Genomic DNA, 120,787 nt, shown 5'->3' on the forward strand with positions numbered 1-120,787 from the left:
ACACACACGGACACGCAGCCTGCCTGTCCTCACACATGGACACACACACACGGACACGCAGCCCGCCTGTCCTCACACACGGACACACACACACAGGGACACGCAGCCCGCCTGTCCTCACACAGGGACACACAGCCCGCCTGTCCCCACACACGGACACGCAGCCCACCTGTCCTCACACATGGACACACACACACGGACACGCAGCCCGCCTGTCCCCACACACGGACACACACACACAGGGACACGCAGCCCGCTTGTCCTCACACACGGACACACAGACAGACACGGACACACAGCCCACTTGTCCTCACACACGGACACACACACGGACACGCAGCCCGCCTGTCCTCACACACGGACACACACACACAGGGACACACAGCCCGCCTGTCCCCACACACGGACACACACACACAGGGACACGCAGCCCGCCTGTCCCCACACACGGACACGGACACACAGGGACACGCAGCCCGCCTGTCCTCACACACGGACACACACACGGACACGGACACGGAGCCTGCTTGTCCTCACACACGGACACACAGACACACATGGACACGCAGCCTGCCTGTCCTCACACACGGACACACAGACACGGACACGCAGCCCACCTGTCCTCACACATGGGGACACACACAGAGACACGCAGCCCGTCTGTCCCCACACACGGGGACACACACACACACACGGACAAGCAGCCTGCCTGTCCTCACACACGGACACACACACACACGGGGACACACACACACGGACACACACACAGACACGCAGCCCGCCTGTCCTCACACACGGACACGGACACGGACACACAGCCCGCTAGTCCTCACACACGGACACACAGACACACACGGACACGCAGCCCACCTGTCCTCACACACGGACACACACACGGACACGCAGCCCGCCTGTCCTCACACACAGACACACACAGAGACGGACACGCAGCCCGCCTGTCCTCACACACAGACACACACACACGGACACGCAGCCCGCCGGTCCTCACACACGGACACACACACACAGGGACACGCAGCCCGCCTGTCCCCACACACGGACACACACACACAGGGACATGCAGCCCGCCTGTCCTCACACACGGACACACACACACGGACATGCAGCCCGCCTGTCCTCACACACGGACACACACACACGGACACGCAGCCTGCCTGTCCTCACACACGGACACACACACACGGACACGCAGCCTGCCTGTCCTCACACAGGGACACACACACACACACAGAGACACGCAGCCTGCTTGTCCTCACACACGGACACACAGACACACACGGACACGCAGCCTGCCTGTCCTCACACACGGACACAGACACGGACACGCAGCCTGCTTGTCCTCACACACGGACACACACACACATAGGCACGCAGCCCGCCTGTCCTCACACATGGACACACACACACACAGACACGCAGCCCGCCTGTCCTCACACACGGACACACACACACATAGACACGCAGCCCGCCTGTCCTCACACACGGACACACACACACAGGGACACGCAGCCCACCTGTCCTCACACACGGGGACACACACACAGAGACACGCAGCCTGCCAGTCCTCACACACGGACAAACACACACACGGACAGGCAGCCCGCCTGTCCTCACACACGGGGACACACACGCAGAAGCACGCAGCCTGCCTGTCCTCACACACGGACACACACGCGGACATGCAGCCTGCCTGTCCTCACACACGGACACACACACACATAGACACGCAGCCCGCCTGTCCTCACACACGGACACACACACACATAGACACGCAGCCCGCCTGTCCTCACACACGGACACACACACACAGGGACACGCAGCCCACCTGTCCTCACACACGGACACACACACACAGACACGCAGCCTGCCTGTCCTCACACACGGGGACACACACACAGAGACACGCAGCCCGCCTGTCCTCACACACGGGGACACACACACAGAGACACGCAGCCTGCCAGTCCTCACACACGGACAAACACACACACGGACAGGCAGCCCGCCTGTCCTCACACACGGGGACACACACGCAGAAGCACGCAGCCTGCCTGTCCTCACACACGGACACACACGCGGACATGCAGCCTGCCTGTCCTCACACACGGACACACACGGACACGCAGCCCGCCTGTCCTCACACACAGACACGCAGCCCACCTGTCCTCACACACGGACACGGACACGCAGCCCGCTTGTCCTCACACACAGACACACACACAGAGACACGCAGCCCGCCTGTCCCCACACACGGGGACACGGACACACACGGATACGCAGCCTGCTTGTCCTCACACACAGACACACAGACACACACGGACACGCAGCCCACCTGTCCTCACACACGGACACGCAGCCCGCCTGTCCTCACACACGGACCCACACAAACACGGACACGCAGCCCGCCTGTCCTCACACACGGACACACACACGCAGAAGCACGCAGCCTGCCTGTCCTCACACACGGACACACACGCGGACATGCAGCCTGCCTGTCCTCACACACGGACACCCAGACACACACAGGCACGCAGCCCGCCTGTCCTCACACACAGACACACACACACACACGGACACGCAGCCCGCCTGTCCTCACACACGGACACGCAGCCCGCCTGTCCTCACACACGGACACGGACACGCAGCCTGCCTGTCCTCGCACACAGACAGACACACACACACGGACACGCAGCTCGCCTGTCCTCACACACGGACACACACACACAGGGACACGCAGCCCACCTGTCCTCACACACGGACACACACACACAGACACGCAGCCTGCCTGTCCTCACACACGGACACACACACACAGAGACACGCAGCCCGCCTGTCCTCACACACGGGGACACACACACAGAGACACGCAGCCTGCCAGTCCTCACACACGGACAAACACACACACGGACAGGCAGCCCGCCTGTCCTCACACACGGGGACACACACGCAGAAGCACGCAGCCTGCCTGTCCTCACACACGGACACACACGCGGACATGCAGCCTGCCTGTCCTCACACACGGACACACACGGACACGCAGCCCGCCTGTCCTCACACACAGACACGCAGCCCACCTGTCCTCACACACGGACACGGACACGCAGCCCGCTTGTCCTCACACACAGACACACACACAGAGACACGCAGCCCGCCTGTCCCCACACACGGGGACACGGACACACACGGATACGCAGCCTGCTTGTCCTCACACACAGACACACAGACACACACGGACACGCAGCCCACCTGTCCTCACACACGGACACGCAGCCCGCCTGTCCTCACACACGGACACACACAAACACGGACACGCAGCCCGCCTGTCCTCACACACGGGGACACACACGCAGAAGCACGCAGCCTGCCTGTCCTCACACACGGACACACACGCGGACATGCAGCCTGCCTGTCCTCACACACGGACACCCAGACACACACAGGCACGCAGCCCGCCTGTCCTCACACACAGACACACACACACACACGGACACGCAGCCCGCCTGTCCTCACACACGGACACGCAGCCCGCCTGTCCTCACACACGGACACGGACACGCAGCCTGCCTGTCCTCGCACACAGACAGACACACACACACGGACACGCAGCTCGCCTGTCCTCACACACGGACACACACACACAGGGACACGCAGCCCACCTGTCCTCACACACGGACACACACACACAGACACGCAGCCTGCCTGTCCTCACACACGGACACACACACACAGAGACACGCAGCCCGCCTGTCCTCACACACGGACACACACACACAGAGACACGCAGCCTGCCAGTCCTCACACACGGACAAACACACACACGGACAGGCAGCCCGCCTGTCCTCACACACGGGGACACACACGCAGAAGCACGCAGCCTGCCTGTCCTCACACACGGACACACACGCGGACATGCAGCCTGCCTGTCCTCACACACGGACACACACGGACACGCAGCCCGCCTGTCCTCACACACAGACACGCAGCCCACCTGTCCTCACACACGGACACGGACACGCAGCCCGCTTGTCCTCACACACAGACACACACACAGAGACACGCAGCCCGCCTGTCCCCACACACGGGGACACGGACACACACGGATACGCAGCCTGCTTGTCCTCACACACAGACACACAGACACACACGGACACGCAGCCCACCTGTCCTCACACACGGACACGCAGCCCGCCTGTCCTCACACACGGACACACACAAACACGGACACGCAGCCCGCCTGTCCTCACACACGGGGACACACACGCAGAAGCACGCAGCCTGCCTGTCCTCACACACGGACACACACGCGGACATGCAGCCTGCCTGTCCTCACACACGGACACCCAGACACACACAGGCACGCAGCCCGCCTGTCCTCACACACAGACACACACACACACACGGACACGCAGCCCGCCTGTCCTCACACACGGACACGCAGCCCGCCTGTCCTCACACACGGACACGGACACGCAGCCTGCCTGTCCTCGCACACAGACACACACACACGGACCCACAGCCTGCCTGTCCTCACACACAGACAGACACACACACACGGACACGCAGCTCGCCTGTCCTCACACACGGACACACAGACACACATAGACACGCAGCCTGCCTGTCCTCACACACGGGGACACACACACAGAGACACGCAGCCCGCCTGTCCTCACACACGGACACACACACACATAGACACGCAGCCCGCCTGTCCTCACACACGGACACACACACACAGAGACACGCAGCCCGCCTGTCCCCACACACGGACACACACACACAGGGACACACAGCCCGCCTCTCCTCACACACGGACACACACACAGGGACACGCAGCCCGCCTGTCCTCACACACGGACACACACACACAGAGACACGCAGCCCGTCTGTCCTCACACACGGACACACACACACAGAGACACGCAGCCCGCCTGTCCCCACACACGGACACACACACACAGGGACACACAGCCCGCCTCTCCTCACACACGGAAACGGACACGCAGCCTGCCTGTCCTCACACACGGACACACACACAGAGAGACACGCAGCCTGCCTGTCCTCACACACGGACACACACACACACGGACATGCAGCCCGCCTGTCCTCACACACGGGGACACACACACACACGCGGAGCACAGGGATGTAAGCTGTGCTGGCTCAGCATTCCCCCTGCCATCTCCAGCCTGCTGTATCCCGGGGACCATGACCATGAACCTATTTCCCAAAATTCCTTCACTTTCCTGCCTCGCTGCATTTGCTTATCTCCTCTCTTCCCTTCCTTCAGCACCAACCTCACTGCTTGCCACCCCACACATCCTGATCTCTCTCCCTGTGCTTTCCCAGAAGCACAGATTCAGGCTTCCCCCATTGAGATGCATCCCCTGCCCAAGTAGTGTAACACCACTTGTGTATTTACCCAGCATAGTCCCTTGGACCAGAAATGGGCACCAGCCTGGTCCCCACCTGCTGCGAGGGGGTGAGAGGTGCTAGAGAGGGCTACCAGATACTGGAGCTCCACGGGAGGCAAACAGGTCCCTCTAGGAGAGAAAGCATCAGGCGTAGGGGAGAGGGAAGGGTGTTTGCAAAGACCACAGGAGGGCTTGTTGAGGACATGCTGATCCACCAGCTCTGCCCTGGAAATGCTGCTGGACAGCTGGACAAATAACACAAGGGATTCCCCCCACGACAGAAAGCCATGCTGCCGTCTCCTACCAGAGACAACTGCCCCAGTCACGCCCCAGCAGCCCCAGGTAAGAGACGAGCCAAGGGACGGGTGTGTGCTTTCATGTCCAGTTTTATTAGTGTTGCATTAGTACCATAAAATAGTTGACGAGGTCGAGCACATTGCAGTTTGTTCCAAAAAAAGGCTATTTACATTTAATCTGTCTTCATTTAAAAAAACCTAGAACCCAAACAATACAACAATGAAACAGATGGACAACTCAGGAATCTACAAAGTGGTAATGTCCCTCGTATGCCAGGTCCAGGCAAGGCTGGTGGCACACACAGCCCTGCTAGCTGTGCTTACAATGCACTTCTCCACAGCCACGGCAGGCAACACACTGGCCAGGAAGCAAAGCAGTATCTGACTGGCTATGGCCCCACACCAGTGCTGTTCCTTAAGGAAACCAGCAACCTGCTGCTTTCCAGGCTGGCATGGCCCCTTCTCCCCAAGTCCACCTCAAAGCAGCTAAATGACACTGCAGGAGCCAGCCCTGCAAGGATTATCTCCCAGGAGAACCCCACTGAGGCTCCAGGAAACATCTGGGAGATGCTGCTGCTCATTTCTGGCTTACTCCCTGCCAGGCAAGCCCAGAGGGAGTGTGACACAAGAAATGCTGCCACACAGCTACCTGCCAGGATTGAAACCACTGCACAAAGAGGACTGAGGCATTGCATCCACCCCAGCTTCAAGAAAGCTCCAGGGCACCCAGCCATTTAGCGCTGCACAGTGGGTCTGCCCTAATCCCAGCCTTCCCAATTCCTTGGCACACTAAGCCGCAGGAGAAGGTCACCACCTCTGCTGCCTCTTACCAGGACTTTCTTCCTAAACTTGGAAGTGCCAGGTATAATGTCCTCCACCCCAACTCTCCTGTGCTCCCTCCAGCACACATAGCTGATAAGACTCACAGCAGAGGCTTTGCTGCAATGGCAGGTTACAGAATCACAGAAATAACCAGCTTGGAAAGGACCTTCGAGATCATCAAGTTAAGCACGGGGCAGTGTGGTTCTCACCTGCATTGCAGGATGGGAACCAAACGCACCCCTGCCTTCTCAGCAGTATGAAGGCACAAGCGTATGCCAGTCAAAGCAGCAGAACACAGCCAGAGACGGTGGCCATCCCCAAACCCAGCTGTAATCGACAGCTCTGCAGTTACTGCCAAGATGTAACCGGTAACAACTGACCTGGATGGAAACTGCAGTGCTGAACTAAATCAGCAACATGTTCACGAAGTCATCAGCATAGCAGGAGAGCCAACTCTAACTGAATGCTGGAAGGGCCCAGGGCCAGCTTTTGCCTCCAGGAAACTCAACCCGGAGGACCAGGAAGCTCTCAAGGTGCAACGCGACACCACAAAACCCTTCCATCTTTCATCTGCTCGCCAGCACGGTTAAATTAGGTCAGCGCCGTGCAGCACAGTGAGCCTGTTCCCGCGATCTCACCTCTGAAGGGTGGGGAAAGAGCAGCTGGAAAAGAAACTGGCTGCTTTAAGAAGCCACAGACAGACAAGCAAGAGGCAAAAGCTCTGCGAGGAGCAGTGAGAGGTCTGGGACATAAGGGACAGAGAGACCAAGAGATACTGCCTTCAAAGCACCTTCCAGCCAGCGATCAGCTCAGATGCTGCTTGCTCCAGCCCCTGCCTTCATGCAGCTCCAAAGCAAGCCCTGTCTAACACAGGCAGATGAGATAAAGCCACTGCTTTGCTTCACTCAAGTTGCACCTTCCTTGCCTCACTGACTTGCATGCATTCACCTAACCCCCAGGCTGGTGCAGCTCTGCAGGACCCATCGCTGCCCTGACAGCTCTCCCTGGCCCCACAGCAGGGATCCTTTGGCTAGGGGGGCCTGCTTATGGCAGAGTCCTCCAGAAAACTGTTGGGGAAGTTGGGAGGGTGCAAGACCTGAGATCAGTCAGTCAGTCGTGTCACCAGATGCAAAGCCCCTTCCAGATCAGTCTGAATCACATGCATGCTTCAACACTCATTTTCCTTAGAGACAGAAATCCATTTCTCTGCCAGTCAGGGACAGAAATAGCTGCACAAAGTGGCTCAACATGATAGAAGAAAAACAAGAGAGGCACAACACCCTGACTGGAGCAGCACAACCAAACTTGCGTGCCAATCCTTGCTTCCATGTCTGAGAAGCACCACAGCCACCTCTGGGCACACTGCTGCACTCCAGGAGGTCAAAGCTGAGAATCTGAGATGTTTCTTTACATGGAGAGGCATTTTAGAGCTTTCCACAGGAGAAAAACCCTATGAAGATGCAAGCCCTCAAGTGTACAGAGAGTTTCCTGGCAAATTCGCATGAATAAAGTCAGAACAAAACACAAACCTACACGAAATGCAAGGAGCAGAAGCATTTCTCTCACAGACACAGACAGAAAAACACACACGCAGAGTAGAGCAGGGCAAAACACACTCGGTAGGCAGGACCTTGGAAGTCCTGTCCTAGCTACCGTTTGTTTTCTTTACAGTAGGTTGAAATACAAAGAGGAGCACAGTGATGGTTCCCCTCCCTTACCCCCCGGTAAACAAAGTTATTGCAGTCGGTCAGTCCAACCCCACCTCTGCAGCACTTAACACGCTCCAGCACCCAGAGCTGCCCAGGCTGCAGGTGGCTCCCGACGCCGGAACTCAGCCCAATCACTCTTGTCACACCAGCGCAAGACTGGAGGAACAAATCACACGCTGACTAATTGCTTTTAAAAAGCACACCCCCACACCCCCTTTTTTTTTTTGTTTTAATGCAATGCCTCAATAAAGAAAAAGAAGTGATGTGCTTATACACCGTCTGCCACGCTACCGCTGCTAGGCAACACCAGACAGGTCCAGAGCACTGGCTCAGGTCAGCAGAAAACACAGGAACTGATGGACACGGCAGTACCCGAACCACGGCTCAGCTTCTGCTGCAGCCGAGCCAGCAGACAGACTTCCCTGTGGGACCATGGCAAGAAACAGAGCACTGCAACTGGACAATATATCCTGCCCAGCTGCGTACCACCGGGAGTGGGACCACATCCTCCTCCCCTACGCAGTTCGGAGGGAACACCCAGCCCTGGCTGAGTAGGTTGCGCTTGTGCTGGAAAAGTGTTTAATGGAATCAGAGGTGGCGCAGCAGCCTGTGCTGTGAGCTGCAACAGGCACTAGATTGATCAAGGACCATGCTCTCACCTAATAACCCCTTTCTCACCATTAGCAGGAGGAAGTCTAACAAAGCACACCTCCACTGCCCTGTCCAAAAGAACCCGGGCAGCCCCTGCAGGTAAAAGTGCGTTTCCCCCAAGCCTCTAGAAACCCAAAAGTAAGGGATTAGACAAACAAAAGTAAGCTCAAAAGCATCCTGCCCTAAGAAAGTGCCTTCTGCAAATGCTCACAGAGCCTGGCCTGCCCACAAGGGTGGGACCCATACGGACCCCATAGAAAACCTCAAAACCTTACCCTGAAATGCCAGAGATGCCAGTCAGTTCTTCCATGGCAAACACACTCAGCTTCTCAAACTCCACCTGCCACCTGCTCCCAGTCCCTCCCAGGAATGACCTGGAAAGCCTGGAGAATAAAAGGCCACAGTTGCAGCACTCAGAGCTGCACAGACCTGCGACTTGTCATAGTGACTCCTTCTAAGAGCATCCTCTTGTCCTGGCACCAAAAATATTTCTGAAGTACAAAGTGAATACAAGTACAGCTACAGCCAAGCCAGCAGTGTGAGACACCCAAATATCTCACTCCTCCATCTCACAGGACATTTTGCTGCCTGATGTGGACCGAGAACCTAGCTGGTTTCATCCTTTCTCATGCCCTATGCTACAGCTTCCACTGACTGCACACTGGTACTGAAATCCCTAGAGCAAAGCCTGCAGCCGCGGGCAGTGCTGTGCCAAGGCAAAAGCACGGCCTGCTGGCAGAGAGATGCCATCTGTGGAGAAATGCTCACAGGGAAGAATACTCAGAAAGCAGAAGTTAAAGAACAATGCCCATTTATAGAGCAGCTAAGGGCACGGTGCCATCCCCCAGAACCTTTCATTTTTGCTACAGCCTCTGTCCCTCTGAGGAAGGGTCCCAGGGTGGTTCAAGGGGACAGTGAAAACCTGCTCCTGTAGCAGCTCTGAAGCCAGGCAGCCTGCACCCAGCCTGGGGTGGCACAGGAAGGAGATGACAGCAGGCTCAGGAGAGCAGAGTGTGGTCGGGGCAGGACAAAGGCAGCAGAGAGCGCAGCCCACACTACCTCATGTGTGCAGTTTGACAGACAGATGTGAAGGCAGCTGGACATGCAGAGCGCTGGGCTGGGTCCCAGGCCAGCCACTAGTGATGGATCACTTCACAGACAACAGCTCATCCTCCTCCTGTCTTCCTGGGTTTGGTTTTTTGGCAACTTCTATTTTTTTTTCTTTTCCTCCTGTCTTATTTTTTGTTTTTATTTATTTTTTTTAAGAAAGCATTAAAAAAAATCTGCAGCTGTTAAAAAAATCCTTTCCCTTTTAGAGGCTGGACGAGGTTTTATTGACAGGTAACTAATTGGTGTGAGTATGTCAATAGCAGCGACCCCACTGACAAACAGTGGCCCCTCAGCAGCGCAGCCAGCTGTAGGGACATTGTGGCTGGCTCAATTTGGTCTTTGTCTCAGACCTGGGACACTGGAGTTTCTTTACACCTAGTGTTTCCCTAACTCCTCTTCCTACCCAACCTTCCACAGACATTGCTTCAGCACAAACATCTGCCCATCTCTGTGGCAGACCCCATGCTCTGAAGGGGACCTCTTCTTCACACCTCCCTAGCTATGCAAATGGTTTATTTTTCAAACCCAGCAGTTGAACTGCCTCCAGACTCGCTGAGCTCTCATCCTTTGGCAGCAGGAAGGGAGACTGGCCATCTTTTTTCCCTAGAGACACAGAAAAAGGGGGCCAAGTGCACTGTAATGCACACAATCTTCCACAAAATCCACTCGAGCTGATCCACGGCTCCCCAGCCCACTCACACCAATGAGGTCTCAGGTTAATAAGCAGTGCAGTTACTCAGCTATCTGCTCATAAGTGGTAAGTGTTCTTGGGCAGGTTGCCTGCTCCTGCCAACTCCCCCACGACTTCATGTTGTCAGCACATCTATGTTTAAGACTGGGTTGTTTTTTTTGCCTTTGTTTAAAGGGGTTTCCTTCCCTTGTAGTAAACTTAGGAGTTAATAGAAAAAAGTAATTCAAAAGTAATCCAAGCACATCTGTAATTAATTCTGCAGGAGAGGGCAGAGCGACGTGAGTCAAGAGTTGGCACGCAGTTCCTGGCTCCTGGTGTGCAGTCCTCAGGATGGACAGAAGGTCCCTTCGCTGAGCATGGTTAGAAGTTAGATTTGGAGTGTCCAAATATGCAGATGGGAAAGTGCTTGACATGGGAGGACCACTGTGCTGCCAGCTGAAAGAACTTGACGTCGTTCCACTCCACTCCATCGATCAGGACTGCAGGGGAGGTTAACAGAGAGAGCAGAGTTAGAAAACACTGAATGGAAGGGGCCAAGCTGAAGCAGTTTAGCTAGGACCTTCCCTGCTGTCAGCAGACTGAGGCCTGGCTATCTTCTGCTCTCAGGGTAGGCACTGCTCTGCCTGGCCACCCCACCACTGCAAACTGCAGCACACATAAGGGATAAATGGTGGAGAGCACACCAGGTTTAGGGACAACAGCTCAGATTGTTGTTCCAGCATTGCTCACTGACACTGGAGCTCCCCAGACTGATTTCAGTGTCACCTGATAGGATTTCTCAGATTTCCTAAACACATGCCTTTGTCTTCTCCAGGCAAATGCACTCTTGCAGAGATGGACAGCAGTCTCTCCTCACTGGCACTCAATCAGCAGAGCTGTGTCTCCTTAAGAGGTGACATACATGCTGTGACCACCCCTCACACTCACCAGTCTCACAGGGACAGGGCTAGGATTAAAGCAATGAACTAGGCAGATCCCTCTGCTGTTAACAGTGGTGAGGACTACCAAAGTGAATAGGCCACAGAGATATTCTGGATGCTGGACACACAGCTCCACTGACAGATACTTTAGGCCTGCCTGTGAGATACACACACACAAAGCTCCTGCCATGGCCTGCCTTTGTGCCAAAGTCCTACCTAGAGCAGCAGCCACACTCATCGCTCTCCACCATCACTTGCACCAGGTGTGCAAGAGAAACAGAGAAAGGTGATGGGGAGAGGGGGGAATAGAGCCTGGCCCAGTCCTTGTTCTCACCCAAGGCATAGATTCAGAGCAGTTCCTAGGTAAAGGAGGATGTTCCCACACCCCAGACACATTAAAGCATTTTCCCATGCTGGACACATTCAACTCCGTTCCCCAGAAACACCCTCTGCCTCCAGGATACGGGCCGGGGCAGGAAGGAGGCTGGCCCTTCTCCTGGAGGACAATGCCAACAGCTGAGCCTTGCCCTGGAGCCCGAGGGACTGCAAGCGCTGCACTCACCGCGCAGCATGTTCTGCTGATGCTTGGCTGTGCAAATCAGCCTGCTGATCCCTTCGATGCACTGGCTCTTGGACTCGACCTCCTTGTCTTTTGTTTTCTTGGGCAAAAACATCACTGGAAGGAAAGACAAACAAGGATACAGTCAATCTCTGCCACTCAAAAGAGCCGCACCAAGACTTGCTTGGGGGCTTACGTTTAAACATGCACTCTGAAAAGCCTTTAGCTTGCGTTTTAACTCCTCAAGCTCGGCAGGCGCTTGGCTATGCCAGCCTCAGCACCATCACCACACACAGGGACATCCCAAATCTAAATATCTCTACGTGAAGCATGCCCAGGTCGTATCCCGGGCTCCAAAGGGCGCCCTTGCGGTCACTCCTGTTGCTGATCTGGGATCCGTGCTGGGGATCTGCCGTGCGGCCGCCCCACCTAGGGGCAGTCCCACACAGTGCACCCGGCTGCCAGCAGCACTGAGCTCCAGCCTCCCCTGGCTGTGCAGGCACCCCGACAGCAGGAGGGGGACCACAAAGCTGGGGAAGCTGGTGAAGAGCGAAGGCATTAGGAGAGGTAGCAAGGGTCCAGTTCCTCAAAAACTGTCCAAATGCGCGAGGGAAGATGCACGAACTCACCACAAAAAAGACCTGTTGGTGTAGGTCCAGCAGAGGCTACAAAACGATCAGAGGGCTGCAGCACCTCTGCTATGGAGAAAGGCTAAGAGAGTTGGGGCTTTTCAGCTTGGAGAAGAGAAGGCTCCAGGGAGACTTGATTGAAACCTCCTAGTACGTAAAAGTGGCCTCTAAGAAAGATGGGGACAATCTATGAAGATAGGCTATGAGCGTTGGGGCTCTTCAGCCTGGAGAAGGCTTTGTGGAGACCTTGGAGTAGCCTTCTAGTATCTGAAGGGGGCCCACAGTAAGGCTGGGGAGGGACTATTTACAAGGTCTTGTAATGACAGGATGAGGAGTAATGGGTTTAAACTGGCAGAGGGGAGATTCAAATTAGATGTTAGGGAAGGGTTCTTTACAGTGAGGGTGGTGAGACACTGGAGCAGGTCACCCAGGGAGGTTGTGGCTGCTCTCTCCCTGGAGGTGTTCAAGACTAGACCGGATGAGGCATTGAGTGACCTGTTCTAGTGGGAGGTGTCCCTGCCTGTGGCGGGGGGTTTGAACTAGATGATCTTTGAGGTCCTTTCCAACCTAAACCACTTGGTGATTCTATTTTAGCAGGGCCTGTTGTGACTGGACAAGGGATGATGGTTTTAAACTAAAAAAAGGGAGTTTTACACTAGACACAAGGGGACAATCTTTTACACTGTGAGTGATGAAACTGGCCCAGGTTGCCCAGAGAAGTGGTACATCCTCCATGCCTGGGAATACTTCAGGTCAGGTTGGATAGGGTTCTGAGCAACCTGATCGCTGTAGTTGATCTGAGTATCCCTGCTCACTTCAGGGGAGTTGAAGCAAATGACCTTTAAAGGTCTCTACCAATCCAAAGCATTCTGTCACTCTCTGAAGAAATTGGCTTCACAAAAGCTAGTGATGTTGAACACCACTCCAGCCTAGGCCAGCCACAGTGAGGAACATCTGAAGTGTCTTAGGATTGCCTGGCCCAAGGGGTGTGGTCAGGGGTCATACCAGCAGTGCCACAGCTATGTTAGCCCAGTGGTGCACCCATATCCAGCAGACAGTGGTTCAGGAGCTTCTGAAAATCTCCTTTCAAAGACTCCCAAACTCCAGCTTCCAACATATCCACAGACAGGAAGACACCGTGAAGGACAACTAGTGGCCATCAAATATAAACTCTTAACTGCTTCCTTCCCAGAATATACCTGGCTGCAGAACTGTGCTCAATTTCTAATGTTCCACATCACCAAAGCCAAGAACTGCTTGTTTGGAGAAAACAAACCCACAGCCCTAAGCTCAACAGCAGAAAACTTGAAGAGTTAACATCAGGTTCTGCACTGGGAGCATTTCTCTGCCTCCTTTTGTCCCTGTAGAAGAACATAAGAACTCCTGTAGAAGTGGCTCCATTGCTGCACCCCTGCCCTCAGTCACAACGCTGCTTGTACTTACAAGCACACCTAGCCATGGCCTGGTATGCCTCGCTGGTGTGCTTGGCTGGCTGTGACAGTGGCATTTAACATGACAACACCACAGCAAATCCAGCAAAACATCTCTTCTGGGCTGCTGCCATAGGCTGCAACTTGAAGGGATACACACAGGTCCTGCCTCTGTCTGCATCTGTGTCATGTGCAGAGGAGGGACCATAGCATGGAGCTATACAGGCTGAAGGGTCTGCCCTGACTATGGTGGTTGGGGCACAAGCTGCCTCTTTCTTAATCCAATACCAGCAGGCTCACAAGGGACACAGAGAAGTTGTCCAGAGCAGCTCTCAGGTTTCTGGACAGCCACCCACAAATGTTCCTGTTCTGTCCCCACCTTTGTTCTCTTGGGCCACACCATCTCAGCTGTTCAGCTGTAAGGATGAATGTGTTCCTTTTTTACAGCAGAAAGAGGAAGCATCTCACTGAGTCACTTCTCATCTACAGAAGAGGATTTAGGGAATAAGACACAACTGAAGTGCTAAAATGCAGGACTGACAAGTCAGGCAGGCCTAGAGCATCTTTAAAAAAGGTAGAAAGGAGGACCCTGGGAACTACCCAACTGTCAGCCTCACCTCTGTGCCTGGGAAGATCACAGAACAGATCATCCTGGATGCCATGCTGAGGCATATGGAGGACAGGGAGATGATTCATGACAGTCAGCGTGGCTTTACTAGGGGCAGGTCCTTCCTGACTAACGCAGTGGCTTCCTGTGATAAAGTGGTTAAGTGATCAGATAAGGGACACCCTATGGATATGATCTGGCTTTGTGCAAGGCCTTTGACACGATCCCCCACAACATCCTGCTTGCTAAGTTGGAGAGGTGTGGATTTGACAGGTGGGCTGTTCAGTGAACAAGGAATCAGCTGGATCGTTGCATCCAGAAGGCAGCACTCAATGGCTTGAAGCCCAGATGGAGAGCAGTGACAAGTGGTGTCCCTCAGGGGCCTGTACTGGGACAGTGGGATTGAGGGCACCATCAGCAAGTTTGTGGATGACACCAAACTGTGTGGTGGTGTCGACTCACCACGGGGACAGGAGGTCATCCAAACAGACCTGGACAGGTGTAAGAGGGAAGAGTTGGTTTGTGTGTGACCAGGAAGTTACAAGCAGCCGATAATCAGTAGGTTACTAAAGATGTATCCGGGGGAAGCAGGACTTGCAGGTATGCACACAAGCAGCAGGGAAAGATGGGATGTAACAGATTCCAAAAGAAAGGAGTTTGGCTCTCCTTGGTTCAGAATTCTGGGGTGCACTGCACACACGTCACAGAATTCTGAACACACATAAATGGAAACCCTGGGGCAGTTCAAGGCAAGGTTGGACGTGGCACTTGGTGCCATGGTCTAGCCTTGAGCTCTGTGGTAAAGGGTTGGACTTGATGATCTGTGAGGTCTCTTCCAACCTTGGTGATACTGTGTGATACTGTGAAAGCGTGGGTAGGTGAGCTGCCAGCAGCACCAGTCTGACCACCACGACGGTGCAGCTCCCAGTGGGGACGCCTACCTTCTGAGACAGTGTGGCCGTCTGAGCTGATTCTCTAGCTCAGACATAGGGGAAAGATGAACACTCCAGGGATAGGTCACATAATGGCAACAAGAGATAAATTAATACAATTTCATTGGAGCATCAAGAGCTTCATGTCTAGAAGCACAGCTTGTTCTGCCCCTTCTCCCGCTGGCTTCTGCTGCTTCAGCTGCACCTATCTTCCCCCAGCTGCTGTTTTGGCTGCTGCTGCTTCACTGCCGCTTGACCCCTCCCCCACCTCCCTTAAGGTTATGGTATCGTTTTTTTGGGGTTTTTTGTTTGTTTTTGTTTTTGTTTTTCCCTTCTTTCTCTAGTTATTATCTCTCTTTACATTGTTATACTATAAGAAATACAATTTCATCTTTCCCTGACTTTCCAAAAAAGGGTCTGTGTTGTGGTGAGTTTATTTTCTCCCCGGGGGAGGGATCTGCCCTAACCCGGGACAGACGGCAGCCGACCAGCTCTGCTAGCTGAGCACCTCGGGAGCAATGCTGGCCAGTGAGATAGGGAGAGTAAAGCCTGCCCTTGGATCAACAGAGCTACTGGGGATTGTTTGTCATGTCTTATTCAGCAGTGTAGTTTGTCCCTATGGCTGTAGCAGGTGGGCCATAGGTATTGTGTATATACCTTTGTCGTGATGGTTTTAGTGTTTAAGCTATAATAACAGTGTTGAAACTGTACCCAGAGGGGAGCACCCAAGTCTGACAGCATTCTCTGGTCCTGAAGAACTCACTGGAACAACAGGCTGGAGAGGTGGCCCCAGGTGAACCTCATGAAGTTCAACAGGAGCAAGTGCAGGGTCTTGCACCTGGGACAGAACAATCCTCACTATCAGTACAGGCTGGAGAATGAGGAGAGTAGCCCCGTGGAAAGGGACCTGGGGATGCTGGTGGACAAGAAGCTGGATATGAGCAAGTGTGAGCTTGCTGCCCAGAAGGCAAATCACACCTTAGGTTGCATCAAAAGAAGTGTGGCCAGCAGATCCAGAGAGGTGATTCTGCCACTTTGCTCTTGTGAGAGCTCACCTGGAGTACTGCATCCAGTTCTGGAGCCATCATTATAGGAAGGATATGGACCTGATGGCATGGGTATGTAGGAGGGCCACAGAATTGATCAGAGGGTTGCAGCACCTCTGCTATGAGGACAAGCTGAGGCAGCTGGGGGTGTTCAGTCTGGAGAGGAGGTGGCTCCGGGAGGATCTAATAGCAGCCTGTTAGTACCTGAAGGAGGCCTACAGGAAGGATGGAGAGAAGCTGTTTACAAAGGCTTGCAGTGACAGGACGAGGGGCAGTGGGTTCAAGCTTGAGAAGAGGAGATTTAGATGGGACATTAGGAACAAGTTCTTTACTATAAGGGTGGTGGAGCACTGGAACAGGTTGCCCAGGTAGGTGGTTGAGGGCACTTCCCTGGAGACATTCAAGGTGAGGCTTGGCAGGACCCTGGGTCACCTGGTCTAGTGGGGATGTCCCTGCTGACTGCAGGGGGGCTGGACTAGATGACCTCCAGAGGTCTCTCCTGGTCCAGACCATTCTATGATTCTATGAAGAGGGAGAGCAGCACTGCACATTCTGCACTTTGGCCAGGGTAAGTGATCACCTTACCTTTCTTGTTCTTCTCTTTTGTCACAACTGTCATGGACATGGTCGGAGTGGTGGCAATCTCACCGCTGGCAGGTAGCCTGCTGACCTGGAGGGACCGGAAAGTGCATTTCAGTGTGTTTTTGGTAGTGGAGGGGTCCTTCTTCTCTGGGTCTCTCTTTCTGTCCATGGGTGGAGCTGCAATCCAGTAATCCACTTGCAGGCCCATCAACTCAGCACCGAGGTTCTGGCTGGAAAACAAAACAAGAAGGTAATTTCTGCACAGCACTCAGTGGAGATTCCCCATCTGTGCTTTTTCAGGCTGGCTGCTGTTCATTACCAAAGGGCTCTTGTGGGAAATCAGGCAGCAGCATTTGTAGTGAGACTTGATAATCACAAAAGCACAAGAAGTCATCACTGATTGATGCAGCCTGGGTCATATTACTTGGTGGCACTGGCTTGGCAGCACAGAATGGTGATGAGCTGAGACAAGCCGACCTGCTGGACAGCCACAGGGGTGAACAAAGGCAAAAGGAACAGAGAAGCAGTTTCCTAATGCAATGCTGAATTCACTGACCCAGCCAGCAAAGGCAGCCCTGAGGTGACACAGATCACTTTCAATTTTTGACTGGGGAAGAGAAGCTGTAAGACTTTGCTGCTGTCTCCTGAGTACTAATGAATGAATGATTCTGGACAGACACAACACTGACAAAATCAGCTCTGAACTGGAGGGAGCAGAGAGCTGGCAGGTCCCCAAACCCAGTTCCCAGTCTCCCTGACTTGCTTCCATCTCGTGTTCACAAGCTCTTCTGTCATCAGCTGCTTCCCATCCTGCCCAGAAGCTCCACCAGTTCACACAGGACCTCAGTTCTCCCCAGGTTCCTGTAAGGGAGCTAGCACGGGGCAATCTGCCCTCCAGCCCTGCTGCGGGCTGAGGAATTCCAGCACTGGGAAATGCTCTGCCAGTCCTGTGATGTCTGCTAAACATGATCTGCTGCTGAAAAACCCTGCACATCACATGGTGACAGACGTGTGTCACCAAACCACACTGCCAGCCCTTCCCGAGTCAGAAATGGGAACATGAGCAGCCTGGGAAATCCCACCTCTTGCCTAGCCCTCCCTAGCTAACCCTGAGTGAAGCAGGACAGCACACCTATGGCTGACAGAGTGTTGGGTAATATACAAGTACGAGACAAAAATATCAATTTATGGACCAGTCTATGTCCCTTGTTTATGAAATGTTATTAAGGAAGATGAATCTGTGATCTGGAATCAAATATGCATCCTCTACTTAGTAAGAAACTCTCAGGTAAAATAGGGACATTCCATCATTAAGGTCCCCTCAGCAAATCATTTCCTGCTCTTTGCCATTTACTTAGCTGAAAGCCAGACTGCAAAGTAGAGCTCATCTTTGAGCACCACAGACAGGTTCTGGGCTCTCAGGGCAATTTTAGAAGTGAGATCCTTTAAGGGTGATGATGACTTAATACCTGAGGGCTGGGTGTCAAGAGGGAGGAGACAAACTCTTCTCAGTTGTGCCCTCTGATAGGGCAAGGGGCAATGGATATGAACTACAGCACAGCAAGTTCCACCTCAACACGAGGAAGAATTTCTTTACTGTAATGGCCACAGAGCACTGGAAAAGGCTGCCCAGAGAGATTGTGGAGTCTCCTTCTCTGGAGACTTTCAAGACCCATTTGGATGCATTCTTGTGCAACCTGCACTAGATTCTATGGTCCTGCTCTGGCACGGGAGTTGGACTCGATGACCTCTGAAGGTCCCTTCCAACCTCTAACATCCTATGATTTGCAAGTACAGCTTTGGATTTCAAAGTTTCCTTGGATCAGATTTCTCCCCTCAGTTGTAAAGGAAAAAAAGAAGAAAATTCTAATGTTCACTAGGCCCAGGCAGGATTTTCTGCTCCATTCCTAGTCCAGTATGTGGCTTAATCCTTCAGTCTGGGTAACCCTCCAACTCCTTGGCTGTCACATACAGATCAGTGGAGATAGAACAATGCTGACCCTGAATTTCCTCACTTATATTGGTTTTACTACACAGCATGAAACAAAAAAGTATTGATTCCTAGAGCCTGGATGTGAGCTTCAGATATATCACATCCATGGCTCACAGCTTTCATAGCCTGCACTCTTGTGGCTACTGGTTCCCAAACCACTTGGAAAAGCCTGCAGAGTTCACACATGGGAAGTCAGCACTACTCTCTTGAGCCTGCACATCCTTCAGCTCTCTGCACTGCCATCCAGCTGCTGCTGGGACCAGCCTGCTGCTCTCATATGTGTTCAGGTACGTGCATGAATGGGAACTACAATTACTCTATCCACTTGAAATTGTCAGCTCATGCCTCACAGAGGAAAATCCTGCTCTCTGCTCTTTCCGTGGGGTCACTCTGACCTTGCACTCATTTGGTTTTTATAAACGTTAAGTCATGAGGGATTAGGCCAGCACTCATGAGTATTAGCAGTATTTGCTTTGGCAACACACTTCCCCAGGAGAACCTAGTCTCAAAGGGAAAATCCCAGCAGATGGAGAACTCAAACTTTCCCAAACAGGCTGCTACAATGCCTCAGAGCCAGGTTTTCTGCCAGATTGTTAGAAACAAGGCCTTCTAGTTTCAGTGTATCTGTCCTTGAGAAGTGGAGTCTTGCCACTGGGTGCAAGATTCCCCTCTGCCCTTCCTAGCTCTTTGTCAGCCAGCAAAGCCACAGGCGCTCCAGAGGGAAGATGAGGTGAAGGGGAAAGGTGACAATTTGGAGTGTTTGCTAAGGAGGAAGAAAGCAGAGCTACAGTTCTCTTTTAGAAGAGTTTTCCTCTCACCTATGTGTCAGACACGACAGCCAATGGGGCTGTAAAGAGACAAAATATGCTTTACCTTGAGGACGAGAAGCTGCCTGTGACGGATGGTGAGGAGGGTGGTGTGGGGGAGGCTTCTTTCAAAGCAGGAGACACAGAAGGTGGAGTAGAAGAAAGGACGCTGGAGCTTGAGGGAGCGGCGTCATCAGAGTCACCTTGCAGAAAAGAAGAGAAAATACTTGTCTAGGTTTGTCTCACAGCCCAGCACACAGATGCTGGGATAGCTCCCTTTGCCCACGCTCCTGCTGCACAGCTTTTGTTCAGACTCAATCCCGAGATCAGCCTGACTTGCCTCCACAATTCAACCACAGGACCTTCCACAGGTAAGAGGCAGGCACAGACATTCACGCTCCCCTGGGCTCCCTATCTGGCACATGCCTTCCCAGGGTTTGCTCCCAGCTGATTTTGAGCCTCTAGCACAGCCAGAATCTAGCTTTTTGACCTCTGCCAGGGAATCTCCACTCATAACCACTGTAGGGCAGCACAATGCTGAGACTCTTAGAGAATCCAGTACCTCTGCACTGATCAGGGATCTCCCCATTCCCTCCACTTCCACTCTCCACAACCACAGCATCAACCACTTCACACCTTGGCCTTTTATATGGTGGGAGCACTGTGTCACCAAGGAGTGACCCACAGAAAGGCTGCCTCCACATACAAACCTATGTGTAACACACACCATGGGAATTTGGGTTTAACAGTGAAGCAACACACAAAACAACCCCAACAACAAGAAAAAAACACTCTTGGTTAGTAGTGCATATGAAGGAAAACAAGTTCATGTTGCTATAATATGGATGTGGTGCCTGGGGATATGGTTTAGGGTGAACTTTGTAGAGTGAACCTTGTAGAGCAGAGATATTTGTTGGATTTGGTGATCCTGAGGGTCTTTTCCAACTGGAATGTTTCTGTGAATAGCACTACCCCATGTCAGTGTGTCCATCATGTAACTCAGCTTTGCACCCATCCATTAAAAACCCTGGGCCTAAGTTTGCTGTCAGGCTGGCAAACTGGTTGCCTGTCCTGGAGCTCCCAGTTTCAGGCACATGTTCAAGACTGATTCCATTAGGCAGCTGAGCCCAGCTCAGGAAGACTGGCATGAATTTCTGATGAGCTGCCTCCTCAGTTTGGAGCATGAACCTCAACCACAGCAGTGAATGCACCCCACTGAGAAGACACATAAGAAAAACTGATGTTTGCACATATGACTGCAGCTTTCTTGGAGGAGGGTGTGGGAATTTCAGCAGGCCCAAAGCTCCCTGCTAAAGGATAAAAAAAGGGCCTCTTTCAAAAGAAAGAGGCTGCCTCTTAAGACAGCCACTGGGAGTCAAAGCAGCAGAACTGGGAGCGAATAAAATCCAGTTCCACCTTACAAAACTCCAAGACATCAGCAAAAAACATTCAGCCTATGAAGTCAGGCTCCCACTATCTGTACAACACAGAAACCACACTTGAGATGCTTGTTACCTGATGTTGCAGAAGACTGTTCCACTATTCCAACCTTCACCACCTAGAGAGGGCAAAACAGAAGAGCTCTATGAACCAGGAGTCCTCTGCACGTCAGGCACCCCAGCCTCTAAACTAAGCTCATCCCTACAGCCCCCGTAGCCTCGCTCCTGCAGTCAAGGTGGTGTTGAAGTATTGCAAAAAGTGGAGTCTTCCAAGAGCTGGGCAGGTGTCCAGTGAAGCAGTGCCAGCTCACAACCCTTCCCTGACTTATACAAAAGCCAGCACAGAACTTGTGGGCTGTTACAGACCTGCACAGCTCTGAATAGCTCATCAGCAGCCTCAAGCTATGGCAGCTGTGGTGTCAGTCTGTGACACCTGTGGGAACACGGCGGGGAGAAGAAAGGAACAAGAATATCCTTTTAGCATAGCTTTGATACAGTTGCTAATTACAGACATATTGCTTCCAGAGGTGCAGCTGCTTCTAGACTGCAACGTACTTGGGAGTTTGTTGGGAAACCACAAAAGCTACAAAGTACAGTTCCTGGGTAGTTTTCTAGTCTCCAAAAGGAAAGCACTTGTCAAAGATAAGGCTTCTTGCAAAGCCTCTGTGCATAGACATGGATAAACCATCACATGAACAGGTCAGAACAATCCAAATCACACTGTAGTAAGGATACAAACGTGTTCTGATACTGCCAACCACCAGTTGGGATGCTTAGGTTAAAGATCAACACCACTGGCAACAGTCTGCGGAGCAGAGCTTGCTACAGACGCAAGCTCCCAAGAACACACTGTGCCTAGGAAGATAACATGACCCTTGGGGAACAAAAGCAGGGACATTCTGTGGTGATAATCTGCTGTGGTGCATAGAGATCATTACTCTCAATGCTGCTGCAGAGATCCTTCTTAAAATCCTTAAGGAACTTGCATCTAAGGCTGCTAATACAAATGTCCACAAATGGGAGAGAGCTGCAAAGGAATTTTCTCAAGTCAATAAAAGCTGCTTTAGAATGAGAACCAAAGTCATGCAGTCTATTTAGTTTGAAAGCAAAAGGTTGTTTAACCTCACACATGACCACACATAGGCCACATCTCTAGAGAGTACATTTCTATGCTATGGGATCAAGAAAAAGCAGCTAATTGTTAAAAGCAAAAAAAAACCCAAGACACCTCTGTACATTTTGGAGCAGGTGCTGTATACTCAATGCTAGGTCTTGGAGAGCTGTCAGGCTCTCTGGTGGATACTCCGTTAGCTACAGTCTTGGAGAAGCCATCATGAACTCAGCAGTATGTGCAGAGGCTCCCTGAGGAAGCACTGGCTCAGGGGAAGGCAGCTGCAGCTCAGTTTAGCCAATCTCCACCCAAAGGGCAACAATCAGGTTCTGGAGTCTAGCAGCCATTTGTGCTGTGTTAAACACCAAGAGGATGTTTCACAGACTAAAGTAGCTGTGAGCAAGAGGAGGAAAGGCAGAAGAGTTAGGGGAAGAACACACAACCGCTACCTTGATCTGCAAGCCAGAGAGGAAAACTCTCCTGGCCTCTTCCCCCTTGCTGGCTGACTGCAGATGCTTGAGTTCAGACACATGGAAGACAAGGTTAAACACTTCCCCTTCCCTCCAACTCACAGAGGCACTTGAAATGGCTGAGGTCCCAACATCTCCATCCAGGAATGCTGCAGCAGCCAACCCTCCCTTCCTTCAGGAAGGAGGCACATCCTGTTACTTCTCCTGGCAACTGGCTGCGAGACATAGCCTCACCACCACACCCTGGCTTTTGCACCCAACTGGCCCCTCTGTGAGCTCTGTCCCCACCACTTCGGGGTCCAGCTGAGCAGCACACTGCTGCCCTGCTCACTTCTTGGCCAAAGGCTGGCACAACCCAGCTAAAAGACATCAGCTTTTACACCCTAAAAGCTAACAGAATCCAGTCAACATTAGGACTGGCAAACCCAAACCTTGCTGGCTTCCTCTTCTCTTGTCAATAGCTCCAAGCAGGCTGTAGCTGACAGAAAGAGTTTTGGTGCTCATGTTCAGCCTCAGACTTTGTGAGACACCTGCAGCTAGTCTTTCAAAGTCTCTTCAGAGGTGTTCCATGGAGAGTCCCTGTGTCAGGAACACTTTAGAAGCAAGAATAAGCAGTATTGATCTGATTGTTACCACCAGCTGACACAGGAAGTCACTCTGTGCTTTCAAAGCAAGGGTTTCTGAAGGTTGGCTGTGCTGTACACACAACAGAGCCCTGTTGTCCCATTTTCAGACAATCAAATCCAGATTGGAAAGGTACTGCTAGTGTAAGCACCACAATTGGACACTCTAAGCCTTCTTGTCTTGCACATAGGGCTGAACAAAATTAGCCCCAAAGAAAAGCTTTGCAGAGCCTAGCTGCTACAGTGAGAGTCCAGGAGCTTCCAAGCCCTTCTGAGCTTTTCATGCTAATCAGAAAGGTGAAAGAGCTGTTTCATAAATTTTTCACCAGTAATTCCAGCTTGTAAGAGGGGTCAAAGATCACAGGAAAGCTCATTGGCAGGGAACAAATTAGGAAGACACAACTCTGTTTTTGCAGAAGATATCTTTCCTTCAACAAACAAGCAGACTGCCATCTCAGGAATACTCAGAACTTGCACTCCTAAGGGACACCAGAGTGAAAGCAGGGTCAGCCTGAGGGTAAGAGAGACTAAGCTCTTTAAATGCCTTGGGATCTCAGATCAGTTCTGATGCACTGACGCACATGTGGGAGCACACACAAGACAGCTTAACCCAGAGAAGGCAGAACAAGACGGCCAGCATACAAGGAAGAAGATACAAGAGAGCAGCAAAGAGTGTAAAGAGGGCATCCAGTAGGTGAAGAGCAGTCAGGAGATTACCTTTCTAGCTGCAGGTCTATGTCTTTGTCCCTAAAACTTAACAAATTGAAGAGTGTGATCAAATAAGGGGAGTGAAGCTAGAAAAGGCAAAGGACGCAGTACACAATACGCAATACAGTGACAAGCGCACTCCTGCCTCAAAGTGCAAGTGCACACCAGTGGCTCACGTTGAGATTCTCATCTGCCAGTACCCTCAGGTCCTGTTCTTCAGGGCAGGCTGGGCAGTGACTGGCTTGGGAGCAGCCCTGAAGGAAAGGACTTGGGGCTGTTGGTGGAGGAGAAGCTCAACATGAGCCACCAGTACGCACTTGAAGTCCAGGCAGCCAACCGTATCCTGGGCTGCATCAAGTGTGGCCAGCAGGTCACAAGGGAATTGATTCTCCCCCTCTGCTCCACTCTGGTGAGACCCCACCTGGAGTACTGCATCCAGTTCTGGAGCCTCTATTACAAGAAAGATCCAGACATGCTGGAATGTGTCCAGGGAGGGGCCTCAAGGATGGTTCAGAGAGTGACCACGAGGAGAGGGCTGGAGCTCCTCTCCTATGGAGACAGACAGAGAGTTGGGGCTGCTCAGTGTGGAGAAGGCTCCAAGGACACCTTATTGTGGCCTTCCAGTATCTGAAGGGGGCCTACAGGAAAGCTGGGGAGGGACTTTTTAGGGTGTTGGATAGAGATAGAACTAGGGGGAATGGATCCAAGCCAGAAGAGGAGAGATTTAGATTAGACATTAGAAGGAAATTCTTCACTGTAAGGGTGGTCACACACTGGAACAAGCTGTCCAAAGAGGTGATGAAAGCTCCATCTCTGGAAGTTTTTAAGTCCAGGTGGGACATGGCTCTGAGCAATCTGACCTAGTGTGAGGTGTCCCCACCCATGGCAGGGGTGTTGGAACTAGATGATCCTTCAGGCCCCTTGCAACTCTGACAATTCTATGTGACTCACTGTCTATGTGAAGAGAACCTGCACTTGGCCTCCTGAGCTGGGAACAACTAATAAAGGACAGGAGGAAAAGCCAGAGGCTTCTACTGCAGATAACCATTCACATAATAAAATGCATTCAATAGCCATGGGCCCAGACTCAACACTGATATAAACAATCTCCCTGGTGGGATGTACTCTCCACTTCCCAGGAATGGATGCAATATTAAGAGGACTGGAGATCATTCATGACAAGCACACAGAAGACTGACACTGGAATGGCAAATCTGACAAATCATCCATCCATGGGAGGGTTGGGAACAGCCCTGAGACAATCACTTCTATCTGCACATGGTCCAGCAACAGTTCTCCACCAACTAGGTGCTTCAGCTCACAGCCCTTGCTGATCCACAGGCTGTAGGTCAGAGAACTTCAGCATCACACTTTCCTCTCCACATTGAATGAACAAGGCAGTAGCAAGGCCATGGTGGTGCCCAATTCAGTGCCAGCTGGCATTCAACACAGAGGTACCCAGAGCCACCTGCCTGGAAGGTAACACACACCCTGCATGCATTGAGGGATCTTGTAACAAGGTCATAGCAAGGTGGAGGCTGGCCTCTGCTCCCAGGTAACAAGTGAAACGATGAGAGAAAACTGTCTCAGGTGGTACCAGGGGAGGTTTAGATTTGACATTCTCCACTGGAAAGGTCACTGGAACAGGCTGCTCAGAGAAGCGGTGGAATCACCATCCCTAGAGATGTTCAAAAGACATTTGGATGAGGAGCTCAGGAACATGGTCTAACAGTTATGTACAGAGAGATGTTAGGTTGTGGTTACACTCAACGATCTTTTCCAGTCAGGTGATCCTATGGTCTTGAAAGGTCTGCTTATGTACCAGACAGCTGTGACGCTTGTGCTTACCTCAGAGCACCAAGTGCCCCTCCTGCTCTACCTCAGAAAGCAGGCGAGTTTGGGCTAACAGCTGCGGGCACGCTCTAGCTGGATTGAGACTGCGTAACTAATGCAACACTCACCCCAACAAAGGGAATGAACTTCTGCGAAGATTCTTCGTCGGGGCTAAAGGCAAAGAGAAAAGAGTCGTTAGCAGCTGGCGGCCAGGCGGGGCGCGATACTCACTTCATGTGTTGCATTCAGGCATGCAGCAGGGACGGACAGTATGCAAGCGCCAGTCCAACGCCTCCTCTCACGGCCCCCTGCCAGCACGCTAGGAGTCTGCATGGGTGGGGAAGAGCACGCAGCTCACGGCACATCTCTCGGGGTGGGGGGAAAAGGTCTCTTCTTCCTCCCTCCCTCACGCTCGACAGAGAAACATGCTTTGATGGCATGGCAGTCACCACAGACACACGACCTCCTCCTGCGAGGAAATGGATCTGCGCCACAACACGACGGAGAGCTGCGCGTTACTTACTAGTCCCTGCAGCGCTCTGCACGCATGGCCTGGGCGCGTCCCACCTTTGGAGCCATGTGCCATACCTTGCACAGCGCAGCACCGCTAAAGCAGCGAGCCTGCCACGGGGGTTACAAGCCGTGACACGTGGTTACTGGTACAGCACTGCCCAGTGGGCACACACACACCCCCGCGCCCCCGGCACGGCCGCCGGGGCAGGACACCGGCTGCAGAGCAGCGACCAGCGCAACCCGACCAACAGAAAGCACACCGCGTCGCGGCGACAGCTGAAGACAGCACTGCACACGGACTGGAAGCAGGAAGGCATTGTCCCCTCCTGCTCGGGCCCTACCCACAATTCAGGAGCCAGAGAGTGGAGAAAGGTCCAGCAGTGAATGCCACAGTCACACCTAATGGGAATTAGGGAGAGACTCGAGAAAGACAAAAGGGGAAAGACCTGAACAAGGACGAAGGCAAGGCTGAGAGAGCCTGCAGAGCCACTGCTTCCTTCAAGACTGACAGAGATGAAGATGGACCCGTAGGCTGAGGAAAGGACTGAAGCACCACGTCCACACACTTAGGAGAATTACAGCTCAGCACCAGAAGTGACTGCGTAGGCAAGACACACAACGTTTCTCTGGGGTCAAGCACAGGAAACAGGTAGGCAGCAAACAAACACAGATTTCTCATGTTTCTCGTCTGTTTTTTCCCCCCTCAGCACAACGTTCAGTGGAAAACCATTCAGCATCGCCTCCGTCCACAGTGTTGTTATGTGCAACACAAATAGTTCAGGGAAGCAGGTATTTCTGAGCTGTTTCCAGGCACAGATCTGAACTGCACCAAATGCACAAAGGCTGCCAACTGCTGTATGGTTAGCACAGGCTGGACAGTTTCCTCTAAGCCCTCTGGAAACAATCGCATAGAACTGCAGAACACAACTCAGAGCACTCTCCTGTTGGTCCCAGAGCCTGCTTTTTCAAACAGCCTCTCTTTGGCTCAGCTTTGCTTATTCACCTCTCAGCAAAAGCCAAGGGCTCTGCTCCCTTTTCCTACCTCACAACCCCAGGTACTGCACCTCCATTCTCCACACAAAAGCAGATGCTAAAACGACCAAGTTCCTGATCCTGTGTCGGAAGGCAGGAAGGTCACATCTTTTCAAATGTGGCTGTAGGGTCCCCAGAAAATAAATCTCCTTAGAACATGATATTTCCGTCTCCATTTCACAGAGGGAAACAAGAAACCCACAGAGCTGCTGGAAGAATCACAGAAGAGAGGCTCAGCTTTCTTCTCTTCAGCTGAGAAGCAGGCAGAAGGGAGTCCTGCTGACTGAGCGAGGGAAACACGGTGGTCACCTAGGCATCCAGAAAGGTGGCTTTGCTCCAAGCTCCCCAAAAACAAACTGAGCCCAATGCCAGCGGAAAACTCATTCTCGTTCTTCCTGGGAGCTCAGACTTCCACTGAGGGGAGCTCAGACTTCCACTGAGGGGAGCTCAGGGGTGATTCTGAAAGAAACAGTTTGCTTCGGTCGCCATTTACCGCAGCTCACAATGATGCACGGACTGTTCCTGCAGCAATCCAGCTGGATATCAGCTCAGCTAGTGCAGTCCCATCATGTGTCCTCCTGGGAACTTTGAGCCTCTGAAAATGCAGCTTGCCAAACCAGCTGCTCCTCATGTGAATGAAACAAAAGATGAGATGACCACGCTTGTTCTCCTCTTCCATGCTGATTCCTGATTCTTCTTGTTCAGGATCCCAAAATATTAATCCAGAATCCTTTCACTTTGGTCTCTCCTATTCCTCCTGCCACAGCCCTCTAACTAAAACACCCCTTGTGCCTATAGAGGCAGCTGCCCTTTATTACCTGGGCTGCACAGATTCCCAGGCTGCAGAGGTTTTATCCTCCCATGGTGATGATCAAGGCATTGGCTTTACCTACAGGGCTTCTGAAGGCCCTGGTATCTCAGATATAATTTAAAGTCAGACCTGATCCCTGTTGGGGATTTTTAACAATGTCATTGATACTTTATCTCTGCTCAAGATAAATCAGTAATTCCCAAATCCTGGAAGAAAAAAAAACACCTCAAAACACAAAACTGACCTATGCAGAGAGGCTCAAAAGAAAATCTCCATCTGGAATGGGGAGTTGTTCAATTTCTGGTTTTGCTTGGGCAAAATCCATCCACCTGCAACCAGTCATTCAAAGGCAAAATGTCCAGGACTTGCAGGCTCCCTCCCTGTCCTGAGAAATTAATTCAGCATATAAGCCAGATTTATAAGACTTAGGACTCTCATAAAAGGAGAGGATGCTGCATCACCAGGACTCACCCACATGATGAAGAGATGGAACAAGAGACAAAGCTATCAGATGTTGCAGTAAGAGGGACTGAATCATCCCTTAGAGCAGTTATGCCAATTATGAGCCTTTGAGGAAGATTCTAAAATGTAAGCATCCCAAAACAGGTTCAAATGAAGCCAAACACCTGTGACTTCCTAGCTGGTCTCAGGCACTGCCTTTACTACAGGCAAGACTTGCAGGAGGCAGCAGGATAGAGGAGACTTCCATCACTGAAGGACTATCAGGCCTCTAAGCCATTAGAGATTCTCCAAGGTTCATGTCTGGTATGAAGCATCTCTCCTTCCCACTGGGCAACTGTAGCTGCCTTCAGGCTGACACTGGCCCTGTTCCACCAAGTCTTCAGTGGTCAAACCACACAAAGGGACAAAGCAATTCCAAGACCCAAGACACACCAGATGAGTCACCTCTCTGCTTCCCCATGGAACACCCAGCCAGTGTCGTTCCTATTCCTACAGCAGACTGGACTATCTTAACAAGACCTCCAGCATTTCTTCAGCCTTGACTCTCCTCTGCTGTACTGCTCTGGGTAAGGGGCACAAGTAAATCCCTGTTAACATTTCTACCAGCTGCTCAAGGAGGTTCATGCAGTAACTTGGCAGATGACATGGGCACTCCTGGGCCAGACGTGGCACCGGCTCCGTCCTTACCATCTGTCCTCATGTTCAGCAACTGCTGCAGGGTGTGTTTTGGGAACAGCACTCAGAGAAATGACCTGGGCTCTGCCAAGCCACTGCCCTGCAGAGCCTCAGAGACACACATCAGGCAGAAAACAGTGTTAGCCCTGCACCCTACTGCTCAGGAACCTCCAACCCAAGGCACCTGTACTCCAGGGAAGTGCTGTACAACATAGAAGAGTGAAGAGCTTTTAGTGAAGGTGTACCTAGATAGGAAACGACTCAGCCTTCATCCTAAAAAGCGAGCAATGCTTTTATTTCCAACAGCCAAGTTGCTCCCCAGAGCGGTGTGGGGGCTGTCCATAAGCCAGGTGGCATGAACTGTGCTGGACACTGAATTACAGTGGGTGACACCAGCCCAGGTTTGCAGAACTGATAAGTAGTCCAGCTCCACTGGTGACAAGTGTCTGCAGAGCCTCAGCTCTCAAACACCATCGGGTTTCATCCAAGAAAGCAACGCAGAGAGATAGCAACATGGGTGACACAGCCCTCCTAGAGAGTGGCACACCTCTGCCACTACGGCCTCAGCTCCCCAGACGATGCCCGGGCCGCAGCGTTTCTTGACAATTCAGCAGCCAATAATTGTTCCAGTGCTCACCAAATCAGTCACCCAGTGTAAGGCAGAGGGGCTGAAATGGCACTGCCTTTCCTTCCTGAAGCCCTCCCTCATTGCCAGCCCTCGTTACTTCAGGTAAGGTCAGCAGATGCTCCAAAAGAATGGGACAAAGCTTTCGCGCCATTGCAGTCCATCACAGGCAGCACATGCGCCAACCCTTTGCCATGACAAACAGGACATGGGGACAGGAAGGACAGGAGAGGTAAGTCAGATGGGGATAGCTGGCAATAAAGTTATAAAGCAGCTCATGACATACAGCTATGTCCTAGAGACTGGCCTGGCTTTCCTTGGACCACTAGGGCTTGTTTAACAGAGCAAATGCTATGGTACTGGGAGATTGTGATGTATTTGTAGGTAGTGCTGCCATTTCTACATGGACCACTGCCTTGACAGCTGGCCTTGGAGAAGCCATTCACCTCTGTCCTTGAGTGAGAGAGTGTTGCAGCAACTTTTCGAACTGAGGACAAACTAAAGAGTGTCCAATAACCACATGATTTGAAGGAGGGGACCCTGCAGGGCAAGGGGGTCTCCGAGGCAGTTCAGAGAGAAGAACTCTGCTGCTTGCGTCTATCTGCCTCCTCTTTCTTAAGCTCAGGTAAGCCGCCTACGTTTCAGGTAGCCTGTCAGTAACAAACTAGTCCTCCATTTTTTGATTACAGGGAGAACATTTAGTGGTCTGCACCTTGGACACTACACATCTGAACCCCATTCTGAGCCACCAAGTGCCACCTACAGCACTCCAGTTCCAGCAGATGAGACCTAAACAGCCTCTGCTCAGTCCTGATCCTTTCAGAGCTACACTGTAACCTCTGATGGCTAGGAAGAAGGGAAGAAAAAAGAAGTATCTTACCTTCTCCACGGTTTACTGTTCAAAGCTACTCTCTCAATAACCCCTTAGCTCCCACTCAGCCTACATACTGAGAAGCCATATGTGTGGTCCAAAGGCAGAGCTGCCACTTTCTATAATGCCTTCTGCATTATTCAGCAGATGCCACAGCTTCAAAGCAGCGAGCAGCATTTAACCTAGAACACAACCTGTGCATCCCAGACCTGCAAGAACTGTTAAACAAGGCACAACAGACCAGTTCATGGGGGAAAAGAGATAGGAGATGGGAAAGGGAACCTAAAAAGAATTGGTACCTTATGGCAAAATCAAAATGAAAGCTCTTTTTCCTTTTCAGAAAGCAACCAAAGAAAAAGATAAAGATGTTATTATAATTACAGCAAAGTGATGCATTCATTTAGATAGTGCTAATGGAAACAAGTTCTGTGCTGTTTTTCACAGGACCCTCCCTCAGTTGCTGCCAATGTCAGAGAGCTGCATGTCTGAGGAAAGCCACATCGGCAGGCAAATGTCCATCACTCCAAGGGAAGGCTTCTTCCTCTAACTCACTCTGCTCTTTGCTCATGGAGTACCTAGCTTAAAGCAGAAGCAGTTTTAAAGCAGACACAGAGATACTAAGAGACCACAGCCACTGGCACCAGTTTGACTAAAGTCTTATCAATCTCTTTTCCAAGTAACCCTCTGCAGGGTTTAAGCCAGACATAAACCTATCACTAGTTTCAGGCATGGCACTACCAAGTCTAAAAATCCCTAAAATCTAACTGGATCAGACCAGCTTGCTGAAGTGCTCATGCACATTGCTGGGAGAGCTAAGTCCATGTGCTGCTGAAGTACATTTCAGATGTTTTTTAACAAGTACCAAAATGGCCTTTCTAGGCACATTAGAAACTCAGTATGATGTGTGTTAATTGCTTCTCAGCTTTTTGGGCTAAGATCGAATGTAGTGTAGGTTCTGATGACAAAAATCAACCTGTAGCAGAACAGAGAAAGGCAGTGGAGACCAGTGCCTACCCCAGCAACTGACAGGTGCCAAGAAGGAAAAAGGCAGCTAGTCAGAGGGGGCTGGCACTGCACTAGGGCCATCTGAATTCCTAATGGTAATTAAGTCTTCACACACAGAAAAACAGCAACAAAGTAAAAGACTGAAGCTAAAAGCTTCAAGCACCCTGTGGCTCTCCAAACCTCACCTTTACCAGGTTAACACTACAGAAGTCCACAAGTACATGAGGAGAGTACATCCTTTTTCGTGGACTAGTCAGTCTGGCCATGCTTTCCCCTAGGAGTGCCTGAAGAATGGAATTACATTTTACCGAATCATTGCCACAAAGCAACGCAGAGCAAGACACAGGAATGGTAAAGCAATACACAATGAACACTTCCAACAACAGGGAAGAAAGTTACTCTGACCACACCTTTAATCCCTCCCAGTTCTTACGTAAAGGAGGGACCAGTGAGGGATGTAAATGGACCAAAAAAGAAAGGTCAGATGTAACCTGAGAAGGGTAATAATTAACCATTGACATCATCCACACCTCATGTGAGATTTGTAGTCCCTAACTGAGAAAAACCACCAGCTGGATGTTTGTCCTGCTCTAAGAAACTGGGATGTGAGTTGGAGTCTGTTATTCTCTGTGCATCAGAAACGATGCATCACTACCTTTCAGTGACAGTCACTCCTCTTTTTGGACCATGGCCACATGGAACTCTACAAACTTCTGAATCTTGTTTTCAGACCCAAATCATCCCTCCTACAGGCTGCTTATCCCTTAAGAGAAGTCGAAATAAGTCCTGGTGAATGTCAGCCTTGCCCAGTAGGAGACCTGGCAGCCTGCAACTGCCAATCAACAAGGATTTTGGCTTTCCTGTGAGAAGCTCTGCTATTTACACTCCAAAAACAAAGGGTTTGAGTTTGCTCAACACCGATGTAAAATGGCCAGGTCTCATGGAAGATACTCTGGGGGGGGAAACATCACAATCCAGTCTTACAGTAAGAGATCTCTGGACTCTAAGCAGCTATATTCTGTCCATCCCTACCTTGCCTAGTCTTCACTTCCCCAAAACTTTTATATCTGCAAAGAAATCACTGTGTTTGCAGCAACCGCACTGCTGCAGAGTCACTGTTACCTAAGCAGGACACATTGCTGAGTGTAGGCTACTATAACGCTCCCAAGGTGTTTGCAATTTGGAGTGATTTTAAGACTGCTGGCACAGGAGATGAGAGAAGCCCTTTGCTTTCAATCTGATGCTATCTCTGGATGGTCAGTATTACATCAGTGACATACCTTTTCTGCTTGTATGTCAGCATTGCTTCAGCGATGGGCAACTGGTGTGCACAGTTTGCCCCTGCTATATACTGCGTTATCCGGGAGACGACATCAGGCGTTTCCAAAACTGCAACGGAACAAAGACACAAAATCACTGCAGTTGCTTCTCAAATCTGATGGTACCCAGTCAGCTGCACATGAACTGCATTGGAATGGGTTGCCCAGGGAGGTGATGGAGTCACCATCCCTGGAGGTGTTCAAGAAAAGCCTGGATGAGGCACTTAGTGCCATGGTCTAGTTGATTGGCTAGGGCTGAGTGATAGGATGGACTGGATGATCTTGGAGGTCTCTTCCAACTTGGCTGATTCTAGAATTCTTCCACAGGAAGCTCTGCAGCCTGCCCTGGAGCACTGTTAAGCTGCCTGACCAAAAGTAAACCTCCTACAATAACACTAAGGTAAAAAAGCAGTGGGAAGGTGCAGATGTCTGTACGCAGCATTGCTGACTGAAGTGCTGTGGTTATTTTGTGCTGGCTAAAATCCTTTTCTTTGAAAATGTGTACCTGACCAGAGTCAGCTTTAGAATTTTTGGCTCCTTGACTGTAGGCACCTGCTGAAGAAAGCACCTAGCCTTTGCAAGCTGCCCTGCTACCACCAGTATTTTGAGTTCCCTCATTTCCTAACAAACTCTTGGCTTTGCTGAGCAAACTGAAGACTGAGAGCTATGCAAGTGTAAGAAGAGCACAAAGCCCACGTATCCAGCAACAAGGATGTTTCAGATCTGAGAGATTGTGTTTGATTGAAGTTGACAAGTTCACTCAGTGGCATGGTTTAGTTGATGTGGTGCTGTTAGATTATAGGCTGGAGTTGATGATCTCAGAGGTCTTCTTCAGCCTCTGTGTTTCTGAGACAAGAAGACATTGCCTAAATGTCTTCCATACTTCTTTGGTTTCAAGCAAAGAGCTTCAAACTGTGAGATCAAGGGAACACAAATGACCTTTATCAGGCATCACTATACCTCAATGTGCATTTGTGTCTCTTTGTATCTGAAGACAGAACTATGAAAAGCTGTGATTCTTTGCACATCTTAGAATCACAGAATTTTCAGGGTTGGAAGGGACCTCAAGGATCATCATCTAGTTCCAACCCTCCTGCCATGGGCAGGGGCACCTCACACTAGATCAGGTTGCTCAGAGCCACATCCAGACTCGTCCTAAAGACATCCAGGGATAAGGCTTCCACCACCTCCTGGGGCAACCTGTTCCAGTGTCTTACCACCCTCATGGTGAAGAACTTCTTCCTAACATCCAATCTGAGTCTACCTACTTCTAGTTCTGTTCCATATGCCATGAGGTGGTTTCTAAGCAGTTCTCACTGCACAGATGAAAGTGGAGAATCTACAATGTCTGAACAGCACAAAAATGAAACTGTTTTCCTCAGAGCATGCAGGCAAATAAATAAGGGCTGCAGCATAACCAACTCAAGAATGTATAGGATTCTTGAGCTGGATTTCCATAGCTAATAAAGTATTTCTACCTCAGAAACACACAGCAAGTCTGTACTTACATTTGCCTGCAATTGCAGGAAGGAATTAAAAGAAACCAGTTCCAGAGACCTGCTCTTCAATGAGCTTAGAATAAAAGAAAAGCATAGGCTGAGCAACACACTTAAGGCATCTCTAGTCTAGCCTCTTGCTCCAAGGAAAGCTCTCTCCACCTTCAGAACAGGCTGCCCAAGTCTTTATTCAGCCACATTCCCATCTTTTGGAAAAAGCTCTGGTGAAGAAGTCTTATTCTGTCTTCCCTCTAACTGTTAGATGACTTTCAGACAAAATCTGGGAGCCTCAGGCATTCTGCAAGTCCAATAGGAGAACCACACTTCCCCTCCCTCACAGCACTCCAAGAACTCCCACATTTGGTTTTATTTGCCCTTCTTGTAAAATTCCTGTATGAGATGTGTTGTCAAACAACCTGGTTGTAGCCAGGTGGGGGTTGGTCTCTTCTCCCAGGCAACCAGCAACAGAACAAGGGGACACAGTCTCAAGTTGTGCCAGGGGAAGTATAGGCTGGATGTTAGGAGGAAGTTCTTCACAGAGAGAGTGATTGGCATTGGAATGGGCTGCCCAGGGAGGTGGTGGAGTCACCATCCCTGGAGGTGTTCAAGCAAAGACTGGATGAGGCACTTAGTGCCATGGTCTAGTTGACTGGATAGGGCTGGGTGATAGGTTGGAGTGGATGATCTTGGAGGTTGTACAGGGTTAACCCTCCAGGGGGAGTGACCTTGAACCTGAACCCTTGGTGATCTTGACCCCTCCTCAGGGCTGGGTCTGACCACCACCAGGTGATGGTTAGCCCACTCCCCCTTCCTGTCTAAACATCCACAAAAGCAGGGGGACTTCCTGTTTCCTTCTCTCTCTGTGCTCCCTGCCTCCCTGCTTACCAGCATCACCATCCTGTTCCTGGTTCTCTTTGTTTTTCCACATGGCCATCACCCAGGAGGCAGACAAACTCATTACCATCAAAAATCTGATTGTATTTACACATTTTGTATTTGTTATCCCTCCCCTATACCTTTGTAACTTCCCTACCTCAGAAACATTTTTAATTTATTGTTAAACTTTTCTTCTTTTAACTTCCAAATCAGAGTGAGATTATTTATTTGGGTGTGCTTACCTTGTCCTCTCTCTACATCTAATTCCTTTCTTTTGGGAAAGAAGGGGAAAGAGGGAAGGGCACTCTATAAAACTGTTATTTGGTTCTATCAAATATATTTGAGTCTCTGGGAATTTAAATTATAACCAAGACAGAAGTCTCTTCCAACCTGGTTGATTCTATGATTCTATGAACAGCATCACTCCTTGGTGAAGATCAAGTCTCAAGTCTTCATGTAGGCCTAGCTGTCAGATGCAAATTCCCCTTTCTACTGTTTCATTCCATTCTTGAAGGCCAGATGGAAAAACTGTAAGCATTAGTATCTCAACAAATTAGTACTTTTACCACATTGTAAGGTTTTATGCTGGCCTGAAAGAAACATAGAATCAACCCGATTGGGAGAGACCTCCAAGATCATCCAGTCCAATCTATCACCCATCCCAATCTATCACCCAGCCCTATCCAATCAGCCCTATCCAATCAACTAGACCATGACACTAAATGCCTCAGCCAGGCTCAGATCTAAACAGGAACTTGTTGATTTGACTTAAAGGAGCTCCCTATGTTACAACCCTGGTAAAGAACAAAATTCTTTTTTAATGAGAAAGATCCTGCCAGTAGACTTTAGAAATGTCAAGGTCATGCTCATGCACAACTAACAGAAGTTAAACTTCCCACAGTTTCCAGTTTTCCAACTCTTTTTGGCTGGACAGCTTCTGAAAGCAGTCTGCTAACCTTGGTATTAAGACCTCCACATCAAAGAACAAAGCTGAGAGCTAGGTAAAAACACAGTGAGTCAGAGGCAGCTAAGTGCCTCTGGGAGCCAACAATTGTTTGCAAACCACCACATGGAGGACATACAAAGGTCAGCATCTGAAAAGGGAACGTGGTAGAGTGAGAAGAAAAGAGGAACAAAAACATTTGTCTACTTCCTCATGTATTTACTTGACCTTTGTTAAAATTACTCATTCAAGCCTTTTATCCCATGCAGGCCAGACACATGCTCTTACCAGTGGTCTGTGCTTCGAGTTTGTTGAACAGATCTCTCCAGGCTAGATCTTGGAAGAAGTTGTTGTATCTGTAATCTACAGACCCCAGATACTTGGCCACTGGATGAGAGCCTAAGAAAGAAAGGAAAACAAGAGAGTTTTCTTCCCAGCGCTGAACATGTGTGTTTGATCTGTAAGAAATTCAATTCCAGAATCAAAGCTACACTAGATACCCCAGAAATACAGGTCTACAGTTATAACCAAGTAAATTTACTCCAGTTTCCCTCTTCAGAGAGACTGCTTTAACATCAGTGATACCTCTCACTGATACCTCCCCCTTCCCTATCCTGCCAAATTACAGTTTTAAAGGCCAAAGAAAACTGGACTGGGAAAGTGCTGAAGAAATAAATTACTTGGAGGACAGAGGCCCTATGGCTTTCCACCTCAGCCTCTCAGTTTTACAAGTAGCTTTCCCAACAGCCCTTCCTAATCCATAGGCTGCACTGTGGGTGCACCACATCCAGGTCATCTCTGCCAAGAGGAGCCGGATCCAAACACTATTCATGCACCACCGCTGTTTTGCAGTTCTGAGAAGAGGCAATTCTTCCCAACCAGTTAAAAACAACCCCAAGAGGACTGTTTCATCAGTGGAGAAGGGCTACAAGTTCAATGAACAAGCTGTAATTAAACCCAAAAGGCAGAGTCCAAGGACTGCAGTCTTCAGTGAATGCATTAAGTCCTTTGTTGCTCTATCTAAGCCTAATGGTTCCTCTACGAGCATGGAAAGACCTTCTCAAAGTTTGTCCAGCCTCCAGCTTGCAACCTTGTGTGGAAATCTGACTTCATACTGAGCAGGAGAACAAAGGCATTTCAATGACAAACTCTGCCCTGTGGCCTTCATTTTAGGCCACACGTGTCCCAAAACCAGACTACATCCTCTTGAAACTTCTTCTCCAGTCTTTCAACACAGAAGGTAAGTCATGCTCAGCATGAGTTCTGTGCCAGCCATGAAGTGGTCTCATGATTCCTCCTGATCAGCTTATTTTTATCCTTCCCGTGCACCACATCCTCACATCAAGCCACACTTCCAGAGATTGCAACAGCTGAGTCATCACCTGGTAACTGGTAACCTGACAGCTCCTTCCAAGAAGACCCTAATTGCTTAACCCATCTCACCATCCTCACAGTGGAAAACACTCACTGTCTTTTCTCAGTTCTCCAAACCACTGCTAATTTCCAGACTTCCAAGGAAGGTTCAAACAGAAGGTGTCTCTGAGCAAATCTTGGTGTCACAGGATCATAGAATGGGCTGGCTTGGGAGGGACCTCCAAAGGTCATATAGTCCAATTCCCCCTGCAGTCAGCAAGGATATCCTCCACTAGATCAGGCTGCCCAGAGCCCTGTCAAGCCTCACCTTGAATATCTCCAGGGATGGGGCCCCAACCACTTCCCCAGGCAACCTGTTCCAGTGTTCCACCACCCTCATAGTAAAGAACCTGTTCCTAACATCCAGTATAGATCTGTTCTTCTCTAGTTTGAAGCCATTGCCCCTTGTCCTATCACTGCAGGCCTTTGTAAACAGTCTCTCTCCATCCTCCTGGAAGGCTCCCTTCATGCACTGGAAGGCTGCTATTAGGTCTCCCCAGAGCGTCCTCTCTTCCAGGCTCAGCTCCCTCATTAGAGACCGAGTCTTGAGTTCTTTCCTGGATCCTCCTGATCACAGCTACTTTAGACTAAATTTATTTTGTGGTGGAGTTTTAAACAGAACACATGGAAGAGCTCTACACCATGGACTGAAGAAGCTTTTCCACATGGTGAGAAAGCACACTGGAGACGCAGTTGGAAACAAGTACTAAGTAGGAGGTCTCCCAAGATATTCTATCCATAGGAGCTAAATAAAATGCTCAAAATAAATCCCCAAACAACCCAAATAATCCTGAACCTTCTTTTTCTTCTATTATATTTGCCACTTCTCCATTGCTCACACACTGATTTGGACATCAAAAGAGTCTTTCGGACGTGGAATCAGAAGGACTCAGTCTCCCAGTATGGATGCTCACTAAGCATTTCTCTTTGTTAACAAACCACTGTGGGTTGACTCTTCTGCCATTGCAATGTCTAGTTAGTGGACTAAGAATCATAGAATCAACCAGGTTGGAAGAGACCTCCAAGAGCATCCAGTCCAACCTATCACCCAGCCCTAGCCAGTCAACTAGACCATGGCACTAAGTGCCTCATCCAGGCTTTTCTTCAACACCTCCAGGGACGGAAACTCCACCACCTCCCTGGGCAGCCCATTCCAATGCCAATCACTCTCTCAGGAGAACTTCCTCCTAACATCCAGCCTAGACCTCCCCCAGCACAACTTGAGACTGTGTCCCCTTGTTCTGTTGCTGGTTGCTTGGGAGAAGAGACCAACCCCCACCTGGCTACATCCTCCCTTCGGGTAGTTGTAGGCAGCAGTGAGGTCCCCCCTGAGCCTCCTCTTCTCCAGGCTAAACACCCCCAGCTTACTCAGCCTCTCCTCATAGGGTTTGTGTTCCAGGCCTTTTACCAGTACCATTCCCACTTTGAAGGTGGTGCTAGCAGCAGAAAGTCTTTTCCTTTAAGACATTTATGGCATGGTCATCATTCTGTCTTCGGTGCTTTTTCAGTTGTCAGAAAAGAGAAGTTGCTCCTGAATCACTTTAATGAACTGACAGAAAGCTGGCCAGAAATAAGCCCTTGATCCAATCAGGAAACACTGCAGACTTCTATGGAAAAGGCCCTGCTGGGAAAGTTTCTATATTTAAAATACATTTTAAAAGCCTTCTCTGTTCTGAAGCAGTGACATTATCAGAGGGCTTTGTTGTTCTTATGTTTTTGTTTCAATTACCAAAGAAAGTTTTAATGTTAAAAACAACCCAACCCAACATACCCAAACCCACACTGGTTAGATTTTGTATTTTGCTTTCAAGAGAGAATATTTTCAGATCATTCCAGATTTCAGGACAGAAAACTCTTCTTCTGAGGCCAGGAGGCAGTCAGCTTGTGAGGACCAAAGTTCTCAGTCACACAGACTCTCATTCAAAGCACGTTTAACCTTGCAGATTTTTTTTGGCCTTGTTTTTACCCCCTAAGGGGCTATTCCTCCTCTTCCTGCCAACCACTTTGCAAACTAAATGCCTGCCTTGAGAAGGGACTCGGCTCTCTTCCTCTGCCTTTTTCACTGACTTCTGCAAACTGCACCACTGAATTGACAGCCCAACCCCACTGTTCCTGATGTGAGGCATTAACTTCTGGCTCCTACAGCATCCACCATCAGCTGGTCCAAAGCCTTGAAGACCAGAAAACACCAACAAAAAGTGCTTTTCAAGTTTATTTACTTTTGCCTACATCACCAAGTGCCTCATTCACACAAGCCAAGCCTTGGACCAGTCAAGCTTTTGCCATCCTCACAACACCAACAGATGCCCCTGCCCACAAGCATAAGTGACTGCCTGTCTTTCCAGGCCTCACTGCTACCACGTTCCTCATGTTTCTGACTATGTGATCCCTAAAGTTATTTATCAGCCTACTCTACTTGCCCCAGCATGAGCAATCCAAGCTGGGTAACTTTCCAGTTAGCCAGGCCTGCTGAATTGCTGGAATGGCAGATATAAGGTGTTGGAAAACTGAGGGGAAAATCCAAACAGAAAGCACATAAAGGAAAGGTCAAAAGATACATGCAATTTGAGTAATTTAAACTCTCAGCAGTTTCAGGGACTTAAAAATTCCCCCCCCCCCCACCTCCTTCATAAACATTTTCTGTGTCAGCATCAGAGAGGCTACAACACTAATTGCTTAGGCAAACACAGTACCCAATGGATTTACCATTTCAGCCAGGGAAAGGGCTTCCAGAACATTATTCCATGCATTCACTGTACCACAACAAATAGATATGAGCCCTCCCCCCACACAGGGGAGGAAGTAGTCAACCCTTTGCTTCAAAAGGGAGTTTTACAAGTAGACATTGGCATCCAGAGTGTAAAGATGCACTCCACTCACACAACACCAGCATTGCACAGTGCTAGTACAGACTCAAAAAGCTGGGGCTGTTCAGTCTGGAGAAGAGGAGGCTCCCAGGTGACCTTAGTGTGGCCTTTCAGTATCTGAAGGAGGCCTACAAAAATGCTGAGGAAGGACTTTTTAGGCTATCAGGGAGTGACAGGACTAGGGGGAATGGAGCGAAGCTGGAGATGGGTAGGTTCAGGCTGGATATGAGGAAGAAGTTGTTCAGCATGAGAGTGGTGAGAGACTGGAATGGGTTGCCCAGGGAGGTGTTTGAGGCCCTGTCCCTAGAGGTGTTTAAGGCCAGGCTGGATGGGGCTCTGGCCAGCCTGATCTAGGGTAGGGTGTCCTTGGGCATGGCAGGGGGGTTGGAACTAGATGATTGTCGTGGTCCATTCCAACCCTGACTGATTCTACGATTCTATGACAGCTCAACGTTTGCCTCCTTTAACTGCCATACACCCAAGCCAAAGCTTCCAGGAGGGCTCCTCCTGAGGGAACACATCACATTTGTTCTTCACAGAAAGATGATTGTTTCTTATTTACCTAAAGGGATGATCAAAAATCTCATGTAGCCAAGCCAGTCTGGGGTTTTGTGAGACAGCTGCTCTACGAAGAGCCTCAATACAGCACTGAGGTAATTCTGGGCTCCAGCCACAGCAATTTTAATTGGGTTTGGAGGCTGTGAATTGCAGTTACAGCTAGACAGGAAAGAAAAAAAAAAAAGGAAACATATTTATAACAGTGCTTCCAACCAGTTATTTCAGAACAAGTTAAAACAAAAAATTCAGAGGAGAGCTCATTCAATCCACAAAGCAATATCCCAATAATCACTGGGAGCTTAAAGTGTTATTAACAAATGCAACATTGTTCAATATTGTCTTAATTGGTGTGCTAGTTTGAGCCTAGCTAGAATGTTTTAGTGAGAAGGATCAGATCACAGGCTGTGAAAGAGAAAGAGTGCTGATGTCTACTTCACTCATAGGCTTGCTGAGAGGTATGAGATCAAGAATCCAAACATAAATAAGGCACTTCTGCTTGGGGCATTGCCTGAGCTGCATTTCTCTCTAACCTCTCTGCCATAGCTCTCATTAATCCACTTTGCTTCCTAACCCCCTGGCTGAACCTCATTCTCCTTGGGACTAGGGTAAGGTTGAGAGGGGTGGGAGAAGGTGGAAGGGCAGTTGGGAGCCCCTCCTGGGGACTCAGGTTTCTGGGAGGGCTGCTGTGTTTCTGTATTACCTTTTACCTTGTACATTTCTGTCTATAGCTGTATATACTGTAAATATCTGCTTGTATATGTAGCTAAGCTGTAAACATAAGCTTCATTCAAATTTCCAGAGCCAGCTGAGTCTAGTCTGGGTGATTTCCAAAGTGTAGGGGGGCAGGTAACGCCCAAACCATCACAATTGGTCTTCTTGCTCCTCCTTCTGTCACACATTTTGATAACCTAAAGGGCTGCACTCAACTATCTAGGCTAGGAAGTACCTATTTCGAGTAACTGCTGTGTCAGAGATACATTCTGATACCCACACCCCTCAGTAAGTGCCTAAGGAATGTCTTGAGGAATTCATCTGGGAATTACTGGAGTGGGTGGGGGACAAGAACTGTTTTAAAACCTAGCAGCTCGGCATGATTCAGTGGTTATTAGATCTGACCCATGAGGCAGTCTCCAAAGCAGAACCTTTTAAAATCACTGGTGTCAATGAAAGGAGATTTTCATTCCTACACACATGGCAGAGTAGCAACAGGTTTGCAGGGCTGGTGAGTGCTGAAGAGCTACACAACTCTGACCTCAGGAGAGTAACTGGGGAGAAGCATTTCTCAGCTATTGGGTGGCAAACTCCCTGGGCACAGGTGCTGAGAGGCTTTGAGAGGTGAGACTCAGACACCACGAGCAAGGTGAGAACTTACTATCTCTGTATCCTGGAGACAATAGTGCTGAAAGCTGCCTGGATGTCAGCTGAGGAGCATGTGCAGACCACGGGCAAGGTGTGCTTTTGCAAGATGTCTGACAGGTACTGAGGAGAGAACAGAACAATTTACAGTCCTTTTTGCCACGGTTTGTGACAAGAAGGAAATCTGCCTTCTCCAGCCTCCTAGGTATTCTCACACCCAAGTGTGGGCACTCTCCCCATGCCCAGTTCTGTAAGTGATGGGGCCACTTGCCAAATACCTCATCCTTCTGCCAAAGGAAAGCTCTTCCTCCAGAAAAGATGGAACCATTGCACCTTCTTGACAAACACCAGCACTGTATCAAAAACACAGCAATGACAGCTCCAGAACAGCAGGTTTTTATGGCCTCAGAGAGCAGAGTGGCAGCAGCAGCAGCAGGCCATTAGCCTAGCAGATGGCGTTGGATAAAAGCAGATGCTGCCTACTCACCTACTTCTGGAACTGCACTTGCATCTCTTTCTGATTTCAAAAGGCCTTCAACAAATGCCACGTTCTGCCCACACCCCAACAGTAACAAATGGGAAGGGTGCTGCCAACTCCTGTTCCTGGTGAGGGACTGGTTCCTCTCCATGTAGCTAATGGGAAACAATTCACACCTCAAGTACACACAGAATGCTGATATGACTCAGTAATCATCTCACACTTTCAAACTCTGCACCATTACTTTATTACACCCCAACCAATGCTATCTTCATGTCCTCTGATACTGCAGGCACAAGATCCTAAAACTACCAGAAATGACCTATAACACTTCTGTCTCCACCTCTAGAAGGCATTTCTCTGTCTTCTAAGTATAGAGACACTGTAACTGCTCACTCAGATGCTATTTTTTCTCTCTCAAAAACTGTGACACTAGCTCTTCCAGAAGCACAAAGCAACTCCTTGAGCCTGGCACAAGTTCCATGGGCAACAGTCACCCAGCATAAGCTTATTGGGCCTCTTCCATACATATTTTATTGCTTTCTCAGGCTAAAGTTCTAAAAGGACTACAATTTGTTCCAAATCCATAACAAACCAATCCATGACAACAGTGTAAGGAAGCACAACTCAGGGTTTTCACTAACACAACTACTACTTGCAGTCAGGAAGCCTAACTGTGCATGCAAGGCAACAGAGCTGACCTGAAATATTTTCTCCTGTATTCACCACCTTGTTCCTAGGAATCTCAGCCTAAACCACAGGTCAATCCTCCCTGCTTCCTCTGTCTCAGTTTACCACAGGTGAGAAGAAGGCTCAAGTGTAAGAATCTAGCCATTCTCAGTGTACTGCTAGCCAGAAGGAATGATATTTTGTAGAAGAGAAAAAAAAAGACTCAGGGAGGCAAAGCTTTACAAGACCCACAGCACCTCCTGCTCAAAGTAAATCCAGTCTGTAGGCACTGAACACTCAGTATGCTGCCAGCCCCCACGCACTACCACTGCTCTTCCAACCAAGCAGTGGAACCTACTTGGTTAGTGGTAGAGCTCAAGGCCTGTCCATTCCTGAGGAGGAACAATGAAGGAGAACTGTGCTTCAGGTAACGTCTCCTGCTTTTACCTGGCCTTGCCAGTCAGAAGTATTGACAAGAATAATGTTTTCTGGCAGCTGGTCATCAGAAACTAGGATGTGATTTAGTTGGTCATACACTGTTTTCCTGGGAATCTAGAAATAAAGACAAAGAGAAGAGAATAGCAAGAGATGTCAGCTCTAATTGTCAATCCATCAGCTGGAGCTCTTGTAGCTCATGACAGGTGGCTGTGTACAGTTGGTCAGTGCTTGGTAACTCCATCAGCAAATGCTGCTGGGACTGACATTTATCAGCTTCTTCAACACTGCAGTATTCTGAAGGCTGCTCTATTAGCCACCTTGGTTCTGCTGGCCATTAATCCTCCTGCCATGCATTTTTACTTACACCACTGTCTTGGGTTCAAATGCAAGTTCCCAGAGACTCTTATAAATTTGGTAGACCCAATGACAATTTATAGAATTTATAGAGTTTATAGAGTGCCCTCCCCTCCTCCCCCTCCTTTCCCCAAAAGACAGGGAGAGAGATAAAAGGTAGGGACACCCCAATAAATCAATCTCACTCGATTTGGAAGTTAAAAAGGAAAAGTTTAACAATAACTTAGAAAAAGGGGATTGGAGGTAGGGGAGTTTACAAAGGATAAGGAAGGGAAAACAGCAAAATACAAAACAGGGATGGATACAACCCGAGTAGTGTGATGGTGTCTCTGCCTCGTGGCTGGTATGCAGTATCAGTGTGTGTGTGTGTTCGTGAAGGCAGGTAGGGAGAAAGAGGGCGAAAAAAAAGGAAGAGACAGGAGAACTCCTGTCTTTTATACCACAGGAAGTGGGGGGAGTGGGCTAACCATCACCTGGAGTGTGGCCCACCCCTGAGGAGGGGCCAAGACCCCTAGGGTCAGGTTCAGGGTCACTCCCCCAGGAGTGTTAACCCTATACAACCACTTTTTATCAACTACTGGAATTTTGCATTCACAGAAGAGGGAGTGGCCTCAAGTGGTGACTGGATAGCTTTAGACTAGATATTAGGAAAAAGGTTTTCAGGGAAAGAGTGGTCAGGCATTGGAATGGGCTGCCCAGGGAGGAGGTTGAGTCACCAACCCTGGATGTGTTTAAAAGTCGTTTGGATGTGGTGCTTGGAGATAGGGTTTAGGGTGCACCTTGTAGAGTAGGGTTATGGGCTGGACTTGGTGATCCTGAGGGCCTTTTCCAACTGGAATGTTCCTGCGATTCTGTGAAGCCTGGAAAGATCTCCTCCAAGGAGGGAACAAAGAGAGTCCTGCAGCTAACAAAAGCATTAGGCAGTCTCCTTTTGCAATCCACCTTACTTCAGAGGAGCAATTCCTCAACACATCCCTATTCATTCCTCACCATAAAAATCTGTCCCAGTGTTGTCAGTTTATGGCAAGGTGACAAAGCAGAAAGCTGGCAGAACTCAGCAGACTGAGTGGATGACAGGCTGTCAGCCTAGGCACACTTTCTCCTTCCTGATGCTGCAAGGACCAGTTCCCTTCCAGCAGGGATGGCACACTTGGACCACAGGAGACAGTTGGAAAAGAAGACCAAGGAGTGCCTGGAAAGAGCAGTCTTTGCCACACCTGTAAGTGGTGCCGGGTGTCCGGGGAGCGTTCGTTGTCCAGGCTGTTGGCTCTCTCGTTCTGCGGCCTCACTGGCTGCCTCTCCTTCAGAGACGTGCTCCTGCCCCGCCGCCCCGTCTGCTTGCCTTCAGACCTGCTGCAGAGATGCACCTGTGTTCCAGAGCTGCCTTCTGAGATACATCCCCCCCAGGTCCCCTATCACCCAGACTGGCAACCTCACCGACGTCACTGCAGGCATCGGTGAACTGTGCATGTAGACCTGAGCTAAGTTGAGACCTGCTAATTCCGCTGCTGCACAGCATATGGTCAGCTGCAGAACAGGCTCCCAGGAGTCCCAGGAAGCCTTCAACAGCCCATGCTAAGACCCACATCACCATCCTGTTCTTGCTACACCAGCATGGTAGGATCTGCTCACACAAACTGCAGTCACACTCCCAAAAGCAGCATGGGAATACCTCTTCCACCCGAAACCTATTTGATTGCAAACAACCAGAGAAGCAATACATTGGGGTTGCTGAAGCCCACACTCACCCTCTTTGGGAGAGTTTAAGAGGACACAAGTTTTACTTGACAACCACCTTGTGCTAGTTTGAAGCTAGCTAGGATGTTTTGGTGAAAAGAACTAGATCACAGGCTGTGAAAGGAAAACAAGGGTGATGCCTACTTCACTCATAGGCTTACTGAGAGGTATGAGAACAAGAATCCAAACACAGGTAAGGCACTTCTGCTTGGGGCATTGCCTGAGCTGCATTTCTCTCTAACTGCTCTGCTGTCTCTCATTAAGCCACTTTGCTTCCTAACCCCCTGGCTGAACCTCCATTCTTCCTTGGGACTGGGGTAAGGTTGAGAGGGGTGGGAGAAGGTGGAAGGGTGGTTGGGAGCCCCTCCTGGGGACTCAGGTTTCTGGGAGGGCTGTTGTGTTTCTGTATTACCTTTTACCTTGTCTATTTCTGTATATACTGTAAATATCTGCTTGTCTATTGAGCTAAGCTGTAAATAGAAGCTTCATTCAAATTTCCAGAGCCAGCTGAGTCTAGTCTGGGTGATTTCCAAACTGTGTGTGGGGTGGGTAACACCCAAACCATCACACACCTTTAAGGCTAATGTCTGCATCAGATGTTGACTTTGCAATAGTATCTTTCAGCAAATAGCTTCCAGGGGGACATGGAATGGATACAATAACAGCAACAGGAGCAACCTCAGAGCAGTGCTGCCCTTCCAGGTTTTGAGTACTCGTTTATCAAGTGCTCAAGATCCATCACCAAAGGGCCTGAACACCAGAAGGGTCTCCTTTCAGCCAGTGGCTTAAATGCTGGCAAGCTACCCATGACTTCCCAATCAGCCTTGCAGCAGGTGCAGTGCTGTGTCACCTGGTGGATGGGATAATGAGGGACTCGGTCTTGGTGATCTTCCCGCTGGGTGGAAGCTTCTCAACAAATACATCTGGAGTGGGGAGTTCAGCTTCCTGGACCTCAGCTTGCTGGTTAGACTCCTGCAAAAACACAGGGAACACAGTAATGAGGACAAAACCTTACTTCTGTCTCACTGCTGCAAGGACTGGCAGGAGGCACCCCAGCTTACTCTGGCTGGGACACATTCAGACTGCCTCCTTCCAGACACTCACTGCCAAAAGAGAGAAGCCAATACAGGCTGGCTGGGGCTAACAGTTCCCAGTTCTGACTCAGAAAGGAGCTGGAAGTAGGAAAGGTGCTCAGTTATACTATTTGGAATAGGCACTTTCCCAGCTCAAAGCCAGGGACATGCCTCCTCATGCAACTGCAGATTAACTCAGCTTACCCAAAAGAACCAGTGCAGGCACAAAGACATGGAAGAAATGTTACAAACTGCACATCCCCAGTATAGCAACTTGAGATTTTGGATTTCTACCCCTAGATCAGCTTGACTTCTGCCAATTCGGTTTGAAATAATACTTCTGTCTGACAAAATGGGACACCTCTGAAAATCCCTTTCAAGATAATGCACTTTGGGCCAGGCTTCCTCAAACCAAGAGAAAGGCTGTTTAAACAGAATGCCACATTAAGAATTTCTGTTTCCAAAGGCTAAAAGACAAGAACATTTTACAAAGAGTCCCATGGTAAAGACAAGGGCCAAAGGGTACAAATTGCTACTGGGGAGATTTAGACTGGAGGCCAGCAAAAAAAAAATTCATCATTTGAACTACTAGACATTGGAATAAACTCCCAAGGGAAGCGGTGGATTCCCCTACATCAGACACTTTGAAGGCCCAGCTTGGCAGGGTGCTGGACCATCTCATTTAAACTATATTCCTACCCTGAGAGGTTGGACTAGATGATACTTGAGGTCCCTTCCCACCTGGTATTCTATGGATCTCTGAATAAAAACTTCCAACAACTAAGGTCAGGAGGGGAGCTCAGCGTTATCTTCACTGCAGCTAATGGTACCTACTTAAGCTGTGTTGCACATTCAACTGTAAGGGTGGATGGACACACACCACACAACAGTTCACAGCTGACAGCCAAACTGCCAGGAGGAACACTGAGTGTGTTTTCAACTTACATAAGAGACGTTGTCAGAAATGCTGTCGCCTGTGTGCTTGGTTCCAAGAGTCTTTGTCTTTTCAGGCACTTCTACCTGCTTGAGAGGAGAAAAATCACTAGGAGTTATGGCACTGGCACAGTTTGCAGCCCCACTCTCTGGATCAGGCTGTTGCAAAGATATTGTTTCTCCATTCAAACACTGCACAGCTCTGTGTAATGACCAGGAGTGCTTCCTGGTGACAGTGGGACCAAATATGTTAGTGTGAGTTGTGGTAAAGCAGCAGCTGATGTACAACACACAGCAGAGGCAAGAAAAGTGCTCTGGAATAGGACTGATACCTTCTGTGCCTAATATGCCCACATGGAGATGAAAACAAGGTGAGCTGCCCTTCAGTGCTCGCTCCCAGCCACCACAAAAAGTATCCTAACAACAGTAAGGTTTCACCAAACAGTGCCAAAGAGTCCCTAAAATTCCTGGCAGTCATTTCAACTACGCAGAGATCTGCAGCTATTTATACCCACAGCAAGTACTTAATACATAACCTGATGAGGTCCCCTTCAGTTAATCCAATATTTGATTAAAAAAAAAAAAACAAACCACTGAGAACCCACAAAAGTTTAAAAAAAAAAAAAACAAAAAAAACCAAAGCAACAAAACAAAACAACAAAATGAAACTAAAAATAACCACCAAAAAAACCCAAAAAAGGCAAAACTCCTCCAAACCTCAACACAACAAATAGGTTTCCTTGGCAGAAAATTCATCTCTGCATCCAAATTTTTGGAGGTCAGAGCAAATGCTTTAAATTTACACATGCAAACAGAGACAGACCAGGTCTGCTATATGAACTGCAGAGAGATAACCTTCCCAAAACACAACTTACAGGACTTGATGGCTCTCTCTGGCTCCTGATGCTGTGGATGCTACCAATTTCTGTCTGCGAGCTGGAGTGTGATAGGCCTTCAAAATAAGGTCTGAGTAAGGAAATCAAAACCAGTTTCTTGTTATTAAAAACACTGACAGCACATTCACAGCCAAGCAATGTGACACTTCCCAGCCTGTCTTACTGCTCCTCAATGGTGCCACTAAAATTTATAGGCAAATTTTGAAAGGAGAGGGAGGTCTCCAGGAGCACAGAAGCAGCCAGAAAGCTCAGGAACCCCTGTCTAGCCCTGACACCAAGTGACTGATGTCCATCTAATGGATCTAACTTGTCAACTGTCACACAGCAGACTGCACTTACAAAGCTCTTACTCAGAAGGCTTGAACATTCTCACATCACACACCAAGCAGCAGCTTTTGTTTCCCTAAAATCCAGAGTGGGCAGCGAGTGCAGTGCTTTTCCTATCACAGAAGAGAGCCCACACAAGCAGTGGTGCCACCACTACCTCAAACATCAGGTGCAAAGCTTCACTCTGTAGCTCGTTACAGCTTTGCAAATGCTGATGGAACTGCACTCTGCTCCAGACAAGGTCTAGCTCCTGCCTGACAGACAGCAAGCAGAGTTACTGCCTCTCAGACACCCTGTTCCTGCGGGTAAGGGAGTCTTGGTGCTAATAGGCATTTTATTGCCAGCTTGTATCTGGATTTGGCTGCCAGCCCCAGCATCCAATTACACATTTGCTCAGCAAGATAAGGTAGCACATACAACCAGATTGCACTTCCCTGTAGAAAGGCAGCTCATCACACCAGCCCGAGAGACTCAATGACAACTTAAGGAGCTGAGTTTTTGTTTTGTTGTTGCGGGACAAACCTGCCTATGAGCATCAGCATTTACCAAGGCATCCCTTTCTAGAAACAAACTTTCATCCCTTTCAAGACAAGAACTTTCATCCCTTTCAAGACCTGGACACAGCAAACAACAAAGTGTTTCCCCAGCACCAGACACGGTAAGTTGTGATTCCAGCAATATTCCAGCAGCCACATATCCCAGAAGAGTTAGTTCTTGGGCTCCAGGGACCAGGACATAAGCTCCCAGTCTTTACAGGATAGCATTTTGGCTTGTTTCAAAGCAGCTGCTCACTGTAACATGCCTACTTTCAAATCACTTCGAGGTAGGGGCTACCAGTTGGCAATGTATCAGCTCAATCTCCAGATGCCTTTACAAGCCACCAGCCTCACCACTTATCACTTCTGTCCCGGTCTATCTTTGACATCTTTTGGCTCACTGAAAGGAAACAAGTCACTCCAGACTTGGAATCTATACTTAGCCCAGCCAGCTTATTCTACATTAATTAAGATATTATGGCACCTGGTAATTAGCTGGCATTGAGCAGATACTGTACTGGCCAGCTGCAGTGTTTCAGAGCAGTCACAACACTGGAGGCCTAAGCATGTCATTGCCTGCCTGTCAGAAGTGTGAGTGCAGCCCAAACAGCCTCATGCTTTCAGTCTGTACTCAGCAGGGATGTGACACAGCTCTGCCTGCTCAGGGTTCTGCACCTGCTCGAGACCCTGAGCCAGCAATCCCAGCTCAGCTCAGCAGTGCTGCCTGCATGTCAGTGCCCACAAAGCAGGTTCAGAGCAGGCTCACTGGTACCCATTGGTGCTGCAGTTAAGCCCCCTGAGCCCTGTGCAACTCCTTTGCTCCTGCATCCTTAATCTCTGCAAAGGCTCTCTTTCTGCACTGGTTCTCCAGAAAGACACAGCTTGCCTTGTCCTTCCCTCCCTTCCTCTACTTCTGCACCTTCCAACCACATCTCATTTTGCCTTATCACAGATTTCCTGGCTCTTTCTAGCTCCTCTTTAAAACATTTGTGTGTGGTTTAAACCTACTGCCTGCCAGCAATTTCTGCTTCTGTGCTCAGCTGACAGGGGAGGCAGAACATCTGCAAATATGCCAACAAAGAAATAAGACTGAGGGGAAGTTAGACCCACCCCACACATACACTAGCCCCAACTCACAAGCAGTCACTGACATTGTAACAAGACTCATTAGACTCTGGCACCAGGACAAGAGATGAAAACAAATAGGATGGAGTGGTGGGAATAGAAACAACATCTAATCTGTGCTGACACTGCACATGGTCTCTCCCCAGCCCAGCACCTGCTGCCCCACACTTACTTTAACTTTGGCTTCGGAGTGCTCAAGACACTGTCATCATCCTCCATTTCAGGCCCGCTGTCACTGGGGTTCTCTATATCCAGAGTGTCATACAGAAGATCTAGGTCCTCCTCCACCTCTTGAACGTGCTCTGCTGGGTCCTGTTCTGAATCCAGAACCTATATGCAGAACAAAAGCAGACATTGTTTACCCTGCTAGGAGCCAGGAGTATGTCACATCACCTGAGCTCCCCCAAGGACTGCAGCACATCACTCTTGGGAGTAAGATTGCCCTCCTAGTGCAAGGACACTAAATCCAACAGAAACATGAAGTATATGAGAAGTGCTTATTTTGGTCCAAGCTTGTCAGTGTCTGGTTACACAGAAGTTATCTGCTGGACTAAGCATTTATGAACAAGCTATTAACCACATCTTACATCCAAATATGCAACCCCATTCCACAAACAAAGCTTCGAAAGGGGCCCTATTGGAGACCCCAGTTTGCTTAGATTAAGTAGAATAAAGGAGGACACCTCAATAGCATAACCTGTCTGGGTTTTACTGAAAAAGTTGCTGGGACACTTCCTAATTAGGTACCCAAGCAGGCAGAAATAACAAAAATGTCCACAGGAGGCGCCTGAAACCTGGACAAGGCTCAGCATCAGCTGCCACCCACAGCAAAGCTGAAGAGTACAGACCTCTCCCACAAAACTTCATGGGTTGCTCCACATATTCACTAGAGTAAGCAGGCAACCGTGCACAGCTCAGCTTGCTTTTTTTTGAGTGGCAGCTCCAAAAAAGCAGCAGCTCAGCTGATTGAGACCTCAGCCATGGGTGCTGACTCTGCTGAGCTAACTTGGGAAGAACAGCAAAGCTAATAGGACTGTTTGGAAGCACGAGGAGTTACTCACTCTTTCCCTCAAGCCACAAAACTCAGCACACAGCCAGCTGAGATGTTAACTGTTTTTATGTTAGGTACTCAATATTACACAAGTTTCTTGGGTTCTGGAACTCTCTCATTTTCAGCTCTGACCAGACAGCTGACTGTCCTTATCCAAGTTTTTCATGCCTTGCCTGGCTGTTCTAAGTAATATGATCAAAGAGTCTGGGATTTAACCTTACAAGAGAAATATACCATAGACTACTTGCCTTTGAAAAGGTCAAAGATAATTTCAAAGCAGTCTGCAAAACTAATGAGTGCACACATGACTGCCAAAATCTGCTTTTGATAAAATTTGACCTGCAAACTGTTTGATGATATTTTAAAGTTGGCCCTCAAACCTCCATGCAAAGCCAGGGTGTAAAGAAAGGTCACATCCACTGCAAACATGAAAACAGAGTGGAGGAAACAGGAGAGTGTCCCTGAAGACTAAAGCAAGATGCAGCAAGAAGAGTCAAACACACAAGACAGGAAGGCTTACAGAACAGATTCCTTACCTCGTCAGACACTTTAAACCTCTTCAGCAATGCCACAACCTTCTGTTTGAAGTTTTGTTGCTGTAAGTCAAAGACACTTTTGCATAAGTAAAATGCTAGGTGAACTTTTTTCTCCCAGTCTGCAAGAAGCTTGAAATCAGCACTGTCATACCTATAATATTTTTCTCCCTGCACTAAAGCAAGCTAGGTCCCACTCCACGGAGCATTAGTGGCCCTGATGGATGGCACACCACCCTTGGTTGGACACACAGCAGGGAACAAATTCATGCCACTCCATACTGCCTCCTGTACTAATTTGCTGTATTTTTGGCAAACATTTGACAGTCAGTTTTTTTTGATTCTTAACAAGGATGACCCAAGACAGGCATCTACAAACTGGCTGAGTGCAGAAATGTGTTTTCCACCAATGAAGCACACAGCTAATTCCAGCAGGCCCGTTTGTCTGAGTAGCAGCACTGCCAAAATGTGGTGGGGCTTGTCCTTAGCACTTGCCTCTCAGAAAAATGCCATCTCCAGGGTGCAAGACAACACGAGCCAAGGTGCTGCACTTTCTGTGTGTTTACTTGCCCCCAAGAGCTTTCTCTCCTTCCTGCAGGACCAAACAGCTAGGAATTGCCACAAGCTGCCTATCACTGACCAACCTAACACACCCTGAAGAAAGGGAAGATGAGAAGGGTCCACGTGTGAGTGCTGGCACAGAGCACTTGAGGTGGTAACCCTGCATCAAGAGAAAAGGAAGGAGAAAATGGCTGGCACCAGGCCATTCCTAGATGAAGGAAGCTGCTTGTTTGCTGGTTCTCCTGTATTTTTACATGTGCTTGAAAACAGTGCTAAGGACAGACAAGGTAGGAAACAGAGCTGTCTGTAAGACCAGGAGCATGCTTTCTCAGTGACCTGAATCTTGATTCAGGTCAACATATGGTTTATTTCAAACTTTATCAAAACATGGATTTCAGAAATAGCCTCACAAGAGGTACAATAATCTCCAAAATTAGGAGTAAGCCCCAAAAGAAATCTAGCCCATCCTGGTGATTCTGAGTTATTGTCGTTACAGACATGCACAAACACTTGTGTAAGCAGAAAGCTGTCTTCTGGCATGGCCAAGCACAAGTCACTGCTCCACAGAGAAGAGCAGCTTTGCAAACATGCACATACTTGCTGTGTGAGGGTGGATAGCAGCATGCAACTTGCCAAAGCTTTCAGCATCCAACTACTTCTTTTGTATCAGCACCACATGCACGGCCTCAGGTTTATCTGCCAGGCTCCAGCCCCTGATTTTGCTGCTTCATTTTGAAACCTTCCCAATGGCCTCTTCCATGCAGAGCACAAACAGAAGAGCTTCTTCTCACCTTAATCTACCTTCAGGACTTACACGAGCATGGATCCTGCACTGGCTTGTTCATAAGGGTGGAATTCCATGAACTTACATGACCTTTGGAGCTCCTTAACTTTGCCACCGAAGGACACCTAAAAGAGCACATGCACACACCGTGGCTGCCCCCACTCCCTGAACTGCTTGCCTTTTCTAGCTCTTCACATGCTGTGACCATGCTGCCAGGCTTTCTGCTGGGCCAGCATGCCTAGCACTGCTGCTCCTAGAAGCCACATGCACTGTGCATCCTGGCCAAGCCCCGTCAGTGTTAGTAAAACTGATTTCCACCGACCCTGGTTATGGACGTCGTTCTTACTATCGATCTCCGCTGCTTCTTGGGCTTGCCCAGCTCGTACTCATCATCATCCAGATCCTGAACAGAAAGAGGGTTCCTCTGTTACCTCTGGATTCAGGGACACACAAGCATTTCTTTAAGTGCTGTAAATGTTCCCTCTATGAAAATGAACCTTCTGCTAGATCTTCCCAACTTTCAGCATTTGCCTTAATTGAAGTTATGATGGCAGAAGGAAAAAGAAGTGAACCAGGTCTGCAGGAACATTCAAGGAACAAGGACAGTCACAACCCCACATTTTGGTGGGTTTCTCTTTCAGTATTCTCCAAGAGGTGGGAGGCAGGAGATGCCAGAGTCTGAAGGCAAATACTCAAAAAGCATCTCACATCTACCCAGGGGCTTCTATGTAAGGAATATTTTGCAGAAGGCATTAAAGACTACAGACTGACTTAGACCCTGCTGGTTCTTTAAGTACAGCTGGGGATTACTTGGACTCTTTGAATCCCAACAGCATTACAGAAGCAATCAACTGATGCCTTGACCATTGAGCAGAGGGACGCACAAGGATGCTAATGTTTCAGTGATTAAAGGGAACTCAAGTCCTAACATGTGAACCCATAAATCACACCATGGTGGAAAAAAAAGGGTTACTGTGCAGGCCTTCTGCCACTGCAGACATTTGGTGACAGGCTCACACTGTCATGGCTCAGCTAATGAAATGGGCTTTCAGATTCAAGCACGACCTGAGAGTGTACATGCTCTGCTAGAGCTCTCACAAGGAGAAGCCATGCCCTAAGCAGTACCTGGCCCTGCACGGCATCATCACTGGCCTCCTGCTCAGAAGAGAAGCTCTCGTACTCTTCCTCGGAATAGTTGTCTGGAAGGGAAGGAAAGAGGGGAGAGATCCTGTGAAACTCCTTTAAGGCAGGGGACAATCTCATCTCAGGAGCAGAGAAGGCCCAACTAACAATCACAAATGAAGAAAGGAGGCACGCATGGAGATGCCTGCTGGTTTGTCTTCTACCTGGGCTAGAACCTGTGAGATGGAAAATGCCTGGAGGTAAGGAATAAAGAGAAACACATCTAATAAATGTAAGAGACCAGAACACAGATAAGGCTTCTTGAAATACCATCCCCTTCTACCCTGGAAAAAACAACCTGGTAAGACAGCAGCAAGTAAAGATGTTTCTCCATAAGAAAAATTACTTCCTCTACAAAACATGGGCATAACTGCATTAAAGGAACAAAACACAGAATCCTAGGGTCTAAATCCTTTAGTAAAGTGGCACTGCAGGTGAGCTGCCTGGCCTCAGGCAACAACACAGAAACACCTGCATGCACAGCCTTCAACAGGTCACCCTTTAGCAGTGAGAAGAAGGTAGCACATAAAGACTGTCGTGAGTAGAAACCCTGTGACATCTCTGTACGAGGCACAACATCATGGACTTACGCTCACTAGACCAAACCATGATCTACAGCAGAACGTGCTGCAGGTTTTCAGGTCTCATCTAAGCTAAAGAGATTTACTGTAGAATACCCAAAGGAAAAAGAAGTTGTAGAAGTAGCTTAAATGTGAATCTTCCAAACACAACACTGTTAGGCAGGTAAGAAGCTACAGATTCTCAACACGCCTACCAGTAATGCTGGAAGAGCGCTGGTAAAAAGACAGCTAACCCTTGCTGGATGGCTTGGGCTTGGTCTCACATGCTGGAGAAGCTTTGACAGTTCAGTCCTCCATTCCTGTTACAATCTCTGATTATAGAGTAATAGGTTTGCAAAGAGGTTTTGGTTTTGTTCCTGTTTTCCATTAATCAGTTACAGACATGGCAAGTTGCACAAACTGGTTCTCACTTGTCCCAGGAAGTATCTAAGCCCAAGTGAGGTTTAACTCCAGCTACTTCAGGAAGACACTGACCCTTAGAGCACAGAGTTGTACTCTTAACTCTTACCTGTAGACTTGATCTTCTGGCTGGCCTGCATAGTGCTGTCTTCATGATCAATTGGCTGACTTGACAAAGAGAAAATCCAGATTTCTGCTACCTTCACTGCAGCCTCTTTGATATTGCTGAACAGGCTCAGAACTTGGCCACCTTCTGTCGGGTGTTGCATGACCTGGGGCAGAAAATTAAGCAGCATGATTTAAAATGAATTTAAACCTGCACCATTTGCATACTACAAGAGTTATTTATGCTAATGGTTACTCCAGATCTCCAAGTACAGAAGGAAGCCAACACCCTGCATGAGCAGGAGCCACCTGCAGGCAATACACAATGCCAGCTGAGGTTTCATTTAACTACAAATGGAAGCAGTGGAAGGAAAGGAAAATTGCTCTAAGCTTGATGGTTGATTAACTGATCCTTGAAGCACAATACTCAACTACCTCATTACTATGTATTTGCTTCCACAGCACAGCATTGATTTGAATTATCAAGTTACCAACCTTTTCAATTCCTAATTAAGGAACTTCATTTTGTGTTAAAGCCCAGCAGAACAGTCAGTAAAGGCAAAAACTCCTGCTGAGATACAGATGCAAAAAAGCTTCCTAAAGCAAAAAAGCCCACAAACCCTGCTCCAGAGAGCTGGCACCTGATACAGGCTGGGGTCGGAGTGGCTGGAGAGCAGCCAGACAGAGAGGGATCTGGGGGTGCTGATCGATACCCACCTGAACATGAGCCGACAGTGTGCCCAGGTGGCCAAGAGAGCCAATGGCATCCTGGCCTGCATCAGGAATGGTGTGGTCAGCAGGAACAGGGAGGTCATTCTGCCCCTGTACGCTGCACTGGTTAGACCACACCTTGAGTACTGTGTTCAGTTCTGGGCCCCCCAGTTTAGGAGGGACATTGAGATGCTTGAGCGTGTCCAGAGAAGGGCGACGAGGCTGGGGAGAGGCCTTGAGCACAGCCCTACGAGGAGAGGCTGAGGGAGCTGGGATTGTTTAGCCTGGAGAAGAGGAGGCTCAGGGGTGACCTTGTTGCTGTCTACAACTACCTGAGGGGAGGCTGTGGCCAGGAGGAGGTTGCTCTCTTCTCTCAGGTGGCCAGCGCCAGAACGAGAGGACACAGCCTCAGGCTGTGCCAGGGGAAATTTAGGCTGGAGGTGAGGAGAAAGTTCTTCACTGAGAGAGTCATTGGACACTGGAATGGGCTGCCCGGGGAGGTGGTGGAGTCGCTGTCCCTGGGGCTGTTCAAGGCAGGATTGGACGTGGCACTTGGTGCCATGGTCTAGCCTTGAGCTCTGTGGTAAAGGGTTGGACTCGATGATCTATGAGGTCTCTTCCAACCTTGGTGATACTGTGATACTGTGAATTTCAGAGGATCTGGCCATGCCAGGATGCAGTGGATCAAAAACCCAAGGCAATAGTGGAGGCAGAGTGACATGTCTGTTTGCATTTTGCCTCCTCTTGCAGCTCACAGGGCTCCTAAAAGAACCTAGAACTCACATTCTTCTTTTACCCCACCAGTGTCAGAAAGTGTTTCCTCACATCTGCACCTCAGATTTCTCCATGTGCCAGGCTGCTTCATTAGCTCTTCCCATGGCTCTAAAAAGACCTGAGCTGACAAGGAACATAAGCCCATCTGCTCTTCAACTCTGCTCAGTTTCACAGTGCCAATTAATTGCTTTGTTTCAACAGCTAAGAGAACCTCTTCACCATTATTATTATCATGCAAAGTTGTAACTGTGTCAGTGCCGTTTAGGGGTCATTACACCATAAACCACAAAGCTGGGGTGGGGAGGCTTGTAAAAATCTGTTTTTCTGAAGTCTTCAATTTCAGAAATATTCCAGATTTCCTAATATAATGAACCTCTGAAAACGTTTGACCTTCTAACCTCAGCCAGCTGACACTACAGAAAGACATAAGAAAACCCACATGGCACAGCAGCAAACATCCAGCACTTAGCAGGTCACTGATGGGACTAATTAACCAGGCCCGCATGTTTTCTGCCTTACAGCAGTATTTAATTCCTAGTTCTTAAAACAAGCACAAGACAGGGAAAAAAATGTTATCTGCAACAGCACAAATCAGAATTTGGCCCACTCAAATAGGGAGTTCACCCTTTACTGCTGAACTCACAAACAAGGAGTGGCCTTTGTCAGGAATTATTTAATGTAGTAATAATCCACCACAGCACAACACCAGCTTGATTTGGGGAGAAGTGATTTGTTGACAGAAAGGAGTCCCATGAAAGAGAATGGTGTTAAACTGAACTGCAACAGCTAAGGCCACTTCTAAATACTCAGAATTGGCAGGGCATGAAATAATGAAGCAGGGAGCTAAGACATCTGAGAGCCTCCGTGAATAACATATCCATGCCTGATTCCAGCATTCGTTTTCAGATGTAAAGCTGATGATTTTATTATTTAACTCTCATGATTAGAACTCCACCTAAAGTACCACCAGCCAAGAAGTAAGAGTTGCAAAGGGTGTCAACAAGCAAAATGAGAGAACCTACTTGATGCTTAACTCACAAGGTGGCATGGAGAAGCACAGCAAGCCATGCTTTAGTCTTTCTTCGCGTCCAAGTGACTCTGACCATCTTGTTCTGCACTTATGAGCTGGTTCCCCCTAACTCAAAAAAACCCCCCACAACAATAACACCAAAACTCTCCCTAGATAACAAGCTGGCCTCTCAGAAGCTTCAGTTCTCAAGGTACTGCCCAGAAAATGTTCAATATTATTACTCAGTAGTAAAATCTGTTTAAAATATTGCCCTGTAACTACTGGTGAGCTATTAAGGCATGTACCTGAAATCCTGCCAGGTACTTCTCAATGAGGAAAGTGACAACAATGTGCTTGAAGAGAAGGGAAAATGTCCACTTTTGTAAAGAGAGACCACATCAAATGCTCCTCACCTCAGCCATGTTGATAGAGCCCACGGCCAGAGTCTTGTAACCTAAAATGGTTCGATTCTTGTACCGCTTCCGCCGCTGCAGCATGATCTGAAGCTTGTTGCCTTCTCTCTTCAAGAAGTGAGGGTACTGCCGTTGGAAACACAAGGGGAAAGTTTATTACATCTCTTGACATAATTTCCCAAGCTGCTCCATTCCTGGGGATCAACCCCAGGGCTTCTGTAAGTGCCTACAGCTAACTCACACTCAGTGGACTATCCAGTCATCAGCTCGGCTCTGGGCTTTCATTTCCCCAGCAAAGCACACTGGAAACACATTCCAAGGGTGCAGAGGAGCTGTTCAGTTTGGGAAGGGCCCAGTCTCCAAGAGACACTTCCCCCAAGAGGTAAATGGAGGCTGCCCAGAACTGGGACCCCAGAGGTGTTGCCTGCCCCTGTGCAAATGGCAAGCAACATGCAGTGGCAGAGACAGGTAAGGACCCCTGCTTTCCTAGTAGGACACTACCTTCCCTCCAGCACATGGACATTTCTCAGTGTTCGACCCTTTGCTGTACACATTTAAGAGCTTATTGTACTCTGAAAAACAAGCAAAGAGAGGCATAGCTATGAAGAGGCCCAGGATTTGCCAACACCTCTTTTGCTAAAGCACAGAGACCTACATGGTCACACAATGATTCTCCCCAGTACAGTGCTGTCTCCTTCAGGCACTTGGTTCTTCCAGCTGACAGTGTTTTCCAGCACTAACACGCTCAAACTTACATTGCTCAGCGGTTGTATTTCAATAGAAGGATAGAAAATCTCTGTCCTACTACCAAACTATGCTGCAAAGTCATAAATCCTTCCAAGACATGTTCTGTACAAGAGGACACTTTTGTTTATGTACCTCCCAAATCACTCCCCAAGAGCAGAGAGGCTGAGAAGTCAAGTAGAGAGTACAGGGCAAGCATGAGGCCAATCCTGCTACTTCAGCTTGCCCTGCTCATCTGCATCAGTGCAGTCAGGTCCTGCTTTCTGCCAGGATAGTCATTAGAGCACTGAGTCCCCAGGGCTCAGTTGGTTCAGCTGTGCGAGGAAAAAGCCATACAACGAAAGAGCCACCTCCAGGAAAAGATACAGCAGCCACTTGACCAGTCTCATCTCAAGAAGAGAGGTGAATGGGACACAAGTTCCAACCATATAGAACACACAACCCTGTGTAACCTGCTGACAGAAGAACGCAGTTGCAGGGATCTCAAAGAGCACACACCCAAGTGAAGGATGCTTTTCTTGCAGGCAAGACCTACATTTTGGTTGTTTTTCCCCCTAGGGACATTATGAAAAATAACTTCCTGCAGATGAAAACACCTGCTAAATATAAATGCTGAGTGCCATCAGAAACTCTGAGATATTAATTTGCAGTCCACAGCAAGCTTGACTGCTGCGTAGAGAGCTAGGAGCAGTGGCCACACAAACAAGCAGAATACTAATTAACTGATTGCTCTGCAAGGGCAAGATCCACTGTGCACTGCACAAGGGAGCAGTCCTGCAGGAGAGAGGAGCCTGGAGAAGAGGAGGCTCAGGGGAGACCCTATCGCTGTTGAGAACTACTTGAAATGAGGTTGTAGCCAGATAGGGATTGGTCTCTTCTGCCAGGCAAACAATGACAGAACAAGAGGACACAGTCTCAAATGGCACCAAGATAGGTTTAGGCTGGATGTTAGGAAGAAGCTCTTCACAGAAAGAGTGATTGGCATTGGAAGGGGCTGCCCGGGGAGGCAGTGGAGTTGCCATCCCTGCAGGTGTTTAAAAGGAGACTGGATGAGGTATTCAGTGCCATGGTTTAGTTAATTAGAAGGTGAGAGTTTGGACTTGATGATCTTGAAGGTCTTTTCCAACCTGGTTAATCCTGTGAACTGCAGCCCATGCAATTGACAGACAACCTCAAAACAAACCTGCATCCAATCATGAATGGAGTCTGTGAACTTACAGACATGAAATATCCCTAAACAAGGATGGAAGAAGTTAGAGGGAAGAGGCAATAGTGTCTCAAAAAGCCAAAGGCCATTTCTTTAACTCTGGGGCCCTTTCATGTATCAGCAGGGCAGCAGGGGATAGGGACTCCTTATTCTCAGCTCAAAGCACTTGGGCCACACCAAAGCTGTTAAAGCACAAGCCTGCAGCTAAAGTTCAAAGTCATGCCTGGTCCCAGGCTAGCTTGATTTCAATGTGTACAAATTTTCATGGATTGAACTGAACAGCTCAAGCTCATGCCTGCAAGTTTCTGTTTTCCCAAGGTGTGTTGCCTGACCACTTCGGATGAGCACTCACAGAAATGACAAAAGAAAGGTGCAGCAAGATGCAGGCCTCTCAGCTCCTCCACCAAAAGCAAGGGCTCTGGGAGAGAAGTTGAGGCATTCTCATAGCACTAACAAGTTATTTTTAACACCAGCCATGACTTATCATCTCTGCACAACACTTCCAACCAGAACTTCTCAGCATTTCAGTCAATGACACAGATTGAGAGGAAAACAATTTGGCTCCAAACAGTTGAAAACAAAGCTTTTAGAGGAAGCACCAAGCACCCCAAGACACCTCCAAGGAGTGAGGAGAAGCGATCATCACACTCACCAGAACAACTCACCAGAATTCTTTCTGAAGCTTTAGTGAGGCACTACTATCCATATGGAAAGGCTTCTTAAATACAGGAATTAAGTGCTCCAGAGAGCTGCAATGTTGTGCTTGGAATATCTGGGGAATTTCACTTGATGCTGTGAAACCCACAGTGGGTCAGGAGAAGCAGCCATTCCAGCAGTTAGGGGGCTGCTAGCTTGCCTGCCATAAAAGCTACCACTTGTGCTAGTTTGAAGCTAGCTAGAATGTTTTGGTGAGGATTATCTCACAGGCTGTGAAAGAGAAACAATGGTCATGTCTACTTCACTCATAGGCTTGCTGAGAGGTATAAGAACAAGAATCGAAATATAGACAGGGGAGTCGCTCTTTGTCCGGGCTCAGAGCTGCATTTTCTCTCTAACCTCACCCTCTGTCTCTCTGATTAATCCACTTTGCTACCTAACCCCCCTGGCCGAACCTCCAGTCTTCCTTGGGGCACAAGGCAACGTCTGGGGTAAGGTTGAGGGGTGGGAGAAGGTGGAAGGGTGGTTGGGAGCCCCTCCTGGGGACTCAGGTTTCTGGGAGGGCTGTTGTGTTCCTGCATTACCTTTTACCTTGTATATTGCTGTCTATAACTGTATAGACTGTAAATATCTGCTTGTATATGGGGCTAAGCTGTAAATATAAGCTTCAATCAAAATTTCAGAGCTGGCTGAGTCTAGTCTGGGTGATTTTCCAAGTGTGGGGGGGCAGGGAACACCCAAACCATCACACCACTGGTCTAGCCCTGGCTAGCAGGGATCAAACGCATCACTAATACCAGCCCTCCCCCAGCTATGTAACAGAGGAACAGCTAACTCCTGCCTTCTGATGAAGCAGAGGCCTGCCAGATACTGGGCTGCTTGCTACTGTGCCAACCTGCACTGTCACCCTTCTAGCTTGGCTCTGACAGGAAAAGGCTCAGTACAAAGGCCTGGACTTTCACCCAGGAGGAGCAGCTGAGAAAGCAGAGGCTGTGAGGATATGAGAGCCTGCAAATGCAGACAGTTAGCTCAAGGCACACTGCTGGAAGAGTTGACAGTGCAATATGCAGATATTGGCTGCTGCAAGACACTGAGACCTTCTTGTGCTGTGACTCCAAATGCTTTTACCTTATGGCCCTTCTCCACTCTCAGATGTGTCCCAGGCACTAAATTCAGGCTGTATCTGGCTTAAGCTGCCATTGTCAGCTAGGAGCAGCTTTCCAGTCATTATCCAATTAAGTAACAATAAAACTGTCCTAAAAATCCTACTGTGCTATTTCAGGAAGGTTTCCCAGGCCTCACTGAATTCAAGACCACCAAATCCTCCTGCAGCAGGAGCCCAGCAGCACATCCCTGCATTAAGCTTGCTCTTCTGAAGGCTCAGTGGCTTGGACATCACTGCTTTCCCCTATTCTGGCTCAATTCCCAGCCCCTTCAAGGGAAATCGAGTTCAAGGCAACGCTCTGTGTCCTGCTGCAGCATTGCTGTAAGTCCCAAGAGAAAAAAAAAACAAACCACATTCCCTGTTAATTCAAAGAGATCTGCAGAAAACTTTGCTCCTTGCTGACACGGGCCTGGCAAAGGGAGACCTCGTTCATCTTACAGCTCAGCTCCCAGTCATGGGAAAGCTGCAGCCCCAGGACCTGTGAATTGTTGTCGTGTGGCGTTGTTATTCCTGCTCACAAAAAGAGAGAGGCAGTGCTGCAGTTAACACAGTTTGTGGGCTTCATCAGAATAGAATCAGAAGCAGCCACCAGCTGTGTATCTGCCTGGGCAGTCACAGGGTTATCATCTGTCTGCACCAAACACTTGTGTGCCTTGAGTCTGCACAGGTCTGAGGAACAACCAGCCCACCTCACATCAGCACTTGAGCCTTTCTCCTTACCAGATTAAACTCTTGACTTCAGGACCCAACCAATATTCCCAAACCACTGATGATCCACATATGAATGCATCTGAGTGTCTGCAGTACCACCCTTCCCTCTTGCTTGCAAGAAACCAGCCTCTATTTATCTTATTTCCCTGCTTAGGAGGTAGCTCCAGGGTAGCATACTTCGAGGAAAAGAAGAACCAATAAAAGACAGCTGCTCCAGTTCCCAGATACTCCTAGGACTCTAGAGCCAGTAGTTACTATCTGTGCCCTGCTTCTGCTCTAAACAGTGCCCTCCTCAGCAACTCCAGATGGGAATTTCTCCTGTCCCATTCCTGCTATTGCCTTCCATCAGCCTGACCGATTCTTCATGCCATCAACCATGGCTGCCACCTTCCAGTGCCCACAAAGGCAAGAGAAGGCAAAGAAAAGCCATCAAGCTCAGCTCCTGCCATAGCCATTACATGAAGTAGACAGACTACTGCAACGTCCTCATGTTCCTGGGCTCCAAACACTGGATACACAATAAGGAAGGTCTCCTAACACAGTGAGCCAGCACCTGATGCTCCAGACCCTCAATACTGAGAGGCAATTCAGGCAAATTTGTGCCACTGCGCTGAGGACCTGCAGGTTGCCTGTTTCCCCTGAGACAAGACAGGATTAGGGAACTGGTTCCCATGATGCAGAGTTGGCCCCAAGAACAATTCCAAGGCTTTATATGGCAAGCCTCCTTAGTGGGCTTCCCCCTCCTCAGATGCTGGAAGCATCTGGGCTATTTTTGCTCTAATTCTCCCCAGCCCAGAGTGAAGCCAAGAGCTCAGGCAGCTCTTCAGAACCGGCTGTGACTGTCGCAAGAACGAGCACCTCAGGCAGCACTACAAGAGTTGTCTCTGCCCCACTGTGCACCTCTGCTCGCTGCAAGGCAGCAAGCCCAGCAGGCACCAGCGCCCCCCGGCCGCATCCCACCTCACCTGCAGCGAGAAGGTCAGCGCCAGCTCCGTCTCCACGTGTCCGCTCGGGGGCAACACGATCTCGTGTGACCGCAGGATGCGCTTGGAGCCCTGCGCAGGAACAAAGCCCTTGGGGTGAGTTTCCCAGAAACCAGTCCTTACCTCCCACCCCAGGGCTGTTTACTCAAACTCAGGAAACATTGTCAAGGACTACCACAGTGAAAGAGAATGGATGGGTCTGACCTTGCACTGCTGTGAAATATTAATGAGGGGAAAGACAGAGATTTGACTAATAAAGATTTGGGCATATTTACTCTCTACCTACAACAAAGCAGGGTTGGTTTTTTTTTTTTCCTGCCAAATTCCAGCATTTGGAAGCTATGAGTCAACTTCCACCCCTCAAGTTAGAAAGTCTCATATTTTCACTGTGCCCAGGGGGTACAAGTCCCATAACCTCCTGGGTTTGGAGGCTGCAGCATCATGCTTCGATCTCCAGCCTCAGCCACCACAGATTGGTCTTTCCTTTTTCTGCACACATGCCTCCCTGAGGAAGAGTGAAGATTTTGACCTGTTTCAAACAACTGAGAGTAGCTGGGGCTATAAAAGTAAAAACATACATCCAGTAAACATCACAGCAGAGTCTGGAGGCCTAATAGCATTACAGGGCAACTCCAAATCAGCATGAGTTTGGGCTGCTGTATGCTGAGTTACTGAGCTATTTATTGTGTGATCATTTGTGCTAGTTTGAAGCAGGCTAGAAAGTTTTGGTGAGAAGAACCAGATTACAGGCTGTGAAAGGAAAGCAATGGTGATGTCTGCTTCACTCATAGGCTTACTGAGACGTGTAAAAACAAAAATCCAAACATAGGTAGGGCAGTCTCTTCTTCTGCTGGGGAACTGGCTGAGCTGCATCTCTAACCTCACCCCTCTTGGCTGTTTCTTTGACTAATCCACTTTGCTTCCTAACCCCCTCCCTGGCCGAACCTCCATTCTTCCTTGGGATTGGGGTAAGGTAGAGAGGGGCAGGAGGAAGATGAAGGGGCAGTTGAGAGCCCCTCCTGGGGACTCAGGTTTCTGGGAGGGCTGTTGTGTTTCTGTATTACCTTTTTACCTTGTATATTTCTGTCTATAACTGTATATACTGTAAATATCTGCTTGTATTTTGTGCTAAGCTGTAAATAACAAGCTTCAAGTTCCAGAGCTGGCTGAATCTAGTCTGGGTGATTTCCAAAGTGGGGGGGTGAGTAACACCCAAACCATCACATCGTTTCATTTCAGGGCATGTTTCCTGGAAAACTTGAAGGAAGCACGACTGACTGCTGCCTAGCAAACCCTTCTGTGCCATTCAAACACAGTGGCAAGTTTCAGAGGCCCCTGGCTCAATGTTCTGCTGATGCTGCAGATGTGGCTTTGTCCAGGCAGGCTGATCTCCCAAAAGCACAGAACTGTAAGCTCTTACAGAAGAAGCACCTGGGAAATCAGAGGCAGACTGGAGAAGTGAACACACCGCCAGCTACATCCAAAAGAAAATCTGATCTCAAATAACATCCCAAGATGAGAGTGCAGCAGAGACTCATTTCCATCCCTTCCTCCCCAAACACATCGCTCAGGCAGCCAGAGCAAGTGCTGTGACTTGCAGCGGTGCCTCAGCTTTGGCGCAGCACAGCACTGGCTCCTCTGCGGGGAAACCAAAGTGTCTAAGCTCCAGCAGATCAGAGGACAGACAGCAGAGCAGCAGGAGAAGCCCAAGTGGTGCTCCCCCAGGAAAAGCAGCATGCAGGCAAGAAAAGCCCAGCTAGCCTCGCCACTGGCAACAGCAGCATCTGTTCTGTTGCTGCAAAGCTCCTAATAGCAGCAATCTTGCTTTGCTTGTTACGCAACTCCAAATCTCCCGAAACACCAAATATAGCTGCTTTTAAAAGAGCACAGCAGATAAACAGAGCAACAGCTTGGGAAACACAGCTGACAACTCTTTGAACATCACTGCTCAAGAGGCAGCAAAGAGACCTGGGGAAACGCAGGTAGGATGTTCTCATTAGGCCTGAATTCAGCCATCCCCTCTGGAAGGACTCTGCTGCCTGACACCTCTCTCTCCCAATTCCCCACACAAAGGCAGTGAGTCATTCCACACAGATCATATATTTGATGATCCAGTATCAGCAGCCTCCAACAGCAGCCATGTCAGAAATCTGAGTGCTGGCAAATTAAGTGTCCCTGAAAGAGCTTGTCAGCAGCTGCATCATAACCTGCAAGCTATAAAGAGACTTTCAATGACAGGGCTTCGAATCTGCCTGTATTTGAGAGCTGCAGCACTACTGACCCACCATTAAATAGCACATCACAAGGAAGGATGGATGCTGATCCAGCACAAGGGACGCCCAAGGCGAGGCAACCACTGGGACCACAGTCATTGGATCATTCCAACTACTGTCACCTCTAGGTCAATTTAAAGGGCAGATCAAAGGCACAAGGATGGCCTGGGGATGTGAGCTGCAGCTTGGGACTTGACAGATGAATGAGCACCCCAAGCAAGGCAAGTCCTCCTGCCTTCCCCTTCTTCAGGGATCTGCCCTGGTATAAAAAGACTGCAGAAGTGCTCAGGTCCAGCATCAGACTTAACACAGCAAGGCAGATCACCTCTACCCAAAACAGACAAGCAAGTCCCACATGTTAAAACTCCCTCTGGACTTGCAGGTCTGGGGCAGCATTTCCAACCTTTTCACCCATAAAAACTGTGAGTAGACAGCAGTCATCTGGGCAGAAAAAGGTTTTGCTGTTGTAAAAGCTACTGCATTCTCCAAGCCAAGCCTGACATGCCCTACACGTAGATCCTTTGCTGACAAGCCTCAGGCTCTTACAGTGATGCATCCACCATCTAGGAGTACAAGCATATGGAAAGCTGTCAGCCCTGGTAAGCAATATCTGACAGCCTGGAAACCCACAGCTGTGCTTCTTCCAAGGCTCCCATGAATCCAGGTGTGTGAAACAATTCCCTGCCTTTCTGCTCCCTGCTATGGGTGCATGAAGCCACTCCAACACAGAGGGATGCATTTTCACCCCAGATGGACTGTTCATGGAAGCAAGAGATGTTGGTTACAGCCTCAACTGCCATGTTCTTGCATCACAAAGCCTTCATGATTTCAGTTTCCAAGCTGTGTGCCTGTTTTGACACAAGTAGCTCCTTACAGGTGTGTTCATGGCTTTTTATTTGAAAAGCAGCAGTTTTTCAGCATGGTTAATGGCACTTTTCTACTTGTAGGTCAGCTAGAATTTTCCTCATTAAGTACTTCAGCATTTGCAGAGGTTGGAGCATGTGAGCCAAGCCGATGCTGTGACGCACTGTGGAATTGAGTCCCCTTCTTTCCTAGCCTGCCTCGAGGCTGTGTGACCTACATGTTAGGCACCTAATTAAATGTCACAAACGTGTGCTGCAAAGTGGGTTATTTACCTTGGATGGCAGCTGTATTTTATGGAAACAGATTAAAATGTACAGGACCCTTGCAAATCCACTGACAAGCACCTGGCTATGAAATGATTTGGACACCTGGCAGCAGAGCTGCCTATCAGCAGAGAAAGGCAGACCAACCAGCCCCCAAACCACAACCAAGTTACCAAGATGTTAAGCCCTAAAGTGAGCTGAAGCATGTTAAACAGAGAACCAGGCTTGGATGTAGTGCCAGCTCAAGAAGAAGAGGTGACAGCATGTGAACTGTAAAGACCATTTTCACATGCAGATAAGCTCATGCTGAGCCCTCAGTGAACAATATTCATCACTTACAACAGTGAAATTCAGTAGAAAGATGGGGGAAAGATCACAAGAGACTCCACACATCCAGAGTGCCCTGATGTACCTAAGCAGCCTGTGGCTGTAATGGATGCTCATGTGGGGATGAAGCTCAGTTAGGCATCTGCCAGTATTTTTACCAAAGCAACACATTTAATTCTTAGAATTGAGCAGCAATTACCTGCATTTTAACAGCAATGACCCCAGAAATAAGCTCCTTATCCAATTCCTTTAAGACTACCAGTTTCTTTAATGTCAAGCTGCACAACCTGCAAAAGGAACAGAAGAAAAACCGTTACAGTCATGTCTGAAAAGGGAAAAGCTCTAAACAGCTTTTTTACACAGCAGTATCTCAGTTTGAGGGTGAACAGGCTCCAGACATAAGCCACACACTGATACAGACAAAGGCAGCAGAAATATGTGAGGCGTCCCCAGCTTTTCAGGCTGCATTTCTCCTACCTCTCAAATACAAGTTTATGGACGAGAGGTAGGTCTCTGTTTGATACAGACCCACGACCACATGAGAGAACCTCACAGCATGCTCTTCCACCAACCACAGCCTGAGAACTCTTGCTCTGAGTCAGAACAAAAGCTTTAGGGTCAGAAGACTTAAATTCCAGCAATATAAAAACACTAGGTCAGACTAATTTTAAACTTGTCTACAAAGCTCTCCTAGATTGTTGGCTTTTTCAGTATGAAATCTCCTGGCACTCAAAGATCTCATTCCCACCTCCTCTTGTAAACCCACACATTCTCCTCCTCACCCCTAAACAAAAGTGCATGCAAGTGGCTCAGGCATCTCTAACTGGAAAGTAAAAAAAAGACAGAAAATAAGAAAGAGGACTCAAGCAGTGCCCTCTGGCCCTGGCATTCACATGCCACACATATGCAAGAAAATCACATTTTTTTACCCTGGCAATGCTACATTGTTCTGGTTAAAGCTGTTTGCACTTCTGCCTTCCAGCACAGGGAGCTTGAGACCAGGCAAAGTTTAGTCTGGTTGCTGCTAAGTTAAGGCTCTGAAGTAATGAGACCACAGTACTGGCACTGTCCCAGCCCCACAGAAGCTGCCACCAGCTGGTGTAACAAAGGCAGGATGCCTAGAAACAAACTTCAGGGAAAGAGAAACCTGAAGCACTGACAGCTCAGCTTGAAGAAAGCAGAGGCCAGAGAAAGTTGCTGGGTGGGCTCTAGTGACTTGACATCAGTGGTCACACTGGCCAGGAGCCAGCCCTGCCTTTGTGACAGGTCTCTACCCCACAGCATGGGCACCTTCAGCCTCTGCCATGGAATGTTAGCAAGCCTCAGCACAGCCCCTCTGAAACTGGGCCTTTCTCCCAGATAAAGCACAACATCAGGGCTGTCCATGAAGGGGCCAAGCCTAGCAGCAGATGGAAAGGAAGAGGAGCTGACACTGGATTTTGGTGTGTACCCAGGCAGTAGTAGCATGAGTGCCACTGACTGAAGCTACATGGTTCTGCACTGGTGCCAGGAACAAAAGTCACCACTGCAAGGGTAGTGTGCATCTCCATCACCTTTTTCATCACAGGGGAAGCTGAAACACTGCTTGGCTGCAATGCTTGTTGGTAAACAACCATCCTGGGCACAAAACTGCAGGAATGGCACAGCTAAAGGCTCTTCCTGACAAGAGTAGTGGCAGATGTTAAGCAACTGCTGTCTGACTCATCCAGAACATCTGCTCCTTCACCTGAACTTTGCCCTCTCACACCGAGCTTGGAAGATGGAAGAGATGTCTTAGCTCTTATGGCCTTCATGCAAGTAGTTTTCCAAACACATCCTTTGCAGCCTCTTCTCCACCACAGCCCACACAATCTGTGCTCTCTGCCCATTTGCAAAACACTGGTTCCTGCTATCAGCCCCTAAACCCAAGACACAGATAACTCTCCTGTGCAGAGCTTTGCATCAGAAGACAGCATAGCCAGAGATGCTATACAAGTTATAAGGAAGGTGGGAAAAAAGAGGTCTGCCTGGGCCTCCATTCCCCTGCCACAAGAGCATCAGCTGTGTGCACTGTCACTGAGACACATGTGCAGGCAGCACGAGGCTGGAGGTGCTGGGTGCCACCCCTGGGTGAGGGTTGGCAGAATCAAGCAGGATAGCTGCAGTGGGCTAGCAGAGGGGGAAACCATGCATGCCAACACCCATGGGCTCCATCAACCCACCAAGCAAAGCAGGCACCTGCAGAAGCAGGCCAGCACAGACCAGTGTGTTCAACTGCAACTGCAGGGTGGTGAGACACTAGAACAGGTTGTCCAGGGAGATGGTGGAAGCCCCATCCTGGAAGTTTTTAAGGCCAAGCTGGATGGAGCTCTGAGCAACTAGATCTAGTATGAGGTGTCCCTGCCCATGGCAGGGGGGTTAGAGCTAGCTGATGCTTGGGGTCCATTCCAGCCCTGACAATTCTGTGGTTCTATGAAGCACAAGTGTCCCCATCAGGTGAAGCTGCATCCCTCAACACCAGGAGCTAGAGAAGCTTTCCCTCCACGTCCTAGACAAAGCAGCAGGCAGAGATGCTGACTGGGCCAGGATCTGGAGGAGAGAGGCTGTGATGCCATTTGTTTTCTTTGTAAGGCTTTAGCTGGAGGACAATTGAGCTCTGCTTGCCAAACCCCACAGAGCCCGGGAGGTCAGGTGCTGAGAGCAGAGGTAGGACAACACGCCGGCATTGTCTGGGCTGATAGGAAAGAACAAAGACCTTTTCTCTCCATCCCCAGCTCGAGGATGGAAAAGGTATGGGAAGAAACAATGGGGTTCTGAGCACAGAGAGCAAAGCACAAGGAGGGCGTTCTGTTCTCCGCTGGGCTTTTCTTCAATTCATCATTTGTGAGCTTTGATCAAGCCCTGGGCAGAACTTGTTGCTTGGAAAGAAAAAAAAAAAAAATAAAAGCCTGTTTTACAACGATCTGAAAAACAAAAGCAGTTAAAAAAAGAGAAAGGACACATCTGCTTTCTCTATCCTACATTGCTGGGCTGCTGGTACTAAAAGGCACTTCACACCGAACAAAAAACCCACAATGAAATGTTTATATTCTCCATGGGAGGGGGGAGTGGAACAAAAAAAACCCACCAGAGTTTAAATCCCACCAAATCACTCTTATCCTCAGCATGCTCACTGTTCCAGGTCCTGAGTCTAAGTTTGCAGCTTACAAATCAAAGCAATGCTTGGAATATGTGGCAGACCAGGACTATACCTTAGTCATGGAAGATACATCTCAAACATGTCACTGCACCCAGAGTCAGCAGAGTGTCCCTGCCACCAGTGCAAGGATCCTTAACCTCTCACATGTGCAAGGGTGACCTCATGAATGTTTATAACTATGTAAAGGGTGAGTGCCAAGAGGATGGAGCCAGGCTCTGCTCGGTAATGCCCAAGGATAGGATAAGGGGCAATGGGTGGAAGCTGAAGCAAAGGAAATTCCCTGGAAATGTGAGGAAACATTTTTTCACTGTGAGGGTGACAGAACACTGGAACAGGATGCCCAGGGAGGTCGTGGAGTCTCTGTTGAGATGCTGGAACACGTCCAGAGAAGGGCAATGAAGATGGTGAGAGGCCTGGAACACAAACCCTATGAGGAGAGGTTGAGGGAGCTGGGCCTGTTTAGCCTGGAGAAGAGGAGGCTCAGGGGTGACCTCATTACTGTCTACAACTACCTGAAGGGAGGTTGTAGCCAGGTGGGGGTTGGTCTCTTCTGCCAGGCAACCAGCAACAGAACAAGGGGACACAGTCTCAGGTCGTGCTGGGGGAGGTCTAGGCTGGATGTTAGGAATAAGTTCTTCACAGAGAGAGTGACTGGCATTGGAATGGGCTGCCCAGGGAGGTGGTGGAGGCACCTGAAGGTGTTCAAGAAAAGCCTGGATGAGGCACTTAGTGCCATGGTCTAGTTGACTGGCTAGGGCTGGGTGCTAAGTTGGACTGGATGATCTTGGAGTTCTCTTCTAACCTGGTTGATTCTATGATTCTCCCTCTCTGGAGATATTCAAGACCTGCCTGGATGCATTCCTGTGTGATCTGGTATTGGTGATCCTGCTCTGGCAGAAGGCTTGGACTGAATGAGCTTTTGAGGTCCCTTCCAACCCCTGACATTCTGTGATAAGAATTTGTCACAACTGCCTCTGAGAAAAGCAGCAGCTCCTTCCACACACTTATCTTTAGCCTAAGTTTTGCTGTACTTCCATCAAATCTCAGCGACTGGAAGGTTAAATTCTCACAAAACATTTCTACCAAGCAGACTATTACAATTAAACATTGGTAAGGAAAAAAAACAAGACACAGGTCAACCTGGAAAGATTTGAAGAAAAAAAGAACATAGCTACAGCTGGAAGTTTCTACATCACATCTGTGAACACAGGGGAAATAATCTAGCATGCAGACAGAAGAGGAACTGAGGAAGCCTCAAGTCTGGAGCTGAAAGAGCCTGAAGTATTTTGAGCAGTCTATAAAAAGCCTGGGACTGCATGACAGGAGGTGCAGATGAGCCCTTTCTTTGCCTGTTCTTTGCAGCAATGAGCTATGGCTGCACACAGGGAGTTTAGCTAGCAAAAGCTTAAATAAGGGCAATGGAAGTCTGAAAGCTAAGATTTCCACTCTGTTTTGAAGGTTCATAGTAAATCTCCCTGCTAGGAACACAGCTGGGTCCCACACAGCAGCAGGTAGTGTCTCTGCTGGGAGGTTTGCATTCCCTGGGCTCACACATTCCCCTCCATGGCAAAGAGTCAGTACTTGCCTGACTGCTCTCAGGTTAACAAATAATGAGAGCTTAATAAAGACTAAAACTCTTCATCTTTTTACATGGTTGCTGCAAGAATGCAGTTTTAAAGAGGAAATGTGGACATGATCCAACGGTTTCAACTCACCCTGCTAATGCAAGTTGTGCCAATCAGATCCGAGGCTGCACCAGGAGAAGTGTGGCCAGTAGGGCCAGGGAGGTGATTCTCCCCCTCTGCTCCACTCTGGTGGGACCACACCTGGAGTACTGCATCCAGTTCTGGAGCCCCCATTACAAGAAGCATGTGGAAATGCTGGAGCGTGTCCAGAGAAGGGCCATGAGGATGCTCAGAGGGCTGAAGCAGCTCTGCTATGAGGACAGACTGAGGGAGTTGGGGCTGTTCAGTCTGGAGAAGAGGAGGCTCTGAAGTGGCCTTTCAATATCTGAAGGGGGCCTACAAAAAGGCTGGGGAGGGACTTTTTAGACTATCAGGGAGTGACAGGACTAGGGGGAATGGAGCAAAGCTGGAGATGGGTAGGTTCAGACTGGATGTGAGGAGGAAGTTGTTCAGCATGAGAGTGGTGAGAGACTGGAATGGGTTGCCCAGGGAGGTGGTTGAGGCCCCATCCCTAGAGGTGTTTAAGGCCAGGCTGGATGGGGCTGTGGCCAGTCTGATCGAGGGTAGGGTGTCCCTGGGCATGGCAGGGAGGTTGGAACTAGATGATCCTCGTGGTTCCTTCCAACCCTGACTGATTCTATGATTCTTTGCTCAAGGGAGGCAGCTACCTGTAAAGAACACAACATTTTGGTAGCCAAGATCCGGCAAACGTGCCCACAGCAGCAAGAGAAGGTCTCACATTCTTTATTCACTGGATGCTTTGCTTCTGCATCCCTCCAAGTAGGAAGATCAGGAAAATAAACCCCCTCCAAGAAAAAGTTTGCCTCACTGAATTAAATGCCTGATTCTCCACAGGGAGCGCAGTAATTGCACTGAGATCTCGTTCACGCAGAGACAGTCAAATCAACAGGAAGGAGAAATTAAAAATTAAAGATCTGTATTTTAATTAAGGCCCACAGCAGTCAAGAATAACAACAGATGCTCCCACAGCTATAGGGAACGCCAACCAACTGCAGGACAGGAGCTGGAACGGGAAGACTCTAGCTCACTACACAGGTACCCTTTGTCCAGGTTAAAAGCTGTGTCCAGTTCTGGGAAACTCAATTTAAGGAAGATGTTGAAATGTTCAACTGTGTCCAAATGAGGGCAACAAGGATGGTGAGGGGGCTGGAGCACAGCCCTGCGAGGAGAGGCTCAGGGAGCTGGGGGCAGGGGTTTAGCCTTGTGATGGTTTGGGTGTTGCCTGCTCCCCCACGCTTTGGAAATCACCCAGACTAGACTCAGCTGGCTCTGGAAATTGAATGAAGCTTATATTTACAGCTGGCACAATATACAAGCAGATATTTACAGTATAGACAGTTATACACAGAAATATACAAGGTAAAAGGTAATACAGAAGCACAACAGCCCTCCCAGAAACCTGAGTCCCCAGGAGGGGCTCCCAACCGCCCCTACACCTTCCCCCTGCCCCTCTCTACCTTACCCCAGTCCCAAGGAAGAATGGAGGTCCTAGCAGGGGGTTAGGAAGCAAAGTAGATTAAAGAAATGGCAGGGAGGCTAGAGAGAAATGCAGCTGAGCCAGTTCCCCAGCAGAAGTGCCTTTATGTTTTGAGTCTTATTCTTATACATCTCAGCAAGCTAATCAGTGAGGTAGTGAGGTAGACATCAGCCTTGTTTTCCTTCCACAGCCAGCAATCTACTTCTTCTCACCAAAACATTCTAGCTAGGCTCAGACTAGCACAAGCCTAGAGAAGGAGACTCAGGGGGGACCTTATTGCTGTCTACAACTGCCTGAAAGGAGGTCGTGGCCAGGCAAGGATTGGTCTCTTCTCCCAGGCAACCAGGGACAGAATGAGGAGACAGTCTCAAGCTGCACCAGGAGAGCTTCAGGCTGTATGTCAGGAAGTTCTTGGCAGAAAGAGTGATTGGCATTGGAATGGGCTGCCCAGGAAGGTAGTGGAGTCCCTGTCCTTGGAGGTGTTTAAAAAGAGACTGGATGTGGCACTTGCTGATGTGGTTTAGTTGATTAGATAATATTGCATGATAGGTTGGACTTGATGATCCTGATGGTGTTTCCCAACCTGATTGATACTATGAGTAGCTATGAAGATGTAGTTACCACATAAAATGTTTCATGACAGGAGGCTCTCTTCTGAGGTCTGTAAACTTCAACCAGCCAACGGCTGCTAAGGAAGAAATCAGCTTTTGTTTGGTCACTGGACAGCTTCATGTCACCCAAGTCACTTCAGCATTTCAGAACAGCAAGCAAGCCTCCTACCCTAGTGTTTTCAATCTCAGCTTTAAGTGTTTTAGAATCATAGAATCATAGAATCAACCAGGTTGGAAGAGACCTCCAAGATCATCCAGTCCAACCTAGCACCCAGACCTATCCAATCAACTAGACCATGGCACTAAGTGCCTCAGCCAGGCTTTTCTTGAAGACCCCCACGGATGGTGCCTCCACCACCTCCCTGGGCAGCCCATTCCAATGCCAATCACTCTCTCTGGGAAGAACTTCTTCCTAATATCCAGCCTCTGGCACAACTTGAGACTGTGTCCCCTTGTTCTATTGCTGGTTACCTGGGAGAAGAGGCCACCCCCCACCTGGCTACAATGCCCCTTCAGGTAGTTGTAGACAGTAATAAGATCACCCCTGAGCCTCCTCTTCTCCAGGCTAAACACCCCCAGCTCCCTCAGCCTCTCCTCATAGGGTTTGTGTTCCAGGACCCTCACCAGCTTTGTTGCCCTTCTCTGGACATGTTCCAGCACCTCAACATCCTTCTTGAATTGAGGGGCCCAGAACTGGACACAGTACTCAAGGTGTGGTCTGACCAGTGCTGCTCCGAGCTAACACTTTACACCCAAGCCAGTCCCCAAAATAAATCACAAACCACTTGAGGGAGAAGAGGAGGGAGACACCTGCCTACACATTCACTTGCCCAGACGAAGAGAGCTGTTCTGCACACAGCTACAGGAGCACCTGTGCAGGAGGGGCTGGAGTGAGAAGCCCTACACAGCATTTGTGAGAGACAGCTGCTGAAGTGAGGTATGCATGCACGCAGGGCGTGAAGAACCAACTGCACGGGCAGCACCCCAGGCCTGCTTCACACATGCCCAGGGGGAAGACAATGACACATGGACGTGCTTGATGCTGCCCCTTCTGCTAAAGGCAGAGCTCTGTACGGGCCTAGGAGAGTCAGTCTGGGGAGAAAGAGAGGGAGAGGACCTGTCTAATGTCACTGAAGTGTGAGAGTGGGGCCTCTGGGCAAGGGTTGCAATAGGAGAAGCTGCAAGAAGAGTGCTCCCTCACTTTCCAAAGCTGATGAACTAATGCCCTCAGAGTGATCTAATCCCAGTCCCATTCTCAGTTGAGCTCCAAGGCAAGAAGAAAGCAAACGAGGAGGCAGAGGTCAAGTACTCTGCTTTCTCTCATGCCAGAAATACAACTCGAATCACTTACAAATAAACATTATAGTCCTGGATTTGTCCCTGCTTGCTTCTCCTTCATCCACACTCACCACCAAGCTAAGTGGTAACCTGCAGCCAGCTGTCCTGGCTACAGATCCATTCGAGTAAGCATTAGGAAGCCAGGAAATAACTGCAGAGCATGTATTTTGGGGAATAAATCTTATGAGGAGTGACTAAAAAGGGGAGGCTGAGGGGAGACCTCATTGCTGTCTACAGCTACCTGAAAGGAGGTTGTGCAGAGATTGGTGCTGGTCTCCTCTCACAGGTAATTAGTGCTAGAACAAGCTGCAGCTGGGTAGGTTTGGACTGGACATCAGGGAAAGTTGTTCCCCAGCAAGAGTGTTCAGGCACTGGAATGGACTGCCCAGGGAGGTGGTTGAGTCACCAAGCCTGGATGTGTTTAAAGGTCGTTCTGATGCGGTGCTTAGGGGTATGGTTTAGGGTGAGCCTTGTAGAGGAGGGATATCAGTTGGACTTGGTGACCCTGAAGGGCTTTTCCAACCTGAAAGTTTCTGTGACCAAGTCTGTGATTTTCATTGTTTCTGGTTTTGAGGATCTTGAAATCCTCTTCCCAGCACTCATACAGAGAATTAAGCTCTTAAGACTCTAGACATCAATATCCACAGAAATGCTGTGGCAAGCAGGTCTTTTTCAGACAGGTAAGAGGATGGCAGGTTAAATTACACAATAGGCTCTACCCAGGTCCTCACAAGGACACACCTGCACAGCCAAACACTATCCTCCTACAGCTGAAATCCTGTCCTGCTCACTTCAAATCTATTCCAAATGTACCTGGTCCAAACAAGCACACAAAATGGGGGGATGTGCCAAAACTTTGCAGACTTGCCTGAGTTTTAAAAGATCCTAGAATTCCACATGGGTGTGTTTGCTACTTGAGGAGCAGCATGCAGGTGATATGACCAAGGATTAAAGCACACCCAAGCTTAGACATTGCAGTCCAACACATCAGCTGGAAAATGCTGAGATTTCATAGAATCACAGAATGGTCTGGGTTGGAAGTGACCTCTGAAGGTCATCTAGTGCAATCCCCTCTGCAATCAGCAGGCACATTCTCAACTAGATCAGGTTGCCCAAAGCCCTTTCAAGCCTCACCTTGAGTATCTCCAGGGATGGGGTCACATCCACCTCCCTGGGCAAAATGCTCCAGTGTTCCACCACCCTCGTAGTGAGGAACCTGCTCCTAACATCCAATCTAAATCTGCTCTTCTCTAGTTTGAAGCTACTGCCCTTGTCCTACCACAGGCTTTAGTAAACAGTCTCTCTCCAGCCTTCCTGTAGACCCCCTTCAGGTACTGGCAGGCTGCTATTAGGTCTCCCTGGAGCCTCCTGTTCTCCAGGCTGAACGACCCCAGCTCCCTCAGCCTGTCCTTGTAGCAGAGGAGCTCTTTCAGAATCATAGTATAGAATCATAGAATGGTTTAGGTTGGAAGAGACACCAAAGCTCATCCAGTTCCAACTCCTGCCATAGGCAGGGACACCTCCCACTAGAACAGGTCTCTCAGGACCTCATCCAGCCTGGCCTTGAACTCCTCCAGGGAGGGAGCAGCCACAACCTCGCTGGGCAACCTGTGCCAGTGTCTCATCACCCTCACTGGAAAGAGCCCTTTCCTAACATCTATTTTCAATCTCCCCTCTGCCAGTTTAAACCCACTACTCCTCATCTTGTCATTACAGGACCTTGTAAATAGTCCCTCCCCAGCCTTCCTGTAGGCCCCCTTCAGATACTGAAAGGCCACTCCAAGGTCTCCTCAAGGCCTTCTCTTCTCCAGGTTGAAGAGCCCCAGCTCTTCTAGCTTGTCCTTATAGCAGAGGTGCTCCAGACCTCTGATCATCTTCGTGGCCCTCTTCTGGACTTGCTAACAGTTTGATGTCCTTCTTGTGCTGGGGGCTCTACAACTGCACATAGTTAAAAAGCTGAATCTCCACAGCTCCACAAACTCTTCAGGTAGCCAACCAAAGCTTCTTGTGCAAGACTGCAACTGTGTCACATCATGTTCTGACTACCTGGCAGAGATCTGATGAATTCCAAGTCAGGCTGGCAGGAAATGAGCCTGTCGCTAACTGCTTGCCTTAGGGTACATGCACTGAACTGTGCTACTGAGAAACAGCAGCATCCTCTCCCTCTAAGAAGTCATCTCAGTGAGAGCAGAAGCAGTTCTCCTCACACATCTGTTAACCTCAACTGGGATCTCAGTTCTTGTACACACACTCATAAACAAACATTTGGCTTCTCACTCTTTGCTTTGATGGTTTTGAATTCCTTCTGTAGGGTGACTTAGAGGGAGAAAGAGCCCTCCAAAAGCTCAAGAAGGAAGGATGAGGTCTGCTTCTCAGACAGGCAACAGAATGCAAAGGAGTTTGGCAACTTCACTTATTTTCACACCATGCTTCCTGCAAAGCCAAGCACAGGACCAAGATTAGTTTCAGCCTCTCCTGCCTTGCATCTTTCAAACCCAGCATGCAGAACACAAGGACTGCACAGCACCCTGGCACCAAAGTAAACACCAATGAAAGAGTCTATGGTATATTAGGTTTGATCAAGGTGTTTAAAGCTTTGAGGCAATAGGAAGATGTTTTAGTAGTTTTAAAGACTGAAGTGAACAAATAAAAAGCAGATTCACAATTGAGGCTTCACTGACAGACTATCAGGACTATGGTTTTTATATTACATATAGGATATTTGTTTTATTAACGTCAGCTGAAGTAACCAAAGGCAGCATCACCAGGGAACAAACAGCATCATGGAGATCCATCAGGCTTAGGCACATCCATCTGCCCAAAAGCCACTGGTAGCTATGGCTCTAACAAGCTTGAATAGGGGATCTCTGCACCGCAGCAGAGCTTCTTGCCCAAAAAGCCTTTTAGCACTGAAATGTCAGTGTCCCATCTGAGCACCCAATGAGAGTAGCCAAAGCAACACATCCAGGAGGGAGAGCCTTTAGGATGTCAGCTACTCAAGCCATTTATCTAGCTAGGGCTTTATTTCTCAGCTAGCCAGCAACAAAGAGGCAGCACAGATCACAAAGTCAGCCAGGGTGAAGAGCATGCTTTAGAGACTGGCACAAAAGCAGATACGCAGATGAGCAAAGTCATCACCCCAAACCAAAATAAGACTCCAGGAGGAAGGATGCAAAACCAAATCAGGGTTAGGGGGCAAAGAGGAGAGGCCTTCACAGCTGGAACAAACCAGAAGCACTCCACTCCCCAGCTCACCCCTCTCCTTGCATGACTTCCTTAATGCAAACTGCCTTCTCCTCACTGGCCCCCTTCCCCAGACAGCAGAGCTTGTCACACAGCAGGCTCAGCATCGGGAGCAGCTATTCCAAGCATGCTACAGGAACTCTCTCCCGCCTGCCAGGAGCCATTCCCATCTGCCCCTGGACCCTGTGGGACTAACAGGGGCTGCACAAAATAGCCAGCAGATGAGAAGAACTACCAGAGCTAAAGGCTTCCCAGTCTGCCCACAGCTTGCCACAAAGGACAGAGCAGCACATCTCTGCCTTCATTTGTACCAGCACCCCCCTCCCAGGCTGACAGTGCCGCAGCTGCTGCAAGAACAAAGACTTCCAGCACACACTCCAGGCAATCCTTGGAGTGACTGCAAGCTCTGTTACAGGCACCAGCAGTGAGACGAAAGAGTTAAAGAAAATGACTGGCACAGCTTCCTCCAGTATCTGTCTTGCCTGGATGGTAACCCTCACTCCCTTCCCCTCTCCTCCACCGCAGACTGCCTCAATCCTGAGTACAGCATCCAGCAACAGCATCAGGTTGGGAGCTGTAACATCTCCACAGCAAGTAAGTATGTCACAGCCCACATGTGACCAGCTGCCCACAAGCACACAACGAATGAAACCAGCTCCTCTGGCAGCCTGCTTGGTCCTCCTCATGCCCCTCCAGAGCAGTCTGACAGCAAAGCCTCCCTCACCACCGGGTTGGGGAACTCTGCCCTCCAAACTAGCACTTCCCAGCAGCTATCCTGCCCCATCCAAGTGCAAGCAGATTCAGTGCTCTGCAGACAGCACCAGTGTGGTAGTTTAATGCTTAGTGGATGGTTTAGTTGGGGCAATGAATGAGGCAGGGATTATAAAATATGTAGTTATTTTCATTCCTAGAAAGCCCTGCCCACATCTCTATACAAATTAGTTAAATTTGGGTTCTAATTTGGTTGGGAAAATCTTCACAAGGATGCTCCTGGGAAATTCATTCATTTAGGAGATTCAGAACACTGGAAAAGTTTAGCCACAACATGGCTTTGCCCCACTTACAAATAGGTAGCCTGGAGCCTTAGGAGAAGTCTGTTCTACTCACTGCGGTGGAGTAGAACTTTCAAGATAGTCCCCAGCTCCTTTGTGGCAGTGTTGGAACTGCTTGGCTGTTGAGAGGCTTCTAGATCTTCCCACGGTGCTGTGAAGGAGGCAGATGATCTCTGACCTGATCCTGGCTCCTCTTGGTACAGAGGTTTGCAGAGGTGCAGGCAGGATCTCTTGCAGATGTGCAGAGCACAGAGATGTCAGTGACACTTCCTGCCCCGTTGTGAAGCACTTAAATGCCTTCTCCTGGGAAACTTGAGGCACCTAAGTTTCAAAGTAGTTCAAGCCCAAAATACCAGGGCTAAGCTGGTCTAAAGCATGAGGCAGAGCTGAACACATCATCCAAGAGCAGGGAGGCAGAGGCAGCAAGGCAGAGACAGCTCAGCTGCTTGCAACTTAGCTCAATTTGTACTATTTGCCCAAGTGTAAAGGCTCCTTTGGCCCTTTCACCAATCAAAATGGCATTTCCAAAACTGACCATAATAGGTGAATCCAGGACTTGCTCACCCTTATTTGGGCAAGACACCAACAAGTATTAAAACACCTGTGGGTACCTGTTTATCACTTTGAGAGGGGATGTAATGGCCCAAGCCTTTGTTTTCCTCCCGCCCTTGCTTCCCCCAGCAGCAGAAGATGGGGGCAAGCCAGGACATCTAATAGGCTTATTAAGCTTCTAGGTCTGGAACACAGCCCTGTGAGGAAAGGTTGAGGGAGCTGGGGTTGTTTAGCCTGAAAAAGAGGAGGCTCCGGGGTGACCTCGTTGCTGTCTACAACTACCTGAAGGGACATTGTAGCCAGGTGGGGGTTGGTCTCTTCTCCCAGACAACCAGCAACAGAACAAGGGGACACAGTCTCAAGTTGTGCTGGAGCAGGTCTAGGCTGGATGTTAGGAGGAAGTTGTTGGCAGAGAGAGTGATTTGCCATTGGGAGGTGGTGGAGTTGCCATCCCTGAAGGTGTTCAAGAAAAGCCTGAATGAGGCACTTAGTGCCATGGTCTAGTTGACTGGATAGGGCTGGGTGCTAGGTTGGACTGGATGATCTTGGAGGTCTCTTCCAACCTGGTTGATTCTATGACAGTGGAATAGTCTAATAGGTACTTTCCTCAAAGTTCAGTGCAGAATCTGAACAAGCAGGGTATTGGTTGTAAAAAGAAAAGAATTATAAAGGCTACATAATTAATTGCTTTGCTACGAGATATAAAAAGCCAAAACATAAACAGTTCTTCCTTCCCTTGGCTCTTGGGCACTGTTTCTGCTCACTGTTCCTTCATTTCTCTCTCTGATCTCTTCCACTGACCTTGACTGAGCAGATCACAGGTGAGCTTTGCTGGTTGTTTTCTGTCTGGGGAGAGAGAAGGTGGGGTTAGCCCTTTCTGGGCCTTCTTTATTCAGGGGCAGGGGGAAGATTTGATTTCTGTATTATGTCTAAATTGTATATAATTGTAAATACATATATAAATACTTGTAAATTTAGTTTTGCTGTAAAACATAGCTTTATCTTACTTCCAAGCCATCTGAGCTGGTCTGGTAAATTTTAACTGTGGGGAGAAGTTCCTAGCCCACCACAACCAGCCAGTCTGGTTTAGTATTTAGTGCTCTCTTCTTGACAGTAGGAAGCACAGGTCTCCAAGCTCTCTTGACATCTTTCAAAATGCTAGGTGCTATGCTGCTTTTCTCTCCCACTGCTGAAGGTCCCACAGCGAGGGCTTGCTGCTGTGCCACTTGGTGCTGTGCTCTCTGCATACTTTGGTACACTGAGGAGATACTGCAGTCCCGGCATAGCATCTACTGTCCCTAAGGCCTGCAAGTCATTAGAGGCCAGGATATTTCAGGCTGAGTTCTGATTTTCCCTTTTGTCTGTAAATCAGCCCTCAAAGCCCTCTGCCAAGAGGGAAAAAAACCAAACTGAGGCCAACAGGAACCTTGACTTCAGGCCCTTGTCAGAAGAGCTTGTAATGAAAAGCTCTGCTCCGCTCAGGTTACCTGTCACTGTGATCTCTTCATCAGGAGAAATCAGGACCTACAAGCCTCCAGCTAAGAAAGCAATCAAGGAAAAACAGATGGCTTCTCAGTGTGCCCAAATCCCAGCTTGCTCTCAGGGCATGAACAAGTTGCCATCTTTCTGCTTTGTTTCCCTGTGCTCCGAACAGCTTCCACAACACCTTCTGACCCAGAGATGAGCCGAAGAGCATGGTGCTCCTGAGAGCAAGCAGGCTCTCCCCATGGGCTGCATCAAAAGACTTCTCACTCAGCCATCTCCAAAGGCTTCCCAGTTCACCAGCAAGACAGACACGTGGCCCTCCCAGTCAAAGCCAAGATCCTGATGGCATGCTTAAGACGTGGTGTTTCTCTGGAAGACAACCACTTTACACTGCTCTGCAGAAACACACTTTCTGAAAACTAGCCTAGGAGGGGTTTTTTATTTGAAAGGGATTTTGGGAGGGGGCCTTTTGCATTTGGTTTTGAGCTTGCCTTTCCCTGGCTGATCCTGAGCAGGTGGCCCGTTCCTAACAGAACTTCATTCTGTACCCTTGATTTAAACCAGTTACGTGAAATGCCAGACGAAGAAGGTTTTGCTTGTGAAGTTTGCAATATGGCCTGAAATAAACGAGATGGGAGAATCACACAGGCAGAATGCAGAGCCCAAATGGCTCTTTGCTTTTTTACTGAGAACTCAGAATGCCCTGTAAGGATAAAGGCAGAGCAGCCTGCAGCAGTGAAAAACATTTGTGAACTTTGATGGTACGTTTGGTATTAGCCAGCACAGCAATCAAGTATGTAAAGCATCTTGCTGGCGGGCTTGCTTTCAGGCTAGAACACAACCTCACAGATCCCAATGCTGTTCTCATGGCCACAAGTCTGTCAAAGCCTGCCATTCTGGCCCTCTTCCAGATCAGCATGTGCAAGCAGGCACCCTACTACTTTGCAGAACCAGTGGTCTACACTGCTCCTTTAATTGCCCCATGTTTAATGCCAGCTCACTCTTCCCTTGACTTCAGACATGAGCAGGATGACAGTTAAAGACACATTGGAATTTGTTACCTAAGCTGGAAACTATTTTTTTTGCACAATTCTCATTATGCCTCAAACACAGAGCTATTTAGCACCCCAAAGGACAATTTCTTCCCATTGAGCAGAAGTTCCAAAAATACAACAGGCAGAAGGGCAGAAGGGCTCTGCAGCGGGACCTTGACCGCCTGGACAGATGGGCAGAGTCCAATGGGATGGGGTTCAATAGCTCCAAGTGCAGGGTGCTGCACTTTGGCCACAACAACCCCATGCAGAGATACATGGGGGTCGGAGTGGCTGGAGAGCAGCCAGACAGAGAGGGATCTGGGGGTGCTGATTGATACTCGCCTGAACATGAGCCAGCAGTGTGCCCAGGTGGCCAAGAGAGACAGTGGCATCCTGGCCTGCATCAGGAATGGTGTGGTCAGCAGGAGCAGGGAGGTCATTCTGCCCCTGTACTCTGCACTGGTTAGACCACACCTTGAGTACTGTGTCCCAGTTTAGGAGGGACATTGAGATGCTTGAGCATGTCCAGAGAAGGGCGACGAGGCTGGGGAGAGGCCTTGAGCACAGCCCTACGAGGAGAGGCTGAGGGAGCTGGGATTGGTTAGCCTGGAGAAGAGGAGGCTCAGGGGAGACCTTATTGCTGTCTACAACTACCTGAAGGGTGGTTGTGGCCAGGAGGAGGTTGCTCTCTTCTCTCACGTGGCCAGCACCAGAACAAGAGCACACAGCCTCAAGCTGTGCCAGGGGAAATTTAGGCTGGAGGTGAGGAGAAAGTTCTTCACTGAGAGAGTCATTGGACACTGGAATGGGCTGCCTGGGGAGGTGGTGGAGTCGCCATCCCTGGAGCTGTTCAAGGCAGGATTGGACATGGCACTTGGTGCCATGGTCTGGCCTTGAGCTCTGTGGTAAAGAGTTGGACTTGATGATCTGTGAGGTCTCTTCCAATCCTAATAATACTGTGATACTGTAACACCAGCAGCCTGAACTCTGGAGAAGGAGCAGCAAAGGGAAAGTTGCAATCCCAACCCTCAATGCACTCAACGGCAGATCAGAAGGAAGGCTTAAAGAGAACCACCAGCCCCACAGAGAGCAGTCTCTGCAGCTGCACCAACCACCCTGTGTAACACCTGTAGCATCTCAGCCCTTTGCTCTGAGGACCGTGTGGCACTGAAGCACTGAGCTCCTCCAAGCCCCACAGCACCATCTCATCTCTGCACAAGTGCTTGGAGCAGGGCGCTGCAACACTGACAATTGACTCGCTCTTTGGCCACAGCCCAGAGGATGTTCCAAATCAAACACATGAAAATAGTTATAAAAGGAAGGGTTTTCTTTCCCAGAAGCTTTTAGGTTTGAATGGTGCCAGTTTTTACAAGGCAACAACACACAGCTGACAAAGCAGCCTCCATCAGCGCTAAATATAATGCACAAAGAACTCTGGATACTGCCACTAAAGCTGGGGCCCTCTATTCAGCACTACACACATTGGAAACACTGATCAACACCCCTCAAACTGAGGCAAGACATCAAAGGTAAACCAGCTGAAATGCACTATCCCTGCAAAAATTGCCTGCCCAGAATGGAAGGGGCAAACCGAGAGGAACTTTGCAATTTTAGCAGGAGTCCAAAAAGGCCTGGAAAATGCAGAAGTGCTCAGCAGTCTTTGCAATGTTCCTTGAAACCTTTGGCTGAAGCTGCATTGTGATCCACAGGATTGCAGGATGCTAGGGGTTGGAAGGGACCCAAGGGGATCATCGAGTCCAAACCCCCTGCCAGAGCAGGACAATACTACCTAACACAGATCACAGAGGAACACATCCAGACAAGCCTTGAAAGTCTCCAGAGAAAGAGACTCCACAACCTCTTTAGGAAGCCTATTCCAGTGCTCTGTGACCCTTACAGTAAAGAACTTCCCTCTTGTGTTGAGGTAGAGCCTCTTTTGCTGCAACTTACACCCATTGCTCCTTGTCCTATCCCAGGGAGCAGTGAGCAGAGCCTATCCCCCAGCTCCTGGCAGCCTTCAGATACTTATGAACATTTATCAATCCCCTCTAAGTCTTCTCTTCTCCAGACTAAACAGCCCCAGGTCCCTCAGCCTCTCCTCATAAGCCAAGCCCTCCTGTCCCCTAATCATCCTTGTAGCCCTCCGATGGACCCTCTCCAGCAGTTACCTGTCCCTCTTAAAGTGGGGAGCCTAAAACTGAATACAGTACTGAAGATGAGGTCTCACCAAGGCAGATCCAGGACCTATCTCTTGCATTTCTTCCATTAAATATTCTGGGCAGTGCTTGCTTGTTTGCATACTGTCTGCTGGAGTGCTCAGATGAGCACAGATAAGCTGGGGAAGAATCACAGAACATCACAAGTCCAAAGACTGAGTCCAATTGCCCTCCCAAGGCAAGATCACTCAGGGTAGCCTGCACAGGAATGCATCCAGATGAGTTTTGAAAGATGGAAATGGCCAACAATAGGAATAAGGGATCTAGTGAGAGTTCTGGAAAGCCACATAATTAAGCATAATTACCCAGGCTGGTGCAAGAATGGATGGCTGATGTGAAACTACCATCACTACTGCCAGGAATGGTACTTCAGCCAAAAGCAGAAGGAATGTTTTAACTTCCAAAATTAGCTAAAGTAGATTGAGAAGGCTTAGAGTGCAGTCAAGCACAACACAAGCTCTCCACCAAAGGCCTTGTAAACTGCAGAATCACACTAGACATGCTGGAATGTGTCCAGAGAAGGGCCATGAGAATGATCAGAGGGCTGGGAGCTCCTCTGCTATGGAGACAGACTGAGAGAGTAGGGGCTGTTCAGAGTGCAGAAAAGAAGGCTCCAAGGAGACCCTATTTTGAGCTTCAAGTATCTGAAGGGGGAAAGCTAGGGAGAGACTTTTTAGGATGTCAGGGGATAATGGAACAAAACTAGAAGTGGGTAGATTCAGATTGGATGTTAGAAAGAAGTTCTTCACTATGAGGGTGGCGAGACACTGGAACAGGTTGCCCAGGGTGGTGGTGGAAGCCTCATCCCTGGATGTCTTTAAGGCCAGGCTGGATGTGGCTCTGAGCAACCTGATCTAGTGTGAGAGATCCCTGCCCATGGCAGGGGGGTTGGAAATGGATGATCCTTGAGGTCCCTTCCAGCTCTGACAATTCTCTGATTCCATGATAAGAACAGAAGCCAGAATCTTTTGCAGTCTTTAAAGCTGACCCTCAAAGGTTACTTTACATGGAAGCAGCAGCAGCTTTTGCCTTGACCAAGACTGCACAAAGCAGCTTCACCCAGCTCAAAGGAGATACTTGAGCAGGAAGGAACCCATATTACCAGGCTGTCCTTTACAGGACATGCTCTTGCAGACCTTGCAGGCTGGTTGGAAACAGCTTGGGTTTACAGAGCATTTCTGATCCACTCTCAATAAAAGCAGCCTTCTTTAGGGAAACTCTTGATATCCAGGTGATCTGAAAATGTCTCTCAACATTAAAAGCATCTTCCCTGCCCCCTCTACAATCTTTCTCTTCACATCTAAATATACTCTGTATGCTCCACTTTAGCGAGCTGCTACTTTAAAAGAAAGCACAAGGTTCTCTTTTCTGTAAACCCCCTCATGACTGAGATTTCACTGCATTTCTCATGGAAAAGAAGTAGAAAACCTGGCAACTCAGATTTTGCTTCCCCTCTCATATGAAAGCTTACATCACCTTTAGGTTTATTGGGCAGGGGGGGAGGAGAAGAACCGCAAGTACCAAATGCTTGCAGCAGCAGGCAGGATGCAGTGATTTGCTCCAGAGAAACATTTGCATTTCCTTAATCCTCCAAACCTCTTCTGAAGCTGTCAGAAGTTAAGCTGGCAAGCAGAGGCTCAGTGTTATTTAGATATTACACTCCTTTAGCATCACTGTTGGTGACATGTCACTCCTGCAAGCAACAAGGCAGTAGCAAAGCAACTCAAATGCCTGAACTTGTTAGCTCGATTTGTCAAGAACACTTATTAAAATATCAGGGACCTGTGTAAAACAGCAAATTAATAAAGCTGTGAGAAACACAGGGTGATCCCAGATGCTGCTTTTCACTGCTCAAAACTTGTGCCATCCCCCCTCCATGTGTCCTTTCAATGCTGAATATAAGCAATAAAACAAAAACCATTCTTTTTAACCATCACAACCCATTCGGTTCCCATAATCTTTCACCACATCTGTGAGTCCCCACTGAACCCAGGTTTATCAAGATAAACTGTTGATGCCTTACAGAACATGCAGATAGAGGCAAATGAGGCATGGACAAGCAAAGGCTGGCTGTGAGGCAGCTCTTCCTCAGCAGGATACCAAGGCTCACTGCTGGGAGGGATTGCCAAGCAGTCTAGCCAGCACTAAGACAGGATTCCATTTCTGAACAGGACCACACCGTTAGATCACTTGTAGAGACCAAGCCCCATAGCCACACCAGCCTCACCTCCCTGAAAACACTCTCTTCTAATACCTTCCCCTGATGCCACCAACTCACAGTAAGGTGACAGCGATGCCAAGAGCAAGGAATGTGTACCAGCACTGTTCTGTGGCCAGTGCTCCTGTTACTGGTGAGTCAAGGAGCATCCTGAGAGCAGGGGCATGTCAAAGCATTCTGCCAGAGAGACAGTCGAGGATGGGATAAGGACAAGTACCCCAATATTTTTTCAACCATCAGGATGGGATTTATCCTTAATTTTAATGCCCTCCTCAAAGGACCACACTCAACCTGGAGAGCTGGGCACAGAGGAACCAGATGAAGTTCAACAAGGACAAGTGCAGAGTCCTGCATCTGAGGAGGAATAACAAACTCCACCAGTACAGGCTGGGAGGTGATCTGCTGGAAAGCAGCCCTGTGGAGAGGGACCTGGGGGTGCTGGTGGCTAACAAGTTCCCCATGGCACAGCAATGTGCCCTTGTGGCCAAGAAGGCCAATGGGATCCTGGGGTGTATTAGGAGGAGTGTGTCCAGCAGATCAAGGGAGATTCTCCTCCCCCTCTACTCTGCCCTGGTGAGACCTCATCTTGAATACTGCATTCAGTTTTGGGCTCCCCAGTTGAAGAGGGACAGGGATCTGCTGGAGACGTCCAGCGGAGGGCTGTGAGGATGCTTAGGGGACAGGAGGGCATGGCTTATGAGGAGAGGCTGAGGGACCTGGGGCTGCTTAGTCTGGAGAAAAGGAGACTTAGAGGGGATTTGATAAATGTTCATAAGTATCTGAAGGCTGCCAGGAGTGGGGGGACAGACTCTGCTCACTGCTCCCTGGGATAGGACAAGGAGCAATGGGTGTAAGTTGCAGCAAAAGAGGTTCTGCCTCAACACAAGAGGGAAGTTCTTTACTGTAAGGGTCACAGAGCACTGAACAGGCTGCCCAGAGAGGTTGTGGAGTCTCTTTCTCTGGAGACTTTCAAGGCCTGTCTGGATGTGTTCCTCTGTGGTCTGTGTTAGATAGTATTGTCCTGCTCTGGCAGGGGGGTCGAACTCGATGATCTCCCTGGGTCTCTTCCAACCCCTAATATCCTCTGATCCTGTGAAGCTCTGGTTTTCAATGCACAACCATGACTTACACCAAACTTTGCCTCAGAGCTATTCATACATGGAAAATATTTATGTGTATGTGTCTAACTGCTAAGATTTTTCACCAGTAGCCTCCAATACGCTATGGGACAAGTGACCTGAGCACACTTCCTAAAGCTGTCAAACATTCCACTTCTGGCAGACTGAGCTCAGATTTAAAAGGATGGTAGAATGGCTTAGGTTGGAAAGGACCTTAGAGATCATCTACTCCAGCCTCTCTGTCAGGGGTAGGGAAGCCTCTCAACTAGACTTTGCTGCTCAAGGCCTCATCCAACCCAGCCTTGAACACTCAACCCCCAGAGAAGAGACATCCTAGTCTCCATGGGTAGCCTATTCCAGAGTCCTCAAATCGAGTCTAAATCTTCTCTCCCTCAGCTTAAAACCATTCCCCCCTGTCCTATAGCCAGACACTCTCATGAGAAGTCCCCCTCCAGCCTTCCTGTAGGATCTCTTCAGGTATGGGAAGGCAACAGTTTTCTCTTCCCTAGGCTGAACAACCCCAGCTCTCCCAGACCATCCTTATAGCAGAAGTGTTCCAGTCCTTGGATCACCTTTGTGGCGCTCCTCTGGACTTGCTCCAACAGCTCTGTGCCCTTCTTATGATGGGGACACCACAACTGGACACAGTTGGATGCAGAAGGATGATGCAAGAAATTCTCTTTTGGGATACCTGTAAAACATTAAACTCTACCTTTTCACATCTTACCACTAGCAGAGTAATGCCTCTCACTTTCAGATTTTGCATGTGATTTGCAAGTAATCTCCCAGGCCATGGTTTGGCATAACAATTAGCAGCAAGGCAGTCTTGCAAGAAATCTATTTCCCTACAGAGAGAGAGAGTAAGAGTGTTTTTGGGGCTCCCACAATCCTGGTGAGGCTGAGGTCTCCAGAGAATCAGCAAAGATTTGCTACCACTCCAAGAGTTTATTTTGAGCATTCATTTCCACCACTGGAAAACAAAGGTCGGCTCAGCAGCTCACAGCAAGCATCTCAAAACTGGCTGAAGGTGAACATGGGACCAAAGGAGAGGGCATGCTACAACTCTAAGGGATTTTCTTGTGCCATGTGTATGACAATTTTGACCATACATACATCACAGAATGTCAGGGGCTGGAAGGAATCTCAAAAGCTCATCCAGTCCAACCCCTCTGGTAGAGGATCACCTCTACCAGACCACAAAGGAACATGTCCAGGAGGGTTCTGAATAACTCCAGAGAGGGAGACTCCACAACACCCCTGGGCAGCCTGTTCCAACGTTCTGTCATTCTCACAGTGAAAAAAAATCCTCCTCATGTTTACATGAAAATTCCTATGCCTCAGCTTCTACCCATTGCCCCTTGTCCTGTCACTGGGCATCACCAAGCAGAGCCTGGCTCCAGCCTCCTGGCACTCACCCTTTATATATTTATAAACATTGATGAGGTCACCTCTCCTATGTTCATATAACTACAAATCACTGCATCCATCCTCTATTTTCACAGCTGACTCAGCAAGAAGACTGCATAGACAGATGCCCCCACCCTATGGCTGATACTCAGCAGGGCCCTCTGTCTGCAGATGTACCAAACACAGATTAGCTTCTACTCAGAGCAGGTCCTCTCTGATGGCTGGTGGAGAGTGTGAATTCACTCACAGAAGAAAAGCCCAAAGTTACTCATGCAATAGCTTAGAAAATGCAGTGGTAATTTTGGAACAAAGAGAACCCAGGAGATTGTCAGCAGGAGCAGCAGCAGTTTGCTGGCAGAAGACACAAAACAGGAACAAAAGCTACAGAAGGAGCCTGAATTCACTGTTCAGAAGACAGGAGTTGTGGGAGACCAGATGGACTGTTGAATTTCCAGAGATCAGAGAAATTTTCAAACCAAGCTACACCAACTTCTGCCTTTAAATTGGTAAAAGCCTTCTGTAATATTCTGGATGTCAGTAAATCAACTTACCTATAAACAGCTACTGGCTGTTGGTGTGGCTGTGGTTAGGTCAGCTCCATACCAAATCCTGGCAGCACTGACCTATACTGACTGCCACAGACTACTGTACACCTGCAGCTTCCAATTGCTGTGGACCACAAAAAACAAGTCACAAAAGCAGGTTCCAAAGAGGAAAGAGAGTTGCAAAGCCTCTACATTCAGTGGGAAAGCAGAGGAGAGCTGCAGTATGTAAGACTGGATGTTTCTGATGCTTAAACCACCAGTAAAAGTTCTGCCCAATGTCTCCATATTGCACCCCAGCAGTCCTTTGATTTCCACACCTCAGTGATGGGAGAGCAAAGGAAAACTCATATCCTTCTCTCAGGGACACATCTCTTTCCTCACCCTGTATCTATCCTGCTCCAAACACTTCCTATCTGCACTCAAAAGTAGCAAATAGTCAAAACTGGGGGGCATCAAGAAAAGTGTGTCCAGCAGGTCTAGGGAGGTTCTTCTCCCCCTCTGCTCTGCCCTAGCAAGACCACAACTGTAACACTGTGTCAAACTTTGGGCTTCTCGGTTCCAGAGAGAATCCAACAGAGAGCCACAAGGATGATTTGGGGACCTCAGCATCTCCCCTGTGGAGGGAGACTGAGAGCCCTGGGGCTGTTTAGTCTGGAGAGGAGAAGACTGAGAGGAGATCTGATCAATATGTATAAATATCTGAGGGGTGGGTGAGGCAAATCTCTCTTTGCTGGTCAGCATCAATAAGACAAGGAGCAACAGCTATAAATTGGAACACAGAAAGTTTCACCTCAACATGAGGAGAAACTTCTCTACAGTGAGGGTGACAAAGCACTGGAACAGGCTACCCAGGGGGGTTGTGGAGTCTCCTCTGGAGACTTTCAAAACCAGCCTGAACGCATTCCTGTGCAGACTACCCTGGGAAGTGCCCCTTGCTTTGTCAGGGTGGGGGGACTGGAGGTCCCTTCCAACCTCTCAAGTTCTGTGATTCTGTGAAAACAGCCTCAGAAGCTTACAAACCCCAAAGTCAAGCGTTTTCAATAAAATCCTCTTTGTAACCACATTCTGATCAACTTGGCTCCTGGAATTGCAAACCTGTTCAGAGAGATGCCTTAACAATGAAGTGTCATTTAAAAATGTCTTTGCAGCTGTGCATATTTCCCTTCAGTCACACGATTGTGAATTATACCTCAGCATGCCCTCGTAGAAAAGAGGTGGGCTGCCAGGGGGATGGGAAGGAGGGAGAGAAAGAAAGGAATTTCTGCTGAACAAAAGAGCCTCAAGAAACTGATACAACTTTGCTGGAAGCTATTCCCAGCCCACTCGACATTTTTGATTGTATACAGACATACCAGAATCCCAACAAGGGGCATTTTTCCCAGCTAAAATATGAACCATCAGCAAATCTGAACACCACCAGAGAGAAACACAGCAAGAGAGCAGTGGCAGAGAACAGCAGAGTGAAATCTTAGTTATCCCAAACCAGCAGCTACTCAGAGCTCACCGTGGTGGTAGCCTCACACAATCACACCCTCAGTATTCAGCACTCTGCTAGTTAAAGCTAAATCCCATGCAGCTCCTTGCTTTACTGCCAGGCTCATCTCTTAGAAGCACACAAGATACAAAGCACCTTTACCTCGCCCTGTGAAGGACTGCATGACTCGACTGCCACTCACCAGACAGTTTTACGGTGACCCATTCTGTAGGAAAGCAGGCACCGACTCCAAAGCCACACAGAAGCCAAACACTACCCATTGCTTGCACAGCTCAAAACCACAACAGTGCCCTGTGGCAACACTGAGATAAGCCAAGGGAGAAGGAAACACCACAAGAATGCAGCATGCGGCTGGATGCTGATGAGATCAGACTAAACCTACTCATAGAATCACACAACGTTACAGGTCGGAAGGGACCTCTAGGGACCACTGAGTCCAAAACCCCCTGCCAAGGCAGTATTACCCAGGATAGTCTCCATAAGAATGCATCTAGGCAGGCTACTCCACAACCTCTCCGGCTCTATCACTCTCCCTGTAAAGAAGTTTCTCCTCATGTTGAGGTGAAGCCTTTTACATTTACATCCCGCTCTGGACCACAGCCTGTACTTGAGCACCTGGGTGCAACATGTTTGCTCAGCTAGAGATCTTCTTGAATGCTAGCATGGTACAAAGGCAGAAGCAGCAGGGACCAGGCTGCTTGGAATGGCAGAAGAGCAATGCTGCAAAGCAAACCTTAAGCACTTGGACCCAGAGAATGCAGATGCCTCTTCGAAATGCAGTACCATCAGCACCTGCACAGGGCACCAAGAGGAGCTTGGCACTCAAGACATACATGGCAAGGGACCAGCACTACAAGGTTGGCCTTGAACACAGGTGCAGCAGGAACATAAACAGAGCAACTCAGTGCTGCCAGGCTCCATATACATTTATATTATGATCCTGGCACAAGGAAACAATTGAATGAACAGATTATTACAAAAAGTTTTCTTAAGGACACCCAGAAAGACCTATCATTTACATGTTAGAAACTCAAGAGTGTACTGGCCAAAGGCTGAACTCAGAAAATCCACCCCTGAAATCCCTTCTCCTTGGTGAAAGCTCTACCTAAGCACTAGCCAGGCTTATGATCCTCCAGCATTTGCCCAAGGGACAAGGGTAAAGAATCACCTAAGTTTTGTCTCAGTGAGCAGCTTTACTCTTGAGCTGCTGAATGTTACACGATGGGAAGAAAAAGACTCTCTCATGCACTTTGGTATCTGCAAGAAGCTGTCTCAGATCCTTACTGGGACTGAACATGAGCAGGTAAAGCCTAGCCAGCTACCTGGAGACACTCAAAATAGTGTGAAGCAAGGACAAAGCTCATATCAATAGTCTTCATCTCTATAAAGCAGAATCCTGGCAGAATGAAGATGTAGATCCCACCAGCCCGAAAGAAATTGAAGCGCCTTAGATTCTGGCATGCTTTCAGGCACAGCACAGGGAAGAAGTAGAAGAGCAAATAAAAGGGAGTTCAGCCTCTAGCAAGCCACTAGCAACATTAAATATATATGATCCAGTTCTTGCAGTTCTCAGCTTTCCTTGCAAATCCTTCATTTTAAGGCAGTGAGTGCAACTCGATCAGGCAAGCAGCCTATCACCTTTCAGATAGAAAGCACGCAGCTATATCTTCATGGAAGAAGACATCTTGAAACGATCCTTTTGACACTGAAAGCTGCCTAGAAGAGAGGAAGAGACCACAGGGGAAGGCTGCATGACAGACCCATACTCCACAAAGTCAGCAGGCAGATAGAAAGGTCTATGGGAGAATAGGACCAGAAATACTCTAGATTTCCAAGTGATGCTCTAACAGTACCTTTCTTTTTAAGGAGGAAGCCTTTCCTTCTGTAGCTTATCTGTTTAATCTGAATATAAAATTATACACTGGGGAAGGACTGCACACAGGACAGGCATCTCCTCAGCCAGCTACAACCAATTGTTTTAAAATTCCTACAATATCTACCCAGCGACATGGACCACAGCCAAGATGGAATAGCTGCTCCCCCAAACAGCTGTCAGGGGTTGCACAAAGGACCTGCTCCAGTCTTTACATGGGCTAGAAGGTGGCCTAGGAAGGTCTTTTTCAGCTACATTTTCTATTTTCATTGATTCTCCCCACCCCAAGAGGTCAGAGAGGTGAAAACACCAATTTAACTAATGCCAGATGGGAGACAAGCTAAGCCACATGAAACTTTGCTTATTATATAATTACCTTCATTTCTTGCAGAAACATGGAACTGCTTACAGTCACTGGCTAGATATTTTGTACATAAACAAGCATTTTAAGCTGTTTATGTTTTAAGGAAATCAAGCCCACATGGTTTTGACCAACTACTCCATTACCACATGGCACGTTGATGAAAAAAAACCAAAGCCAGCCTAATTTTGAAGCTATGCCAGAAGGCTGCAGACACCAATCTCCCCCAGGAGCCCAAATTAATACTTATCAAATGTGCTCATTAATTCAAGGTTAGAAACTTAAGGTCTTTCACACTAAGTGTGGGCAGAAACTTAAGATCCTTCAGCACTCAGTGTGAAACACACCAAATTATTTTCTGCAGACCTCAGAGTCATTTAATTTACCTTCAGTGAGCACCAATGCCTCAGAAAAATGCACTGAAATACAATCACAGAAACACTCAGGTTGGAAAAGCCCCTCAAGGCTCACCAAGGCCAACGGATATCCCTACTCCACAAGGTTCACCCTAAACCATATCCCCAAGCACCACATCAGAACGGCCTTTAAACACATCCAGGGTTGGTGACTCAACCACCTCCCTGGGCAGCCCATTCCAATGCCTGAACACTCTTGCTGGGAAACAGCTTTCCCTAATATCCAGTCTAAACCAACCCAGCTGCAGCTTGAGGCCATTCCCTCTTGTTCTATCACTAATTACCCGTGAAAAGAGACCAGCACCAACCTCTCCACCACCTCCTTTCAGGTAGCTGTAGACAGTGATGAGGTCTCCCCTCAGCTTCCACTCTTTCAAGCTAACCAGCCCCAGCTCCTTCAGTTGCTAAACATTCCAGCTTATTCAGCTTGCGAACCACAGCAGTGTAGCAAGGGACAGCTTCAGTGCAAACACACTGAACCGTGTGTCAGAACCTCCCCAGGTCACTTAGAATCATAGAATCAACCAGGTTGGAAGAGACCTCCAAGATCATCCAGTCCAATCTATCACCCAGCCCTAACCAATCAACTAGACCATGGCACTAAGTGCCTCATCCAGCCTTTTCTTGAAGACCCCCAGGGACGGTGCCTCCACCACCTCCCTGGGCAGCCCATTCCAATGGCAAATCACTCCCTCTGGGAAGAACTTCTTCCTAATATCCAGCCTATACCTACCCTGGCACAACTTGAGACTGTGTCCCCTTGTTCTATTGCTGGTTGCCTGGGAGAAGAGGCCACCCCCTACCTGGCTACAATGTCCCTTCAGGTAGTTGTAGACAGTAATAAGATCACCCCTGAGCCTCCTCTTCTCCAGGCTAAACAGGCCCAGCTCCCTCAACCTCTCCTCATAAGATTTGTGCTCCAGGCCCCTCACCAGCTTTGTTGCCCTTCTCTGGACATGTTCCAGCACCTCAACATCTTTCTTGAATTGAGGGGCCCAGAACTGGACACAGTACTCAAGGTGTGGCCTGACCAGTGCTCAGTACAGGGCAAGAATAACCTCCCTTGTCCTACTGGCCACACTGTTCCTGATACAGGCCAGGATGCCATTGGCTCTCTTGGCCACCTGGGCACACTGCTGGCTCATCTTCAGCTTACTATCTATCAGTACCCCCAGGTCCCTTTCCTCCTGGCTGCTCTCCAGCCACTCAGTCCCCACAGTCACTTACACACAGGGAAACTTCCCATGTACAGTTAAGAGCAGCACAAAGAAATTGTTACCAACGCAGCTCTGCAAGTCATTAGCAACTAAAGATCCAGCGCACTGATGCCAAGTTCTGAATGCAGCCAGTGGTGTCCGTAGGTGTCCCATTAGAAACCAGCAGCACATGTCTGCATTTACATAAGAATCGCTGTGAAAGATTCAGTTACATCCCCAGCAATCTCCAGCAGCTTTGGTTACGCAGTCAATTACTCAAGCTAGAAAGTGCCTTACGATCTCCTTGCAGAAAAGCTTGCTCCCCAAACCTGCCCACCACAGACCTCCCCTTAGAGCCCAGATGGAGGAAAGACCACCTCCACCCCAGCCCTCTCTTCCCCTCGAACCACACTGCAGCTCTGACAAGTAGCCCCAAGCTGGAGAACACACACACAAGACTTTAGACCACCCAGATTTTCCAGCGTGAAGCTAAAACACAAGCCTCTAAACAAGGGGCTGGACATCTCCTCCCACAGTCACTAAAAGTCATTTCCCTCGCCTAAAGAGAAGTTCTGCTAAGTTAGCAACATGGTGCGTACACTGGGAGCATGCAGAGCCACTTACTGTGTCCACTGGATGACTTCCCAGCACCAGTGCTAGAATTAAACAGGCTCTGTCCCCATCCCCACAGAACCACTGCAATCACCACCACGCAGCAAAGCACAGCAGAGAGCTGATCTAACTGAAAAGCAAACGACTTCCTCACCTCTGCCCCCCCAAATCCTGCCCTGGGCCACTTAACCACGTGAACTCTCAAATGCTTGCACTGGCACAAGCCAGAAGGTGCTGGCAAGCAGCAGCCTAAGCAGGTAGGTTACAAATAGCTACCAGGCACACTGACCTCAGAGGAGCTGGTAAAAGCTAACTATAACCCTATCTGAAAGTGTGAGGACAGCACACACAGCTTTATGCACACCTGAGAAAGCTCTCCAGTGAGTCAGCTCTTGGAACTCTGCTGCAGCAGGCAGAGGAGTGGTCAATGCTTGTGCCTCTCACCCCCAACTACCTGCTGCACAGATGGAAGGGTAAAAATGTAAGGAGCTCTAATGCTGGCTCCTTGGGGATGGCAAACGGACACTATGAGTGCTCTGCTGAGAATCCTAATGGGCCCATCCCGGTCACAAACCACTGAGCTTACACAGCTGAGGGAGCAGTGACATCAGGACACGCATGACCAGGTGAAATAAAGACTGCACACATCTGATGAGTTGGAAACTGCAGGACTGTCCTGAGATTAGATCCCATGTTGTAGACACTCATTTTCAGAATAGCCCCTCCAGGGGCAGTCAAATCAAGCTCTGGCACAGCCTCCAGCTGAAATGTGCTCTCCCTGTAGAAACTCAAGACTGAGTGACCTCAAACGATACTGCTGCATTTGTAAAAAGGTGTGTGAGGAGATGTCCTCCAACAGCTCTACAACTTTCTTGTCTTAGGAAAGACAGAGGATGCCTTACCAATGTTCCAGCCTAAAGAGGGTTAAGAGTTATGCTGCCAGATCAACTCCTTAAAGACAAGAGAAAGGAAATCAGCCTCACCACCGTCAAAAATGTGACTGCTCTTTTAAAATGAAAGACCTAGACCCACAATCCCAGAGCCAGATGCATCCAAAGAGAAGCTGTGCCTCCAGCAGGTCCAACACCATGAGCTGTTCACAGACCAACATTTCAAGCTGGAACAAAGCTCCCCAGCCTCTGACTTCTTCAGTTTCAGGATGCTCTGCAAAAATGCTAGCTGGGCAGCAAACTCTCTGCAGTCAAAAGGAGGCTGTGCTTCTGCAAGGCTGGCCCACAGTGGCTGCCAGGACAGCCACAAAACCAGTGGTGCAGCAGTTGGGAAAAGCTGTGTACCAAATGGAAAAGAAGGCTGTCTGGGGATGGCTGTGGGCAGCCTAACTGTGAAAGTGTACCCACACATGATTTAATAGGAGACCACACTGCTGTGTGAAAGGGCATAAGGGCAACCTTGTCCACCTTGCTGTGTATTCCCACTCCTGATCTAAACCACCTGCTAGTGATTTTTGTTGGTTTTTGGGGGGTTCAGATGAAGCAGGTGGCCTGAGCTCTGCAAATGGTTTGTCATTCCAGAAGAGGCAATACATCTGTGCAGGTTCCTCTAATGGTAAGCAGCTGCAAGAAAGGGAACAGTACTGGCATAAAAGTCCTACAAGAGTTGTTTCACGACAAGTCATTGCTAAGCTATGATCTCATCACTTTAATGAGAGCACTCAACAGCCCAACGTGCTCTGGAGGCGCAGGCAGCGTCAGCCCTGCATGAATGATGTGCCCCAGCCTCCACAGCTGTTCCAGAGGATAAGCCTAGCCAGCCACAGGAGCTGTCACCAGCTTGGCACAACAGCACAGTCACAGCACAGGGCAGTGCAGCTGGGGCTCTCAGCACAGAATTCCTCACTACAACCCACCACAGCAGGAGCCAGGACATGTTAGGGATCACTCACAGAGGACAGAGCAGATGCGATACTTGCAGACCCACACCTGGTTTTCAGAAGCTGGGGTATATCTGCATCAGCCACGTTCCCCAGGCAGAAATTGTCCTCTCAGCAGAAAGGGGATACAGACTTATATAGACTATATATAGAGAAGGCTTCCTAAGAATCTTCTTGATGCATGTTATTCTCTGCTCTATATCTAGATCTGGCCCAGTGCCTGTTGGGAAACACATATCAGACAAGTGTATGTGCAAACTGCTGCCATCAGTGAGAGCCCTGCACTCAAAACCCTTCAAACAAGCCAGAAGCAGATTATGAGCTCTGTGGTTCTCCCACCTCTCCACCCACAGCCCTCCACGTGTTTCCCTGAAAAGGTGAAGTTCCCTTTAGAAATCTCTCTCCTGCATGTGACATTTACTTACCAGCAGCAAGGAGGACCTCCAAACTCTAACACTACAGTGTCTTTGTAGAAAAATAAAAAGAGCAGGGTAGGGGTTTTTGGAACAGTCATGCCTACCAGAGCAAAGGGATCTGAAGGATGGAGGCAGTGTCTTTCTTCAGGAGATTTTTAACAGCAAAACAAAGTACTTTGCTGAGCAGGAGAAATGTTTCACTTCATTCTGCACACAGACACACACCTGATCTCTCCTCTCCTTTACATCCTTGGACCTCCAAACCACCATCTTAAATGTTTATAAGTATCTGAAGGCTGGCCAGGAGCAGGGGGGAAAGGCTTTTTTCACTTGTTCCCTGTGATAGGACAAAGAGCAATGGGTGTAATTTGCAGCAAAAGAGGTTCCACCTCAACACAAGGGGGAACTTCTTCACTGTAAGGGTCACAGAGTACTGGAACAAGCTCCCCAGGGAGGTCGTGGAGTCTCCTTCTCTGGAGACTTTCAAGGCCTGTCTGGATGTGTTCCGCTGTGATCTGTGTTAGGTGGTATTGTCCTGCTCTGGCAGGGGGGGTTGGACTGGATGATTTCTTTGGGTCCCTTCCAAACCCTAACATCCTGTGATCCTATGACCTCTCCCCTGTCCCACTAACATACACTTAAAAAAATATAAAGAGTAATCCTGAATTTCAAGATCTGTGCCTTTTGTTTGGTTTGGGTTTCTTTTTAGAACACAGCAAACTGCCTCCCCCAAGGCCCAGGGGGACCTGCAAGCTGTGCAGGTTTTGGTCAAACACCACTGTTCCCACTTCCCTACTCCATTTCACTTAACCTCCTACAAGCTCCAGAGCACCTGACTGCCAAAAAGGGGAATTAGTAGAAAAGGGGAATTGGTTTACCTTTAGATCAAACCACAGCTTAGGGGGAGGAGGTCCCAAGACAGAGGGAAAAGGTGGGTAAGCTGTCGCTTCCCAGCAACAGCAAAGTGATCACATTTGTTTCATTCACTTTAATAAAGCTCAGATAAGCTGCTGCAGGAAACAGAGCGAGTTGATCAAAACCACTCAGTGTTTGGGTGCCGTTCTCTGTCTGTATGGCACATACTGTCCTTGGGGGCATTTTTCAACCTGGTCAAATGGCAACTCTCCAAACCAGCAGAGAGGCAATGGATGAGCAGCACACTGTGCACAACATCAAAGTTGATATTTTAGGCTAATCTGCCTGCTTATTGGAGAACAAATGTTATTTTCCTTGACAACTCTGCTGACATAAGATCTGAGAAGCTTTGCAGATTTCAAACTACTTTGAAATATCAGTAAAACAAACACCCTTACTTTCAGTGGAAAAAAATCTCTCTGCAGTCCAGGCAGACACAAAGCACACACAAGCTCCAGAAGCTGCACCCAAAACACAGGTGTGGCAAATGTGAACCAGTTCATAGAATCATAGAATCAGCCAGGTTGGAAGAGACCTCCAAGATCATCCAGTCCAACCTAGCACCCAGCCCTATCCAATCAACCAGACCATGGCACTAAGTGCCTCATCCAGCCTTTTCTTGAAGACCCCCAGGGACGGTGCCTCCACCACCTCCCTGGGCAGCCCATTCCAATGCCAATCACTCTCTCTGTGAAGAACTTCCTCCTAACATCCAGCCTATACCTACCCTGGCACAACTTGAGACTGTGTCCCCTTGTTCTATTGCTGGTTACCTGGGAGAAGAGGCCACCCCCCACCTGGCTACAATGCCCCTTCAGGTAGTTGTAGACAGTAATAAGGTCACCCCTGAGCCTCCTCACTGAGCCAGCCAAGCAACAGCTCATGTCCTGCCTTGCAGACCCCAGCTCTGGTTTATTCATGAGAGCCTTCAAGAAGCAAATTTCACAGCATACAAACTGCCCTGACTTTTATTTTCGCTGTACACATCACAAATCAGATTGCTTTTCTTCTGGAGCAGGGGAGGTCCAATGCTGACATTTGAGCTCCTGATCAAAAAACAGTTACTGCCCTGCAAGAAACTGCACTTGAAGCCAGACTACTCTGTAGAGTTGCAGCTGCTAGATGAAAAGGAACAACCTCGGAAGTATAGCAGAGCTCGTGGCGAGGGACACAACCACACAAAGTGCTGCAGGAAGGGCTGAAATGATTCTAGAGAGGGAAATGGGTTCCGGACTCCAGCACACAAGAGAGCCCACTCACCTACATCTCTAAACACAAGCAGCTTGTCTCCTCCTCCTTTCCCAAGACACAGGCTCACCAGGCAGGCTTGCAGACCCTTTGCTGGACAGGGCCAACATGGGCAGTAGTTACCAATGACCCTAGGTTTTGAGGATTTCTTCTCCAGGGCTGCTGGCTGGGGCATGCCCATCAGAGCTCTCTAGGCAATTCATTGTTTTAAACAAATGAGTGATTAGCAAGGATCCACTCTCTCCTTGTGAAGCTGGCTGCATGCCCTGCAAGCCTCCACATCACTGTACAGTACTATAATCCAATTAAACCTCACCATGAGAGGAGCTTCACGCTATCACATTCAATTAGGCAGTTAAGCCTCTTATCATCCGTGCTAGGATCCATACGGATGAAAGCTCTCCCAGCACTGTTTGGGAGGAGACATTTTTCAACCAAGCAAGGACACACAGATGTCATATCTGAAGCTACAGGAGGACTTATACACAGGTTGGGAAATTCATATTGTTGGCCTGTAGTGAGGTAGAAACACAGGAAAAACACAGTGACCAGTTCCTGCCCGCTCACAGACTGAGGCTCTCTGTTCCCCCTTGCCCTCCTGTTCCTGGCTTCCCAGGGAAACGGGGCAACTCCAAAGGCTCTTGAGGGGCCCAGAGGAATTTTGCTCTCTTTAATAAGTCAGTGGAAAAGCAAAGGCTAACGGAGGATCTGGCAATTCAGAATCTTTTGGCAGGAAGCCACTGATTCCATAGGAAATACCCTCCCTAGAAGGTCACCATAATGCTGGCAAAATTTGGCCCAGAAGAATCAGAAAGAGCTGCCAAGATGTGACGTGAATAAAGCTTCCTGCGTGGGGCCAAAGCACCAAATGCTCTTGAAAAAAGAAAGATTAAGGGTTGCAAGGAACATTATGGTCTCTTGTAACAGCCGAGTTGTTGCTTTTCTTTCCTTGGCAGAAGAGAGGGATGTTTTGTTGTTGGCTGATTAATCTATTATGCAAATCAGTTCATAGCTAATTTGATACAGCCACAAGCTTGCCACAGAAATCATCTGGATGCTTAGAGCTGGTGAAAGCTGGAGTATCAATGAGAGAGCTTTTCTTTCCTGGGCAGGCAGCTGCAGGGTTGTCTCCTGCTATGCAGGGCAGCTGGAGCACAGGCCAGACCTGCCAGGGAACACAAAGGGAAGGTCCCTTCAGTATCTTGGTGGAAGGCAAGGAAAGAGAGGCCCTAACAAAGAGTAGTCCTTTCCTTCCACTCCCAACACTGTTCTGCACTGGGTATGTGCAAAACATCCAGACAAAAACTACAGACAATCTTACCCACAGACCTTCCAGAAGCAGCTTTGAGATTTTGAGTCTTCTCAGAACTGTGCTTGATATGCAGAAGCTTCACTTTACGTCAGCTAAAAGATAACTCAAAATAGGTCTAACTGGAAATTTGCCTCAAACAAACCACTCAACCTCTACAGAAAGATATTTTTTTTTCTACCAAATACAAGAATTCAAATTACATTCAGCAGAACCATACAAAGCAACAAACTCAGCAACTGCTATGATGGGATTTACATGGGGAGAACTAAGGGATCACTTGGTCTTGCTTGAAGTAAAGTTATTTTGGTCTTGATCTCTTTCATGAAGACTAAGGAGGAGAAACAAGGTTTCTTGACTCTACAAAGGAAGAGGTTGGTTTTGGCCACTGTGTATCAGCATTGCTCAGCTGTGGTGTCTCTTCTCGTGTGTCTCAGTCACCATTGCTTCAGCCACATTTGTTTAAAGCCTATCATGCATGCTCATTTGTATTAGGCTTCCTTCAGTGGTAAAAGGTTAGATGCTAGTCAAACCAAGTCAAAACAAAACCTCTAAATGAGCACTTCTGAAATGTACCAACTCATCTGGGTAATTAGACATTTTCCCAGCTCCAAACCTATTGAAAATCTTACCAGCTCTCAGTGAACGTGCCAGCAGTTATCCTAACAAACACGAGTTCTCAGCATACCCACAGATCAGGAGGCCAAGACAGTTACACTGAAATTAACATCGCTCTCCACCTAAATTAATCAGCATTTTTAATTATGTAGCATCACCCAACCATAATTACTACTCTGGCAAGCACTCTTCTCTGCACAAAGGGGCTGTAGCTTAAGCCAGGTTAGAACACACTTTTACTGGCCAAGACAGGTTCCCATTCCTAGTGTAGGCAAGCATCCCTCATCCCAAGAGGCAAAGCCTCACCCTTCTGAGCACATCTGCAACAAACACTTACGGAGAACTGACAGCCTTGGACTTCATGCAGGTCACAACCCCCTTAGCATTCAGCTAGGAGAGGGAATTAACAGTGTGAACATGCCAACTGCTAGAGTGGCTCCAGGCCCCAGTTGTCCTCACTGTGTCCCTCCTAGTTACATATCAGTTATCTTTATTTACTTACAGACACTCTGCAAACCACCACAACTCATTAAACCACAGCAAACCGACAGCCAGACAGATCAGTGGAAGAAGATGGGAGCTGGCACAGGGAGAAGAGCACATAGCCTGGGGCATGAGCACACTGTTGGGATCCACTCAGCTGCTGTGAATCTGAAGCCTCACCCCAATCAGTTTCCACTGCCCCTAGGGATATCCACACCAGGGTTGATGTGGAAATCTGCCTGCTCCAAAGCCACCCCACAGCCTGCAACAGCAACTTCCTGTTTGAATCCAGGGGATGAGCATGGATTCTCTTTCTATTTCCTGACCCAGCAGGCAAATTGCAGAGGTGAGCCAATATGTGAAATGCTTAGGCAGTGCCTTATAAAACACTTTGGATCTCTAGCACCAATTTTTCCCAGGTCTGCTCCACAGGCTCCCTTTGTCTCCAAGTGACATCATGTTACATCTGCTACACGCGTGGCTTAGTCTCACTTTAAAGTTCAAACATTAGCAGAAACATTTTTAACCTATGTGTCAAGGCAGTGGCCCAACCACAAGCCCATTCTGAATAGGAGCACCAGCCTTTGCCTTCTCTTGCTCCAGCAGACCTCCACAGAATCATGGAGGTCCCTTCCAACCCCGGCCATTCTGAAGGTTGTCAAGTCCAACCTTCTCTGAAGTCACAGGGGCATCCTCAACCAGACCAGGTTGCCACCTAACAAAATTTTCTCCCCAGGACCACTCTTCCTCTGGACAGTCTTCTCACAGTGCTGTCTCCTTCACAATGGAATGGTACTGCATCCTGCCATTCACACGCACAGTTTCATCAAGGTATTGGAGAGAGAAAAACAAGTATTAAACCCAACAGAGTAATTCTTACTTTTCAGTGTGAAGTAACCACAGGAAAAAGTGTTGATTTGCTCCCTGCCATGCAGCAAGATCACACACACATTTTTTAGAGGTGGCAGAGAGACCTTTAAGTCAGGTATGTTGCTTTGAGGAAAAGGTTACTTCAATGCAAAGAACAACCAACCAGCAGGAACAGGAAAAGGTAGGCATCTCTTCCCTCTGGTATGTAGCAGTTATGCTCAGACAGTGAGAGAGTTTGACTTGCATTTCTAGGATGACTAAAGGAAAGCCACTCCATTTCAGAAGCACCATGGTCAAAACCCCTAGGGGCAATATGTGCTGAAGGAAAAAATGAGAAAATAATTTCTGTGAATGGCAGAAGAGAGAGACCAACAACAGTGCAAAACCCACTCCTAACCTCCTGTTTTGCTCAAAACACAATTACAGAACACTATTCTTCCTTAAGTTCAGACTCCTTTTCACACAAGGAAGCTCCACGGATGCACCACGGCAGCCTTCCAGGTTTTACTGACGCCCCACCCAAGCTGAACGGGCTTTTGGTGAGTCCCCCACCAAAGCCGAGCACACTGCAGAGCAGTGCTTTAGAGACCTCCCTCCCACAGCCCAGCTCTGGGCCATCGTCTGGGAAGCATACACCACATCCGCACCTCCACCTCAATACCCACCCACACGATTTAGGGCAACGCAGGCACAGCTCGCTCCAAGCACCGATTCCATCCAGCACGTCCTGCTCCAGCTTACTGTAGGACAAACTGTTTAGAAATGGGGTAAGATTTATTGTACCAAAAAGGGAAGGAAGCAACACTCCCTTCCCAAATATGTGTCCCTCTTCCATGAATCCTATTTCTGCCAAATTAAAGCCTCTTCTCAACTAGGAAGCTCTGTCCTGTCAACAGAAACCCAGAGGGGAACTTGTAAATGGTGGAAATCGCAGAAGAGGCCACAGTACTTGACCACACACAAGGCCCACTCTCCTCCACATCCTCCTTTCACGTCCCAAAAACATCTCTGCTTGAACAACAAGCTCATTTTGGATATTGTTCCCCTGCAAAACAGTTTTGCTCCCAGGCTCCCTCGTTTCAACACAAAACGCCACTGTGCCATGGGAAAAAAATCATTACAACATAAACTTAAAATACAGAAGCAGTTGTATAACCTAAAGGTTTTCCAACTCCTGCCTTCTCTGGCAGAGAGATTTGTTGCAAAGCCTGTAATGAAATGCAAAGCCTGGACCAAAGGCAGCGTCACAAAGCACAACGTTAAATGATTAGAAACAACAACTGAGCATCCAGGCTCCTGTCCAGCACCTCCTCCTCTGCCACAGCGTTCAGTGTTTGCCCAGCACCTGCAGCATAGCACACACCTCACCATGCAGCCAGGCTCACATCGCTGCAGAAGCTGCAGCCTCAGCTGCTCCTCACTTTAGATACACAAAAATGCACTTGGCACCCACTGCTGCAAATGCAGACCTGCCACACAGAGCACCCCGCATGCAGCCCCGGCATGCTTGCCCAGCCCACGAGGGGCAGTCCATGGAAAGACCTCCTTTGGTCAGCTGCAGCTGCTGGATGTCTGCTTGTAGCCCTGGCCTCTGGGAGAAGAAGTCTGAAACCAGAGGAACCCACCATTACACACAACCTACCTCATAAAAAAGCTGTGGTACTAGAAGGTCCCAGTTGCCCCAGTACTGCAGGCAATCTGACGACTTTAACCAGCCTCTGCTTCATAGCTTCCAAAACTTCCCTCTCAAACCCTGTTTCCATGCCACCTGTCCAGATATCCACCTGTCCTTCGCATCACCCAGATTCCTCCAAGCACCTCAACCGGCTGCCTGCAATCTGCTGCCCACCTGCCCAATGCAATTCAAGCACTCCAGACCCACCCTAAATGCCAAGTCCTGAAGTCCTGTGCAGACGCAAGTCCCCCCAGCTCCCTCTCCCCTCCCCCAACCTCCCCCCCAAATTCCCTACTACATCGAGGCAGGGCCAGCATCCTTTCCTTACACTGCATTTTCTGGTCATCTATGGATTTGCAAACAAGCGAGCTATGTTGTGAGCCCTTTTTCAGATCTGCAAGTATCAGCATAAATGATAATGCAGAACTAAAAGACCTTGACAACGACAGACATTTGCTCTTTTATTCGGGTTTAACAGGCACTGTTACAAGGTTGCAAAGCCAACCACCTTCCTGCAGCCGAAAGCACAGGTTTCAAAACATCGGTACATACAAGAGGGCTTTCGTGTCCTCCGGGCACCACCAGGGTCAATGCAAACTGCACTGGAACCCAGCGCAGAAATCAGAAGTGCACCAGCTGCTCCTCCAGCTCCCCTCATACCACTTCCACCACAAAGAGAATCTTTGAAGAGAAGCTTATTCCCCTTGGTGCTAATCTTCTTCCAAGACCTCTTGCTGCAGAGAAGGCTTGAACAAGACAGAAGTGGAGAAAGTTGCTCCCCAACAGATACTCCAAGGTGCTGTCAGCACAGATAAGCTGTTATAAAGCGAGGTCATCTACAGTCGCAGGACTCAGGTCTTCTTCTACCCCATGCTATCTTTCTGCCCATGATGTCAAAGCACTACAACGAGGGGTAATGTTTAAGCTAAGATAGTTACTATTCTCACAGGCAAGCTGCTAGTCCTGCAAGACAGGAGCATGACCACCAAGTCCAACCCACTGTCTGGATGGTGCAAAAGACAAGAGGGATTTTTTCTGGTGGGGGGAAGTCTGTAAAGCTTGCAAAGCTTTACATTACTGCAAGATCAGCCTAACAACTCCGATCCCTTTTTGCTCCTTTGCTGCATCTCCATTAAAAAATAAAAACCAGAAAGAGGAGAGTTTCCCAGATTCATCTTGGGCACGCTTAAATCCTCAAAGGCGTTCTGTCAAAGCCAGGCTTGGAAAGCACAAGTTCTACAAAGACTCAAAGAACGGGATCCCTCCCATGCAGGCTAAAAATGGCACAGGCAGGGATGGCACCCGCGTGTTTATACACCAGCAGCAGAGAAAAAAAAAACAGCCTAGGAGCAGGTGAAAAACCAGCAGCAGAGAAACTGATGCCCACCCTAAGGCAGCTGATGCGGGGCACGTAGCGCGCAAAGCCCCCGTTAGCAGGAAACTCTGCACGGGGTGGGAAGGTCGGAGGAGCACAAACCGGTGTGAGGAGTCCGACACCCCAATCCCTGCCACCAACACACACCGCACGCAGGCTTCTCGACGAGATGTATTCAAACGCAGTAAGGGTGACCCTCTCACAGACCTGACCGAGGGAAGCAGATCTCCTTCCCTTCTTGGGATGCGTTCCCCACGCATCCAAGGGCCCACAGAAAGGGTCGGGGGAGCCCTGCCCATCGCTGTGGCAATCATAAGGGATAGGATAGCCCAAAGCAGAAGGAACAGATCCTTGAACTGACAGAAGGACGGCAAAGCTGCAGAGAAAACGGGGCTGAAGGAGCAGCTCCGCTGCCCCCCGGAGGGTCGCGCGTCGGAGGCCCGCACCCATCTGTGAGGCCCCGGGGGCTAACCGCTTAAGGGGTAGGGTCCGCCCATCGTTACCTAGGAACGCAGCTGGGGCTGGAACCGTCGATCTCCCAGGTGGCGAAGAGGTTCATAGGCACAGGCCGGCCCAGCGCCCCGGTACCGCCGGGGAAGCTGAGGCGGCTCCGTTCTGCCGCCGCCGCCATGGCTGCCGGCCTGGCGCGCGCCCACCGGCCACCGCCGCCGCCGCCGCTGCTGGCGCCGCCGCCCCGCCCCGCCCCGGCGGGGGGCGTCACGTGCGGCAGGGTGTGGCGGGCCGGGGCGGAGCGAAATCACGGTGGGGGCTCGACTGGGCGGGGCCAGGTGGGTGGGCGTGGTTAACAGTGGGCGTGAGAGCGTGTGGGCGGGGTTTCGCGTCGGAGGCGTGGCCGTGGCAAGGGGGCGTGCCCAGGACCGGGACGCAGCCGCGCCCGGTGCTGCTGTGCACTCCCCTGCCTCGCTGCGGCCCCTTAGCGGCGGGGCGGTGTTGCTGCCCGGGCCATTTCCTGGGGCGCGGCCGGAAGCGCCCGTGGGACCGGACGTGGCAGAGGCCGTTTCCGGCCAGCTCCGTGGCAGGGACGGGCGGCGGGAGCGAGCGCAGCGCGGAGCGGCAGGCGGGCCGCGGCCGGGCGCGGAGATGGTGCTCCTCACCATGATCGCCCGCGTGGCGGACGGGCTCCCTCTGGCCGCTTCCATGCAGGAGGACGAGCAGGTGGGGCCGCGCATGTGCAGGGGTGCGCGGGCGGGGGTTCGTCTCGGTGTGTTGTTGAGGCACCGGTGAGCACCGTCCAGCCGGGCCCCCGCATCCCCGCCTCACAAGCAGCAAGGTTCTTGCACCAGCGCTTTCCGCCCGGTGGTCGCGAGTGGGAGGCGGGAACAGTGTCTGTACTCTTGGGCTGTTCCTCATCCACCTGGGGCCCCCCGCCCAGAATTCTTCCCCTGCCTGCGGACCGGTACTGTTTGTACCGTAACAACTGCCCCAAACAGCCCGTTCTCCCTTCTCAGTCAGGCCGCGATCTTCAGCAATACCAGAGCCAAGCGAAGCAGCTCTTCCGCAAGCTGAACGATCAGTCTCCCACAAGATGCACTCTGGAAGCAGGAGCCATGGCTTTCCAGTAAGTATCTGTTGGTGTAATGGGACTACAGATTTCTGCCGTCATGGAAAGACATGAAGGCACTTCAGAGTGAGGCTTGGTTAGAAACTGGATTGTCTGAGGTGGGGTGAGTTAGTGAGCTCTCTGCCATGGCAGACGAAGGGCAATAGTTGCTTGATGGAGGTGGCAAGTTAGGCGTTACTTCTTGGCACAGCTGTCTGGGACCTGTTTGACAATGCAGTTTCAGTGCCCTTTAAAGTTTTTCTATTTGTTTGCACCCTCTAAGATGCCTTCAGCATGTCTTCTGTACCTCCCAGGGCTTACCTGCTTATAGAAAAAGATGTCCTTGGTAAAAACAGTTGGGCAGTACCCCTGTGAGCTCCTTCTGGGCAAGATTTCCCTCTGTATAGCTCATAGGAGTGTTTCTTTTCATGTTTCAGTTTTGTGTACAAGCATATGGAGTGTCTCTGAGTTTGGTTTTAACTTTTCAGTAGCATCTGACCAACTCTTTTTCCTCATTTTGTACATTCAGTCTTATTATTGCCAAATACATGGAGTGTGTGGGCTGGTTTGAGGCTAATTGGAGTATTTTAATAAGAAAGATTATAGGCTGTGAAAAGAAAACAATGGTGATATCTACTTCACTCATAGGTTCGCTGAGACATATGAAAACAAGAACACATACATAGATAAGACAGTGTGTGTATGTCTGTTGGAGTGTGTGTTTCTCTTCTGCTTGGATCTGTAACTAATCCTTCTGCTTCTAACCCCCCCTTGCTGATCCTCCAAACTCAACTTGCGTGCAAGGCACACTCTGGGATAAGGTAGAGGGATGGAAAGAAGGTGGAAGGGTGGTTGAGGGCTGTTGTGTTTCTGTATTACTTTTACCTTGGATGTTTCTATATATGACTGAGTGTATTTGTAATATATTGTAAATACCTGCTTGAGTATTGTGCTAAGCTGTGAATATAAAGCTTCATTCACTAATTTCCAGCTGTCTGAGTCTAGTCTGGGTGATTTCATAAGAGTAGGGGGGTGGGTAACTACCAAACCATCACAGTGTGTTTTAATTCTTTTTATAATGTGCATTTACATAGCGGAATAGTGCTGGAGAAACTCATCAGGTCCAAGATCTTGTCAAGAGTAGGTAATATGCTGTTGTCAGAAATTATTATGTTAGCTGTCTCTCAGATCAGGTGCCACCTGAGAGCACCAAGACAAAGTTGGGCAGCTTTGCCAGAGATGCATCAAGATGTTTTATGGTCTGTACTGCTTCTGCTGTGCCACCACCAGCGAGTTTCCTCTCACTTCCTCAGCGCTGGTGACCGGGTTGTGTTTGTATGGCTGGGTGAGTGGGAGGATGGCCTTTGAATGCAGGGCGAGGTTAACTTTAGGTCTCTGCTTCTACAGTGAGGGCCCTTTAGCAAATCTCTTGCCCTGTCCCTTTCTTCATGAGTTCAGCAACATGAAGAGACAGGGAAAGGAGTGTTTTGGAAGGGCAGCCTTTATCAAAAGCCATGTGGTTTTGAGGGTAGCTTTTCTTGTGGTTGGCTTACATGTGATAACTGTGACTGAATGTTTGGTTTGGGTTGTTTTTTTTTTAATCTATTTTTTTCTCTAGGCTTCTGGTTGCCTTTGATATGGAGCTGTAGTGGTCAGAGGGTGGCCCCGATTAAAATCATTTGGCCATCCCTATCTCTTGCTGGGATTGAGTGTTGTTGCCTGCATTAACTGCAAATTGCTGCACTATTTTGTCCTCTTTCTAGAGGTTGAAACTTTCTAGAATTTAAAACCTCTGATTTAAAATGTTTCCATGGCTCCACAAGGGTTTAGCTCTGACTGGCAGTGAAGCCTGGAGAAAGAGTAGCTCCTAGTAAATCCCTTCTTGTCTTGCCTCCATGATGCAAGCAGAGCAATAGCTGGAAAAGTTGCACCACTTGCAGTGCCCAGGAAATGGAAGCCTCTTAATGGTGGCTGTAAATGTCACTGGGTCTGACCAGGGCAGGAGGACTTGAGCAAGCTCCATGTTTTGACAGCTGCCTCTGAGAAGCATACAGGTTACCTGGCTGGCACATAAGCAGGAAAAGGACTGTTTCTTTTATTATATTCAGTTAGTCCCTAGACAAGTTCCACAGGAATTGACAGCTGCTGCTGCAAAGCACTCAACTGATACCTCTTGTTTCAGGTGAGACCTATATCAAAAGTGTACTTGCAGATCAGGAAAACTCCTATGATAGCAGTACAGGAAGGAGAGGGAACAGGAGTTTGAGATTTAGTTTAAAATAATGCTGACTGCTGGCCAATGCTGTTGGGTAACACAGCACATCATTTTTTTCTGCCAAATCAGAGCACTGACTGCTGAGGGCAGCACAAACCAGAGTTTGTGATGTGAGGGCTAGAAGTGTGGCTAAGGATATTGCTGAACTTGCTGAAGTATGTTGGACATTTTTAGCTTGATCAATTTAGAGAAGAACTTAGTCTTGCTGAAATGTGAAGCTTAAACTGTGACCTCTGAGGTGATTTCTGTCAAATGTAATGCTTAGACTTTGGCTCCAAAAGCTGTGTCACCCTTTCAGTGGCAGCACTCCATGAACTGCTGTGCAGGTACAGAAACACCAATGGAGTCTGCTGTGCTGTCACTCAGTAGTTGACCTTTGGCTGCTGAATGGCTGAAGTTCCTCTTACCTGTCGTGGTGAAAACAATCCTTGGCCTTTGCTGCTGTTAGCAAGATAAAGCTTTTCTCTCTCAAAACGATCCAAGATAAGGACAAAAAGCCTGCTGGCTATACTCAGCATGCAGAAATTCAACGTGCAGAGTTAGCAGTGGCAAACAGCAGTCAGTGCCTGTGCCTTCCATGCATGCAGTGCTGAGCAGTCTACGCAGTCAGGAGCTGTGCTGGGGCTTGGAGGCAGACACAAAGTGCAGAACTGGGATTCATAGAATCACAGAATGCACTGGGTTGGAAGGGACTTTCTAGAGGTCATCTAATCCAATCCCCCTGCAGTAAGCAGGGACATCCCAGCTAGATCAGGTTGCTCAGAGTCCTGTCAAGCTTGACCTTGAATATAGAATCATAGAATGGGTTTAGGTTGGAAGGGATATCAAAGATCATCCAGTTCCAACCCCCTGCCATAGGCAGGGACACCTCCTGTCACAACCACAGGTCACTCAAGGCCTCATTCAGTCTAGTCTTGAACACCTCCAGGGAGAGAGCAGCCACAGCCTCCCTGGGCAACCTATTCCAGTGTCACACCACCCTCACTGGAAAGAACCCTTTCCTAACATCTAGTTTGAATCTCCCCTCTGCCAGTTTAAGCCCGTTACCCCTCATCCTGTCATTACAGGACCTTGTACATAGTCCCTCCCCAGCCTTCCTGTAGGCCCCTTTCAGATACTGGAAGGCTACTATAAGGTCTTCTTGAAGCCTTCTCTTCTCCAAGCTGAAGAGCCCCAGCTCTTGTAGCTTATAGCAGAGGTGCTCCAGCATCTGGTGATCATCTTCGTGGCCCTCCTCTGGACTCGTTTCAGCAGTTCAATGTCCTACTTGTGTTAGGGGCTCCAGAACTGTACTCCAGGTGAGGTCTCACCATAGCAGCATAGCAGAATCACCTCCTGATCTGCTGGCCATGCTTCTTTTGATACATCCCAGGATGCAGCTGGCCTTCTGGGCTACAAGTGCACATTGTTGGCTCATGTTCAACTTATTGTCCACTAGTACCTTTAAGTCATTTTCTCCAGGGCTGCTGTGTGGGAACGCTGCTCTGATGTTGAACTCAGGTAGAAGAAAATTGTCTGAATCTAAGACAGGTGCACACTCTCTGTGGTGCTGGCAGATGAAATTGAAATCCAACACATCTGATATCACATCAGGGGCAAAGAGAGTGGAAAATAAAGCTGAAGAGCTCTGGGCAGGGACAGCTGGCCTGAGCAGAGATAGCAGGGCATTTTCCTCATGGTGCTGTCACCTTGGGAGTGCTGATTTGGCTCTCAGTAAATACTGTCAGAGTATCTGACACAAGTTGTGCTTATTTCAAAAATCAAGTCATGCTGTTCATGCAAGCTGTAGGTGATGATTTGTAGCAGCTCCAAGCTGTCAAGCAGATCTCCAAGAGTAAGGAAAGAAGAGAGAAGTAGTATACTGTGGGATTAGCCCTTATTCACTGATGCAGTCCAAGGGGACATAAAAAGGAGTAAAAGCAGGACTCAAGGGGACATGCCTGTGGAATGGATTATAGCAGCTGGAGTTTCTTGCTTGGACTGGACCAGCTTTTATTTGAAGGCTGATGTGCCCTATAAGGGCAAGAGGCATGGATGTTCCTGAGCCCAGAAACAAGTTAAGGATGATTCATTCAAAGCACTTGGACCTGTTGGGCTATCTGGAAAAGCAGTGTGAGAAAGAAGTTCTTCTGTAAGCCTGATGCAGCTATTACAAAACATGAAAGCTACTTATCTTACTGCTGTGCCTGCATGGCTGGGTCAGTTCTTTAATGCACTCTTAATCTTTATGCTAACTAGGCTGCTACATAATGTCATTATGCAGAAAGTCAAAGGAAGGTAACGTGAAAGCAGCATTCCAATTCCACCATGAATAAACACTGAAAAGTGCATGAAAGCCTATCTGCTGTCTCCACTTTGGCTTTGTTGGAAATCCTGTTGCCTTATTTTTCTGTTAGCTAAATAAGGAGCAAAGTTGTAGCAAAGCCTGAATCATCTCAAAATTGATTCTGTCTTATCTCTTATTTCAGTAGGCTTTTAGCTGAATTATAATGAAAGGCCTCTCTCAACACTGACAACTCACACTGAAACAAGGGCAGCACTAAACCCCTGCAAGCAAATACAGATGTGGGGTGGTGGGCAAAGGAGAAGAGGATGTCTCTGTGTGCTCAGCTGTTGAGCAAACCAAACAGCATTGTACAACAAGAGCAGCTCCTGTTCCAGTGTGTGTTGTGGAACTCCCAGCATCACAGCTGAAGAGCTGCTAGCGCAGTCATTCTTACCCATGGCAACCCTGTGGGGGCAGTCATCAGAACCCACCTAGCACCAGTACTTTTTGCCAGCTGCCTTTGAGGTTACATGTGGATAGTGACGCCTCACCAACAGGCTGACACTGCAGGGTGAAAGGGTTACTCAGCCTTCTGAAATGCAAGGCAGGAGCTGGCTGTCACTGGGTGGCTTTTTAGCATCCGGAGTCCAAATTCTTATGGGTATTCTGATCTCATGGCAGAGTGCCCCACTTGTGTGCCTCAGGCCCCCTACTCTGCAACAGCTTCACTGTGCTCCCTTATTCTGATTGCAGGAGGGAAAGAGGACAGGAGGACATCCTCCCCCACACACTTTTTTGTTTTTGACTCTGAAGTTGTTGCTGATATTTTGTTACCTAGTGATAGTTATTAAGCCAACTTTTGTTCTAGAGAAGTCAAAGTTCATGGCTGTTGGCATGGGTATAGAGTCTGAGGCTGAAAGAAAGTTTTATTTTAGGTAAAGAAAAAACAAGACATTACTATGTAGAAAGGTTTAAACATGATCCAGACGTTGCAAACTGTGAGTCTAGGTACCCAGTTCTCGTTGCCTCGTAGGAATGAAGGTATGCAGGGCGGTGTTTGATAGGATTGGTTCAAAATCAATTACCTCTGTCTCTGCTGTTCCTTCAGCTACATCATCGAGAAAGGAGTGTGCTACCTGGTCCTGTGTGAAGCTGGCTTCCCCAAAAAACTGGCCTTTGCATATCTGGAAGACCTGAATTCAGAGTTTGATGAGCAGCACGGCAAGAAGGTGCCAACAGTCTCCAGGCCGTATTCCTTCATTGAATTTGGTGAGGTCACTCTCTTTGTGGCTAGTTAGGAAATGTTGTCCTTGGGGGTGTAGGGTGGGGAGTAGCAGCCATGGGATCTTCTCCAGCTTGTTGTATGAAATTGAAAGCTCAGCCTCTTGGGGCTAGAGAAATACATGTTTTGAGCAAGAGACTAGAAAATTGGTAGGGAAATGATAGATGCACTTTGATTCAGATTTCCTTCTTTAAGTCTCTTGGCTTTGCTCCAGTAAATATTTGCAAGCAGTCTGCTGGCTGTCTCAGCAATGCTTTTGCTCCCTCAGCAGCCAGGCTGCTCTCTGTCAGATGAGATCCCCTCTGATTGCCCACTTTTGTTCCAGACACCTACATCCAGAAAACCAAGAAGCTCTACATTGATAGTCGGGCGAGGAGGAACCTGGGCTCCATCAACACAGAGCTGCAGGATGTGCAGAGGATTATGGTGGCAAACATTGAGGAAGTCTTACAACGAGGAGAGGCACTTTCAGGTACATGGAATGGCCAATATTTGGTGTGTGGTTCCTTGACCCACCAGTCAGCTGGGTGGGTAGAGCATACCAGAGGGGAAGACTTACCAATACCTAAGCATCCTGAGAAAAGCTATGTGCTTAGGTGGGCTGTTTAAATTGAATCAGTTGCATCCTGAAGCATCTGAAACTTCTTTTAGGCAAGACCAGCACCTCACCAGCTTGAGTTGTTCTTATCCCAGCAGGACAAAGACTAGAGCACTGCCACATGAAACTGCTGTGGAGAAACTTGTACAGTTAATGTAACGTTTGGGCAGCATCTGGTTGGGTTAACATTGGTGAATTTCTTGTCCTTTTTCCCTTTAACAGCTCTGGACTCCAAGGCCAACAACCTGTCCAGCTTGTCCAAGAAGTACCGCCAGGATGCCAAGTACCTGAACATGCGTTCCACCTATGCCAAGCTGGCAGCCGTGGCTGTGTTTTTTATCATGTTGATCGTTTATGTGAGGTTCTGGTGGCTGTGAGCCAGCTGTGCTCAGGAAGAGGGAAAGCTGGTAGCCTGGCAGGTGTATGTGTGCAGGACACTGTTCATGGGGGATGTGCATTAGAATCCACTCACCTTTACGGGAGTGTCCTCAAATTGTTAGGTGACTCCTGACTACTACACCTCTTACTGAAGCCTAACAATAGGTGTAAAGGCTTTTCCTCTGAGGCAGTTTGCACTAGGGTACTGCAGGGTTTGGCATCTCTCAGTTCTGCCCCTCAACCCTTCCTGGGGCGAGCTCTGGGAGCAGTCAATCAGTGCAGTTTAGCATCATCACCTCAAACGTCCTCCTGTTGAGTAGCTCTAGTGGGAACTGGACTCTAATGAACATTCCTTGTGTTGGCAATGTTTGTTTTTTAGAATCTGGGTCTGCAGTTGTTTTTCTTCCTTGTTTTTTAAAAACAAGACTCCCCTGTTTGAAGGCAAATACTGCACTGTACATATAAAAGCTTTCACCTCTGTCTGAATAGCTGTTGTTGAGTTTTCTGTGTCTGGCATCTTGGCTTGTTACATTTTAAATTGCTTTAGAGAGAAATGGATGTTAAATTATGCCTTAAAATACTTTGTCTAGTACTAGGAGGGGCAATGAAAGGCTTCTATGTTACTGATTATAAATAATTAAACTACAGATTTGTAAGTGTCCACTTTCCCTCTCCTAATAGCTGTGTATGACAGTTTGTTTCTATGTGAACAAGGTGTGTAATTCAGTCCTGTTGGAGCAGGCACAGTCAACACTCTAGGTTCTTTTTTTTCCTTCTATCTGCAGATTCATTACATTATTTCCTTTTTTATAACTGTGCTTTCCTTCAAAAATGTGTCAAAGCTGCCAGCATTTCATCTCTGGGATGCTTGTTTTCTTCTTCTTCCCTTGTTCCCTCACAAAACAACCAAAAAAAAAACAAAGCCACACTCTGAATGTTGGGGAAAAAAAGGTAATGCTTCCTTAAAGAACACTTTAACTTTACCTGAATGAAGCATTCAAAAGGATAACTTTAGAACAGGGAATCCTTCGGAAACACCACCTTTTTCCCCCCCCCCTCTGGTCACCCTCTCCCTACCTCACTTGGGAAGCTGAAACTGTAGGTGAAGAAAAACTCATTGTGGGACAATAGTATATAGCTTCTTTCTTATGGGCCAATCTATAGCTTTCCAGTTTAATGTGGTTTTATTTTCAGCTGTGTTGGTGTGGGTTTTTTTTTTTCCTTTGGTCCATCTGTGCTAAGAATAACATTTTTACCAGTCAGCTTTTGGTTTTATTTTGGTAGAAAAAAAAGAAACCCCATAGCTCAGGCACTTTACTGCACTTAAGTGTCTGTCTGCCACTTGGTAGGAAGCAGGCAGTGCCACAGAAGGAACTTTTGGGACTCCCCAGCACCTTTAACAAGCACATAATCTTCTGTAGTTCAGGAACTATAAACTGTGACCTGGAAGCATTTCCTGCAACTAGGTGGGAAACAAGGAGCTGTTGTCCTGTCCAGCTTGGCACCAGGGCCTGGCAGGAAAGCAGTTAGCATTTATCCACCAATAAGCCTAGCAAATCTGATTTGCTGTGTAGTCTAAAAAACATCTGGTTTCTGCATGATGCCTCCAAGTGTTACTTTATAGATTGCTTTGTTACTATTTTCATCATTATTTTAAATCATTTTAAGTGGTGTCCTTATCAGGTGAATGTCCCAGTGATGTAGGTCTGTGTAATGTAGGTGCTGAGAGGTGAGCAGATGCTGACTACTTGTGGATTGTTGTGGTGGAGAGGAGTGACATTTCTGCAGCGAAAGGTGGCCTGGTGAGCAGTTGCCTCCTGCAGCCCCGGTGTCAGCAGTGAAATAAATGCTTCTGAAAAATCCCCTCTGCAGTGTGTGGTTTCCTGTGTCTTCTTTCTGTCATCTCAGATGATGCTTTCTGCCCTCCCAGGAGCACAAGAGGGTAAAGGCCCCACAGCTGATGCCAGCTGGAATAAGGGCTCCTTTTTTTCAGGTAGAACTAGTTGAAGTATGTGATCTCAACCCTTTTCTGGCTGAAAAACTATACTTCGGCTATGGCAGAGGTCTCTTTCCCTGCCTGCTGGAGGTAGGGAGGCAAGATTTGGCACGGTCAGAGGGGTGGGCAGATTTTTCTGGGGACAGTCGTAGCAGGGCTGTTCATGCAGGGTATAGGTGAAGCAGAACAAAGTGGGGGTGGGGTAGGTGTCCTCTGCAGTGTGTATGACTACCACTGGCAGGGAGCTAGGACGTGCTGCTAGTATTAAAGAAGGCGCAGGAGGCCACCGCGGGGCTCCAGCGAGCACTTCATGAGCAACTCCACTTGGAAATGCAGAGTCCCTTTCCTTCCCTCGCACGGGATAGAGTCGGCGCTGGCGCTTCGTGCCAAAGCTGTGGGCTGGGGTTGGTTTTCCAGAGTAGCCAGGCAGGAGACAGGGGAGGAGAAGCCGCCACGGGTGGTTTCTCCGCACCATAACCACCAACTTGCTCGAGGCTGGACGCGCACTCCTGCGCTCGGTGCCGGCCGTGGGGCCGCTGCTCGCTCGGGAGCGGCGGGGCCGAGCGCTCGGTGCCGGCCGTGGGGCCGCTGCTCGCTCGGGAGTGGCGGGGCCGAGCGCTCGGTGTTGGCCCTGGGGCCGCTGCTCGCTCGGGAGCGGCGGGGCCGAGCGCTCGGTGCCGGCCGTGGGGCCGCTGCTCGCTCGGGAGTGGCGGGGCCGAGCGCTCGGTGCCGGCCGTGGGGCCGCTGCTCGCTCGGGAGCGGCGGGGCCGAGCGCTCGGTGCCGGCCGTGGGGCCGCTGCTCGCTCGGGAGTGGCGGTGCCGAGCGCTCGGTGCCGGCCGTGGGGCCGCTGCTCTCTCGGGAGTGGCGGTGCCGAGCGCTCGGTGCTGGCTCTGGGGCCGCTGCTCGCTCGGGAGTGGCGGTGCCGAGCGCTCGGTGCCTGCCCTGGGGCCGCTGCTCTCTCGGGAGTGGCGGTGCCGAGAGCTCGGTGCCGGCCGTGGGGCCGCTGCTCGCTCGGGAGTGGCGGTGCCGAGCGCTCGGTGCCGGCCCTGGGGCCGCTGCTCGCTCGGGAGTGGCGGTGCCGAGAGCTCGGTGCCGGCTCTGGGGCCGTTGCTCGCTCGGGAGTGGCGGTGCCGAGCGCTCGGTGCCGGCTCTGGGGCCGCTGCTCGCTCGGGAGTGGCGGTGCCGAGCGCTCGGTGCCGGCTCTGGGGCCGTTGCTCGCTCGGGAGTGGCGGTGCCGAGCGCTCGGTGCCGGCTCTGGGGCCGTTGCTCGCTCGGGAGTGGCGGTGCCGAGCGCTCGGTGCCGGCTCTGGGGCCGCTGCTCGCTCGGGAGTGGCGGTGCCGAGCGCTCGGTGCCGGCTCTGGGGCCGCTGCTCTCTCGGGAGTGGCGGTGCCGAGCGCTCGGTGCCGGCTCTGGGG

General features: G+C 49.1%; 2 protein-coding genes across 11 annotated transcripts; one reads left to right on the top strand and one right to left on the bottom strand.

Moving 5' to 3' along the window:
- Positions 1 to 5,797: 5,797 nt before the first annotated feature.
- On the bottom strand, positions 5,798 to 109,676 carry PACS2 (phosphofurin acidic cluster sorting protein 2). 10 transcript variants are annotated; one of them, XM_064147215.1, is made up of 25 exons: positions 109,518 to 109,676; positions 69,281 to 69,368; positions 65,337 to 65,426; positions 59,888 to 60,013; positions 56,985 to 57,147; positions 55,839 to 55,912; positions 55,036 to 55,116; positions 53,372 to 53,431; positions 51,957 to 52,114; positions 49,776 to 49,866; positions 48,913 to 48,987; positions 47,745 to 47,866; positions 46,375 to 46,507; positions 44,813 to 44,917; positions 43,235 to 43,341; positions 41,867 to 42,021; positions 37,313 to 37,423; positions 33,671 to 33,779; positions 31,685 to 31,717; positions 26,525 to 26,567; positions 21,728 to 21,770; positions 20,280 to 20,415; positions 17,417 to 17,643; positions 12,191 to 12,304; positions 5,798 to 11,187 (listed from the first exon to the last, which is right to left on the bottom strand). In XM_064147215.1, the coding sequence occupies exons 1-25, from the start codon at positions 109,643 to 109,645 to the stop codon at positions 11,069 to 11,071; spliced, it is 2,691 nt and encodes an 896-aa protein (XP_064003285.1). In that variant the 5' UTR covers positions 109,646 to 109,676; the 3' UTR covers positions 5,798 to 11,068. The 10 variants fall into 10 exon arrangements, with proteins under 10 accessions (XP_064003285.1, XP_064003288.1, XP_064003282.1 ...); XM_064147218.1 differs by lacking the exon at positions 31,685 to 31,717 and having other exon boundaries at positions 55,060 to 55,116; XM_064147212.1 differs by lacking the exon at positions 31,685 to 31,717 and having other exon boundaries at positions 46,375 to 46,510; positions 55,060 to 55,116.
- A 331-nt stretch (positions 109,677 to 110,007) lies between these two features.
- On the top strand, positions 110,008 to 119,236 carry SEC22B (SEC22 homolog B, vesicle trafficking protein). The gene is made up of 5 exons (XM_064147219.1): positions 110,008 to 110,190; positions 110,484 to 110,593; positions 116,225 to 116,385; positions 116,724 to 116,870; positions 117,219 to 119,236. Exons 1-5 carry the CDS (start codon positions 110,116 to 110,118, stop codon positions 117,371 to 117,373), a joined length of 648 nt encoding a protein of 215 aa, XP_064003289.1. The 5' UTR covers positions 110,008 to 110,115; the 3' UTR covers positions 117,374 to 119,236.
- Positions 119,237 to 120,787: the final 1,551 nt, after the last annotated feature.

Source organism: Pogoniulus pusillus, chromosome 8, assembly GCF_015220805.1.
Source record: "Pogoniulus pusillus isolate bPogPus1 chromosome 8, bPogPus1.pri, whole genome shotgun sequence".
Classification (NCBI taxonomy): domain Eukaryota; kingdom Metazoa; phylum Chordata; class Aves; order Piciformes; family Lybiidae; genus Pogoniulus; species Pogoniulus pusillus.

Coding starts and splice junctions, on each gene's coding strand:
- PACS2 (XM_064147215.1), bottom strand. CDS start 109,645: ATGGCGGCGGCGGCAGAACGGAGCCGCCTCAGCTTCCCCGGCGGTACC. Junction 47,867..48,912: donor TTTCTGACAACGTCTCTTAT/GTAAGTTGAAAA, acceptor GTGTTTTTGCAG/GAGTCTAACCAGCAAGCTGA. Junction 33,780..37,312: donor ACTCGAAGCACAGACCACTG/GTAAGAGCATGT, acceptor GTTCCGTTGCAG/TTTTGGAAACGCCTGATGTC.
- SEC22B (XM_064147219.1), top strand. CDS start 110,116: ATGGTGCTCCTCACCATGATCGCCCGCGTGGCGGACGGGCTCCCTCTG. Junction 116,386..116,723: donor GTATTCCTTCATTGAATTTG/GTGAGGTCACTC, acceptor CTTTTGTTCCAG/ACACCTACATCCAGAAAACC. Junction 116,871..117,218: donor ACGAGGAGAGGCACTTTCAG/GTACATGGAATG, acceptor TCCCTTTAACAG/CTCTGGACTCCAAGGCCAAC.